At 45.1% G+C, this 144179-nt stretch overlaps 5 protein-coding genes across 6 annotated transcripts; 1 reads left to right on the forward strand and 4 right to left on the reverse strand.

Annotated features, from left to right (window-relative positions):
• Positions 1-9680: 9680 nt before the first annotated feature.
• On the reverse strand, positions 9681-11027 carry LOC115465011 (galactoside 2-alpha-L-fucosyltransferase 2-like). Its single transcript, XM_030195408.1, has 2 exons — positions 10276-11027; positions 9681-9936 (listed from the first exon to the last, which is right to left on the reverse strand). Exons 1-2 carry the CDS (start codon positions 10980-10982, stop codon positions 9681-9683), a joined length of 963 nt encoding a protein of 320 aa, XP_030051268.1. The 5' UTR covers positions 10983-11027.
• Positions 11028-32583: 21556 nt separating this feature from the next.
• LOC115465012 (galactoside 2-alpha-L-fucosyltransferase 2-like) lies at positions 32584-33166 on the forward strand. Its single transcript, XM_030195409.1, has one exon. The coding sequence runs from the start codon at positions 32629-32631 to the stop codon at positions 33100-33102; it is 474 nt and encodes a 157-aa protein (XP_030051269.1). The 5' UTR covers positions 32584-32628; the 3' UTR covers positions 33103-33166.
• A 4240-nt stretch (positions 33167-37406) lies between these two features.
• Positions 37407-73292, reverse strand: LOC115466544 (galactoside 2-alpha-L-fucosyltransferase 2-like). 2 transcript variants are annotated; one of them, XM_030197846.1, is made up of 2 exons: positions 73249-73292; positions 37407-38924 (listed from the first exon to the last, which is right to left on the reverse strand). In XM_030197846.1, the coding sequence occupies exon 2, from the start codon at positions 38902-38904 to the stop codon at positions 37834-37836; it is 1071 nt and encodes a 356-aa protein (XP_030053706.1). In that variant the 5' UTR covers positions 38905-38924; positions 73249-73292; the 3' UTR covers positions 37407-37833. The 2 variants fall into 2 exon arrangements, with proteins under 2 accessions (XP_030053706.1, XP_030053705.1); XM_030197845.1 differs by lacking the exon at positions 73249-73292 and adding an exon at positions 56590-56696.
• LOC115464601 (putative nuclease HARBI1) lies at positions 48075-49495 on the reverse strand. The gene is made up of 3 exons (XM_030194962.1): positions 49310-49495; positions 48764-49115; positions 48075-48471 (listed from the first exon to the last, which is right to left on the reverse strand). The coding sequence occupies exons 1-3, from the start codon at positions 49493-49495 to the stop codon at positions 48089-48091; spliced, it is 921 nt and encodes a 306-aa protein (XP_030050822.1). The 3' UTR covers positions 48075-48088.
• Positions 73293-102276: 28984 nt separating the features above from the next.
• LOC115464602 (galactoside 2-alpha-L-fucosyltransferase 2-like) lies at positions 102277-103203 on the reverse strand. The gene has a single exon (XM_030194963.1). The coding sequence runs from the start codon at positions 103183-103185 to the stop codon at positions 102277-102279; it is 909 nt and encodes a 302-aa protein (XP_030050823.1). The 5' UTR covers positions 103186-103203.
• Between the last annotated feature and the right edge of the window lie 40976 nt (positions 103204-144179).

Genomic DNA, 144179 nt, shown 5'->3' on the forward strand with positions numbered 1-144179 from the left:
CCTGTGGAGCAGCAGCGGCTGGTACAAAAAGAAAAAAGCCAAAAAAAGATTTTTAACCTGAAACGCAGCTCCGTAGACAGCCATCTGGCATTGGCTGTCGTCACTGCAGCCACTCCTCCTCTCCCCTCCACGTCACTGCCCCTGCAGGAAGACCCCGGAGGAGTGCAGCGACGTCAGAGGGGAGAGGAGGAGCGGCTGCAGAGATGACAGCCAATGCCAGATGGCTGTCTACGGAGCCGTGTTTCAGGTTTAAAATTTGGGGGGGGCTTTTTTCTTTTTGTGCCGGCCGCTGCTGCTCAACAGGAGATGCAGCAGCGGCCGGACAGCGTTAGTATTGGCGGCTGCGGGTGGCGAGGGGGTTGATGTGCCTGAGGGGGGGGGGGGGGTAGGGGCTTGAGTGATGCGTTGGGGGGGGGTAGGGGTTTGGGTGATGCGCCGAGGGGGGAGGGGAGGGTCGCTGGACATGGGTGGCTGGAGGGGGGCAGGGGGAGGGGAGGGTCGCTGGATATGGGTGGCTGCAGGGGGAGAGGAGGGTCGCTGGACATGGATGGCTGCAGTGGGGGGCAGGGAAGAGGGAGGTGGGGAGGGGGTCCTGAGACCAGATGGGTGGCTGCAGGGGGGGCAGGGGAGACAGGAAGGACGCTGCAGGGGGGGGATTACCTTGCTAGCGCCCGTTTCATTGCCTACCAAAACGGGCCTTTTATACTAGTTGCATATATTACATTCCTATCTCACAATTTGTTTCAGAGGGACTTCTCAAAACCTTCCCTCTCCCCGGTACAGTCCAGGTCTCTCCTACAATAGCCAGTGGGCACCATCGACAGTGTCCGCAACTCTTTTGACCCCTCTGAGTAATATTAGTAGTATCACTATCTATAAACTTTTTCTTACTCAAACGTTCCCCCAAGGTTTTACCCTTGGTAAATGATATAAGAGGTGGATCTAAAAAACACGGATATAATTGAAGAACATGCCAATGTGTCTTAAGGGCCTGCACTATTTTCTGACTTACATCAGTGAACGGTAGTACACATGTCAGACATTCTCCTTCTACTTTCTCAGATTCTTGTAACAGGAGGGATCTTTGGGCAAACCTGGCTCTAGTGTAGGCTTTCTTTATGGCAGATCTAGGGTACCCTCTTGCTAAAAATCTTGCTTTCAAATCAGCTGCTTGCTTCTTAAAATCCGCTAGCGTTGAGCACACCCTCCTAGCCCTCAAAAACTGACTAATGGGAAGATTATATTTCAATTGAAAAGGATGAAAGCTACCAAACTGTAGTAATGTATTCCTGCTTACGGGTTTCCTATACAGAGATGTAAATAATCTATCTCCTTCTTTATAAATCAGGAGATCCAAAAACTCAATAGCAGTAGTTTGAGCCATCATAGTGAAAGAAATATTGACATCTTTTATTATTTAGCCATTGAACAAACTCATCCAAGGCTGTTTTAGAGACTGTCCATAGAAAAAAGACATCATCAAGAAAACGCCTCCAAAATTTGACATGTTGGAAATATGGGGAGGAGTAGATCGATCCTGATTCCATTTGAGCACTATAGAGAGTCGCTACAGAGGGGGCCCATCGCCACCCCCTGTGTCTGTAGATAAAATTGTTTTGAATGAGTATGATAAGAAGCTGTATTTATTCACTGTCACTGGATTTCAAAAATTTGTGATTTATGGTTAGTGAAGATCCAGTTTAAAAATCATTAATTTGCCTCAATATTTAGTCACTTATATATACTGTCATCTACCAACATTTGCCTATTTCCGATCTGACGAAGGGCAACCTTCGAAAGCTAATCAAGAAATGTATTAAGTTATGTCCAATAAAAAAGGTATCATCTTATTTTCTTTTCTCTGTTTTGATTTATTTCTGTTTAGCACCTTTATAAGTGCACTAACATGGCTACCACATCACTTTAAGATTATATTGAAACTAGTAAAACAAAGGCCCGTTTCGGTGAGCAATGAAACGGGCGCTAGCAAGGTATTTGATTTCTGCAATTATTGTGTTGAAAGTGTTTATTTTATAATTGTGTTGTGTTGGTAATGACATTTTTGTGTTATGTGCCATTTCATTTGTTATTTTTTGTGTAAGATATATTTTTTTTTTTGTTGGGAAGTGAAAGAGGTTGGGTCAAAGTTGGAGTGCGAGGGCGAGTGCTGTAGTAATGTTATGGGTGGGGTGCCGTCTGCATGTGTGGGTTTTTTTTTTTTGGTTTTTTTTACAGTTGCAGTTCTGTTGTGTTTTCTGTGGGCCTGGGGGTTGGGGGCATAAGTTGTGGATGGGGCTTGTGTTGTGGTATTTGATTCTGCTTCTGTGTGTTTGTGACACAGAGAGTGTGTCTGTGTATGTTTTACAGATAGTGTTTGTGTGTGTGTGAAAGTGAGTGTTGTGTTTCTTAATGGGGACTCGTGAGGTAGTCGTTCGGGGAGGAGGTGGAGTGCGGTGTTCCGACGTCGTAGAAGAGAGGGAGGGAGGATTTGGAGGGTGGTGTTTGTATTACAGAGGGAGTTATGCGGTTGCGTTTTGGGGAGGAGGGTGTGTGAGGGGGGCTGTGGCCGGTTGATGTGGTCTTCTCTTGAGCTTTGCTGTGCGTTGGGTTTTATTCCATGGTTGCGGGGAAGTGGTTTGGGGGGGGGGGGGGGGGTTGTTGCGTGTGTTTGGGTGTGGGGATTTACCTGTTGTCTCCGAAAGTGCTGATGCCCTTTTTCTTTCTTCTTCTGAAGTTGTTTTTTTGCGCCATTGGCAGTTTCTTTTGTTTTTAATACGTTGATGCTGTGCTGTGATTGGAGACAGTTGTTGGTGATGCAACCGTAGGTGCGATACATCATCATGTCAGGAGATGGATACCAGAGCACGAATGCTTTTTGTCCAGGCTGCCAGCTTCAGAACGTTGGAAGTTCTTTTTATTACATAGGATAGTAATTTCTCTGCACTTTATGTAATCACAGTTTCAGTAGAATCTCTACTGTAATGATGCTAACGTTACGTCAGATAATCTTTTTTACATCCATCATCAGCTGGCGTAGAATGAGTAGAAGTAAATCGATTTTTTACTCTTTCAAAATGTACAGAGACCAGGGGATGCTCAAGGAAGTTACATGGAAATACTTTTAAAACAAACAATAGGAAATATTTTTTTCACTCATCCAATAGTTAAGCTCTGGAACTGTTTACCGGAGGATGTAGTAACAGGGATTAGCATATCTGGGTTTAAAAAAAAAGGTTTGGACAAGTTTCTTGAGGAAAAGTCCATAGTCTGCTGTGGAGACAGACATGGGGAAGCCACTGCTTTCCCTGGGATTTGTAGCATGGAACGTTGCCACAATTTGGGTTTTCTGCCAGGTACTTGTCACCTGGATTGGTCACTGTTGGAAACAGGATACTGGGCTAGATGGATTGCTGGGTGTACACCAAGGACTGAGTTGAAAACCTCTGCAATATTTTATTTATTTATTTATTTATTTAAAATATTTATAGCCCGCTTATTAACTAGGCAAGTTACAAGACAACAAACAGAATAATATGACAAGAATCGTATACAAAACCCATATTCAACATATAAATCCTTCATTTATCATACTGGCCCATTTATCTCATTCATATCCACCGTGGAGATCTTTAATTTTATATATATATATATATATATATATATATATATATATATATATATATATATATATATATATATATATGGATTTATTGACCCATGAGCCAATAAATTGCAAGCAGACGGGCTAGATGTACACCAGACTGAAGCAACTTAGGAAATAGGGGGCAGAGAATATGATCTGGAGACTGAGTGTGGGAAATGAAATGGGGAAAACTTTACAAAGGACCAAGAGAACTGGGGAGGGGTGAAAGGCATTTCTTTAGTCTTAATACTACTACTTATCATTTCTAAAGTGCTACCAGATGTAAGCAGCGTTGTACACTGGACATGAAGAGACAGTCCCTGCTTGAAAGAGCTTACAATCAAATTAGGACAGACAAACAGGACAAATAAGGGATAAGGAAATTACTAAGGTGAGAATGATAAAACATGAGTAAGGGTTAGGAGTTAAAAGCAGCATCAAAAAGGTGGGCTTTTACTCTAGATTTGAAGACAGCCAGAGGTGGAGCTTGACGTACCAGTTCAGGAAGTCTATTCCAGGCATATGGTGCAGGAAGATAAAAGGAACGGATTCTGGAGTAGGCAGTGAAGGAGAAGGGTACAAATAAGAGAGATTTACCTAGTGAACGGAGTTCCCTGGGAGGAATTTAGGGAGAGATAAGAGTGCAGAGGTACTGAGGAGCTGCAGAGTGAAAGCACTTGTAAGTCAATAAGAGGAGTTTGAACTGTATGTGGAAACGGATAGGGAACCAGTGAAGTGACTTGAGGAGAGGGCTAGTATGAGCATAACGACACTGGCAGAATATAAGTTGTGCAGCAGAATTTTGAACAGATTGAAGAGGAGAGAGATGGCTAAGTGGGAGACCTGTGAGAAGCAAGTTGCAATAGTCTAAGCGAGAGGTGATAAGACTGTGGATGAGGGTTCTGATAGTGTGCTGAGAAAGGAAAGGATGAATTTTGGTGATCTAGAGAAAGAATGACAGATTTTAGCAGTCTGCTGAATATGTGCAGAGAAGGAGAGGGAGGAGTCGAAGATGACCCCCAAGGTTACAAGCTGATGAGACAGGAAGGATGAGAGTGTTATCCACAGAAATAGAGAATGGGGGAAGAGGAGAGGTTGGTTTAGGGGGAAAAATAAGAAGTTCAGTCTTGGTCATGTTTAGTTTCAGATAGCGGTGAGACATCCAGGCAACAATGTCAGACAGGCAGGCTGATACTTTGGCCTGGATTCCTGCTGAGATTTCTGGGGTGGAGAGGTAGATCTGGGAGTCATCAGCGTAAAGGTGATACTGAAAACCATGGGATGAGATCAGATCACCAAGGGAAGGAGTATAGATGGAGAAAAGAAGAGGTCCCAGGACAGATCCCTGAGGTACACCAACTGACAGTGGATAGAAGTAGAGGAGAATCCACCAGAGTATATACTAAAAGTGTGATGGGAGAGATAAGAAGAAAACTGGGAAAGAACAGAGCCCTGAAATCCAAGTGAGGACAGCGTATCAAGGAGTAGACGGTGATCAGCTGTGTCAAAAGCAGATAACAGATCGAGAAGGATGAGGATAGACCTTTGGATCTGGCCAGGAACAGGTCATTGGAGACTTTAGCAAGCGCTGTTTCAGTTGAATGAAGAAGGCGAAAACCAGATTGAAGTGGATCAAGAATAGTTATAGATGAAAGTCAAGACAACGGCGGTGAACAGCACATTCAAGTATCTTGGATAGGAAAAGGAGGGAAATGGGGCGATAGTTGGAAGGACAGGAAGGACAGGTAGGATCCAATGAAGGTTTTTAAGGAGCGGTGTGACTTCAGCATGTTTGAAGGCATCAGGAACAGTCGCAGTGGAAAGTGAAAGATTAAGGATATGAGAGAGAAAAGGGATGACAGTAGGAGAGATAGTGCTAAGTAGATGGGTGAGAAGAGGATCAGAGGAAAAGGTAGTTTTGAGGAGGAAAGAAAATGTGCAGTTTCCTCTTCAGTGATTTCAGAAACGGAAGAAAATTAGGCAGGAGTTGAAGGAAGGTTGAGAGGACTAAGGGAAGGAGAGGTGGAGGGGAGAAAATGGTGTGGAAATAAATATACATTATGGGTGGGTGGGGGTCAAATAACTAGCTTAGAGTTTACAACTATATAAACTTCACCCCAACTCTATAACCAGCCGAACCCCCTCCTGTAGTTCTGAACTCCTTGCACGGAGCTCAAAACTACAACTCCCAGTATGCACTAGAGCAGAAACTGAACTGGATCAGCCTGATTGGTTGAGCGGGGAGAGGATTATTATTATTATTATTTATTGCATTTGTACCCCACATTATCCCACCTTTTTGCAGGCTCAATGTAGCTTACAGAGTGTTATTATGATGCAGTCATTACGTGATTTTAAATACATAAGCTGAAAGTAGATGAGTTGATGCCTTGCCATTCTATTTGAAAGATGTCCTTTGGCATAGCATCGCACCGACCAATCCGTTTCAAGAGTTTATTCCTTGGACAGGGTGCACACAGGATGAGAGAAAACACTATGCGAGTGTCCCGTCTTCCACCGGGACCAACACTCACCTGCTCGCCGCCGGAACCAGTGGGCCATGGGGCCCGGGGCCGCCACGGATGGCCGGCCATCGCCGCAGGTCCTCCGGTGGCCGGCTATCGCTGGCCAGTGGGGGGGGATGGCTATTGCCTTCAGTCCGGCCACAGAGGATCACCGGTTGTTCCCGCCGATAGCCGGCTTTCCCGGTATGGAACCCCTGCAACATGGCGCCGGCGGAGGATAGCCGGCGTCTCTTCTGGTTGCGGGACCAAGCAGGGGAAGTGGTGACTAGCGTCACCTCGGATTGGATACGTAAAGGCTCAACCACAGGAAGCACCAGCTGGGGTTCCGCGCTAATGAGAAGGCCTACTTAAGGAGCACCACTCCTCCTAGCCAGTGCTTCGGCTTCTCGTTCCTGAGAGCTCCGCATCGTTGGATGGAACTCTGTACCTTGCTATCTGCTATTGCCTGCCTTGACCATTGCCTGCTACTGACTCGTCTTGACCGCTGCCTGCCTTGACCATTGCCTGCCACTGACTCGTCTTGACCGCTGCCTGCCTTGACCACTGCCTGCTACTGACTTGTCTTGACCGCTGCCTGCCTTGACCATTGCCTGCCACTGACTTGTCTTGACTGCTGCCTGCCTTGATCACTGCCTGCTACTGACTCATCTTGACCACTGCCTGCCTTGACCATTGCCTGCTACTGACTCGCCCTGACCGCTGCCTGCCTCTACCTCTGCTGCTGCTGTCCACCACGCCGGCTGCCAGTCCACCCGGGACCTCGGACCAGTTGGCTCCCGGGGATCCGGAGCCTGCGCTGTCCGCTTGGCCTGTCCGCCCCCTGTTCCAGAAGCCCTGTAGGCTGCCCGCACCTGGAGGCTCAACTTCCAGGGAACGGCGGCCTTCCCAGGCGAAGAGTGGGGGTGGGTCAGCTGTCCTCTGGAGAAGGAGGGGTTCACTCCACCGTCTCCGGCCGGATCCAAGGGCTCACACCAGCGAAGCTGCTCATCCTTTGGCGGAGCAAGACAGCGAGAAGACATAACTGATCCAGTGTAATATTAAGATTAAAACATTCTAAACACTGGTACTGATCCTGCAGTTTTGGAAATGGCCACAAGGTGCCGCCACTGTTCTCCACAACTCATTTTGCAATCGATCTGTGCTGCCATCTGGTGGCATGCTCTGGTTATTACACATGCAAATGTTTGCTTGGCTCAATCAAGCTCACGCCTTCATAGCTACCATTATATAAAACACCTTTTATTACGAGATAGCCGTGGAAGTACTATGCACCTCTTTTGTGACTGTTAGCACAGAAGGAAAAGGAAGCACATTTACCACTTTCTGCTCCTCTTGTACCTGAGAATCGGTCCTTTAAAAACCCATTAACCGAACCTATTTTCTTACCTTTGCTTCCCCTGCAGAAGCTGCGGCTGTAATTCATGCTAGGTCACCAGCTTTTCAAAATAATTGGGGGTGGTAAACACCCAACACAGAACCCCCCTCCCTGGACACAGTAAAGGAGCTTGCTCAAATTGGGGGATGCCCAGCACCAAGGCCCCGCACTGTGTCTTCACTCTGTGGCTCCTCTTCCAGGAGTGTCAGCAGAGAGCCCAGGTTGAAATCCATTCTGTTACAAAAAAACATTATTCCCCCGTCTGCCTCCTTCCACTAAGGCTTTACAGCCCTTCCAACAACTTCTCACTTCAGCTGAAACTAAATGCACTGCAAACGCTATTCCAGACATTGACCACAGGATGGCGCAATTTCTAAAGGAACCATTGTACTTTTTAATAGCAGAGGCGCCCCCTTGCTGCCCTCTTGTGGTTCCTCTGCAGAATACAGGTTCACCACATAACCCTTTCTGTGCTAAATTCCAGCTTTATTCCCGCTTTCCTAGGGCAACTTCCCTGTCTATCTGTCCTGTCACTTTATGGTTCATGATAATCCCAACCCCCTTAACTTGAGCCTGGAAAGAACTAACCCTCGGGAAGCTATTGGGCCAACGTGGGTATATGTATATTGTAAAGAGTATGTAGGACAGGCCCCAAAGGAACCCTGGGATAGGCCAGAATACCCCCGTTATAGGCAGGCACTCCCCAGGAAAAAACTAGAAATAAAGAACTACAACTCCCAGCATGCCCCAAGGGAGACCGGGGATAAGAGAAACTATGTGCATTCCCAGGAGTCTCCAGAGGAGGGCCGCAGGGGAAGGAATAAGGCTGATTCTCCAACCTGGTGGAAGAGGTGGTGGAACAGGTGGGTGGAGAAAGAAGAGCCACCAAAGAGCTTTAATGAAAGAAAGGGTGAGCAGCTGGGAGAAGGGCGGGGCGAGGAGAATATGGATTGGGCTCCTGAGGAGAGAGAGGCAGAGAGTGAGCCTTGCCCTATGGAGTTGACTGAACCGGAGAACACCCTGGAAGAGCCGATGGACTTTTCAGCTCTGGCTCAGCGAAAGCCGAGGAAGTAGCGGGGCCAAGCCGGGTCAAGCGGGAGGAGGTCAGGTAGGAGTATGACTGACCAAGAGGGTGGGACCCTAGGCTTTGAGCCCGCGCAAAGCCATTACTGTGTGTTTTTGAAAGCCTGGCTAAATTGAGCTGTGTTTTGGAAAGCTTGGCTGGAACTGAACTGTGTTTTTGAAAGCCTGGCTAAATTGAGCTGTGTTTTGAAAGCTTGGCTAGAACTGAACTGTGTTTTTGAAAGCCTGGCTAAATTGAGCTGTGTTTTGGAAAGCTTGGCTGGAACTGAACTGTATTTTTGAAAGCCTGGCTAAATTGAGCTGTGTTTTGAAAGCTTGGCTAGAACTGAACTGTGTTTTTGAAAGCCTGGCTAAATTGAGCTGTGTTTTGGAAAGCTTGGCTAGAACTGAACTGTGTTTTTGAAAGCCTGGCTAAATTGAGCTGTGTTTTGGAAAGCTTGGCTAGAACTGAACTGTGTTTTTGAAAGCCTGGCTAAATTGAGCTGTGTTTTGGAAAGCTTGGCTAGAACTGAACTGTGTTTTTGAAAGCCTAGCTGGACTGAGCTATGTTTTTGAAGCTTGGCTAGAACTGAACTGTGTTTTTGTAAAGCTTGACGAAAAGTGAACTGGGTTTTGGAAAACCCCGCTACACTGAACAGGGTATTTGTTTTCTTTCTTTTTTTTATTATTTGCTGCTACTCTTCCCCAGGAGGGAGGGAGAGGAAGCAGCGGTGAAAGCCTGGACTGGGGAACTAACCGGATTGAGAAAGGTGAATGATAACTGTGCTTTGTTTTGTGTTTTGGTGCCACAACTGAGGGAAGGAGGGAAACCCCTTTCAGGCAATAAAAAGCTTCATTGTTCTGAGGAAAGAAGGGAGCAGTACTGGAAGGTGTTCTTCAGGTTGTGGAGAGCTGCAACCACTGAGAAAAGAGGATCCACTTTACAATATATAGGGTATGCATATATAGATGTATATATAGACCCTGTTTACCTATCATGTTTGATAGATATTTGCTCTAGTTTGTTGATAGTTTTTTGATATTGCACAGTATAATTAATTCCAATAAATATACATCAGAAGTTAGAGTCTGGTAGAGTGAAGTTGGTGAAGTAAATGGTCTCCCATCCTACCAGATAATTTGCCCAGAGACCAAAGGTGCCAATGGTCATGATAGAATGGTCACTGTGGGCAAGGAGGGCAAAGTCCTTCCAGGGCGAAGACTCTACCTCATCCCCGGAGAAATAGATGTCTCCTGTAGAGGCATTAATGCTCTCCATGCACCACGCCATTCCATTGCTGGCCACCACAAAGACGGGCTCCTGGTACTTTTTTTTTTTTAATTTGTGCCTCGCACTTTCCCACTCATGGCAGGCTCAATGCGGCTTGCATAGGGCAATGGAGGGTTAAGTGACTTGTCCAGAGTCACAAGGAGCTGCCTGTGCCTGAAGTGGGAATCAAACTCAGTTCCTCAGTTCCACAGGACCAAAGTCCACCACCCTAACCACTAGGCCACTCCTCCACTCCAAGTATTCCCAAGTAACAAAACTTCCCTTCTGCCCACCTCAGGGGAAACCCCCCTCCCCAGGATCGTCTCACATCTTCCAAACTTGCCATTGCCTCTGACTTCGAGAGATTCAATTGAAACCCAGAGAAGTCCCCAAATTCTTAGTACGGAAATAGTCCATCGCCTTCTCCAGGTAGGTCTTGTCTCCCAGCACACCTTTCCAAACTTTGGGCATGATTTGGACGTAGTCTCCCCTATGCACATGGACTCCAATGAAAGTAACATTCTTTCTAGTCCCTTTTATCAGTTCTAAATGTTTGTTAGTCTCAGCCTTGATGAAATCATGGAAAGTGATCTCCCAGATGATTTCCTCTCGGATGTGGTGGTAGAAGGTCCATGAACTGGGGTAGCCAGTTAATCTCAAATATTTCTCGTCAATGTGATAATACTCCTCTGACATCCAGTCATGTATCCTGAAATTCCTCCAGGGAATCTTACCAGCTGTATCCCGATGTAGCACTGGTAGGCTGATCTTGAAGATTGGAGCCAGCCAGTTGTGAGTGCCCTGCTCTATGTAAGCCTCATGGTCATTCAGCTTAGCTAAGGCATACAAAGCGGCATACTGTCCAAGTTGATTGCCCAGTTGACCGCTGGACCAAACCGTCCAAATGCCATCTCTTTTCTTTTTAGTCTCACAAATCATATTGCGAGCATCTGAAGCCTCAGGCTCGAGGCCATTGCTTAGCATGGGAGAGGCATCCAGGAGCTCTTCCCATTGTATGCCAATCTGCTTCTTACTGAATTTAAGGATTACAGACAGGGAGAAGGGGCCCAGAAGGAAGACCCCAAGGATATAACCCTTCTGGGACATCTTGAAAGCTGCCTCTGTCCTCTTTACTGAGATCGGTGGCAGACCTAGAAAAGAAAAATGTAAGAGGTAAGAGCCAGCCCAAGATCGAAGATTTACAACCAAAGTTTCAAGGAGAATGTGGGGAAGGTTCAACAAGTTACCTAAGGCTGTATCCTTCAAGGCTGAATATTGACCTGATCTAGTAAAACCTTCCAACATGCACCCATTCTATTCTGTATAGTTTGTTGATCTCATTGTTTGAGATTTCATTCAGTGTCTCTGACTCGTCAGCTTCGAATACCATTTCTGGCACTGGTATCACTCCCAAATCTTCCTCGGTGAAGACCGAAGCAAAGAATGAATTCAATTAATCTCTCCGCTCCGGCTTTGTCTTCCATGATCGCCCCTAAAATCAGGCCTCCTATCCTTTTAGCAATAACTGAGCTGGCATACAACCTGGATGTCGATAAGGGTATCAGGTGATGGCACTATAGGATACCAGACGAACAGCTGAATGCAGAACCCCAATAGTTCCCAGTAGAGTAATAGGACGGCTGATAGAAACCTAAAATGGTGGTAATTCAGGTTGAATGGAAAAAAAAACAGCCAGCTCCTTGGTTTCCAGCTCTTCTTTATACCATTCTGGTGGAGGCATTTTCCTTGAGGATAAGCAAGCTCCTCCCTATGTTCTGAACATTTGATTCTCAGAAACCAACACTTATGACACTGAAGAGACCATTCTTGGCATTCAGTTTTGCAAAACGTGAGCATGCACTGGGGGTGGAGGCAGCAGCAGCAGCTACCCTAGCAGCCCATAGGACTTGGGCTTGGGAATGAGCAGTAGACGTCTGGAGCCACAATATGAGGGGGCCGGAACCCAAAGTGAGGGGGCCCAGGTTCTACCAGTGGGTCACTTCTCCATTTATCTTCTCATGCACTCTTCTTTTTCATCTTCCACATTTCTCTTATCTATGTCCTTCTCCAACTGATTCCACCCTGCCATCTTACTTCAGATAAGAGATTTTATGGCTCACCCTTCTCTTTTATCCAAGGTGGAGAAGACACAGAGGCAGGAGAACTGACCATGAGGATAAGTTACAGAGGAATCTGCACTCAATGGACACTGGACAAAGCAGCTCTTACTACTACTACTTATCATTTCTATAGCGCTACTAGATGTACGCAGCGCTGTACACTTGAACATGAAGAGACAGTCCCTGCTCAACAGAGCTTACCATCTAATTAGGACAGACAAACAGGACAAACAAGAGATAAGGGAATATTAAGGTGAGGATGATAAAATAAGGGTTCTGAACAAGTGAATAAGGACTAAGAATTAAAAGCAGCATCAAAAAGGTGGGCTTTTAGCTTAGATTTGAAGACGGCCAGAGATGGAGCTTGACGTACCGGCTCAGGAAGTCTATTCCAGGCATATGGTGCAGCAAGATAAAAGGAACAGAGTCTGGAGTTAGCGGTGGAGGAGAAGAGTGCAGATAAGAGAGATTTACCCAGTGAACGGAGTTCCCGGGGAGGAATGTCGGGAGAGATGAGAGTGGAGAGGTACTGAGGAGCTGCAGAGTGAATGTAGTTATAGGTCAATAAGAGGAGTTTGAACTGTATGCGGAAATGGATAGGAAGCCAGTGAAGTGACTTGAGGAGAGGGCTAATATGAGCATAACGACCCTGTTGGAATATTAGTCTTGCAGCAGAATTTTGAACAGATTGAAGAGGAGAGAGATGGCTAAGTGGGAGACCTGTGAGAAGCAAGTTGCAATAGTCTAAGCGAGAGGTGATAAGAGCATGGATGAGGGTTCTGGTAGTGTGCTCACAAAGGAAAGGGCGAATTTTGCTGATATTATAGAGAAAGAAACGACAGGTTTTAGCAGTCTGCTGAATATGTGCAGAGATGGAGAGGGAGGAGTCGAAGATGACCCCAATGTTACGAGCTGATGAGACAGGAAGGATGAGAGTGTTATCCACAGAAATAGAATATGGGGGAGGAGGAAAGGTTGGTTTAGGGGGAAAGATAAGAAGCTCAGTCTTGGTCACGTTTAGTTTCAGATGGCGCTGAGACATCCAGGCAGCAATGTCAGACAGGCAGGCTGATACTTTGGCCTAGATTTCTGGTGTGGAGAGGTAGATCTGGGAGTCATCAGCGTAAAGATGATACTGAAAACCATGAGATGAGATCAGAATACCAAGGGAAGAAGTATAGATGGAGAAAAGAAGAGGTCCCAGGACAGATCCCTGAGGTACACCAACTGACAGTGGGATAGAAGTAGAAGAGGATCCACGAGAGTATACACTAAAGGTACGCTGGGAGAGATAAGAAGAAAACCAGGAAAGAACAGAGCCCTGAAATCCAAGTGAGGACAGCGTATCAAGGGGCAGGCTGTGATCAACAGTGTCAAAAGCAGCAGATAGATCGAGAAGGATGAGGATACAATAGAGACCTTTGGATCTGGCTAGGAACAGATCATTGGAGACTTTAGCAAGCGTTGTTTCAATTGAATGAAGGGGGCGAAAGCCAGATTGAAGTGGATCAAGAATAGTTATAGATGAAAGAAAGTCAAGGCAACGGTGGTGAACAGCACGTTCAAGTATCTTGGATAGGAAAGGGAGGAGGGAGATGGGGTGATAGTTGGAAGGACAGGTAGGATCCAATGAAGGTTTTTTAAGGAGTGGTGTGTCTACAGCATATTTGAAGGCATCAGGAACAGTCGCAGTGGACAGTGAAAGATTGAGGATATGACAGATAAATAGGATGACAGTAGGACAGATAGAGGCATATTTTCAAAGCACTTAGCCTTCCAAAGTTCCATAGGTTTCTATGGAACTTTGGAAGGCTAAGAGGCATATTTTCAAAGCACTTAGCCTCCCAAAGTTCCATAGAAACCTATGGAACTTAGCCTCCCAAAGTGCTTTGAAAATATGCCTCATAGTGTTAAGCAGATGGGTGGGAATAGGATCAGAGGAACAGGTAGTTAGTTTTGAGGAGGAAAGAAGATGTGTAGTTTCCTCTTCAGTGATTTCAGAAAAGGAGGCAGGGGTTGGAGGGTTGAGAGAATGGACTAAGGGAAGGAGATGTGGAGGTGACCACTGTGGTCCAAGTTCAGGGGTGGCCCTGGTCACTGAGTCTGTATCAGGTTCCGGTGTGACCACAGCTGGACTCTGGGAGCACAGCTGTATCAGGTCTCAGCTAGAGTCTGAGTGCACAGCACTGACCCGAGAAGCCCCAAACGTGCCCCACAGACACTTCACGCCCTGTTAATCTTGCAGTGGGCAGTGAGAATTGAAGTTACCGGTGTTCAAAAAGTAAGTGACCAGTTCTGAGCCTCCTTTGTTCTGCAGGAGATTGTCCTTCAAGACGGGGGTTTGCAGCTCAGTGTGGGATGCTTGGAAGCTATAGGGGCTCCAGTGAGAACATAGCTGAGATAGGATGTAGAGTGGAGCTATTTGCACATAATTTATTTTTTGCATTTTTGAAAACTTTGACGTTAGGATGAGAGCTGGAACAAAGGTAGATTGCCTGTAAAAATTTGGTAAAACCATTGTTCCATGAGCCAGCGCACCTGCTCCAACCAAGGAAGCCCAGGCTTGCCGTCAGCTGTCTTCTAAATTTCCATCCATCAGAGCAAAGGAAGGGGAAGGCAGAGTGAAACTGCAGGGTCCTCAGACAGTTTGGACTAGTAAGTAATTTTGTCTGGGAGTGTTCCTATTTATAAAGAATAAAATTATGAGACACGTAGACAAACATGGTTTAATGGGACAGAGTCAGCATGGGTTCAGCCGAGGGAAGTCTTGCCTCACCAATTTGCTTCATTTCTTTGAAGATGTGAATAAACATGTGGATAAAGGTGAGCTAGTTGGTATAGATTTTCAGAAAGCTTTTTGATAAAGTTCCTCATGAGACATTCCTGAGAAACTTAAAGAGTCATGGGATAGGAGGCAGCGTTCCGTTGAGGATCAGGAATTGGCTATTGGACAGAAAACAGAGGGTAGAGTTAAATGGTCATTTCTCTCAAAGGAGGAGGGTGAACAGTGGAGTGCTTCAGATCTGTATTGGGACCAGCGCTATTTAACATATTTATAAATGATATTAAAATCGGAACGATGAGTTAGGTGATTAAATTTGCAGATGATACAAAACTATTCAGAGGAACTGAGTTCGATTCCCACTTCGGGCACAGGCAGCTCCTTCTGACTCTGGGCAAATCACTTAACCCTCCATTGCCCCATGTAAGCCGCATTGAGCCTGCCATGAGTGGGAAAGCACGGGGTACAAATGTAACAAAAAAAAAAAAGGTTGTTAAAACACATGCAGACTGTGAAATATTGGGGGAAGACCTTAGGAAATTGGAAGACTGGGCATCCAAATGGCAGATGAAATTTCATGTGGACAAATGCAGAGTGATGCACATTGGAAAGAATAAATCAAATCATAGTTACCTGATGGTAGGGTCCACCTTTGGGATCAGCACTCAAGAAAAAGATCTGGGTGTCATTGTAGATAATACGCTGAAAGTTTCTGCTCAATGTGCAGGGACGGGGGCCAAAAAAGCAAACAGGATGCTAGGAATTATAAGGAAAGGGATGGTAAATACGACCAAGAATGTTATAATGCCTCTGTATCACTCCATGGTGCAACCTCAGTTCAGTTCTGGTCACCGTATCTCTAAAAAGATATAGCAGAATTAGAAAGGGTTAAAAAAAGAGTGACCAAAATGATTATTATTTATTATTAATAGGATTGATTTACTGCCTTTTTGAAGGAATTCACTCAACACAATACATAATAGAACATTTTAATTGACAGTGAAGGGTAAAGGAAAGATGGAACATACAGATAGGTAAGAGACTAAGAGGAGTTAGAAAATAAGGGGACTAATTTAAGGAAAGTTGCACATGAGGTCAGAGAGATGGTTAAATGTTATCTGAGCTAGGGTAGGAGTGGATAAACATGTCCTGCTACAGTATATGCAGCCCATCTCACTCCTTGTGTGTGTGAGTGAGACTAACAAGATAAAGGGGGTGGAATTCCTCCCGAATGAGGAAAGGCTAAAGAGGTTAGGGCTCTTCAGCTTGGAAAAGAGTCAGATGAGGGGGGTTATGATTGAGGTCTACAAAATCCTGAGTGGTGCAGAACGAGCAGAAGTGAATTGATTTTTTACTCATTCCAAAAGTACAAAGACTAGGGGCACTCGAGGAAGTTACATGGAAATACTCTTAAAACCCCCTCCTAAGGCACACCACCTTGTAGTAGTGGAGGGGCTTCTGTGTTTCTGTGACTCAGAGGGCTATGCTGAAGGGTTACCCATATCAGACAGGCCTCTGAGGAGAAACCAGACAAAGAGTGTCCCAAACTGGGAGAGTGGTAAGATGGCGACCTGAAGTTCGTATGCCCAAAGGCCCAGCTGCCCTCTGAAGTTTCATCTTCTTTACGTAAATTTCCTCTCTGCAATTGCAGTTACCTTAACTAAGAGGAAGGGGACAACTGGCAGTCAGCAGCCGATGGCCAGCGTTTTATCCCCTGAGCAGCAAGTGCGAGACCACTGCGCGACGAACTGCCCACAGATGAAAGGGTTGGCGAGTCCTTTGATTAGCGTCGGTGAAGAAGCGTCGACGCTCTTGGACCTGGAAAAAACAACTCCATCACTCCCGAATTATTCAACCACCATGTCCAAAGGAGTGGAGGAGTGAGTTAGAGGCATAAGCTGAAACGGAGGACGTTTACAGCAGAACCTGAATCGGCGGAACCACTCCTAGACACCTAAGAGAAATTAACTTGGAGTTTTTCGCTCCCGTGGAGGTTACATTGAATACCATCTAACATAGTGTCACGGTTGTGCCCCTGTTTCATGCTCTCATTCGTCTCATCACCTGCTGGTCAGACCTGGTGGCTGCGATGGACTGTCTGGTTGCTGTTTCCCATGTTCTAGAAGTCATGCCGGTCCGGATCTTCCAGCTTTCCAGACTGCGTGTTTCCCGGTTTGTTCTACTGCTTGCTGCCTGCCCAAGTCCCTGCTTGATCCCTGGTTTACTTTTGATTGCCGCCGGCCTACAGACTCTGTGTGGTTCCTAGTTTCCCTGCTGCTTTGCTGCCTGCCGGTAAGACTCTGCTTGATTCATGGACTATTCTCATGCTGCTGCTTAGTGTTTCTTTTCCAGTCCTGCTGCTCCAGTCCGACCTGCGCCTGTCTGTCTGTGGTCTGCCTTGCCTCCTGTTTGGGTGATTTGCCTGCCGCTCCTCAGCAGTGGTCCAAGGGCTCACTAACCCAGAGGTTCTACGTGAAACCTGACACATAGTAACATAGTAGATGACGGCAGAAAAAGACCTGCATGGTCCATCCAGTCTGCCCAACAAGATAAACTCATATGTGCTACTTTTTGTGTATACCTTACCTTGATTTGTATCTGTCATTTTCAGGGCACAGACCGTATAAGTCTGCCCAGCACTATCCCCTGCCTCCCAACCACCAGCCCCACCTCCCACCACCGGCTATGCCACCCAATCTCAGCTAAGCTTCTGAGGATCCATTCCCTCGGAAAAAGATTCCTTTATGTTTATCCCACGCATGTTTGAATTCCGTTACCGTTCTCCTCTCCACCACCTCCTGTGGGAGGGCATTCCAAGCATCCACCACTCTCTCCGTGAAAAAATACTTCCTGACATTTTTCTTGAGTCTGTCCCCCTGCAATCTCATTTCATGCCCTCTAGTTCTACCTCCTTCCCATCTCCGGAAAAGGTTCATTTGTGGATTAATACCTTTCAAATATTTGAACGTCTGTATCATATCACCCCTGTTTCTCCTTTTCTCCAGGGTATACATGTTTAGGTCAGCAAGTCTCTCCTCATACAATGGTAACGCAAATCCCATACCATTCTCGTAGCTTTTCTTTGCACCGCTTCAATTCTTTTTACATCCTTCACAAGATACGGCCTCCAAAACTGAACACAATACTCCAGGTGGGGCCTCACCAATGACTTATACAGGGGCATTAAAACCTCTTTTCTTCTGCTGGTCACTCCCCTCTCTATACAGCCTAGCAACCTTCTACTTATGGCCACTGCCTTGTCACACTGTTTTGTCACCTTCAGATCCTCAGATACTATCACCCCAAGATCCCTCTCCCCTTCGGTACCTATCAGACTTTCATCACCTAACACATACGTCTCCCGTGGATTTCTACTCCATAAGTGCATCATTTTGTATTTCTTCGCATTGAATTTTAATTGCCAAACCTTAGACCATTCTTCTAGCTTCCGCAGATCCTTTTTCATGTTTTCCACTCCCTCCCGGGTGTCCACTCTGTTACAGATCTTAATATCATCCATAAAAAGGCAAACTTTACCTTCTAACCCTTCAGCAATGTCACTTACAAATATATTGAACAGAATCAGTCCCAGCACCGATCCCTGAGGCACTCCACTACTCACCTTTCCCTCCTCCGAGCGAATTCCATTCACCACCACCCGCTGGCGTCTGTCCGTCAACCAGTTCCTAATCCAGTTCACCACTTCGGGTCCTATCTTCAGTCCGTCCAGTTTATTCAAGAGCCTCCTGTGGGGAACCGTGTCAAAAGCTTTGCTGAAATCTAGGTAGATTATGTCTATAGCACATCCCTGATTTAATTCTCCTGTCACCCAGTCAAAGAATTCAATGAGATTCGTTTGGCACGATTTCCCTTTGGTAAAACCAAGTTGTCTCGGATCTTGCAACTTATTGGCTTCCAGGAAATTCACTATCCTTTCCTTCAGCATCGCTTCCATTACTTTTCCAATAATTGAAGTGAGGCTTACTGACCTGTAGTTTCCAGCGTCTTCCCTATCACCACTTTTGTGAAGAGGGACCACATCCGCCGTTCTCTAATCCCACGGAACCTCTCCCGTTTCCAATGATTTATTAAACAAATCTTTAAGAGGACCCGCCAGAACCTCTCTGAGCTCCTTTAATATCCTGGGGTGGATCCTGTCCGGTCCCACGGCTTTGTCCACCTTTAGCTTTTCAAGTTGTTTATACACATTCTCTTCCGTGAACGGTGCTATATGTACTCCATTTTCATTTGCACTTTTGCCAGTCCATCGCGGTCCTTCTCCAGGATTTTCTTCTGTGAAAACAGAACAAAAGTATCTATTTAGCAAATTTGCTTTTTCTTCATCATTTTCTATATAGCGGTTCGCAGCATCTTTCAGTCTCACAATTCCCTTTTTAGTCTTCCTCCTTTCACTAATATACCTGAAGAAATTTTTGTCACCCTCCTTACATTTCTAGCCATTTTTTCTTCCGCTTGCGCTTTCGCCAGACGTATCTCTCTCTTGGCTTCTTTCAGTTTCCTCTGGTATTCCTCTCTGTGTTCGGCTTCTTGAGTTTTTGTGTATTTCAGGAATGCCAACTCTTTAGCCTTTATTTTCTTGGCCACTTGCTTGGAGAACCATATTGTTTTCCTTTTTCTCTTGCTTTTATTTACTCTCCTTACATAAAAGCTTGTGGCTCTATTTATAGCTTCTTTCAGCCTGGACCACTGTCCTTCCACTTCTTGTTCGTTCTCCAAGCCCATCAGCTCCTTCCTCAGGTATTCCCCCATTGTACTAAAATCAGCACGCTTGAAATCTAAGACTTTGAGTTTTGAGTGGCCGCCCTCCACTTCAGCTGTCATATCGAACCAAACCGTTTGATGGTCACTGCCGCCCAGGTGGGCACCCACTTGTACATTTGACACACTATCCCCATTTGTGAGCACCAGATCCAGCATTGCTCCCTCCCTCATGGGTTCCGTCACCATTTGTCTGAGCAGAGCACTTTGAAAAGCATCCACTATCTCTCTACTTCTTTCCGATTCCGCAGACGGAGCCTTCCAATCTACATCCGGCAGATTGAAATCTCCCATCAACAGAACCTTTCTCTTCTTTCCCAATTTTTGAATATCTGCAATCAGATCTTTATCTAGTTCCTCTAATTGTGTGGGGGGTCTGTAGACAACACCCACATGGACAGAGGTTCTATCCTCTCTTTTTAAGGTGATCCATATCGCTTCTTCCTTTCCCCAGGTCCCTGTCATTTCAGTCGCCGTGATATCATTCCTCACTTACAGAGCTACTCCTCCACCTTTACGACCCTCTCTGTCCTTCCTAAATAGATTATAGCCTGGTATGTTTGCATCCCATTCATGGGAACCATTGAGCCATGTCTCCATGATTGCAACAACATCTAAGTGTGCCTCCAACATCAGGGCTTGAAGGTCATGAACTTTATTGCTTAGACTGCGAGCATTTGTGGTCATCGCTTTCCATCTACATTTCCTGGTATGTGTTTCAACATTAGTGGTTTGGGGGTTGTTTTTCTCTTTGGGTACCTTCATATCTTTTTGTTCCACTTTCATTGCTTTTTCTTCGGCTTCCGTTCTGTTTTCAAGAACATCCCACTGCTGTAATGGAGCAAAAGAATTTTGTAGGGGCAACACTTGTGAGGGCGGATGCTTTCTTGTCACATAACGAAGTCTGCCTGAACCTACCGTGATCCAGACTGGATGGACCGTGCAGGTCTTTTTCTTGCGTCATCTACTATGTTACTATGTTTTGGGTGGTTTTATCCTTTGTGGTAGTGGTGATAATTTGGTATGATTCTGTGCAGTATGATATTGTGCGGTCCTAGATGTTGCTTTAAGTGCATCTAGTTCCTGTTTTACTTTACTGAGCTCGTGTTTTAAACTAGTGAGCTAAAGACAGATAGGACAAGCCTTAAGTCTCCAGATGATTGGTCTTGAAACTAAAGCACCACAATTATTACAGAGAATAAAAGTCATCCTGTTTGGCTGAAATGGGTATGAACAGGTGTAATATGATGGAGCTACCAGTCTGGAAGTCTGCCTGTGTGTGACCGAGGAGCAATGCCAATGAGCTTTCGCTTTATATATGACTGGACAACCCTGGGTTGGGTGGGATTATTACTCTCAGTGAGTCAGCCAAGTGCTGTGTTAAAAAGTTCTCTAGGTATGACCAGAACTGATACCATCTGATCAAGAATTTTCAATTGATTTACCTTTCAAATTGCACTATAATATAACATATAATATCTGAAAGGCGCTTCGGGACCTAACGGTGACAGTAAATAATTTTGTTTCAGATATAATTTTATTAGAGTTACATGGACAATTCAACTGAACCCTTTGAGAGTAAAAAATTGATATAAAAAATGATTCTACACGAGCAAGAAGTGGTTATGATTTTGAAAATGATAATATACCAGAAACTTTGAATAATAAAATGAATATTATTATAGACTAGTAAAAAAGGCCTGTTTCTGACACAAATGAAACGGGCGCTAGCAAGGTTTTCCGTGGAGTGTGTATGTTTGAGAGAGTGTATGTGAGAGTGACTGTGTGAGAGAGAGAGAGTGAATGTGCAAGTGTGTGTGTGTGACAGAAAATGAGACTGGGTGCGAGTGTGTCTGTGAGAGTGTGTGTGTGTGTGAGAATGAGAGTGTGTGCGAGTGCGTATGTGAGACAGTGAGTGTCCTCCCCTCTCCCCCTCCTCCCCTTCCCCCCCTCAGGTCTCAGGACCCCCTCCCATGTCTCAGGACCCCTTCTCTCCTCCCAGGTCTCAGGATCCCCTCCCTCCTCCCAGGTCTCAGGGGTAGAGCCTCCCAGTAAAAAGAAAATAAGAGGTCTGAACAACTGAAACACCTCTTTTGACTGGTCTGTTTTGTGTTGTTGCTTGCTTGCTTTATGGGTTCTTGGTCAGTCACAGCACCTCACTTTGGAGGGCTTTTGGATTCTTCGGTCACATGCCTCTTCTGTCTGTCTGCAGTTGCTGGATGCTCTCTTCACTTTAACGCCATTTGCAGTAGCAATTTGTTTGGTTAGCAGCCTAGTCCTTTCCGTTTTGGCTTTCCACGGCATCCCGGGTGTTCCCTCATGGGCTTTTGCGCTTTTTTCTTCAGGCTCACCTAACGGAGCGTGGCTGCTTGGTGGCAGGGTTTGTTCTCTGCGGCAGTACACTCTGCATAGGAGTTTTTGTGGTTCCTGGGAGTCTCCAAGTCCGGATCGGGTTCCTGCTTGTGTGCTGGTTCTGATTTCCTTTTTGTCTTCAGGTTGTGAGTGTTGGGCCTGTCCGTGTGGGGTTCTCCCGCCTTTTGGTAGTCCTGGGGGGGGGGGGGGGGGGGACTGCTGACCGGAAATTCTATAAAGGTATGACTTACCAGCTATTAGTAGAAGTATTGTTTTCATGTATGTTTTGTTCACAGTTGGACATGGACACGTACTTTACGGAAGGAGGGAGGGAAGGGGGGACGGGCGGCCCGGTCCTGCAACTGGGTCGCGGTTTGGTGCGGTGCGGGCGGGCTGCAGGTTGACTCGCGCTGCAAGTCTGTACGCTCTGCTGTTGCTGCGGCACTTGCGTTGACGTCATCCGAGGCTTCAGACCGAGGCACAGCCAATCAGAAGTGAGACACGGGCGCAGGCAGCCTCATGGAACGTTCATGGTGCAAATTATTATATAGGATGATTAATATCGAGATTATTGTTTTTCCCAGAGTTCCAGATATGACTCCTAAAGTTTTCCTCAGAAATATTTCCTCAATTATTACTTTAAAAGGAGTGAAGCCTGTGAAAACTGGGATTACTTTAATCAGTGGGATTTGAATTAGAGACTTAAGTATATGTATTGTTAAATAACTTCTGGTTTTTAAAAGAGAAAGAATGTAATCAGATGTATTATTTCTAACTAATATTGGGCAATAAGTATGTTTTCAATGAAATGATTTGACTATACACCATATTGGCCTTGAAGAAGCCGCCCAGATGATCAATATGGAATAATGAATTAGAAGTGTAATATCTGGGGATAATCAGGTTAATACCACATTTTTTTTCTGTTTACTGTTTAATTGATCTCCTTATCTTGTTTCACTCTCCCCATTTAGTGGTCTAAGGAAGAGAATAGAATTACCTGACTGAAATAATTCCTATATAAATAAAAAAATTAGAAAAAAAAAGAAATACTCTTAAAACAAATTGGAGGAAATATTTTTTCACTCAATGAATAGTTTAGCTCTGGAACTCTTTGCCAGAGGATGTGGTAATAGTGGTTAGTGTAACTGGGTTTAAAAAAAGGTTTGAACAAATTCCTGGAGGAAAAGTCCATAGTCTCCTATTGAGTCAGATATGGGAAGCATATGCTTGCCCTGGGATTTGTAGTATGGAACGTTGCTATTCTGACATTCTGCATGGAATCTTGTCACTCTTTAGGATTCCAGAATCTTGCTATTCTTTGGGGTTCTACATGGAATGTTACTACCAGGGGCATAGCCACGGGCGGGGGGGTCAGGCCTGCCCAGCAGCAGTGTTCCTTCCTGCACAACGATTCCGGTCGCAGGCTCGGCTCACAGCAATTCCCACACGCTGCCTGCCGGCTGCCGCTCAACAATCTCCAGAGGAGAGGCTTCTGGGTTAGTGCTTAGTAGCTGCAAGGAGATTGTTGAGCGGCAGCCGACAGGCAGCGTGTGGGAATCGCTGCGAGCCGAGCCTGCGACCGGAATTGCTGCTGGGCGGGCCTGCAAGGAGGGTGAGGGAAGATGGGGTGAAAGTTGCTGCACGGGGGAAGGGATGATGGGGAAAAGATGTTGCACGGGGGAGGGAAGATGGGGACAGCAGCTGCATAAGGGGGAGGGAAGATGGAAGGAAAGATGCTGCACAGGGAGTAGGGAAGATGGAAAGATGAGGCATGGTGGGTGGGGGAGATGCTGCATGGGGAAGAAGGGAGAGATGCAGCAAAGGGGTGGAGGGGTGAGGAAGGGAGAAGTCTTGGCTGCATATGAGGTGGAGGAGAGGGAGACATGCTGTAGAGAGAGGGAATAGGTGGTGAGAGGGGGAGAAAGTTTGAACATAGGGGTGGAGAGGAGGGAGAAATGGTGGGCATAGGGGTGGAGGGAAGGGAGAAATGTTAGAAATGATGGTAGAGGGGAGGAAGGGAGAGATGCTGCATGGGAAGGGGAGAGAGATGTTGGACCAGAACACAAGGGAGAGGGAGAGAGAGATGGTGGACAGTGGGAATGAAAGGGGGAGATAGACATGGGGGTGGATGAGAGGGAGGGAGAGGTACACAGTAGGTGGTGAAGGGGGGAAATGCTGGGCCATGGAGGAGAGGACAGGAATGAAGAGAGAAGGGGCAGGAAAATATAAAGCTACCAGGGTGGGGTGGGGAGGGGATCAGATGCTGGTTAGAAGGGTGGAGGGAGGAAGATGATGGGAATGGTGTAACCCTGTGGGAGAGGCCAAGAGGGGGAGGAGGGGGTGGCAAGGAAATGAATGAATGAGAGATAGTGATTACAGAGGGTAGAAATATGGTAATGGGAATCAGATTAACGATAAAAGAGAAAGTAGAGGTGGGTAGGAGTAAGATGGGGAATGGGAGAGCTAGTGGGTGAAAGAAGAAAATGGAAATTTGATAGGTAGTTGAAAAGTAAAAAGGAGACGAAGAAGGGTGAGAGCAAGGCAGAAAAGAGCTACAAAGGAATGTTCAATATGTCAGAGGCAGGAATAGTGAGGGAACAGACAGGAGAGAGGAGAAAAGACAAATGGACTGCAGCTGCTTGAAGAAGAATTAGCAGACGACAGAGAGGTTGATACTCTTTGAGATTCTGAGTGGAATCGTGTTACTCTTTAGGATTCCAGAATCTTGCTATTCTTTGGGGTTCTACATGGAATGTTGCTACAATTTGGGTTTCTGCCAGGTACTTGTGACCTGGCTTGGCCATTGTAGGAAACAGGATATTGGGATAGATGGACCGTTGGTCTGAACCAGTATGGCTAGTCTTATGTTCTTATGATTACTGCTGGTATTGTGTAAAGATCTTATAGAGGGAAGTTTTCCTCTAGGAGGGGGAGGGATAACTTCTGGGGACTATGTAAAGATCTTATAGAGAGTATTCCTATAGGGGGATTACTGCTGGGACAGTGTAATGATCTTATGGAGTGAGTGTTCCTATAGGGGGTTTCATTGGTGGGACTGTGGAACAATCTTATAGAAGGGAATGTGCCCTATAGGAAGGATAAAGATATAGATGGGGTTTTCTTATAGGAGGAATTACTTCTGGGACTGTGCAAATATCTTATAGAGGGGACTGTCCTATAGAAGGGATAAAGATCTTATAGAGAGGAGTATTCCTATAGGGGAATTGCAGCTGGGACTGTGCAAGGATCTTACAGTAGTCCTATAGCATGGTTTCCAAGTTGAGACTATAAATAGAAGCTGTTATAAGGAAATTGTTGTTATAACTGGTACTGGAGCCACTTGAAACCCCAAATCTCTTGATTGGGTTTAGGATTTTCTCTGGATAGAATTTTCTCCAATGTTGAAATTGATCTGTTAGGAATAAACATTGGCTGCTCGATGTGTCTTCCTACCCATCACCTGTCAGCGTGTTACTGGTGATTTTTGTATGTAGATTTGCCAGCTGACTCAAGATCATAAGGAACAAATGATTCCAGTTCTGGTTTTACCCCCCATTATCTGCTGGCACTCATAGTTCTGATTGCACCCTTGAGTTTTCTCAGAATAACAAAACTACAAATCCCAGCATGCATTTTGGTAAAACCAGGACTTGATAAGTCTCTTCTTATTTATTTATTTGTAGCATTTGTATCCCACATTTTCCCACCTATTTGCAGGCTCAATGTGGCTTACATTTGCCATAATGGTGAATGCCATTTCGGGTAGTAGAATTGCAAAGGTTATTGCGTATGGTGCATACATACATGATAACATACATGGAACATAACATATATGGAGTAGATCATGGTATATATATATCATGTGCATACATACATGGTATAGAAGAATAATTATGGTATAGCCTGAAGGTTTCAGAGTGATAAATTGCATTATAATCTACTTTAGGTCATCAACTGTAGAGAGATCTTGTTTTACATAAGGTTTAGTGTGGTGATGTCAGTCATGTGATATGAGTTCGGTTTTGTATAGCTCATGTATAGTATTATTAATTAGTATTTAAGATGGATGTTTATGGTATGCCTTCTTGAAGAGATCTGTTTTCATTAGCCTTCGGAAGATGGTTAGGTCTTGCGTTGTTTTTATGGCCTTCGGTAGTGCGTTCCATAGCTGCGTGCTGATGTATGAGAAGCTGGTCGCTTATGTGGATTTATATTTTAGCCCTTTACAGCTAGGATAGTGGAGATTGAGGTATGTGCGTGATGATCTCTTTGCGTTTCTCCTAGGCAAATCTATGAGGTCTGACATATAGTTCGGGGCTTCTCCGTAAATGATTTTGTGGACCATGGTGCAAACCTTGAAAGCAATTCGTTCTTTTAATGGAAGCCAGTGTAGTTTTTCTCTTAGGGGTTTGGCGCTTTCGTATTTTGTTTTCCCAAATATGAGTCTGGCTGCTGTGTTTTGAGTGGTTTGAAGTCTTAAGAGTCAGGTGGTTAAGAGAGAAAGAAGCTGAAAGCATTGACCTGGCTGAGGACCTAATTGTAAGATTTAAAAGCTCTCTAAAATTGTCGCAGCCTAGAGGGGGTTGTGGGTATGGGGGTATTTTCCTAGGTTCTTGGGATCTTGTTTTCAGAGAATAAGTTTTATAGATACTTTCCCTAAAGATCTTTATCCTGAGTGTGCAAATCCTTTTAAAATTTGTCTTCCTCAGGGAAGCAGGAGGGAGCCTAAATTTCTGGAAACCTTTTCCAAAAATTCAGCTCTGAACTAAATCCCCAGCGAGGATGGGGGCTTGAGGTGGGGGTGGATTAATTTCATACATGTCTAAATTGAGCTGGAAGGAGAGTACATGAGAGTAGCCATACTTGGTCAGACCAATGGTCCATCTAGTCCAGTATCCTGTTTTTCCAAACAATAGCCAAGCCAGGTCACAAGTACCTGGCAGAAACCCAATTAGCAGCAACATTTCATACTACAAATGCCAGAGCAAGCATGATTAAGACTGGAAGTTAAATTGTGAGCCAGGCTTGCTGGTGGAGAATTAATCCAAAGATCCGGTCCTGGACGTGGGTCCGGACATTTCCTTTCACTGATTCTCGCTGCTTTTTGTTTTCTGCCTCAGGGTTTGCTGTCTCTCTTCCCTTAGGAGAAGATTTTTCAGATCTACCTGACCTGCACAGCCCCTGAGCTCCAGGAAGGGGGCCCCACATCTCGCGCTTGGACACCGAATTTCTGTCCTGTCTCATTCAGGTCTGTCTATGCCCTCTGCATGGTGCATCTCTCTTGATACAATGAGTATGCATAAGATAGATTTGCAAATATTGCCAAACCCATTGGAAATAGTGAGTTCTGTCTCCTGCTTAGATTTGATGCTTAAGCCAAAACAGCCACTGAACTGGGGCGAGAAAAGCTTGTATTAAAAATCTGCACCGGTGACAGGAAGGAAAGAATAAACAAACGATTCACATCTATCCATTCCACTCCACTCATTATTTTATAGACCTCTATCATATCTCCCCTCAGCCGTCTTTTCTCCAAGCTGAAGACCCCTAGCCGCTTTAGCCTTTCCTCCTAGGGAAGTCGTCCCATCCTCTATCATTTTCATCGCCCTTCTCTGCACCTTTTCTAACTCCACTATATCTTTTTTTGAGATGCGGTGACCACAATTGAATATTCGAAGTGCGTTATAACATCCTCATTTTTGTTTTCCATTCCTTTCGTAATAATACCTAACATTCAATTTGCTTTCTTAGCCGCCGCCGCCGTACACTGAGCAGAGGGTTTCAACATATCATCAACGATGACACCTAGATCCTTTTCCTAGGTGGTGACTCCTAATGTGGAACCTTGCATCACAAAACTATAGTTCGGATTCTTCTTTCCCACATGCTGTCAGCATAAAATAGTTACAAATATGTCGTGCCCTTCCATCATTCACTAGTGAGAGTAATGAAGTTAATTTGGATGGGCAGAAGCCCTGTAAAATCTGTAAAACAAAGCAACATTTTAAAAATTATTCTTGCAAAGGAGATATATGGTCATGCCTAGGAACTCTAAGAAAAGCAGAAACCATATGCTAAACATATTAAAAGATCAAAGCAATTTACGATACAATAATCATAAACTACAAAAGATCAATTCGAATAAGCATACAAAAAGGAGTCATAATGAGGTCAGTAAAACCTGAACCTGGCTCTGAGTGATCGAAGTGTGAATTTAGGGAAGGAATAATGATAACATTTTAGGAGGTGTTGAAAGGAAGAAGCGGGGCAGCAGAGGAAAGGGAAAAGGTCTATGCTCTATTAGCTGTCCCAGTATGTTTGACCTCCACCTTCGCTAACGTTAGACCATTCTTCTAGCTTCTGAAGATCTTTTTTCATGCTTTCCACTCCCTCCAGGGTGTCCACTTTGTTGCAAATCTTGGTGTCATCCACAAAAAGGCAGACTTTACCTTGAAAGCCTTCGGCAATGTCACTCACAAATATATTGAATAGAATCGGCCCCAGCACCGATCCCTGAGGCACTCCACTACTCACCTTTCCCTCCTCCGAGCGAACTCCATTTACCACCACCCTCTGGCGTCTGCCCGTCAACCAGTTCCTAATCCAGTTCACCACTTCGGGTCCTATCTTCAGCCCATCCAGTTTATTTAAGAGCCTCCTGATAGTCTACAGGGGGGCACCAGAGACCCTAGGCACTGCCCTGGGAGATGGTGAGAGTGATTAGAAAGGAAAAAAGGGGAGGGAGGGAGGGAGGAAGAGGAAAGGGAAGGCAGTAAAGGTAAGTGAGATCAGAAGACAAAGTAGGGGAATGAATGAGAAGGGGGAGGAGACGTGAGGGGGATTGGGGAGTGCATTGTGCACATTCACATGCACCCTTTTCCTCAGGGGGCAGATTGCAGGTGAAGGGGAAAACGTGGGGCTAATGACACTTTTGCTGCCACACCTAGGGAACTCTGCCTCCTACCTCTCTCCATTCCAAGTATTTCTAGACACTGCCTGCAAAACCAAACCAGCCCCTTGACCTAGAACCTTTTTATACTTGCGCAGCCTGAGAGCTGAAAAATGCTTGCTGTCCTGGAGAGTGTAGGGATCGGCAGAGGGAGGAGGGAGGGTTGATGGAGCTCTTCTCTCCAGCTGCAGAGAGAGAGGTGGGGGACAGTTAGTTGATGGCTCTTAGCAGAAGCATCTGTGTACCCCCCCCCCCCCAACTCTGACTGTGGGAAGGAGGATCTTTTTTTTAATATTCTGTGTGTCCTTTCCTTTGAAAGATTTGTGGACCCCTGTGTTACAACCGTCCCATTTTGCTATGCTGACTCTTAATGTATTTGCTCAGGTTTACAGGTGTTCTAGACCAAAGAGGTCCATCAGTTCTGCCCAGAAAGCTGTTCACTTACTCTCATACCCAGGCTATTCTCAGCAGTAACATCATCAGGTCCATGTCTGGTACATTCCTATATGGGCAGTCACATGAGGTGGGGAAGGATAATATATGTTCTGCCTGAGTTCCACCACTTTTGTTTTCAGAGTGACTGAACAAAAGATCCTGAAAGTTTTCTGCTTGCTAATCCTTTTCTCTCAGGATATAAACTATTGAGATTAGTCAGGTTAAGACACCTTTTAACCTTTTTTTTTCACATACACAAAAGGGATAATTCTGCAGTTCCTCAATACCTCTCCACCCTCATCTCTCCCTACACTCCTCCCCGGGAACTCAGTTCACTGGGTAAATCTCTCTTATTATTATTATTATTACATTTGTATCCCACATTATCCCACCTCTTTGCAGGCTCAATGTGGCTTACAATTCATCATGGATACTGGAAATAGAAAAGAATATACATTTGGTTTTACAGCAAGATTTGGGTATATGATGGTGAAATACATAGCAATGGAAATAGAAAAGATTATGCATTTGATTTGCGGAAGTTTTGGTTACATGTTGGTGGAATACATGATGGTATTAAAGCCATAGATATAGGTACATGATAGTATAGAGGCAAAAGATATAAGGAACATTCTTAGATATCTTAAAGAAAGTGGAGTTACACGTGTTGTTCCTTATGATATATTTTGTCGAAGAGATAAGTTTTCAGGAGTTTGCGGAATTTGGTCATTTCATAGACCAATTTCAGGTTACGTGGCAGTGTGTTCCAGAGTTGTGTGCTTGTATAGGAAAAGGTTGATGCATGCATTGATTTGTATTTCAAGCCTTTACATTTGGGAGGATGAAGATTGAGGAATGTGCGGGAGGATTTTTTTGCATTTCTGGGTGGAAGTTCTATTAGGTCCAACATGTAGGCTGGGGTGTCTCCATAGATGATTTTATGGACCAAGGTGCAGAGTTTGAACGTGATGCGCTCTTTGAGTGGGAGCCAGTGTAGTTTTTTGCGGAGGGGTGTAGCGCTTTCGTATTTTGGTTTGCCGAATATAAGTCTGGCTGCCGTGTTCTGGGCTGTTTAGAGTTTTTTGAGTATTTGCTCTTTGCAGCCGGCGTAGATTGAGTTACAATAGTCCAGGTGACTAAGTACCAGTGATTGTACCAGGTATCGAAAGTCACTCCTTGGGAAAAATGGTCTGACTCGTTTTAGTTTCCACATGGAATGGAACATCTTTTTAGTTGTATTTCTTGCATGGTCCTCAAGTGTCAGGTGTCGGTCAATGGTGACTCCTAGGATTTTTAGGGTGTCTGAGACTGGTAAACTTAGATTGGGTGTGTTGAGGGTGGTAAATTCCTTCTTGTTGTATTGCGAGGTGAGTACTAGGCATTGGGTTTTATCAGCATTTAGTTTCAGTCAAAATGCATCCGCCCAGGAGTTCATAATGTGTAGGCTTTGGTTGATTTCGTTGGAGATTTCTCTTAGATCATGTTTGAATGGGATAAAGATTGTTACATCATCAGCATATATGTATGGATTTAGATTCTGATTCGATAATAGCTTAGCCAAGGGTGTCATCATTAGGTTGAATATGGTCGGTGAGAGGGGGGATCCCTGTGGAACTCCACATTCAGGTGTCCATTTGGCTGATGTCGTCGAGTTTGATGTCACTTGATATGAGCGGGTGGTTAGGAAGCCCTTGAACCATCTGAGAACGTTACCTCCAATTCCAAAGTATTCGAGGATGTGTAGTAAAATTCCATGGTTGACCATGTCAAAAGCACTTGACATGTCAAACTGTAGTAGTAGTATGTTGTTGCCGTTTGCTATCAATTGCTTGAGTTTGGTCATAAGCGTGACTAGTATGGTTTCCGTGCTGTGATTGGAGTGAAATCCTGACTGGGAATTGTTCAGTACTGAAAATTTGTTTAGATAATCTGTGATTTGTTTGGTCACCATGCCTTCTGTTATTTTGGTGAATAGGGGATGCTACTGGTCTGTAGTTCGTTATTTCATTAGTATTTTTCTTTGCATCCTTAGGTATGGGGGTTAGTAGAATATTACCTTTCTCCTTTGGGAAGAGTCCATTTTGTAGCATGAAATTCACATGGTTAGTTAGGTCCGTCATAAAGTGTTGGGGGGCTGACTTCATGAGGTTGTTTGGGCATATGTCTAATTTACATCGGGATTTGGCAAATCTTTTGAGTGTCTGTGAAATTATTATTGGTATTATTGTGAATTCAGTCCAGATCCTGTCTGTTGGGTGGATTCCGGGTTCTGGGTCTAGGCATTCTAGAAGTGTAGTATATTCGATTGTGCTGGCTGGTATTTTGAGTCGTAGTTTTATTATTTTCTCGTTGAAGTATTTCGCCAAGTCGTCGGCTCCTGGAGTGTCTTTGTTGTTGTTAGTGACTGGGGTTGTGTCTATTAATTTATTCACGAGTTGGAAGAGTTTGTGTGTGTCTTTGTAATTTGGCCCGACTTCAGTTTTGTAGTATTGTCGTTTAGCTTGTCTTATGGCATATTTGTATTTCCTTTGGAGTAGTTTCCAGGCGTTAAGAGTTGGATCATCTTTTTTTTGTTCCAAGCACCCTTCTCCTCCACCGCTAACTCCAGACTCCGTTCCTTTTATCTTGCTGCACCTTATGCCTGGAATAGACTTCCTGAGCCGGTACTTCAAGCTCCATCTCTGGCCGTCTTCAAATCTAAGCTAAAAGCCCACCTTTTTGATGCAGCTTTTAACTCCTAACCCTTATTCACTTGTTCAGAACCCTTATTTTATCATCCTCACTTTAATATTCCCTTATCTCTTGTTTGTCCTGTTTGTCTGTCCTAATTAGATTGTAAGCTCTGTCGAGCAGGGACTGTCTCTTCATGTTCAAGTGTACAGCGCTGCATACGTCTAGTAGCGCTATAGAAATGATAAGTAGTAGTAGTATAAAGAGGACGACAAGATTTAGGTTCTAGGGACATATTTAAATGACTAGAGTACCAGCATATAACACATTGGTCAAGCAGTAGAGTAACGGGGGGGGGGGGGGGGGTGAATGAATATGATTTTGGGGTTTTTTTCTCTGTGAGCAGATGAAACACATACCTTGTTTTTCAGTCAGATCAACAAACTATTCAGAACAGAATGGGTGCATGTTGGAAGGTTTTAGTAGATCAGGCAATATTCAGCCTTGAAGGATACAGCCTTAGGTAACTTGTTGAACCTTCCCCACATTCTCCTTGAAACTTTGGTTGTAAATCTTCGGTCTTGGGCTGGCTCTTACCTCTTACATTTTTCTTTTCTAGGTCTGCCACCGATCTCAGAAAAGAGGACAGAGGCAGCTTTCAAGATGTCCCAGAAGGGTTATATCCTTGGGGTCTTCCTTCTGGGCCTCTTCTCCCTGTCTGTAATCTTTAAATTCAGTAAGAAGCAGATTGGCATACAATGGGAAGAGCTCCTGGATGCCTCTCCCATGCTAAGTAATGGCCTCGAGCCTGAGGCTTCAAAGGCTCGCAATATGATTTGTGAGACTAAAAAGAAAAGAGATGGCATTTGGACGGTTTGGTCCCGCGGTCGCCTGGGCAATCAAATGGGACAGTATGCTGCTTTGTATGCCTTGGCTAAGCTGAATGACCATGAGGCCTACATACAGCAGGACACTCACAACTGGCTGGCTCCAATCTTCAAGATCAGCCTTAGCCTACCAGTGCTACATCGGTATACAGCTGATAAGATTCCCTGGAGAAATCTCTGGCTCCATGACTGGATGTCAGAGGAGTATTATCACATTGAAGATAAATATTTGAGATTAACTGGCCACTGAGTCACCAATCAGCCAGCTGCTGGGTGGTCTCGGTTTCTTCCCCATATCCCTTTCATTCCTTGATTTGGCTTTAAAATTCAAATATCTAGTTAGGCAGGGGATTTGAACGGTGACCTCTACTATTGGATCACCTTATGCCTTGATTTCCCTAATTTGATTTTACAGATAAAGACATTTATTCACTGAAAGGCTTTGAACTCACAACCCTTTGTTCCAAAAACAAGTGCATGTCCCACTAGGCCACCACCAACTTGAGAATGTGTAGGTTGAATTTACAACACCTTATAACTCTCATTTATTTCAATTTTTCCCAATAAATAAAGATGTTGATTTATTGAAAGAATTTGAACTCACAACCCTGTGCTCTAGAATCAGATGCATATCCCACTTGACAGTGGGGTGGCTGATTTTCCAACAACTTATACCTTTCATTTCTTTTGATTTTTCCAAATAAAGACATTTATTCACTGAAGGGATTTGAACTCACAACCCCTTGTTCCAAAAGCAGGTGTAGGTCTCACTTGACCACCAATAACTTCCTAACAGGGTGCTGAATTTCCAACACCTTATACCTCTCACTTACTGTGATTTTTTTTCCAAATAAAAACATTTATTTACTGAAAGGATTTGAACTCAGAACCCTTATGCTTCCCGCTACTCCACCACTAACCTAAGAGCTGTAATTGAATTTTCTATACCTTATACCTTTCCTTCCCTGATTTGATTTTCTTGACAATGTGTTGGTTGAATTTCCAACATCTTATACCTGTCATTTATTTTGATTTTCCAAATAAATAAAGATATGTATTCACTAAAAAAATTAGCACTCACAACTCTTTGTTCTAAAAGCAGGTGCACTTTCCACTAGTAGGATACCACTAACTTGATAAGGTTTATTTGAATTTCTAACACCTTATACTTCTCTTTCCCTAATTTGAGTTCAAATAAATAAAGACATCTGTTTACTGAAAGGATTTGAACCTAGAGCCCCTTGTTTCAAAAGCAGGAACACCTCCCCCCTAGGCTACCACTAACCCAACACCTGGCTGTTGAATTTCCTTCTCTTTACACATCTTCCATGATTTGATTTTTCCAGATAAATAAACACATCTAATCACTGAAAGGATTTGAACCCATAACACCTCTCACAGTATCCCAGCCCCACTCTAAGGTTAGTGTGTGTTTGAAAATGATTAATCCACATCCACCGCTACATTATAATGGGAAACACCAAATGAGTGAAGGTGAGGTAGAGAAGTATCCCAAACTTCCCTGTTCATAATATATTTCATTGAGCCCCCAATTAATCCATCATATCTCCTGGTAGAGGTGGAGTTTAAGGGAAAGATCATTTTAAAAGTTCCCACTGTACTGCTAGTCTGACTGAGGAAAGGGGGATTTGACCTCCTCAATGAGGCTCTGCATCCATTCTAATTTCTAAATATTAAACTATCTTTCAATTTGTAATATGGTAATTTGGTCATTATTAAAAGGTTACATAACAGCAATAGATTTTTTTTCTTTGATGAACTTTTACTATGGAAAAATCTTGGCATTATTTGAAACAGAATGAACCCATGAACCTCTCATTTAAGGCAGATTTTTGTTATATGCGTTCTTAAATCAAAATGTATATGCAAGATTGTGCCTGTAATTACAGTGGCATAGCCACAGATGGGCCTGGGCCCACCCTCTTAGGGCTCAGACCCACCCAACAATAGCACATGTTTGGTGGTACCACTGATGGTAATGAAAATGCTGCTCTCCATGATACTGGCACCTGTGAATGCTCAGTTTTCATGCCTGCTGCGGACTACCAAGGTGGAGAGAAGCATTTTCCCACCAGCTGAGATATTTTTTGGTGGGGGGGGGGGGGGGAGAACATTTGGTGCCCACCCACCTCTTACTACTACTACTACTACTATTTAGCACTTATATAGTGCTACAAAGCGTACGCAGCGCTGCACATAGAAGAAAGACAGTCCCTGCTCAAAGAGCTTACAATCTAATAGACAAAAATAAAGCAAACAAATCAATTAATGTGTAGAGGAAAGAGGAGAGGAGGGTAGGTAGAAGTGAGAGGTTACAGGTGGTTATGAGTCAAAAGCAATGTTAAAGAGGTGGGCTTTCACTCTAGATTTAAAGGTGGTCAAGGATGGGGCAAGACGTAGGAGCTCAGGATGTTTATACCAGTCGTAGGGTGCAGTGAGACAGAAGGAGTGAAGTCTTGAGTTGGCAGTAGTGGAGAAGGGAACAGATAAGAAGGATTTATCCATGGATCGGAGTGCACGGGAAGGGGAGTAGGGAAGGACGAGTGTGGAGAGATACTGGGGAGCAGCAGAGTGAGTACATTTATAGGTTAGTAGAAGAAGTTTAAACATGATGTGAAAACAGAAACCTTCTGTGTACGGGATTATCTGTCAAACAAGTACTCTTTTTAAGTTTTAACCAATCAATTCTTTGGACACTGAAGCAAGTATGGTAACTAGCCTTCAATTGCTTTCAAATACAGAACATTTTATTTAGAAGCAAGCCAGAAGGAACAAGAGGGGAAAGTTGGTGCAAAGGACTATGACATAAAGGAACATCAGATTCCACAGATCAAGTAATTTTTTTAAGTTCCCGACTATATACTTTATTCAAATAATAAACCTCATATTAGGATGTTATTGCCCAAATGCAGCAACAGAAGATGCCTTGGAATCACTTTTTGTTGATTGCTTCCAGTATGCGGAGCAGGTGCAGAAACAGATTAATAATATCCAGATACAGGTTGATTGCAGCCAGAATGTACTCTTCAGGGGCCCACCCAAAATCTGCTGTAATTATATGTAACCGGAAGTTCCGATTTAAAGAATGTTTTGTTATACTAGACTGAAAATGTTGTTGCAATAAATTTTTATTGAATGTTTATAGAGCTGTGCTGGAGACCCAGACGCCTTTTCTAGAGGTCCAGGCACTGGACACATGAGAGACTTCTAGAGCTGCCAAATTGGCCTAAAATCTTTCTCCTGGAACTAGGCAGTCTTGGATTTCTGACCCCTCCATCCTGATGCATTATGGGACTGATCTCAATGGACTACAAATCCCACACTGCTTTGGGATGTCAATTCAAAAACTGGACTGAACTTCAGGTGATAGCAAGGTGCAGGAAATGGATTATATCAGGACAGAAAACAGTATAAGCACAGTCACCATTCTCTGCCTTTCTTGCTAATTTAGTTAGTTACAGAGAAACATTTGAGGTTGACAACTGGATCCAAATTTGCCTGATAGGGTTAATTTACCCCATTGCATGCAGGGACTTGTAGTTCTGATTTCTCCACTGACTCCCTAAGAAAAGCAAGTCATGGCATACAATTGGGTAAACTCAGGACTGGAGTCTGGATCCAGTTGGAAACCCAAGAATCAATAAAGCAATTAAAGCAGAGTTGACAAGTTCCCTAGATCCAGAAGGAAGACTTTAGGGTTAGTCCTGGTTTGAACTCCTATCCCAAGCATTTGGATCCTTGTAGCCCCCCCCCCCCCCCCCCCCACTTAAATCCTAACCTCCCTCCTGGCACTGGGTTACTCAGCAGTGGAACCTGCAGAACTGCCAAGTTACCCATTCCAGGAGGGAGACTTTTTGTCCAGTCCTGGTTTTAAACTTATATCCCAAAGCAGTGTAGAACTTGTAGTCCATGATTCTATCCATTGAAATCAGTGCTGCAGGTCCCATAATGCACCAGGATGAGGTTGGCAGAAATGAAAGACTGGCCAAAACGTCTCCCTCCTGGAATGGGTAACTTGACAGCTCTGAACCTGTCATCTCATCTTTGCTTCCCTTCTCCTTGCTGCCCTGCTGAGGCTGCAGCTATAGAAAAATGCTGAAAGATTAAAATAAATCTCAGCTCCAGGAGTTAATCCAGTAAAAATGTATCACCTTTTGTTTGTTTTTGGCTCATCCCTGCAGAACAAATATCTCTTGGTGGTGCTATTCTAGAACCTGGCCACACAAGGGCCCCATTATATTTGGAATCACTGTTATAAATACCAATTGTGCTCAGTGCGGACACCTGGTGGTCATTCTTAAGAATACAAGTTGGATCACTGAATTAACAGCTATGTAGGGGTAGAGCGTTAGTCCATTTTTCTTGTTCTTTTACTTCAGTTTATCACCTGAGTTACCTGCTCTGTGTATCCTGAGACTTATCACATAGCTGAAGCTGTTTTCTCTTGTAAACATGACAGATTTTGGGCAGTGAATACTTTCTGTGCCTGAATGTAGCTTACCTTAGAAAAAAGGTTTGTGCTAAGTGCTTAAATAATAATAATAATAATTTATTTTTACACATCATTTTTATAGTTCCCTCCTGCACATACATAGTGCTGAACAATGGTAAATAAATATTCAGTACATTAAGTCTCTACCTATAAAAGCTTAGTGAGCATTTAAGGCAAGATGTGTTGGGAGATGTAGCATTCGAATACAGCTCCCGGTCTGTTACTTAAAATAATTCACCACACTTTCTTCTCAGATTGCTGCTGTCCTTCTCCAATGGGTAGTTCTTCAACTGTTCGTATTCTTTCTGCTCATACTTCAAAGGTCCTCAGACTGGAAGGACCCAACGTTTACTCTAAAACATGCATAATTGTAATTTCTCAAGTTTTGCTTCCAGGAACTTACCAAATATGTCCTAGAAAGATCCCTGATTTGTTCAGATATTTGGCTAGTGAGAGGAGAAGAGTGGGCTAACTCTGTGGCTTGGGCTGTTGAAGAAGAGGTGAAAGGTCAGCAGGGATCCCCTTCCACTCTGGCAAGAAGGCAGCGTCGTAATGGAAAAGTTTCAAGAATTCAGACTCCGGTAGAGTAAAGTTGGTGAGGTAAATGGTCTCCCCTCCTGCCAGGTAGCCTGCCCAGTAGCCAAAGGTCCCAACGGTCATGATGATGTGGTTACAGTGGGCAAGGAGGGCAAAATCCTTCCCGGGTGAAGACTCCACCCCATCCCCTGAGAAGTAGACGTCTCCTCTAGATGCATCAATGTTTTCCTTGCACCACTGTATTCCATTACTGGTCACCACAAAGATAGGTTCCTGATACTTATTACGGAAATAGTCCATTGCCTTCTCCAGGTAGGCCTTGTCTGCCACAACCCCTTTCCATGTGTTGGGCATTACATGGACATAGTCCCCCCTTCGCACGTGAACCCCAACAAAAGTGGCATTCTTCCTTGTCCCTCTCACCTGCCCTAAATACTTATTGACCTCATCCTTGATGAAGTCATGGAAGGTAAATTCCTGGAGAATCTCCTCCCGGATGTGATGGTAGAAGGTCCATGAACAGGGGTAGCCTGAGATCATCACGTGTTTCCCTTCAATTTGCTCATAGTCCTTCGACATCCAGTCATGGACCCAATGGTATTTCCAGGGTATCTTACGAACCACATCTTTGTGTAGTACCGGTAGGCTGATTTTGAAGATTGGGGCCAACCAGTTAAAGGTTTCCTGCTGTAAGTAGGCCTCATAACCATTGAGTTTTGCCAAGGCATACAGAGTAGCGAATTGTCCCATTTGGTTGCCCAAGCGACCACTGCTGTTCACCGTCCAGATGCCCTTCCCCTTCTTTTTGGTCTTGCATGTCTCTGTGGCTTCACGTTTGAGGCCCTTGCTTGGCATTACAGAGGCATCCAGGAGCCCTTTTCTTCCTACGCCGACCCACTTACTACTAAATTGAAAGATTACAGACAGAGAGAAGATACCCAGCAGGAAGAACCCAACGATGTAAGCCTTCCAGGACATCCTGAAAGCCGCCTCTTTCCTCATCACTGAGATCTGTGGACGGCCTAGGAAAGAAAAATGGAAGAGATGAGAGCCGGCACCAAGACCAAAGAATTTAATAGTAACAGGAATACATCACTTTTTTCTACTGCTATATACCAAAAGCATTCATATTCAAAAACCAAAACAATATGATGACCGTATAACCCAGTACTGAAATATAAACTCTTGACACATAGTTTCTAAAAACCCAGGCTTTAAATAGTTTACGACAGCGCATGTAATGTTGTTCATCTCAGTTGCGGGGTTACAGCTAATCACATAGAGGGTCTTTTACTAATGCACACTCACTCTTCTGGCACACGCTAAAATTCTGGGCATGCTAAATGTTAGAGACACCAATGCAGTCCTATGGGTGTCTCTAACATTTAGCCTGTCCACAATTTCAGCACATGCTAAAAACGTGACTGCACCTTAGGAAAAGATGCCCTTAGCGTATCCACATTACCATGCGCTATTGGTTATCATAGGATTACTGCCTGACCTCATACCGCTGACAGAATAGGTGTCGTTAAGTACTATCGCAGTAATTCTTTTTAACAGCAATATTCTAACATTGCCATTAGTACATAGTCATTAATTTTAAAAAAATAGGAAATCGGTCATTTTGCTGCTGCAATAAAAATGGCCTTAGCACACGGGAAAAACCCACATAAGGGTCCCAAGCTCGTCAATATATCTTTGGCCAGCATCCATCTGGCATCGTTTTGCCTCTGCTGGGAGCCTGACGACTTCTGATTTGCTAATTTTATACAGTATGTCCTGTTATGTGGTTAGCTTAGCGGAGTTTTAAAAAGGTCTGGACAGCTTCCTAAAGGAAAAGCCCATAAACCATTATTAAATTGACTTGGGGAAAATCCACTGCTTATTTCTGGGAAAGCAGCATAAAATATATTGAATTTTTTCGGGATCTTGCCAGGTAATTGGAACCTGGATTGGCCACTGTTGGAAACAGGATGCTGGGCTTGATGGACCTTTGATCTGTCCAGTATGGCAATACTTATGTTCTTATATGTACTTATGTTATCTGTCTTTGAATCTTCGGCATTTTTACAAGTTGTTTTTCCAGCCTTATCCATTCTTCATGGAAATACATAAGGAGAAAAAAAGTGTATTCTCCCCTCTAGGGCAGTCTCTCTGAGCCCCGTTCATGGACTGTTCTGGGCTGAGAGAAAACCTGCGAATCCATCGAGCTGCCACAGGATTAAAAACCCTACAATGTGAAGAACTGACCCTGCTCCTAGTGACCAAATAAGACCAGGGTTAAGTTGAACTTTTATGCTGGCTTAGGTACATAATATGATACATCTGTGGCATGATGGAATCACTTTGGGCCCTGTTTACTAAGCAGTGCTAAGGGCACGCTAGCGTTTTCAGTACGTGCTAGAACATAGGAGCGACTCTAGTGCTCACTAATTTTAGCAACGTGTAATTAAACTCTGGAATTCGTTACCAGAGAATGAGGTAAAGGCGGTTAGCTTAGCTGAGTTTAAAAAAGGTTTGGATGGCTTCCTAAAGGAAAAATCCACAGACCATTATTAAATTGGACTTGGAGCAAATCCACTATTTCTGGGATAGGCAGTATAAAATGTTTTGTACTTTTTTGGGATCTTCCCAGGTATTTGTGACCTGGATTGGCCACTGTTGGAAACAGGATGCTGGACTTGATGGCCCTTTATTTATCTATTCTACTGCCCGTAATTAATGCAGTATTTATGTCCTTTATTACTGTTTTTACATTTAGTATTGCTGTTCCTTTAATTGTATGGTTTTATTATATGTTTGTGGTTTTATGTATTTACTCTTATTGTACTTGTTTTTTATGATTTGATGTATTATGGATTAAGAACTGGTTGAAAGATAGGAAGCAGAGAGTAGGATTGCGTGGCCAGTATTCTCAGTGGAGGAGGGTAGTTAGTGGGGTCCCGCAGGGGTCTGTGCTGGGTCCGTTGCTTTTTAATGTATTTATAAATGACCTAGAGATGGGAATAACTAGTGAGGTAATTAAATTCGCCGATGACACAAAATTATTCAGGGTCGTCAAGTCGCAGGAGGAATGTGAACGATTACAGGAGGACCTTGCGAGACTGGGAGAATGGGCGTGCAAGTGGCAGATGAAGTTCAATGTTGACAAGTGCAAAGTGATGCATGTGGGTAAGAGGAACCCGAATTATAGCTACGTCTTGCAAGGTTCCGCGTTAGGAGTTACGGATCAAGAAAGGGATCTGGGTGTCGTCGTCGATGATACGCTGAAACCTTCTGCTCAGTGTGCTGCTGCGGCTAGGAAAGCGAATAGAATGTTGGGTGTTATTAGGAAGGGTATGGAGTCCAGGTGTGCGGATGTTATAATGCCGTTGTATCGCTCCATGGTGCGACCGCACCTGGAGTATTGTGTTCAGTACTGGTCTCCGTATCTCAAAAAAGATATAGTAGAATTGGAAAAGGTACAGCGAAGGGCGACGAAAATGATAGTGGGGATGGGACGACTTTCCTATGAAGAGAGGCTGAGAAGGCTAGGGCTTTTCAGCTTGGAGAAGAGACGGCTGAGGGGAGATATGATAGAAGTGTATAAAATAATGAGTGGAATGGATCGGGTGGATGTGAAGCGACTGTTCACGCTATCCAAAAATACTAGGACTAGAGGGCATGAGTTGAAGCTACAGTGTGGTAAATTTAAAACGAATCGGAGAAAATTTTTCTTCACCCAACGTGTAATTAGACTCTGGAATTCGTTGCCGGAGAACGTGGTACGGGCGGTTAGCTTGACGGAGTTTAAAAAGGGGTTAGATAGATTCCTAAAGGACAAGTCCATAGACCGCTATTAAATGGACTTGGAAAAATTCCGCATTTTTAGGTATAACTTGTCTGGAATGTTTTTACGTTTGGGGAGCGTGCCAGGTGCCCTTGACCTGGATTGGCCACTGTCGGTGACAGGATGCTGGGCTAGATGGACCTTTGGTCTTTCCCAGTATGGCACTACTTATGTACTTATGTACTTATGTGTATTGACAGTCTTTTTGCCCCTGACGCAGCCCTGCAAAGGGCAAACCACAGCCTGTGTAGGGGATCTGTTCTTTAAAAATATATTTAAAAGGATTTTATTAATTACAATAGAAGATTTTCTTCAGATCCCTTTCTTTCCTTTTACCACATTAGATCTTGCAAATTGTCTGCCCTATTGTGTTGTTGTTTTTGTGCTCCTGCCACTTTGTTCCTGGAAAACCAAAATTCGCTCCCATTCGCATCCTTTCCTCCGACTACCTTCTCTGATCTTATTCCCTTTGAATCAACAGCAAAAGGGCTTGAAATAATAACAGTGTGTACCTTATAGTAAAAAAAAAAAAAAGTTACCGCAGTCTGTTCTTTGTTTGGAAAGGATTCATTTAAACCAACCTGAAATCTAGGCAGCAAACATGCCTAGGAAGTTATTAGCATTACAGATTTCACCTTTGATGAAGTGTTTCTGAGGCAGACGCTGTCCCTTCATCTCCTGATATAATATTATCATCATTATGCATTTCCTAATCTGAGGCTTTTGGTTACCAGAACAGACTGTGCCATGGCTTGGTTTAACTCTCTCTAATTTCTGTTTTTCTTAGAACAAAGCCAGGCAAAGGATTTGCAGAAATACAGGCTGAAGAGTTAGTTATCTGTTGGCGAGACTTTAACATCGGTCGAAGTTGGAACCTGATTCACTAAACTCAGTCCCTTCATTCCACATACTAGGTGTCTTGATTCAAATTCAGTTCTCCCTGCTTCAGCTCTGCTGGTGATGCCATTCTTAGTTAATTGCTTACACAAAAACATTTACAGCCCATTTTCTTACATAACAAGTTTCTTTTGCCCTTCCAAAAACAACTTATGCCTGGCTCCGTTTGCCAAGCCCAGAAACAGCAATTAATTTAGATTAGATTAGATTAGATTTATTATTTCCTTCTAGTCTGCCCTTATCCGGAGCAGATTAGAATAAAACAGCCATTTAAAAAAATCTACAAGAAAAACAGAAAAATCAAACCCATTACAATAGTCCATCAAAACAGAAGAAAACCTTAAACAAGAGGAAGACTCTGAGGGGCAGATGTATTAACAAAACGTAAAACAATCGAAAATGTAAAAGTCACGTAGAAAACTTACCGAATTTGAAAAAACGAAGGATGCTCTTAAAAAACAACTCTGAAATGTTCGGTGCGGTATTCAAAAGTCAGATGCATGAAAGTTTCGTTAATCTGGTGCAATCCCCGCCAGTGGAGTACGAAACGCATGCGCACAGATTCATTCGGAAAGCACACGGTATTGTGGCTAATGCACGCATGTGCTAGGCGTGCGTCCACGGCATGTAAAATACACGTCATCATTGTTTGTTTTTTCGATCACTTTGGTTACTGGCGAGTACTGCCTGCAGCTTGATTTTCCGTTGTTTTTCCAGCTACCAGTTTTTCATCGGTAAGAAAGACGTTTCCTTGTTGTAAAATGTGATTTAATTGGCATTTTCCTGTTGTTAACTTCTTTATTTTGTGTTTTTTTTAAGGTATGTGCTGTGTGCCACATTGTTTCTTCCTTTCTGTTTTCCAAAAACTGTTCATTGGTAAGCAAGACGTTCCCATGAGCTTATGAATGGTGTAAAATGTGATTTTGCTTGCATTGTCCTGTTGTTAACTTGCCACATTGTTTTTTCCTTTCTGTTTTCCAAAAACTGTTCATTGGTAAGTAAGACGTTCCCATGAGCTTATGAATGGCGTAAAATGTGATTTTGCTGGCATTTTGCTGGCATGTTGTTGACTTCTCCATTTTATTTGTTTTAAAGGTGTGTGGTGTGTGCCACGTTGTTTTTCCTTTCTCCTGTCCAGTTTTCATTGTTATAAGTGCCGTTTACAGCGTAGAGATCAGCTTATGGTGGGGTGATGGCAGTGTGCATTTTCAATATGATAACATCTCCTCTATTTTTTTTCTATGGAAGCAATGGAGAATAATGTGCCATGGCGTGAGGAGGATGAGGAAACAGTGGTTGGCAGTGAGGGCCCTGATCACAATGGTAAGCAGAAGCATGCGCCCAAATTTACGGAGGACGAACTACAAGTGTTGGTGCATGGTGTATGCGATGAATTTGGATGGCTTTTAAAAAAGTCCAGGCTTTCGCTTGGACAAAAGAACAAGATATGGAGGAAGATTGCGGATGAGGTCAATGCTGTTGGTGTGCGGATGCGCACTATGGAGCAGTGCAAGTATCGTTGGCACGACTTCAGGGGTATGGTCAAAGACAAGGCATGGAAGAAGTGGAAACATGGAAAGGGTACAGGGGGTGGCCCTCAATGTACCGTGGAGCTGACTCCCCTGGAGGAGGCTGTGTTGACCACCCTTGGTCGTGAGCAGGTGGTCGGACTTAGTGGTGGTGCCGACACGTCGGAGGATGCCATTGGTGGTATGGAAGGTGAGTTTCTTTAGCGTTTTGCAGACAAAGGGGTGGGTGTTGGTAAGAAGTTTGGTTGTGGACGGTTTTGGGTCAATGTTGTTTCTGTTTACGTTTCTAGGTGAACATCTGGAAGATTCCAGATTGTCAGCTCCCACAACTACTACTTAACATTTCTAGAGCGCTACTAGGGTTATGCAGCGCTGTACAGTTTAACAAAGATGGACAGTCCCTGCTCAAAGGAGCTTACAATCTAAAGGACGAAATGTCAAGTTGGGCAGTCTAGGACAGAGAAGGTGGTGAGTACTGTGATGTGCTGTGGGGGTGCTGGAAGGGACATAAGTACAGAAGTATTGCCATACTGGGAAAGACCAAGGTCCATCGAGCCCAGCATCCATGCGTGTGTTCTTTTTTACCCTTACATTATTACAGCCTGGACGACAAGCCAGCCCTCCTCTGCCCCTTCCTGTACTACCAGCGACGCTCTTCCAAGTACAAGCCAGTTCACCTCTGCCCCTTCCTGTACTACCAGCGATGCTCTTCCAAGTACAAGCCAGCCCTCCTCTGCCCCTTCCTGTACTACCAGCGATGCTCTTCAAAGTACAAGCCAGCCCTCCTCTGCCCCTTCCTGTACTACCAGCGATGCTCTTCCAAGTACAAGCCAGCCCTCCTCTGCCCCTTCCTGTACTACCAGCGATGCTCTTCAAAGTACAGGCCAGTTCACCTCTACCCCTTCCTGTACTACCAGCGATGCTCTTCCAAGTACAAGCCAGTTCACCTCTGCCCCTTCCTGTACTACCAGCGATGCTCTTCAAAGTACAAGCCAGCCCTCCTCTGCCCCTTCCTGTACTACCAGCGATGCTCTTCCAAGTACAAGCCAGTTCACCTCTGCCCCTTCCTGTACTACCAGCGATGCTCTTCAAAGTACAAGCCAGCCCTCCTCTGCCCCTTCCTGTACTACCAGCGATGCTCTTCAAAGTACAAGCCAGCTCACCTCTGCCCCTTCCTAGATTACCAGTGATGCTGTTCCACATAAGTATAGTATCTCAGGTGCTAGTTGTGTCCAAACCTTTTTTGGACTGCTTCTTCGCATTGGTTTTTTTTAAGCGTCAACAGACGCTTTTAATCTACACAGTCACCTCCACATTATTTATAGACCTCTATCATATCTCCCCTCAGCAACACCATGTGCCACACAACATCCGGTTCCGGGCTGTTCTACATGGTCAGCAGGGCCTGCAACACCATGTGCCACACAACATGAGGAAGAAGAAGCACGTGAGTACAAACGTGTTATTGTGTGTTGCAGAAGGATAGGACATCGGCGTTGTTTGTGTGTATCTTTGTGTTTCTGTGTTTAAGTACTTGCCTTTCTATTTGGTAGGTGTATGGTTGATGATGCCTACACAGGGAGGAGAGGATGGGGAGGATGAGGAAACTTTGACACTTGACCTCGTACATGTCACAACCCCCCCTTAATGGCCATGTCACCCCCCTATCTTCTGCTACGCCGTTGCCCGTGGACCGTGCTCGTACACCCCCAGTGGAGGATTGGGAGTATCGTCGTCAGTTGTGGGAGATGCAGGGCAAGTGGAATGAGGGGATAAATACTCAGCTTGAAAAAGTGGCAGAGCGTGTTCAGCATGTCCGGCATTCCACAGATGCCATATGTGCACAGGTGCAGAATGTGGAGAGCCACGCCCAATTGGAGCGGACCAACGCCCATTTGAGCGACCTGTGCAATATAATGCAAACATATTCCCAGCAGCAACAGCAGATGTTTCTGGATCTCCATCAGGAGATCAGGGGGATGCGGTGTGAGCTATTGCGGGATGACTCCGCCATCAGTTCCCGCACTGCAAATGGTATATTCTCCTTATGTATTCCCTACATATTTCTTTTACACAGTCACATATTCTATATCCCCTCTGTTAGCATGTGTTCGTCTAATGTGTGTGTTCTTTTTTCCCCTACATCATTACAGCCTGGACGACAAGTGTACCTGCCACTGTCCCTTCCTTGTCTCCCATGAGTCATGGTGTTTATTCCTGGACTCCTCCTCTTCAAATTACGTAGTAATCTCTGTTGCTTCTTCTGTTAATACCTGTTTTTTCTTTAGTCAGCGGCATACTGTGCATTCTCCTCACTATCCTCGAATGTTTTTTTTCTTGCAGCCTCTACAAGGCAAACCCATCAGTTTCCCATGGTCTCCTGGGCCTTCTTTTCCGCATAAGTATCTCGCGTGATTGTGTCCCGTGCACCTGTCTTGATAGTTCATATTCTTTAATGCATGGTTATGTCAATCTCAAACTTTCCTTTTTTTTTAATCACAGGCAGGACCACAGGACACCAGAACACCCTCCTGTACTCCCCCCCCCCACCCCCCGTGTGGCAGCCTCTGTCTCAATAGTAAGTTTCATTGACAGATATACAATAAAAAAATGTTAAGGGATGCATTTGTTTTGTACCCTCAGTGGCGTACCAAGGGGGGGCGGTGGGGGCGGTCCACCCTGGGTGCACGCCGCTGGGGGGTGCCGCGGCGCGCGCCTGTCGGCTGTGAGTTCGAATCGCTACGCTAAATTCTCTCGTTTGCTGCAGCTCCCTCCCTCTGCCCTGGAACAGGAAGTAACCTGTTCCGGGGCAGAGGGAGGGAGCTGCAGTGAATGAGAGAATTTAGCGTAGCTATTCGAACTCGCAGCCGACAGCCACGCGCCGCGGCACCCCCCCTGGCACCAGGGGGGGGTGTCATTTCGCCGGGGGGGGGAGGGGCACATCGGCGATCCGCCCGGGTGTCGTCGAGGCTAGGAACGCCACTGTGTACCCTTCTTTTCCTACTATTTTATGGGTTTGCTCTCATCTTTGTAAACAAGTACATGTTCAATATCACAAGTATTGTTTCTGTTGTTTCCTCGGAGCCCCACTTACCACCTGTCGCTGTTCCCACCCCCCACCCCCCTGCAACATTCAGCTATACATGCGCATTCACAACAGGTATTTTTTACCCGTTTTAAAGGTGCAGTGAAACAGAAAGATCATGCGTGATGCTGCAAGTGGGACACCTCGGAACGCACTGTTTGTCTGCTTATTTATGCATTTAAGTTATTGTTAGATCTTTATTTAATGCGTAAATAATTTATTCACCTTATTCGAAGCATTATTTCAAGTTATTGTTAACGTTATTTATTTAATAAAGTTATATGTTTTGTTTTATATAAACACGTGAACATTTCGTCATTCCACAACATGAACTATATGATAGCAGACTCCAAGGTGATACCAATGAATTCGTTCAAATTGCAGATATACAAAAATGGAAGTTGTGTAAAAATAGGTAATAACTTGGATGTGAAAACGAAGGACAGAGGGTAAAATAAACAAAGGAAAGAAAGAGTGATCATAATATTACGCTCAGATGGCTAACTATTGGAGTGTGATTCCAAATATTCCTGCTGTGATTAGACATTTTGAAAATGACCAATCTTGGCTGTACACATACAGATGGTATTAGCTTGTGTTGTATGATGAATTACATACCAGCTTTACATAAAGCTATCAGTTTACTTAAAGCTATGCATATACAGGTACCCATTGCAGGAGGGAGAATTTCAGTCTGTTTTGAAATCATTGCTGCAGGTCCTATAATGCACAAGGATGAGATTAGCAGAAATCCTGGATTGGCCAAAATGTCTCCCTCCTGGAATGGGTAACTTGACAGCTGTTCATATATGCCTTCTACTGGTAACTCATATAAGTGGCAGGTGGCTACACAGGCTCAGGGCCTCTGGAAAAGTACTCCTGGATCAGCTGGCAGCTCACTGCATTTCCCCTGGTTACATCCGATCCTCTGTCCAAGGGGGTTATGTTGACTTCTGGAGGGACTACAATCTCGATCGCAAGGTGATGCTTCAGTGCGTTGTTATGAAGCATGCAGCATACAGTCACTATATCCGCCACCTTGTCAGGGGAATATTGCAGGGATCCACCAGAAATGTGCAAGCAGCGAAACCTGCTCTTTAGCACCCCAAAAGTACGTTCAATAGTACATCTAGTCGAGATGTGTGACTCATTGTAGCGCTTCTCTGCCTCCGACCGGGGCGTTGCGAGCGGGGTCAGTAGCCATGTTTTAGATCCATATCCGGCATCCCCTGCAGGAACACAACAATACATTGTTATCAGTCACCATATGTCTGGATTTACACGGACATGTCCTGTTTTTGAGGGCATCTCCAGGCAACCAGGCGGCCTATGCCATATTACGAGCCACCCCTCCCCTTACTTACTAGTGCCCTGGTGGTCTTGTGACCTCTTCCGCCTTCCCACCATGGCACTAGTAAGTAAGGGGAGGGGATGCTAGCTATTGCCACTTTTGAAACGGGTGTCATATGCATATCCTCCCAAACCACTGCCACACCTGTTTGAAAACTGGAAAATACTCACCAAGAAGCCACCCTTTCCGAAATTGCCCTTCTGCAAACTTCTTTCCCAGCGCACTGTTAAACAAGATGTAAGAGTTATGGTAGCTCCCTGGATAACGTGACACAACATCCAGGATCCTAAGGTTTGCATCGCACACCGCTTGCACATTCAGCGAGTACCCCATTTTGCGGTTACGGAACTGCATTTCTTGATCTACAGGCGGGGTGAAGGCAACATGTGTGCAGTCAATAGCCCCCAGGACATTGGGCATGCGAGCAATCTTGTGGAAGTCCCGCTTTATCCTCCTCTGCTCCTCTTCCCCTGTAGGAAATGAAATGTGCTTGTGATCACATGTTTTTAGTGCGTGCAGAACCTGAAACATAGAGCAAAGGGGTGTATTTGGTCATGCACTTTTTATACAGTACAGATATGAGAAGGGGGTGTAACAAAGGTGGAGGAGGGCGGAGACGTGGAGGAGCGCAGAGATGGGGAGAGGGGCTTGCAAAATTCAGAGTAGTACCTGGGTTAAATGTCTTGAAACAGTTGACTGGTCCACGCCGCTGTTACCCCCCCCAAAACCTGCTGGAATGTCCCTGTGGCAAAGAACTGCAGAACAATCAGCAGCTGTACCAGGCCAGGTACTGCATGAGATCTTGCAGTGGTTGGGTCAATATCATCTCGTATTTCATGGTACAGCTCATATATAGCAGTTCTGGATAAGCGGTAGTCATCTACAATTTTCCTGTCAGACATGTCATCCAAACCACCCGTGGACGAAACACATGTGGGCGGGGGAGGCGGCGAGGGTGAACGTGGGCAGGCTCTTCATGAATGGGTCGCCTAGCCTCCTGTTCCTGCCTGGCAGCATGTTGGCTGCCAGCAAAAAAGACCAACTGTGCCATGAGAAATCCACCAGCCCTTTCCTTGTTGTAGCAATACACGTGCAAGACAAACGTGATGAGCGGTGCTTGTTAAGGACGCACAATATGCACATCATATATACATTGTGATAAGTATGAGGCTGTCCTATCCGGGCTAGGCCACTAGAGGGCGCTAGTAGGAGAATAGGTGGAGGTCGCTAGGACCGGTGAGAGCTCGGGGATGTCCACAGGTGTAGGAGGTTATGGGCTGGGTCCTGTGTAGCTAATTAACTACTTTATACCCCACCTGAGTTGTGAAAGGAAGAGAAGTGAGCTGGCAGCAGAAGAAGAGAGATCCCCTGAAAGAGACTGGCTAACCCTATGGACTTGTGGTGGACGGTGTGTCCAAAGGAGATCAGCAGGCTGAAAATCCTGGGGTAAGAAGTCCCTAAAGCATTAGTGTTTGACTGTGTGTCCTCAGTACTTACAGGAACTGTGTGTTCAGTGAAAGGACTGTGTGTCCAAAGAAGAAAGGACTGTGTGTCCAGAACTGTGTGTTCAAAGAGGGGGCTGTGTGTCCAAAGAAGAAAGGACTATGTGTCCAGAACTGTGTGTTCAAAGAGGGGACTGTGTGTCCAGGACTGTGTGTCCAAAGAAGAAAGAACTGTGTGTCCAAAGTACTGAGAGAAGCAGGCTGCAAAGCCTGGGGTTGAGAGTCCCCAAAGTATTGGTGTAGTACTGAGCCCATGTATCTGTGTGGGGAGGCTCAGTGTGAAGATCTATGAAAGCCTAAAGTATTAAGCTAGAAGAAGTATGCCCAAGGGCTGGAATAAAGAGTTGCCTGAGAAATATGCAGTTGGTAAGACCTGTTTAATTTGCTTAGTGGGAACCAGGTCACCCTGAGCGAGAAGGGGTAGCACACTAATTTGCATATGATCTGCATATTGAGAACCAGGTCACCCTGAGTGAGAAGGGGGATATGACAACATGCACAACCGCGATGAGCGGGGCTTCTTGAGGACCCACAAAATTTACGTCATATATATGCGCACATCCACAGCCAATGCGCGAATACCTGGATCGTGAAATTAGAAGCTGATTCGTTTGTCTGTGTTCTTCCTCCCGCACGCCACACGTCATATATATATACACTTTTCGAACACAGAGCCGCTGGTTTCACACTTGTCATAAAGGAGAGTGGCTTTCAAACAGTATAAAATAGCCATTCAAGAGGTTTATTTATTTATTTATTTATTTTGCCGTATTTGTATCCCACATTTTCCCACCCATTTGCAGCCTCAATGTGGCTTACAATTTGTCGTAATATCAATTATCATTAACAGATTAAGAAGCTCAGTATATTGTTACATGTAAGATGCGAAGAATAATAGGTAAATTAAGGTAAGTCAATAAATAACACATAACATAAAGTGAGATGAGGGTAAGTAAATACCTAATACATAACATATGAGTGAGATCAGGATGAGATACAATGATCAATAATGATATTGTGATTGAGGTAATCAAATTAAAAAAGGAAATCAGTATTGGTTGATTTAGGTGTAGTTTATGAGTCAAGTCATTGTGAAGGTTATATGATTTTATTCTTTACAAATCAAGGCTAACCATCTAGATGAAAAGAACAGGATTTTTTCTTCATTGACAATTGAACCTTTAACGAAATAATGCACCAGCTCAGTATTTTTCAATTAGTTCAGCTATTCTTCCCAAATTAGCCTCCCTGATTACTAAGCTGTGCTAGCAGCCGCTGGACGCTAATGACGATGGTAGTTTGGCCTACTGTTCTGTAGGATGCATTGCTGAGACTTGCTCAGCGGATGGACATAAGTACATAAGTATTGCCATCAAGCCCAGCATCCTGTTTCCAACAGTGGCCAATGCAGGTCACAAATACCTGGCAAGATCCCAAAAAAGCTCAATACATTTTATGCTACTTATCCCAGAAATAGCGGATTTTCCCCAAGTCAATTTAATAATGATCTATGGACTTTTCCTTTAGGAAGCCGTCCAGACCCTTTTTAAACCCCGCTAAGCTAACCACCTCGGGCCTCATTCCCACTTTTCACTGTTAGTAAGATTACAATCTTACTGAAAAGATTGTGGACGTTGTCTTGTATTTTGGATAGTTGTCCGGCATAATGACAGATCCATCCTTCTCAAATAGTTGAACGGCTTGCCGAAATTCAGAATTATTTTGTCAATGAAGGCCCCTTTCCATCTCCTATGGGTGGTATTCGTTTCACTCCTGTTATAAAGAAGGCCACTGATTGTCTACATACGTTGCAGTTTGGTTTTAGACCTTTCCACTCAACAGAATCCATCCTATTGGCTATTGTGTTTGAGATATAATGGTAAATGAGCTATTTTGTTACAATTTAACTTGGCTGCTGCCTTTGATACACTCAGTTATGACATCTTGTAGTATATCTTCTCTTATCAACATTCAAACTATAAGAAATGTACCTGTTAACACGAAATGATTATGTCATAATCACACTCTGTAAGCCACTTTGAGCCTACAAATAGGTAGGAAAAGGTGGGATACAAATGCAATAAATAAATAAATAAATTGAGTTCATTGGGAATCTCTGGTAAAGTGTCGTCTTGGATTGGAGAACTTCTTTTATGTTGATATTATCAAGTTAAAATGGCTGATCCCATTTCCACCTTGTGGAGTACCCCAGGGATCGAAGAGATAAAAGCAGATCAGTAAAGTATATATGAACTTTTATTCATGCAAATAGCAATCTCCTCATATCGCCCTACACTGGCCATGTTTCGCCCAAAAAGGGCTGCCTCAGGGGCTATCCTGTGGATTTAACTGGCAAACAAGTATGTAGAACGTCAGCCAACTGTTGATAGTGTCCACGTTGAAAAAAACCAGCACAGATGTTATGGCAGATTTGAGCTCCTTGTAGTTAACAGAGTAGCGTGTACGAACTCCTCTCACTATCGCTGGAAAAAAATTTAACTTGACTGCTGCCTGATACACTCAATTATGACATCTTGTTGTATAAATTGAGTTCATTGGGAATCTCTGGTAAAGCGTCGTCTTGGATTGGAGAACTTCTTTTATGTTGATATTATCGAGTTAAAATGGCTGATCCCATTTCTACCTTGTGGAGTACCCCAGGGATCGTGTTCATCTATATGAAATCTTTTTGTGGTCATTTTCCTGTTTGGGGGGCTAAATTCTTTTCATTTGTTGACAATACGCTCCTGTTGATACCTGTTCATGACTTAGCATGGTTGACCTTATCGCCAATTTTCTCTTGCATTAGGAAGTTAGAAATGTTATGTTCTTCACATGGTTTTAAACTTAATAAGGATAAAACCAAGTTGCCCTGGTTAGATCGAGTGGGCAAGAAAATACCTTCAGATTTAACACTCCCCGATGGCTCCAGACTAAAGGTTGATAGAGCGTCAAAGATATTAGCTTTACATGTAGATACTTCATTATCATTAAAGCCTCATGCTGATGCAGTTTTAAAATCTACTTTTTATAAGTTGTATGGTTTAACAAGAATTTGTCCTTGCTTTGAGATGAAACGTTTTTCGATTCTGGTTCAAGCAGTGATCCTCTCTAAGGGGCCCTTTTTGTTCACCCAATGCTTGTCAGTTTTCAGTTACCGCCCAGCTACCGCGTGGCCCTTGCGGCAGTGGCATAGCCAGACCTGAGATTTTGGGTGGGTCCAAAGCTAATAAGGGTGGGCATTGTGTATATAGATATGAGTAGTGTGATACTACAAAATAATGCCTTAGAATGCACTTAAAGTTGGATTTCTAAGCAGTCTGCCAAACAGCTGCCCTGCATCAACACAACCACATACATACTTAATGGAAAAATTGATATTTTTAAATATAATTACATTATCCCATATCTTAAAATTGACCAGACATAAGTCTACTACAAAGGCAAATCTCTCAACACACATGGCAGGATCCTGCAATATAATTACATAGGAAAAATGTATTCAAATTCTGATAGCACCTCAATAATATCAATACAAAATCCCTTCACTGCCAGGTACTTTATGAAACCTGCAAAGAAGTTAGGGGAAGAAAAGGCAAGGATGTCAATTAATGGTGGTTCTCAGACATCACCAGGTATTGATAGATGGAGACAGAAGGAGATATTGCCTGGTTAAGTGCGTGAAGTCCTCCGTGCAATCTGATCCACTGTACATTGAAGTTCTACAAAAATACATAAGTGTCCTGTCAGCACTCCTATGTTAACCCTACACTGGAATGAATGAAACCCTTCCCGCCCCACGTCTTGCTTTCCTATGCTTCACATATAGAAACCATACGCTGACCAGGATGAATTGACCAACCATCTGTCACCCATAGACGCTAGAAGGAAGAGATATGACCTATTACAATAAAAGATCATAAGTCAGAAGACTTGATTATAAGTACAAGGCTCACCTTTGCTAGCAAATCCGCGTGTGTGACTTTAGGCCGGGAACTCGATTGAAGCCTTGCTGAACAACACCACTGCTGGCACGGCCGACTGACCGATGTGATGCAGCAGCACAGTATTGCAGTGCCACCACCGGGCCCCTCTTGTAGGCCGCACCCGGGGAATCTTGCCCCTCTCAGCGGCCTTGCTCGCAGGTTCCATGCTAATAAACAATCAAGGCAGAGGCGCGGGACTGCGGCTCTCTGCCTGCCGCTACTGTTTCCTGTACCGATCCTGCCTCTTCTGAGGTAAACTTCCGGGCTGGCACAGGAAGCAGTAGCGGCAGGCAGAGAGCCGCGGTCCCACACCTCTGCCTTGGTTATTAGCGAGGACACGGTGAGGTGCAACTGCAGGGATTGTTCTGCATGGCGATTGTTGTTTGATGTAAATCTGTTGCTGGACTAGAGGCACGGCTGCGAATGAAAGGCCGTGCAGCTGCAATTGGAGGGTTACAAAAGACTGGGTGGGCCTGAACAGAGATTGGCCCTGTTTCACACTCTCTCTCCTCCCTCCACTCTCAGTTTCTACCCCCTTTTACTTCCCTTCCCTCTCCTTCTCACCCACCCACCCACTGACCTCACATGCCTTCCTGATCTTCTATTAGTAGAAGCCTAGAATCCTGCATGAGTATAGCTGGTGTCTCTTTCATTTGTGGATCCTGGAAAACCCCATCAGCTTTTCTGATGACCCCACACATGAATTAAAAAAAAAATCTTTCTAGGGTCAAATCATCTGTGGGGGAGGGGGAGTATAGTGTGTTAGAAAAAAAATAGCTCTGTGTGCTGTAATTTGAGTGGGGCTGGATTCAAGCCTAAACAACACAGGTATGTGGCTAGGGGTGCCTCATTCTGAAGGTGTGCAAAAAGTGGGGCTTAGGACCCCCCCTCTCTTCATTCCATGAGGGACTCCCCTCCACATCAATCCTCTGCCTATGGAGACAATAACACAGTAAAACCCCAAAGGTGACTAGGACCTATCTTATGTTTGGATAGGATTACTGTGAACCGACCTGAAATCTAATCGGCAAACATACTGGGACAGCTAATAGAGCTTAGCTCTTTTCCCTTTCCTCTGATGCACCGCTTCTTCCCTTCAACTCCTCCTAAAATGTTATCTGTTTATTTGTTACATTTGTATCCCACATTTTCCCACCTATTTGTAGGCTCAGTGTGGCTTACATGGTACCAGAGAGGCATTTGCAGACTCCAGTGTAAACAAATACAAAGTGATGATTGTGGTAAGATAAAGTTCATGTGGCACAGCCACACTAGGGAATCGTACAACGAAAGTGTTGTGTTATGTCCTTTACGTATTTTAGTATTAGTGTGTTGTAGAAATTGGCATTTATGTTTGGTTGGTAGGGTATGCCTTTTTGAACAGGTTAGTTTTTAATGATTTCCGGAAGTTTAGGTTATCATTATTCCTTCCCTAAATTCACACTTCGGTCACTCAGAGCCAGGTTCAGATTTTACTGACCTCATTATGACTCCTTTTTGTATGCTTATTCGAATTTTGGTTTTGTAGTTTATGATTATTGTATCGTAAATTGCTTTGATCTTTTAATATGTTTAGCATATGGTTTCTGCTTTTCTTAGAGTTCCTAGGCATGACCATATATCTCCTTTGCAAGAATAATTTTTAAAATGTTACTTTGTTTTTAAGATTTTAGAGGGCTTCTGCCCATCCAAATTAACTTCATTACTCTCACTAGTGAATGATGGAAGGGCACGACACATTTGTAACTATCTTATGCTGACAGCATGTGGGAAAGAGGAATCCGAACTATAGTTTTGTGATGGAAGGTTCCACGTTAGGAGCAGTGGTGTTCCTAGGGTGGCTGACACCCGGGGCGGATCGGCGATGCACCCCTCCCCCCCGGCGAAAGGCCACCCCCACCGGTGCAGCGCGACCTCCCCCCCTACCCCAGGCATAAGGCCACCTCCCCTCCCCCCGGCAAAAGGACCCCCCCCGGGGGCATTTTTACCTGCTGGGAGTAACCTGTTCTGGGGCAGAGGGAGCACGGAACGAGCAGAGCAGACAGGTGCGCGGCACCCCCCCCCCCCCAGTGGCGTGCACCTGGGGCGGACCGCACCCACCGCCCCTTCTAGGAACGCCACTGGTTAGGAGTCACCACCTAGGAAAAGGATTTAGGTGTCATTGTTGATGATACGTTGAAACCCTCTGCTCTGCTCAAGATGTTATAATGCACCTCAAATGTTGTGTTCAATTGTGGTCACAGCATCTCAAAAAAAGATATAGCAGAATTAGAAAAGGTACAGAGAAGGGCGACAAAAACGATAAAGGGGATGGGACGACTTCCCTATGAGGAAAGGCTGAAGGGGCTAGGGCTCTTCAGCTTGGAGAAAAGGCGGCTGAGGGGAGATATGAAAGAGGTCCTGCTGCAGTATGTGCAGCCCTTGTCACTCCTTGTGTGTGATCCTGCCTCAGTTAATCTTGGAAGAAAGCTTAGCTCCTGTTACTCTCTGCCTGCTCCATTTGCTTACCTGCAAGTTCTTTTTGTTTTTGCAGGAGGGTTTTCTATTCCCTTTAGACACTGTCTCTCTCCTGGGAGGAAAGCTGGACTGAGGTGCTGGCTAGAGGACTCTGCTGTTCTACAACATTTTGAAGCCCTGCCTATGGGCAGATGGAACAAACAGCAGCTGCACCCGCTCAGCTCTAGGAAAGGAGTTCAAGAGGGGACGAGCAGTATCAGTTTAAGTTTATTGAAAAATCTACAGGTCTTTACCATCGGCCACTAGCTGTGCAGGAACAACTAATTCTGGAAAAAGAGATGGAGCTTTACAAGGAAGTTTACAAAAGCACTGTGCGACCTGTCTTGTGCCCGACCCTGGCAATCTGGCTGAGTTTTCCTGTTGGTTTAGGGTGGCACTGCTTTTAGCAGGGCACAGACTTATTCCACCAGACAAAAAATTGCTTACTAGTCCAAACTGTCTGAGGACCCTGCAGTTTCACTCTGCCTTCCCCTTCCTTTGCTCTGATGGATGCAAATTTAGAAGACAGCTGATGGAAAGCCTGGGCTTCCTTGGTTGGAGCAGGTGCACTGGCTCATGGATAATTCAGTGACACAACTGGTGACAGGAAAATCATAAGTACCCACCTTGGGACAGATCGAAGGTCCATCAAGCCCAGCATCCTGTTTCCTACAGTAGCCAATTCAGGTCACAAATACCTGGCAAGATCCCGAAAAAGTTCAATACATTTTATGCTGCTTATCCCAGAAATAAGCAGTGGATTTTCCCCAAGTCAATTTTAATAATGGTCTATGGACTTTTCCTTTAGGAAGCCTTCCAAACCTCTTTTAAACCCCGCTAAGCTAACCACCTTTACCACATCCTCTGGCAACCAAGTACAGAGTTTAATTACACATTAAATGAAGAAAACTTTTCTCCAATTTGTTTTAAATTTACTTTGTAGCTTCATCGCATGTCCCCTAGTCCTAATATTTTTGGAAAGAGTCAACAAACAATTCACGTCTACCCATTCCACTCCACTCATTATTTTATTGAGTAAGGCAAATATTATACCTACATTAGCACCATTGCACTGGCTGCCAATTGTCTTATAGAATTGAATTTAATGTTCTTACATTGATTGTTAATGCATTGAATAATGCAGGTCCATCTCTGCTTGCTTCTGCTCTTAAAATTTATAAAGCTACATGTTCTCTCAGGTCCGAGAACAAGTACTCAGTGGATGTTCCAAGTTTTCGACAAGGAGCAGCTGCATTGAAAGCAAGACAAACTCTAAGAATCATCAGTATCAACATTTTCCTCCAGGAGGAATGGGCCATCTTCAAATATAGGCCATTTACCCTTGGATGATCAAGGAAGGATTCTAGAGTCTAGAATATGACCACCTCACTAACCCTGACATGCTTGGATTTTTTTTTTTTGGGGGGGGGGGGGTGATTTAGGTACAGGGAAGTGCCCAGATCAAAGAGATACTTTCTCTTACTTTGCTTAGGAATACGTTTAATTATAAATAATTTCAACACTGCATTATGAATTGAAACGCTATGATTATTTATTTAGAAGGCCGGCCGGTCAGCCAGTAAAGATTAGCACCCACATCCTGCATGGTAGCACAATACCATCTTCAAACGTTACATCAAAGGAAAACCTGTGAATGTTTCAATTAAAAGTGAAAGGCTGTTTCTTATACATTTATCATCATAGTGTATATCATTCTGTTCCCACGTACAGCATTTCTTTTTCAAGCGTCCCACAGTCTTGAGTACGGGAAAATCACTTTGGACTGGAGACTATTTTTCTCTAGTCCAATTAACCCTTGCTATACCTGTGGACACTGGCCCTATAATTTACATTGACACTTCTAGCTCTCTGGTCGTGCGTATAGATGCTACCATCTGGCAAGTAAAATGGAGTCAAAGGTACATCACCCAATTTTCAAGGTTTCAGGTGATAGAGTTTGCACAGTCTTGCATTACTCTCCTCCCCGGAAGCTCCGTTCACTGGGTAAATCTCTCTTATCTGCACCCTTCTTCTCCACCGCTAACTCCAGACTCGGTTCCTTTTATCTTGCTGCACCATATGCCTGGAATAGACTTCCTGAGCCAGTACGTCAAGCTCCATCTCTGGCCGTCTTCAAATCTAGGCTAAATGCCCACCTCTTTGATGCTGCTTTTAAATCCTAACCCTTACTCACTTGTTCAGTACTCATACTTTATCATCCCCACCTTAGTAATTCCCTTATCTCTTATTTGTCCTGTTTGTCTGTCCTAATTAGATTGTAAGCTCTGTTGAGCAGGGACTGTCTCTTCATGTTCAAGTGTACAGCGCTGGGTAATTCTAGTAGCACTATAGAAATGATAAGTAGTAGTAGGGAAGGGGGTGCTGCTCTGCTCTCTAACCCCTCTTAGGTTCATCTTTGAGAACGTGGGCCTGAAGCATATCTTAACCATTAATAAATGTAACCTGGCGGAATACGCTGTATATGAATGTGTGCAGATGAAAAATGTTACACTGAGCTGTTCGTGAGAAGTAGGCATGGAGGTGGGGAAGGGGTAAATCTCTCTTATCTGCACCCTTCTCCTCCACCACTAACTCCAGACTCCGTTCCTTTTATCTTGCTGCACCATATGCTTGGAATAGACTTCTTGAGCCGGTATGTCAAGCTCCATCTCTGGTCATCTTCAAATCTAAGCTAAAAACCCACCTTTTTGATGCTACTTTTAACTCCTAACCCTTTCACTTGTTCAGTACTCATACTTTATCATCCCCACCTTAGTAATTCCCTTATCTCTTATTTGTCCTGTTTGTCTGTCCTAATTAGATTGTAAGCTCTGTCGAGCAGGGACTGTCTCTTCATGTTCAAGTGTACAGTGCTGCGAACATCTCTAGTAGTGCTTTAGAAATGATAAGTAGTAGCACTCTTTGGGATTCCACACAGAATCTTGCTACTCTTTGTCCTTATCCCTTATTTATCCTGTTTGTCTGTCCTAATTAGATTGTAAGCTCTGTTGAGAAGGAACTGTCTCTTCATGTCCAGTGTACAGCGTTGCGTACATCTAGTAGCGCTATAGAAATAAGTAGTAGTACACCCCCACTCCCTCCCCCCTTCTGTTCTGCACACTTTGAAAACAGTGTCAGCTTAGGATCAGGGGATGGAAACACTGGATCAGGGACTACCCAATTGTGCAAAAGCCCTCTCCCTCTTCCTGCTTTGCTCTTTCAGATGCTCCTAACCCTGATTTTTAGGTTTTCCCCGTGTTGTTTTCCACATATCTTGGTGCTTGCAGAAAAATGGGAAATGCCAGCTGGGGAGACAGTCCATGGTGAAGTAACCTTGGGGAACCTACCCCGGCTTTATTCTCCTCTGCTAGGTGCTCTTTCCACTTTCTCACCTCTCAGAGAGGGTGCATAGGTCTGTCATCCTCTTCTGGCATGCTCACCCTTCAGACGATGGAAAGCAACAGTCGAAAAGGACAGCAATTCTGCTGAAATTTGCCATCTCAAGAAAAGAGGGCAGCTCCTAAAGAATTTTTGTGTATCAAAAGTATTTGACCCTACGGATTGACCGTCTCAAATTTACACCCGCACCCCCCCCCCCTTTTCAGTGAAGAGTACAGACTAGGTACTTTTACTCCCATGCAGGGCAGGGCTAGCGGAGGGAACCACAGTTGTACAGATAATTTTGGATTCTTGTTTGCATTACAAGACGGAGAGACTTGCTGACCTGAACATGTATACCCTGGAGGAAAGGTGAAACAGGGGTGATATAGTAACATAGTAGATGACGGCAGAAAACGACCTGCATGGTCCATCTAGTCTGCCCACGATAAACTCATATGTGTATACCTTACCTTGATTTGTACCTGTCTTTTTCAGGGCACAGACCGTATAAGTCTGTCCAGCAGTATTTCCCGCCTCCCAACCACCAGTCCCGCCTCCCATCACCGGCTCTGGCACAGACCCCGTATAAGTCTGCCCTCCCCTATCCTAGCCTCTCAACCACCAACCCCTCTTCCCCCCGCCACCCAATTTCAGCTAAGCTTCTGTGGATCCATTCCTTCTGCACAGGATTCCTTTATGCCCATCCCACGCATGTTTGAATTCCGTTACCGTTTTCATCTCCACCACCTCCCGCGGGAGGGCATTCCAAGCGTTCACCACCCTCTCTGTGAAGAAATACTTCCTGACATCTTTCCTGAGTCTGCCCCCTTTCAATCTCATTTCATGTCCTCTCGTTCTACCGCCTTCCCATCTCCGGAAAAGATTCGTTTGCGGATTAATACCCTTCAAATATTTGAACGTCTGTATCATATCACCCCTGTTCCTCCTTTCCTCCAGAGTATACATGTTCAGGTCAGCAAGTCTCTCTTCATACGTCTTGGAATGCAACTCCCATACCATCCTCATAGCTTTTCTTTGTACCGCTTCCATTTTTTTAACATCCTTCGCAAGGTACGGCCTCCAAAACTGAACACAATACTCCAGGTGGGGCCTCACCAACGTCTTATACAGGGGCATTAAAACCTCCTTTGTTCTGCTGGTCACACCTCTCTCTATACAGCCTAGCAACCTTCTCGCTACGGCCACCGCCTTGTCGCACTGTTTCGTCGCCTTCAGGTCCTCAGATACTATCACCCCAAGATCCCTCTCCCCGTCCGTGTCTATCAGGCTCTCCCCACCTAACACATATGCCTCCCTTGGATTTCTACTCCCTAAGTGCATCACTTTGCATTTCTTTGCATTGAATTTTAATTGCCAAACGTTAGACCATTTTTCTAGCTTCTTCAGATCTTTTTTCATGTTTTCCACTCCCTCCGGGGTGTCCACTCTGTTGCAAATCTTGGTGTCATCCGCAAAAAGGCAAACTTTACCTTGTAACCCTTCGGCAATGTCACTCACAAATATATTGAACAGAATGGGCCCCAGCACTGATCCCTGAGGCACTCCACTACTCACCTTTCCCTCCTCCGAGCGAACTCCATTTACCACCACCCTCTGGCGTCTGCCCGTCAACCAGTTCCTAATCCAGTTCACCACTTCGGGTCCTATCTTCAGCCCTTCTAGTTTATTCAAGAGCCTCCTGTGGGGAACCGTGTCAAAAGCCTTGCTGAAATCTAAGTAGATGACGTCCATAGCACGTCCTTGATTTAATTCTCCTGTCACCCAGTCAAAGAATTTAATGAGATTTGTTTGGCACGATTTCCCTCTGGTGAAACCATGTTGTCTCGGATCTTGCAACTTATTGGTTTCCAGGAAATTCACTATCCTTTCCTTCAGCATGGCTTCCATTACTTTTCCAATAACCGAAGTGAGGCTTACCGGCCTGTAGTTTCCAGCTTCTTCCCTATCCCCACTTTTGTGAAGAGGGACCACCTCCGCCGTTCTCCAATCCCTCGGAACCTCTCCCGTCTCCAAGGATTTATTAAACAATTCTTTAAGAGGACCCGCCAGAACCTCTCTGAGCTCCCTCAGTATTCTGGGGTGGATCCCATCCGGCCCCATGGCTTTGTCCAACTTTAGCTTTCCAAGTTGTTCATACACACTCTCTTCCGTGAACGGTGCTCTATCCACTTCATTCTCAGGTGTACTTTTGCCAGTCCCTCTCGGTCCTTCCCCAGGATTTTCTTCAGTAAAAACAGAACAAAAATATCTATTTAGCAAATTGGCTTTTTCTTCATCATTTTCTACATAGCGTTTTGCTGTATCTTTTAGTCTCACAATCCCCTTTTTAGTCTTTCTCCTTTCACTAATATACCTGAAGAAGTTTTTGTCTCCCCTCCGTACATTTCTAGCCATTTGTTCTTCCGCTTGCGCCTTTGCCAGACGTACCTCTCTCTTGGTTTCTTTCAGTTTCATCCGGTATTCCTCCCCGTGTTCCTCTCAGGGGCGTATCTGAACTGCGGCGGTAGGGGGGGCCAGGGCCAGAGTGAGGGGGCACATTATAGCCCCCCCCCCCGCCGCTGCCATTGCCAACCTCCCCCCGCCGTTGCTGTCGCCTACCTTCGCTGGTGGGGGACCCCAACCCCCGCCAGCCGAGGTCCGCGTCCTCCTGCCGCTGCCGGCTGCCTTTAAAAGAATTCCGTCAGCTGGCGGGGGACCCCCAACCCCCGCCAGCCAAGCCGAGGTCCTTTCATTTCTTCCACTAAAGCTGGCGCCGAAAGTTTCTTTTGAGTCTGACGTCGCTGCACGTTGTACGTGCAGGACGTCAGACTCAGAAACAGAATGAGCTTCATTCTGTTTCCGAGTCTGACGTCCTGCACGTACAACGTGCAGCGATGTCAGACTCAAAAGAAACTTTCGGCGCCAGCTTTAGTGGAAGAAATGAAAGGACCTCGGCTTGGCTGGCGGGGGTTGGGGGTCCCCCGCCAGCTGACGGAGTTCTTTTAAAGGCAGCCGGCAGCAGCAGGAGGACGCGGACCTCGGCTGGCGGGGGTTGGGGTCCCCCCCCAGCGAAGGTAGGCGAGCAACGGAGGGGGAGGGTTGGTAGCGGTAGGGGGGTCCAGGGCGAAATCTGCGGGGGCCCAGGCCCCTGAGGCCCCACGCAGATACGCCCCTGGTTCCTCTACTTGAGATTTTTTGTATTTCTGGAATGCTAACTCTTTAGCCTTTAGTTTCTCAGCCACTTGCTTTGAAAACCATATCGGTTTCCTTTTTCTCTTGCTTTTATTTACTCTCCTTACATAAAGGTCTGTGGCCCTGTTTATTACTTCTTTCAGCTTGGACCACTGTCCTTCCACGTGTTGTGCGTTCTCGCAGCCCATCAGCTCCTTCCTCAGGTATTCCCCCATTTTGTTAAAGTCAGTTCGCTTGAAGTCCAGGACTTTGAGTTTAGAGTGGCCGCTAACCACATGAGCCGTTATATCAAAACAAACCGTTTGATGGTCACTGCTTCCCAGGTGCGCAGCCACTCGAACATTTGACACACTATCCCCATTTGTGAGTACCAGATCCAGCGTCGCTCCTTCCCTTGTGGGTTCCGTCACCATTTGTCTGAGCAGAGCACTTTGGAAAGCATCCACAATCTCTCTACTTCTTTCAGATTTCGCAGAAGGAACCTTCCAATCTACATCCGGCAGATTAAAATCTCCCAACAGCACCTCTCTTTTCTTCCCCAACTTCTGAATATCAGCGATCAGATCTTTATCCAGTTCCTCCAATTGTGTCGGGGGTCTGTAGACAACACCCACGTGGACCAAGGTTTTATCCTCTCTTTTTAAGGTGATCCAAATCGCTTCTTCCTTTCCCCACTTCCCTGTCATTTCAGTTGCTGCGATATCATTTCTCACATACAGAGCTACTCCTCCACCTTTACGTCCCTCTCTATCCTTCCTAAAAAGATTATAGCCTGGTATGTTTACATCCCATTCATGGGAACCATTGAGCCATGTCGTTCAAATATTTGAAAGGTATTAATCCGCAAACGAACCTTTTCCGGATATGGGAAGGCGGTAGAACTAGAGGACATGAAATGAGGCTTATTTTTGTTTCTGGAAACAACTGAGGTCTCATTTATTTTCTAAATTTCTGTTATGAATTTGTAGGAACTCCTGTGGTAATGTAGCTATTTGGTAATTATTGTATTTACCTATTATAGTTTTAACCTGTTTTGAACAAACAACAGCATCAAATTTAGAAAAGCCAGCACCGAGGACCACGTGATGCGGTGGACGCAGCGGCAGTAAATCTGTGCTGCTCCGAGGGACCCACCCGAACTTAACCTCCTAACACCTGTAAAACCCTCCAAAACTCACCACCAGACTTACAGGAGCATCGGCGAAGGTGCATGGAACAATATTTCGCACCCATGCCGATCGCTAGCACTAGGAAGAGTGCAAAAAACGAGAAAGAAAAACTGCTCGGGCCCAATGCGGAAAACAAGATGGCGGCCGTGTCTCCTCGCGGTGAGGCAGAATTCTCCGCCAGACAATTAGAACAGCTTGTAGCGGCCATCGGCAAAGCACTAGAGCCCCGATTTTTGTCTTTGGAGGAAAGACTGGGGAAGTTTGATGGGCTACTAGAGGAGACCACGACCAGAACCGCAGAGGCGGAGAAACGCATTTCAACTCTAGAAGACGGATGGCACCGTTGGGAGCCTGAACTCCTCAGCCTTAAAAAAAAACTGGCAAATCAGGCAGAGAAGCTTGATGACTATGAGAATAGAGCAAGGCGTAATAACCTCCGCCTGATTGGCCTTCCTGAAAGCATACCCGAAAGAAACCTTGGCCCTATGCTGGAAGCTTGGTTATCGAAGGAATTTGCGCTATCGGATAGCAGAGGGCCTCTCTGCATTGAGCGCGCCCATAGATTGGGAAGAACCCGACAGAATGACCAGCGGCCCAGAGTTGTGATAATAAAAATACATAACTACCTCCATAAAGAGGAGATCCTCAGAGGGTACCGACAGAAAAGAGAATCCTTGAGATATGATGGATCTCAAGTGCGTATTTTTCAAGATTACACTACCAGCGTGCAGGATAGAAGGAAGAAATTTCACCCGATTTGCTCAGCGTTAGTGGAGCGGAATTCAAGATTTATGCTGACATACCCAGCCACGCTAAAGATCCTGCACGCGGGGAAGTGGGTTCCCTTCACATCTGACCAGATGGCTTTACAATTTATCAATCGTGAAATGAAACAGGAGGGAGAACCCACTTGATTTTGCTCTACACATGATAATAGTTATGGAAGAACGATGATATACAAAGATGACTGGTAAAAATGGTGATAAGAAGTTGGCATGTATGGAGGGACTTAATATAAACATGTGCATATTATGTATGTAAGGAAGGGGGTTGGGGGAGGGTGGGGACCTTTGCATGTTGTGGTCTCACCTAGATGGGATTTGTTCTGTTAGAGGGCAGGGGGGGTTATAGGGGAGGGCAAGAAGGGGGGGGGGTTAAAGGGGGGTTGGATCGAAGGGTAAGGGGGAGGAACTCAAATGGTATCCGTTCTCGCGCAGGGTGTGTCAGGGACGTAACAAGGTCTCCCATTTGTAGCGTTGCACATCCCTGGGGGGAGCTGGGACTCCTGGGGATTGTTAAGATAATATCCTTGATGGTATTAATGGAACAGAGGAAATATTAAGCGTCCTGGAGTAAAGATTTTATCATGGAATGTTTCTGGTATTACATCACCTGTGAAGCGTTATAAGATCCTGACTCAAATAAAACGGCAAGGAATAGATATAGCATGTTTACAGGAAACAAAATTGTCTGATATAGAACATGGGAAACTCCGTCAACAGTGGGTGGGTGAAAGCCACTTCTCCTCCTCAGGTAGCAGAAGGAGCGGGGTTGCCATTTTGATATGCAAAGGCCTGCCCTGCACAACGGAGCTAGTGCACAAAGACACTGAAGGTCGTATTGTACTAGTACGGGTTAACTACCAAGGGCAAAAGTTTTATATATGTGCAGTATATGCCCCAAACTCATATAGCCCAAAATTTTTTCAGTCCCTTATAGCGTTAGGGTTGCAACATACCGATGCCCCTTGGGTATGGGCAGGCGATTTTAATCAAGTATAAGACCCGGCTTTGGATAGGTCTTCTTCTACAGCCATCCCTGGGGTGGGCAAAGGGAAAGGAATACCAACACTCTGTAAACACCTGCAGTTAATTGATCCATGGCGCTCCCTTCATCCCACCATAAAAGATTACACACACCAATCTAAAGTTCATCAATCTTGGTCCAGAATTGATTATATATTAATATCACAATCCTGGTTCTTTAAGGTCCAGAAGGCCACTATTGGCCCGATGGAGGTTTCGGACCATAATATGATATGGATGGAGCTTGACCTGGGAGGGGGAGGTAGGGTAGGCGGCCAATGGAGATTTCCTGCTTACTTATATCACGATAAGCAACTATTAGAACACTTGCAAGAGAAATGGCAGTTGTATGAAGACACGAATCTAGCTTCATGTGACTCGCCCATAATATTCTGGGAAGCCTCTAAAGTGGTTATGAGGGGGGAAGTGATAGCATTCCAAAGTGCCAGGAAAAAACGCTTAGCAGCTGGTATAATGCGGTTAGACAAGGAATATGTGAAAGCAAAGAAGAAATACTTGGGCAATCCTACCCCAATTAACAGGGACTTGATGTCAGCGGCACTGGTAGCATTAAACTCTCTCTTACACGAGCAAGCTATGAAACAGATGGTAGCCAGGCGCCTGAATTTTCAACGATTTGGGAACAAATCGGGTAAAATGTTGGCAAAGATAGCTAAGACACACAACTCCCAAAGATTTATCCCAGTGATTAAGAACTCTAAGGGGGAAAGGTTTACACAATTACAAGATATAGTAGACACCTTCCATGGATACTTTATGGAGATGTATGTTGCTCAAGATAGATTCCAAGGCCCCCTTATCAAAGATTACCTAGAAGATGCAAAAATGCCCCAGATAACAGAGGCGGCCCGTCAAACATTGTCTGCCCCGCTTCAGGCACAGGAAGTGCTTAAAGTAATAAAAGCCATGCAGTTGGGATCTGCACCGGGTGTGGATGGTTTCCCTAATGAATATTACAAAATGTTAACACCACAGCTGATCGGAGCCTTAGTAGAATATTTTGATGCTGTGGTGGACAGGGGATTTTTTTCACCAAAAGAAAATGAGGCATTGATTACGTTAATCCCCAAACCAGGCAAAGCTAAAGACCAAGTGGAATCCTACAGACCGATCTCATTAATAAATGTAGATATCAAGATTTTGTCCCGAATATTGGCAAATAGACTAACAACTTATATTCCAGAGTTGATTGGTGAACATCAGGTGGGGTTTATGAAAGGCAGACAAGCGGTTAAACAGGTACGAAAGGCCCTATTAGCGGTGGCGCATGGACAGGCTACGGGTGACCCATTGATACTGGTCAGCTTAGATGCGGCTAAGGCATTTGACAAGGTCAACTGGGACTATTTGTTTCAAGTACTGCAATATATTGGATTGGGTGGTTGGATTATAGAAGCAATAAGGGTGCTTTATAAAAACAACACAGCAAGACTACTGGTCAATGGGATCACCTCCAGACACTTTCGAGTGGAACGTGGTACCAGACAAGGCTGCCCGTTGTCCCCTATATTGTTTCTTTTATATTTAGAACCTCTTTTGCGTACAATTATACTAGACCCAGATATACAAGGGGTTACACTGCATGGGAATTTAATAAAAATATTGGCCTTTGCTGATGATATGTTTCTCACCCTTACCCAACCACAGATTTCAGTGTCCCGACTGTTAGAAACAATAGATGAGTTTGGGTTTTTTTCGGGCTTGCAATTAAATTTGCAGAAGTCGACAGCTCTCCCGGTACAGGAGGCGGTGTGACTGGAGTGGGAGGGTCAGTTTCCTTTTCAATGGGCGGAAGGGACACTTAAATATTTAGGGGTATACATACCAAGAGATCTAGCAAACTTATATAAAGAAAACATAGACCCTTTGAAGAAACGCACGGGAGAGTTGCTACAGGGTTGGCAGGGCTTGCCTGTGTCCTTGAAGGGAAGAGTCGCCATGTATAATATGTTTATTTTTCCTAGATGGACATATGTTTTTCAAATGATCCCTGCTACATTGGGATACAAAGAGGAGAGGTGGCTATATAAAATACTTAATGGTTTCCTGTGGCGGGGCAAAAGGGCACGCATAGGATTAAAGAAACTCATGAGACCACATTTGAAAGGGGGGCTGGGATTACTTGACCTAAAACTTATAACAATGGCTTGTAACTTGCGCCATTTATCCGATTGGTTCCGCTCGAGGGAATTTTTTTCTTGCACCAATGTAGAAACTTCCCTGATGGCTCCAATGGGGTTTGCATACTGGCTCCATGCTCCATCGGAACAGATACCAGCATTGGGACCCTATGGGTTTATTGTAAATCCCTTGCGTAAAACATGGAAATGGTTGGGCAGGACATACAATTGGAATAGTGGAATCACACCACTATTACCTTTTAGGGGTAATCTAGCATTTCCAGAGGGAGGAAGCTCAATGTTATTTAAGAAATGGGACCTCTGTGGTATTTACTATTTATTTCAAGTAGTGTCTGAGACTGGAACTATCAAAACATTCCAAGCCCTGTGTGCAGAGTTTGGTCTAGGACAGAAGGATTATTTCCCATACCTGCAACTCAGTCATTATATTAGATCATTGTCTGCAATGGACCTCGCACAACAAAAGTGGGAATCCCTAAGTGAACTACTAGACTTGGAAGCCCAATTAAAAGTACCGCTTCGGTATTTACATCACCATCTTAGAGACCTTCAGGGGACTTTGGACTACACATTAGTATCATAGCAGTGGCACCAAGAGTTGAGGTGGAAACCGGACCCAAAACAGATTAAGCTGTGCTTGACCAGTGTATACCGGGTGACAGAGAATGTGGCATGGCAGGAAATACAATTTAAATTTATTATGCGCTTATATATATCACCACATAGAGCTTATAGAGCAACATTGAGATCTACAGATGATTGCCCCAAATGCGGGCAAACAGGAGCCTCTCTGGGACATATGTTTTGGTTCTGTGCAATGCTGACTCCCTTTTGGACAAGTATAGGACAGCAAACCTCACAGATGTGGAAGGTACACTGGCAACCAGCACCCGGTCAACTATTTGACGTATACAACATTCGTGGCACGTCACCGGAGGGCCTCAAAGCTTTTTTGAAAAAAGCGGTATTGATGGGCAAGAGAGTTATTCTACAATTGTGGATACAACCGGAACCACCTGGAATACCACAATGGCGAGGAGCAATGATGTATTGCTGCATGCTAGAGAAGAAGAGAGTGGGAGACTTGGCTTCGAGGAGGGGAGACCAGTTTTGCAAAACGTGGCTACCATTTTGGGACACACTGACACCCATGGCGAGAAGTAGGATTTTGAACTGTTAATAAGATCGGTAGGGAGGGTGGGAGTGGGATGGGGGGAGGTTGGGGGGAGAGGGAGAAAATGTAAAATTGATGACTATATCTGTAATGATTATCCATAGTTTGTACAGTGCGGGGTGTAATGTCACTGATGCACCTTGTTTATAGCTCATCAATAAAAATTGTATATATAAAAAAAAAAAAAAGAAAACCCAGCACCATATACCTAAAACTGAACGTGACCAGTACAAAAATGGAGAAACTAGGTAGCTGATCCTTAATCACAGCCCAAATAAACACATAATCACACTGAAGTTATAGGTGCAATGTTTTCCCTCCAGACAGTTTATGGGATCCTGCCCCTATCCTTCAGGCCCTGGAGTCTTGGTTAGAGGAAACATCCTTATTGTTTCTTTGAAGTGTGCCCTAGTTAGTGGGAGTTTGTTTTCCATTTGTTCATTTGGCAAACTTGGAAATCATATATCAGTAGCCCTCACCCCCCCCCCCCCCCCCCAAATAAAACCCTTTTCAACATTTTTATCATGAAAAATTCTCTGTTTTCCTAAACGAAATAATTCTTCAAAACTTGGATTGTGAACAGAGGCTAATCCTTTCCTCCTCGACTTTACTTTTGTGCTGAACACACAGATAGTTGTAGAGTCTGACTCAACACGTTGGCTTCATCAATGAAGAAAAAACAGTCAACTTCACAACTGTATCTCCATTCAGTCTCGGTTTATTCATGATGGATTTTTTTTTTAATTTATGAGAAAAACATAAAAGTGAAGTCTTTTCCCTCTAGATTTAAACACAGCGCCCAAAGTTTCTGGAGGAAAGGAGGGCATTGTTCATCTTTCTTGGAAGATTGCTAGTGGACACCCAATACTGAAGAGAAAATCTTTAGAAGTGTATAACGTTCAGAATTATAGGCCAATTTCAAATCTGTGCCTTCTGGTGAAATCTTCAGAACAGGTAGTCTTGAAACATAAGAACATAAGAATAGCCATATTGGGTCAAGCCAATGGTCCATCTCGCCCAGTATACTCAGTGCTTTTTTTGTAGAAAAAAAGGTGCCGGTACTCATTGTGGGCGGAGTCACCACATATGACTCCACCCCTATTGTAGCCATACCCACATTTGCCACACCCCTTATACCAGCCATAGTGCATATGAGCAGACATCATTGAAAATATTATACTAGTATAGGAGAAAAAAAAAATAACGTGATGTTTTTCATTATAAATAATTTCTGTAAGCTGTTACAGTTCCAGTATACCCAGTGCAAAATAAGAGAGCAGATGTAAATTCTCAAATTGGACACATTCCAGACACTAAAATGAAAATAAAATGATTTTTTTCTACCTTTGTTGTCTGGTGACTTTGTTTTTCTGATCATGCTGGCTCAGTATCTGATTCTGCTGCTATCTGTCCTCTTAACTCTGTTTCCAGGGCTTCCCTTTCCACTTATTTCTTTACTTTCCTCCTTTCTTCTTCATTTCTTGACTTGCCCTACATCCGTAAGTAAAAGCTGGATCCTCCGCAGACTTGACTGTCCAGTGGATCCAGCTTCTGCCTATTTTCTACATCCATGTAGTTTTTCTCCTCTTTTCCTTTTCCCTCATCTCCTTCCTCACTCTTCCCTCGCCTCCATCCATGTTCACCTCTCTCCTTTCCCTCTCCTCCATCCACCCATGTCAAGCAGCCCTCCTCTCCCCTGCCCTCCATCCACCCATGTCCAGCAACCCTCCTATCCGCCATGCCCTCCCCTGCCATCCACCCATATCCAGCAACCCCCCTGTCCCCCCGCCCTCCACCCATGTCCAGCGGCCCTCCTGTCCTCCATGCCCTCCCCTGCCATCCACCCATGTCCAGCAACCCCCCTGTCCCCCCTGCCCTCCACCCATGTCCAGCAACCCCCCCTGTACCCCCTGCCATCCACCCATGTCCAGCAATTCTCTGTTCCCCCTGCCATCCTCCCATGTCCAGCGACCCTCCTTTCCCCCTTGCCCTCCTCTGCCATCCACCCATGTCCAGCGACCCCCCCGTCCCCCCTGCCATCCACCCATGTCCAGTGATTCTGTCTTCCCCCTGCCATGCACCCATGTCCAGCGACCCTCCTGTCCCCCCTGCCCTCCCCTGCCATCCACCCATGTCCAACGTCTCTCCTCGTTTCCCTGCTCCCCCTCCTTCCAGCTACCCATACCCATCTGAGCCCCCCTCCCTGACCCAGTCCCCACCTGCCTACCAGCTCCGTGCCGATGACCCTCTTCTCCTGTCACCCGGCACCGTGACCCAGCCTTTAAAAAAATCTACAAAGCAGCTGTCTGCCTGTAAAAGAAGAAAAATCACCTAGGCACGGAGCTGGTAGACAGGTGGGGACTGGGTCAGGGAGGGGACCTACAAAAAAAGGTGCTGGTACGCTGTACCGGCACAAAAAAAGCACTGAGTATACTGTTTCCAACAGTAGCCAGGCCAGGTCACAGTACCTGGCAGAAACCCAATTAGTAGCACCATTCCATGCTACCAATCCCAAGGCAAGCAGTAGCTTCCCCATGTCTGTCTCAATAGCAGACTATGGACTTTTCCTCCATGAACTTATCCAGATATGCTAACCAATGTTACTACATCCTCCATCAAAGAGTTCCAGAGTTTAACTATTCATCGAGTGAAAAATTATTTCCTCCTATTTGTTTTAAAACTATTTCCATGTAATTTCATTGTGTCCCCTGGTCTTTGTACTTTTTGCAAGAGTAATTAAATCAATTCACTTCTGCTTGTTCTACACCACTCAGGATTTTGCAGACCGTAATCATAATCCCCCCCCCCCACCAGCCGTCTCTTTTCCAAGTTCTAATTTCTTTAGTCTTTCCTCATACGAGAGGAGCTCCATCCCCTTTTCCATTTTGGTAAACAAACAACTGAAGACTTGGAAAGCACGACATCCAAGACAAACAACATTTAGAAAACTTCATAGCACAGAAACTGTATTAACAGTAGTCATTAGTGAGATCTGAGCACTTCTTAACAGTGGCCATTTAATACTGGCAGTGTCTCTTGACATAACTGTGTCACTTTAGTAGACCCAGACCTTCTTATTAAGAGTTTGGAAACTGTAGGTATCTCTGTTCCCACTTTGGCATGGTTTCAGTCTTTTCTTACGAGTAGATGGTATAAAGTGAGACTAGGAAATAAGATGTCCTTCTGCAACAAAACACCTTTAGATTGTGGAGTTCCATAGGGGTTGGCATTGTTGCCCCTCGTTTTAATGTGTATCCGAGTCCTTTGATTACCCTGATTTATTTATTTATTTGTTACATTTGTATCCTACATTTTCCCACCTATTTGCTGGCTCAATGTGGCTTACATAGTACAGGAGGGTCATTCGCAAACTCCGATGAGAACAAATACAAAGTGAATGTTGTGGTGAGGTAAAGTTTGAGTGGAACAGTCAGCGGAAGAGTTGAGTTATGTCTATTATGTACTTTACTTTTGATGTGTTGCGGAGGATAGGCATTTAAGTTGGATCGGTAGGGTATGCAGGATTCAGGAGCTGGAGCCTAGTGTGTTCTGCTATGATAGAGGCCTATAAAATAATAAATGGAGTGGAATGGGTAGATCTTTACACTATCCCAGCAGTAATCCCCCTATAGAAACACTCCACTCTAAGTTCTTCACATGCCCCCCCCCCCCCTTGCTCTCTCTTTCACACTCTAATATTTGCAGGGTTGATGTCACTTCATCCTGCCTCAGTTAATCTTGGAAGAAAGCTTAGCTCCTGTTACTCTTTGCCTGCTCCATTTGCTTACCTGCAAGTTCTTTTTGTTTTTGCGGGAGGGTTTTCTATTCCCTTTAGACACTGTCTCTCTCCTGGGAGGAAAGCTGGACTGAGGTGCTGGCTAGAGGACTCTGCTGTTCTACAACATTTTGAAGCCCTGCCTATGGGCAGAAGGAACAAACAGCAGCTGCACCTGCTCAGCTCTAGGAAAGGAGTTCAAGAGGGGAGGAGCAGTATCAGTTTAAGTTTATTGAAAAATCTACAGGTCTTTACCATCGGCCACTAGCTGTGCAGGAACAACTAATTCTGGAAAAAGAGATGGAGCTTTACAAGGAAGTTTACAAAAGCACTGTGCGACCTGTCTTGTGCCCGACCCCAAGCAATCTGGCTGAGTTTTCCTGTTGGCTTAGGGTGGCACTGCTTTTAGCAGGGCACAGACTTATTCCACCAGACAAAATTGCTTACTAGTCTAAACTGTCTCAGGACCCTGCAGTTTCACTCTGCCTTCCCCTTCCTTTGCTCTGATGGATGCAAATTTAGAAGACAGCTGATGGAAAGCCTGGGCTTCCTTGGTTGGAGCAGGTGCAATGGCTCATGGATAATTCAGAGACCCAACTGGTGACAGGAAAATCATAAGTACCCACACTGGGACAGATCAAAGGTCCATCAAGCCCAGCATCCTGTTTCCTACAGTAGAGAATTCACGTCACAAATACCTGGCAAGATCCCGAAAAAGTTCAATACATTTTATGCTACTTATCCCAGAAATAAGCAGTGGATTTTCCCCAAGTCCATTTTAATAATGGTCTATGGACTTTTCCTTTAGGAAGCCGTCCAAACCTCTTTTAAACCCCACTAAGCTAACCACCTTTACCACATCCTCTGGCAACAAGTACAGAGTTTAATTACACATTAAGTGAAGAAAACTTTGTAGCTTCATCGCATGTCCCCTAGTCCTAATAGTTTTGGAAAGAGTCAACAAACAATTCACGTCTACCCATTCCACTCATTATTTTAGAGTAAGGCAAATATTATACCTACATTAGCACCATTGCACTGGCTGCCAATTGTCTTATAGAATTGAATTTAATGTTCTTGCATTGATTGTTAATGCATTGAATAATGCAGGTCCATCTCTGCTTGCTTCTGCTCTTAAAATTTATAAAGCTACATGTTCTCTCAGGTCCGAGAACAAGTACTCAGTGGATGTTCCAAGTTTTCGACAAGCAGTAAGGAGCAGCTGTATTGAAAGCAAGACAAACTCTAAGAATCATCAGTATAAACTTTTTCCTCCAGGAGGAATGGGCCATCTTCAAATATAGGCCATTTACCCTTGGATGATCAAGGAAGGATTCTAGAGTCTAGAATATGACCAACTCAGTAACCCTGACATGCTTGGATTTTTTTTTTTTTTGGTGGGGGGGGGGGGGGGGGGTGATTTAGGTACAGGGAAGTGCCCAGATCCAAGAGATACTTTCTCTTACTTGGCTTAGGAATACGTTTAATTATAAATAATTTCAACACTGCATTATGAATTGAAACGCTATGATTATTTATTTAGAAGGCCGGCCGGTCAGCCAGTAAAGATTAGCACCCACATCCTGCATGGTAGAACAATACCATCTTCAAACGTTACATCAAAGGAAAACCTGTGAATGTTTCAATTAAAAGTGAAAGGCTGTTTCTTATACATTTATCATCATAGTGTATATCATTCTGTTCCCACGTACAGCATTTCTTTTTCAAGCGTCCCACAGTCTTGAGTACGGGAAAATCACTTTGGACTGGAGACTATTTTTCTCTAGTCCAATTAACCCTTGCTATACCTGTGGACACTGGCCCTATAATTTACATTGACACTTCTAGCTCTCTGGTCGTGCGTATAGATGCTACCATCTGGCAAGTAAAATGGAGTCAAAGGTACATCACCCAATTTTCAAGGTTTCAGGTGATAGAGTTTGCACAGTCTTGCATTACACTCCTCCCCGGAAGCTCCATTCACTGGGTAAATCTCTCTTATCTGCACCCTTCTTCTCCACTGCTAACTCCATACTCGGTTCCTTTTATCTTGCTGCACCATATGCCTGGAATAGACTTCCTGAGCCAGTACGTCAAGCTCCATCTCTGGCCGTCTTCAAATCTAGGCTAAAAGCCCACCTCTTTGATGCTGCTTTTAACTCCTAACCCTTACTCTTTGTCCTTTTCCCTTATTTGCTACTCTTTGGGATTCCGGAATCTTGCTACCCTTTGGGATTCTGCATGGAATCTTGCTACCCCTTTGTCCTTATCCCTTGTTTGAACTATTTGTCCGTCCTAATTAGATTGTAAGCTCTGTCGAGAAAAAACTGTCTCTTCATGTCCAGTGTACAGCGCTGCCTACGTCTAGCAGACTTGACAGTCCAGTGGATCCAGCTTCTGCCTATTTTCTACATCCATGTACAGTTTTTCTCCTCTCTTCCTTATCCCTCATCTCATCTCCTTCCTCACTCTTCCCTCGCCTCCATCCATGCCCACCATTTCTTCTCTCTCCTTTCCCTCTCCTCCATCCACCCATGTCTAGCAGCCCTCCTCTCCCCTGCCCTCCATCCACCCATGTCCAGCGACCCCTCCTGTCCGCCATGCCCTCCCCTGCCATCCACCCATGTCCAGCAACCCCCGTCCCCCCTGCCCTCCACCCATGTCCAGTGATTCTGTCTTCCCCCTGCCATGCACCCATGTCCAGCGACCCTCCTGTCCCCCCCTGCCATCCACCCATGTCCAACGTCTCTCCTCGTTTCCCTGCTCCCCCTCCTTCCAGCTACCCATACCCATCTGAGCCCCCCTCCCTGACCCAGTCCCCACCTGCCTACCAGCTCCGTGCCAATGACCCTCTTCTCCTGCCACCCGGCACCGTGACCCAGCCTTTAAAAAAATCTACAAAGCGGCTGAGCGGTGCCTCATGTCTGCCTGTAAAAGAAGAAAAATCACCTCGGCACAGAGCTGGTAGACAGGTGGGGACTAGGTCAGGGAGGGGACCTACAAAAAAAGGTGCTGGTACGCTGTACCGGCACAAAAAAAGCACTGAGTATACTGTTTCCAACAGTAGCCAGGCCAGGTTACAGTACCTGGCAGAAACCCAATTAGTAGCACCATTCCATGCTACCAATCCCAAGGCAAGCAGTAGCTTCCCCATGTCTGTCTCAATAGCAGACTATGGACTTTTCCTCCATGAACTTACCCAGATACGCTAACCAATGTTACTACATCCTCCATCAAAGAGTTCCAGAGTTTAACTATTCGAGTGAAAAATATTTCCTCCTATTTGTTTTAAAACTATTTCCATGTAATTTCATTGTGTCCCCTGGTCTTTGTACTTTTTGCAAGAGTAATTAAATCAATTCACTTCTGCTTGTTCTACACCACTCAGGATTTTGCAGACCGTAATCATAATCCCCCCCCCCCCCCCACACCAGCCGTCTCTTTTCCAAGTTCTAATTTCTTTAGTCTTTCCTCATATGAGAGGAGCTCCATCCCCTTTTCCATTTTGGTAAACAAACAACTGAAGACTTGGAAAGCACGACATCCAAGACAAACAACATTTAGAAAACTTCATAGCACAGAAACTGTATTAACAGTAGTCATTAGTGAGATCTGAGCACTTCTTAACAGTGGCCATTTAATACTGGCAGTGTCTCTTGACATAACTGTGTCACTTTAGTAGACCCAGACCTTCTTATTAAGAGTTTGGAAACTGTAGGTATCACTGTTCCCACTTTGGCATGGTTTCAGTCTTTTCTTACGAGTAGATGGTATAAAGTGAGACTAGGAAATAAGATGACCTTCTGCAACAAAACACCTTTAGATTGTGGAGTTCCATAGGGGTTGGCATTGTTGCCCCTCGTTTAATGTCTCCATCCCCTTTTCCATTTTGGTAAACAAACAACTGAAGACTTGGAAAGCACGACATCCAAGACAAACAACATTTAGAAAACTTCATAGCACAGAAACTGTATTAACAGTAGTCATTAGTGAGATCTGAGCACTTCTTAACAGTGGCCATTTAATACTGGCAGTGTCTCTTGACATAACTGTGTCACTTTAGTAGACCCAGACCTTCTTATTAAGAGTTTGGAAACTGTAGGTATCACTGTTCCCACTTTGGCATGGTTTCAGTCTTTTCTTACGAGTAGATGGTATAAAGTGAGACTAGGAAATAAGATGTCCTTCTGCAACAAAACACCTTTAGATTGTGGAGTTCCATAGGGGTTGGCATTGTTGCCCCTCGTTTAATGTCTATCCGAGTCCTTTAATTACCCCGATTTATTTATTACATTTGTATCCTACATTTTCCCACCTATTTGCAGGCTCAATGTGGCTTACAGAGTACAGGAGGATCATTTGCAAACTCCGGTGAGAACAAATACAAAGTGAATGTTGTGGTGAGGTAAAGTTTGAGTGGAACAGTCAGCGGAAGAGTTGAGTTATGTCTATTATGTACTTTACTTTTGATGTGTTGCGGAGGATAGGCATTTAAGTTGGATCGGTAGGGTATGCAGGATTCAGGAGCTGGAGCCTAGTGTGTTCTGCTATGATAGAGGCCTATAAAATAATAAATGGAGTGGAATGGGTAGATGCGAATTGCTTGTTTACTCTTTCCTTCCTGTCACCAGTGCAGATTTTTAATACAAGCTTTTCTCCCCCCAGTTCAGTGGCTGTTTTGGCTTAAGCATCAAATCTTAGCAGGAGACGGAGCTTCACTATTTCCAATGGGTTTGGCAATATTTGCAAATCTATTTTATGCATACTCATTGTATCAGGAGAGATGCACCATGCAGAGGGCAGAGACAGAGCTGAATGGGACAGGACAGAGATTTGGTGTCCGAGCGCAAGATGTGGGACCCTTTCCTGGAGCTCAGGGCAGTGCAGGTCAGGTAGATCTGAAAAATCGTCTCCTAAGGGAAGAGAGACAGCAAACCCTGAGGCAGGAAACAAAAAGCAGCGAGAATCTGTGAAAGGAAATGTCCGGACCCACGTCCAGGACCGGATCTTTGGATTAATTCTCCACCAGCAGGCCTGGCTCACGATTTGACTTCCAGTCTTAATCATGCTTGCTCTGGGATTTGTAGCTGAAATGTTGCTACTCTTTAGGGTTCCAGAATCTTGCTACTCTTTGAAATTCTTCATGGAATCTTGCTATTTGTTATGATTCCGGAATCCTGTTACTCTTTTTTGATCTGGAATGTTGCCACGATTTGGGTTTCAGCCAGGTACTTGTGGCCTGGCTTGGCCACTGTTTGGAAAACAGGATACTGGACTAGATGGACCATTGGTCTGACCCAGTATGGCTACTATTATGTTCTCTCCTTCCAGCTCAATTTAGACATGTATGAAATTAATCCACCCCCACCCCAAGCCCCCATCCTCGCTGGGGATTTAGTTCAACTTCAGAGCTGAATTTTTGGAAAAGGTTTCCAGAACTTTAGGCCCCCTCCTGCTTCCCTGAGGAAAACAAATTTTAAAAGGATTTGCACACTCAGGATACAGATCTTCAGAGGAAGAATTAGGAAAGCATCCATAAAACTTATCCTCTGAAAACAAGATCCCAAGAACCTAGGAAAATACCCCCATACCTTTCCTCCCCCCCCCCCCCCCCCCTTCTAGGCTGCGACTTGCCGTCACCAGAAAAATTATAGAGAGTTTTTAAATCTTACAATTAGGTCCTCAGACAGGTCAAAGCTTTCAGCTTCTTTCTCTCGTTCTGAAATTAATTGGCTAACCAGTCCTGGTTTACCAAAATGCATGCTGGGAGTTATAGTTTTGTTATTCTGAGAAACCTCAAGGGCGCAATCAGAACTACGAGTCCCACAACCAGAACTAGAATAATGTATTCCTTATGACCTGGAGTCAGCTGGCAAATCTACATACAAAAATCACCAGCAACACACAGACTTGATGGGTAGGAAGACAAATTGAGCAGCCAATGTTTATTCCTAACAGATCAATTTCAACATTGGAGAAAATTCTACCCAGAGAAAATCCTAAACCTAATCAAGAGATTTGGGGTTTCAAATGGCTCCAGTACCAGTTATAACAACAATTTCCTTATAACAGCTTCTATTTATAGTCTCAACTTGGAAACCATGCTATAGGACTACTGTAAGATCTTTGCACAGTCCCAGGTGCAGTTCCCCTATAGAAATAATCCCTCTATAAGATCTTTACATTGTCCCAGCAGTAATCCCCCTATAAGATCTTTATAGTGTCCATGCAGTAATCCCCCTATAGAAATAGTCCCTCTATAAGATCTTTACACTATCCCAGCAGTAATACCCCTATAGAAATAATCCCTCTATAAGAGCTTTACACTATCCCAGCAGTAATACCCCTATAGGAATACTCCCTCTATAAGATCTTTACATTGTCCCAGCAGTAATCCCCCCTATAGAAACACTCCACTGTATAAATTCTTCACATGCCCCCCCCCCCCCCCCCCTTGCTCTCTCTTTCACACTCTAATATTTGCAGGGTTGATGTCACTTCATCCTGCTTAATCTTGGAAGAAAGCTTAGCTCCTGTTACTCTCTGCCTGCTCCACTTGCTTACCTGCAAGTTCTTTTTGTTTTTGCGGGAGGGTTTTCTATTCCCTTTAGACACCGTCTCTCTCCTGGGAGGAAAGCTGGACTGAGGTGCTGGCTAGAGGACTCTGCTGTTCTACAACATTTTGAAGCCCTGCCTATGGGCAGAAGGAACAAACAGCAGCTGCACCTGCTCAGCTCTAAGAAAGGAGTTCAAGAGGGGAGGAGCAGTATCAGTTTAAGTTTATTGAAAAATCTACAGGTCTTTACCATCGGCCACTAGCTGTGCAGGAACAACTAATTCTGGAAAAAGAGATGGAGCTTTACAAGGAAGTTTACAAAAGCACTGTGCGACCTGTCTTGTGCCCGACCCCAAGCAATCTGGCTGAGTTTTCCTGTTGGCTTAGGGTGGCACTGCTTTTAGCAGGGCACAGACTTATTCCACCAGACAAAATTGCTTACTAGTCTAAACTGTCTCAGGACCCTGCAGTTTCACTCTGCCTTCCCCTTCCTTTGCTCTGATGGATGCAAATTTAGAAGACAGCTGATGGAAAGCCTGGGCTTCCTTGGTTGGAGCAGGTGCAATGGCTCATGGATAATTCAGAGACCCAACTGGTGACAGGAAAATCATAAGTACCCACACTGGGACAGATCAAAGGTCCATCAAGCCCAGCATCCTGTTTCCTACAGTAGAGAATTCACGTCACAAATACCTGGCAAGATCCCGAAAAAGTTCAATACATTTTATGCTACTTATCCCAGAAATAAGCAGTGGATTTTCCCCAAGTCCATTTTAATAATGGTCTATGGACTTTTCCTTTAGGAAGCCGTCCAAACCTCTTTTAAACCCCACTAAGCTAACCACCTTTACCACATCCTCTGGCAACAAGTACAGAGTTTAATTACACATTAAGTGAAGAAAACTTTGTAGCTTCATCGCATGTCCCCTAGTCCTAATAGTTTTGGAAAGAGTCAACAAACAATTCACGTCTACCCATTCCACTCATTATTTTAGAGTAAGGCAAATATTATACCTACATTAGCACCATTGCACTGGCTGCCAATTGTCTTATAGAATTGAATTTAATGTTCTTACATTGATTGTTAATGCATTGAATAATGCAGGTCCATCTCTGCTTGCTTCTGCTCTTAAAATTTATAAAGCTACATGTTCTCTCAGGTCCGAGAACAAGTACTCAGTGGATGTTCCAAGTTTTCGACAAGCAGTAAGGAGCAGCTGTATTGAAAGCAAGACAAACTCTAAGAATCATCAGTATAAACTTTTTCCTCCAGGAGGAATGGGCCATCTTCAAATATAGGCCATTTACCCTTGGATGATCAAGGAAGGATTCTAGAGTCTAGAATATGACCAACTCAGTAACCCTGACATGCTTGGATTTTTTTTTTTTTTGGTGAGGGGGGGGGGGGGGTGATTTAGGTACAGGGAAGTGCCCAGATCCAAGAGATACTTTCTCTTACTTGGCTTAGGAATACGTTTAATTATAAATAATTTCAACACTGCATTATGAATTGAAACGCTATGATTATTTATTTAGAAGGCCGGCCGGTCAGCCAGTAAAGATTAGCACCCACATCCTGCATGGTAGAACAATACCATCTTCAAACGTTACATCAAAGGAAAACCTGTGAATGTTTCAATTAAAAGTGAAAGGCTGTTTCTTATACATTTATCATCATAGTGTATATCATTCTGTTCCCACGTACAGCATTTCTTTTTCAAGCGTCCCACAGTCTTGAGTACGGGAAAATCACTTTGGACTGGAGACTATTTTTCTCTAGTCCAATTAACCCTTGCTATACCTGTGGACACTGGCCCTATAATTTACATTGACACTTCTAGCTCTCTGGTCGTGCGTATAGATGCTACCATCTGGCAAGTAAAATGGAGTCAAAGGTACATCACCCAATTTTCAAGGTTTCAGGTGATAGAGTTTGCACAGTCTTGCATTACACTCCTCCCCGGAAGCTCCATTCACTGGGTAAATCTCTCTTATCTGCACCCTTCTTCTCCACTGCTAACTCCATACTCGGTTCCTTTTATCTTGCTGCACCATATGCCTGGAATAGACTTCCTGAGCCAGTACGTCAAGCTCCATCTCTGGCCGTCTTCAAATCTAGGCTAAAAGCCCACCTCTTTGATGCTGCTTTTAACTCCTAACCCTTACTCTTTGTCCTTTTCCCTTATTTGCTACTCTTTGGGATTCCGGAATCTTGCTACCCTTTGGGATTCTGCATTCTGCATGGAATCTTGCTACCCCTTTGTCCTTATCCCTTGTTTGAACTATTTGTCCGTCCTAATTAGATTGTAAGCTCTGTCGAGAAAAAACTGTCTCTTCATGTCCAGTGTACAGCGCTGCCTACGTCTAGCAGACTTGACAGTCCAGTGGATCCAGCTTCTGCCTATTTTCTACATCCATGTACAGTTTTTCTCCTCTCTTCCTTATCCCTCATCTCATCTCCTTCCTCACTCTTCCCTCGCCTCCATCCATGCCCACCATTTCTTCTCTCTCCTTTCCCTCTCCTCCATCCACCCATGTCTAGCAGCCCTCCTCTCCCCTGCCCTCCATCCACCCATGTCCAGCGACCCCTCCTGTCCGCCATGCCCTCCCCTGCCATCCACCCATGTCCAGCAACCCCCGTCCCCCCTGCCCTCCACCCATGTCCAGTGATTCTGTCTTCCCCCTGCCATGCACCCATGTCCAGCGACCCTCCTGTCCTCCCCTGCCATCCACCCATGTCCAACGTCTCTCCTCGTTTCCCTGCTCCCCCTCCTTCCAGCTACCCATACCCATCTGAGCCCCCCTCCCTGACCCAGTCCCCACCTGCCTACCAGCTCCGTGCCAATGACCCTCTTCTCCTGCCACCCGGCACCGTGACCCAGCCTTTAAAAAAATCTACAAAGCGGCTGAGCGGTGCCTCATGTCGCCTGTAAAAGAAGAAAAATCACCTCGGCACAGAGCTGGTAGACAGGTGGGGACTAGGTCAGGGAGGGGACCTACAAAAAAAGGTGCTGGTACGCTGTACCGGCACAAAAAAAGCACTGAGTATACTGTTTCCAACAGTAGCCAGGCCAGGTTACAGTACCTGGCAGAAACCCAATTAGTAGCACCATTCCATGCTACCAATCCCAAGGCAAGCAGTAGCTTCCCCATGTCTGTCTCAATAGCAGACTATGGACTTTTCCTCCATGAACTTACCCAGATACGCTAACCAATGTTACTACATCCTCCATCAAAGAGTTCCAGAGTTTAACTATTCATCGAGTGAAAAATTATTTCCTCCTATTTGTTTTAAAACTATTTCCATGTAATTTCATTGTGTCCCCTGGTCTTTGTACTTTTTGCAAGAGTAATTAAATCAATTCACTTCTGCTTGTTCTACACCACTCAGGATTTTGCAGACCGTAATCATAATCCCCCCCCCCCCCCCCCCACACACCAGCCGTCTCTTTTCCAAGTTCTAATTTCTTTAGTCTTTCCTCATATGAGAGGAGCTCCATCCCCTTTTCCATTTTGGTAAACAAACAACTGAAGACTTGGAAAGCACGACATCCAAGACAAACAACATTTAGAAAACTTCATAGCACAGAAACTGTATTAACAGTAGTCATTAGTGAGATCTGAGCACTTCTTAACAGTGGCCATTTAATACTGGCAGTGTCTCTTGACATAACTGTGTCACTTTAGTAGACCCAGACCTTCTTATTAAGAGTTTGGAAACTGTAGGTATCACTGTTCCCACTTTGGCATGGTTTCAGTCTTTTCTTACGAGTAGATGGTATAAAGTGAGACTAGGAAATAAGATGTCCTTCTGCAACAAAACACCTTTAGATTGTGGAGTTCCATAGGGGTTGGCATTGTTGCCCCTCGTTTAATGTCTCCATCCCCTTTTCCATTTTGGTAAACAAACAACTGAAGACTTGGAAAGCACGACATCCAAGACAAACAACATTTAGAAAACTTCATAGCACAGAAACTGTATTAACAGTAGTCATTAGTGAGATCTGAGCACTTCTTAACAGTGGCCATTTAATACTGGCAGTGTCTCTTGACATAACTGTGTCACTTTAGTAGACCCAGACCTTCTTATTAAGAGTTTGGAAACTGTAGGTATCACTGTTCCCACTTTGGCATGGTTTCAGTCTTTTCTTACGAGTAGATGGTATAAAGTGAGACTAGGAAATAAGATGTCCTTCTGCAACAAAACACCTTTAGATTGTGGAGTTCCATAGGGGTTGGCATTGTTGCCCCTCGTTTAATGTCTATCCGAGTCCTTTAATTACCCCGATTTATTTATTACATTTGTATCCTACATTTTCCCACCTATTTGCAGGCTCAATGTGGCTTACAGAGTACAGGAGGATCATTCGCAAACTCCGGTGAGAACAAATACAAAGTGAATGTTGTGGTGAGGTAAAGTTTGAGTGGAACAGTCAGCGGAAGAGTTGAGTTATGTCTATTATGTACTTTACTTTTGATGTGTTGCGGAGGATAGGCATTTAAGTTGGATCGGTAGGGTATGCAGGATTCAGGAGCTGGAGCCTAGTGTGTTCTGCTATGATAGAGGCCTATAAAATAATAAATGGAGTGGAATGGGTAGATGCGAATTGCTTGTTTACTCTTTCCTTCCTGTCACCGGTGCAGATTTTTAATACAAGCTTTTCTCCCCCCAGTTCAGTGGCTGTTTTGGCTTAAGCATCAAATCTTAGCAGGAGACGGAGCTTCACTATTTCCAATGGGTTTGGCAATATTTGCAAATCTATTTTATGCATACTCATTGTATCAGGAGAGATGCACCATGCAGAGGGCAGAGACAGACCTGAATGGGACAGGACAGAGATTTGGTGTCCGAGCGCAAGATGTGGGACCCTTTCCTGGAGCTCAGGGCAGTGCAGGTCAGGTAGATCTGAAAAATCGTCTCCTAAGGGAAGAGAGACAGCAAACCCTGAGGCAGGAAACAAAAAGCAGCGAGAATCTGTGAAAGGAAATGTCCGGACCCACGTCCAGGACCGGATCTTTGGATTAATTCTCCACCAGCAGGCCTGGCTCACGATTTGACTTCCAGTCTTAATCATGCTTGCTCTGGGATTTGTAGCTGAAATGTTGCTACTCTTTAGGGTTCCAGAATCTTGCTACTCTTTGAAATTCTTCATGGAATCTTGCTATTTGTTATGATTCCGGAATCCTGTTACTCTTTTTTGATCTGGAATGTTGCCACGATTTGGGTTTCAGCCAGGTACTTGTGGCCTGGCTTGGCCACTGTTTGGAAAACAGGATACTGGACTAGATGGACCATTGGTCTGACCCAGTATGGCTACTATTATGTTCTCTCCTTCCAGCTCAATTTAGACATGTATGAAATTAATCCACCCCCACCCCAAGCCCCCATCCTCGCTGGGGATTTAGTTCAACTTCAGAGCTGAATTTTTGGAAAAGGTTTCCAGAACTTTAGGCCCCCTCCTGCTTCCCTGAGGAAAACAAATTTTAAAAGGATTTGCACACTCAGGATACAGATCTTCAGAGGAAGAATTAGGAAAGCATCCATAAAACTTATCCTCTGAAAACAAGATCCCAAGAACCTAGGAAAATACCCCCATACCTTTCCTCCCCCCCCCCCCCCCCCCCCTTCTAGGCTGCGACTTGCCGTCACCAGAAAAATTATAGAGAGTTTTTAAATCTTACAATTAGGTCCTCAGACAGGTCAAAGCTTTCAGCTTCTTTCTCTCGTTCTGAAATTAATTGGCTAACCAGTCCTGGTTTACCAAAATGCATGCTGGGAGTTATAGTTTTGTTATTCTGAGAAACCTCAAGGGCGCAATCAGAACTACGAGTCCCACAACCAGAACTAGAATAATGTATTCCTTATGACCTGGAGTCAGCTGGCAAATCTACATACAAAAATCACCAGCAACACACTGACTTGATGGGTAGGAAGACAAATTGAGCAGCCAATGTTTATTCCTAACAGATCAATTTCAACATTGGAGAAAATTCTACCCAGAGAAAATCCTAAACCTAATCAAGAGATTTGGGGTTTCAAATGGCTCCAGTACCAGTTATAACAACAATTTCCTTATAACAGCTTCTATTTATAGTCTCAACTTGGAAACCATGCTATAGGACTACTGTAAGATCTTTGCACAGTCCCAGGTGCAGTTCCCCTATAGAAATAATCCCTCTATAAGATCTTTACATTGTCCCAGCAGTAATCCCCCTATAAGATCTTTATAGTGTCCATGCAGTAATCCCCCTATAGAAATAGTCCCTCTAGAAATGCTAAATAGTAGTAGTAGTAGTATAAGATCTTTACACTATCCCAGCAGTAATACCCCTATAGAAATAATCCCTCTATAAGAGCTTTACACTATCCCAGCAGTAATACCCCTATAGGAATACTCCCTCTATAAGATCTTTACATTGTCCCAGCAGTAATCCCCCCTATAGAAACACTCCACTGTATAAATTCTTCACATGCCCCCCCCCCCTTGCTCTCTCTTTCACACTCTAATATTTGCAGGGTTGATGTCACTTCATCCTGCCTCAGTTAATCTTGGAAGAAAGCTTAGCTCCTGTTACTCTCTGCCTGCTCCACTTGCTTACCTGCAAGTTCTTTTTGTTTTTGCGGGAGGGTTTTCTATTCCCTTTAGACACCGTCTCTCTCCTGGGAGGAAAGCTGGACTGAGGTGCTGGCTAGAGGACTCTGCTGTTCTACAACATTTTGAAGCCCTGCCTATGGGCAGAAGGAACAAACAGCAGCTGCACCTGCTCAGCTCTAGGAAAGGAGTTCAAGAGGGGAGGAGCAGTATCAGTTTAAGTTTATTGAAAAATCTACAGGTCTTTACCATCGGCCACTAGCTGTGCAGGAACAACTAATTCTGGAAAAAGAGATGGAGCTTTACAAGGAAGTTTACAAAAGCACTGTGCGACCTGTCTTGTGCCCGACCCTGGCAATCTGGCTGAGTTTTCCTGTTGGTTTAGGGTGGCACTGCTTTTAGCGGGGCACAGACTTATTCCACCAGACAAAAAATTGCTTACTAGTCCAAACTGTCTGAGGACCCTGCAGTTTCACTCTGCCTTCCCCTTCCTTTGCTCTGATGGATGCAAATTTAGAAGACAGCTGATGGAAAGCCTGGGCTTCCTTGGTTGGAGCAGGTGCACTGGCTCATGGATAATTCAGTGACACAACTGGTGACAGGAAAATCATAAGTACCCACACTGGGACAGATCAAAGGTCCATCAAGCCCAGCATCCTGTTTCCTACAGTAGAGAATTCACGTCATAAATACCTGGCAAGATCCCGAAAAAGTTCAATACATTTTATGCTGCTTATCCCAGAAATAAGCAGTGGATTTTCCCCAAGTCCATTTTAATAATGGTCTTTGAATTTTTCCTTTAGGAAGCCGTCCAAACCTCTTTTAAACCCCACTAAGCTAACCACCTTTACCACATCCTCTGGCAACCAAGTACAGAGTTTAATTACACATTAAGTGAAGAAAACCTCTCTCTGATTTGTCTTAAATTTACTTTGTAGCTTCATCGCATGTCCCCTAGTCCTAATAGTTTTGGAAAGAGTCAACAAACAATTCACGTCTACCCATTCCACTCCACTCATTATTTTAGAGTAAGGCAAATATTATACCTACATTAGCACCATTGCACTGGCTGCCAATTGTCTTATAGAACTGAATTTAATGTTCTTACATTGATTGTTAATGCATTGAATAATGCAGGTCCATCTCTGCTTGCCTCTGCTCTTAAAATTTATAAAGCTACATGTTCTCTCAGGTCTGAGAACAAGTACTCATTGGATGTTCCAAGTTTTCGACAAGCAGTAAGGAGCAGCTGTATTGAAAGCAAGACAAACTCTAAGAATCATCAGTATAAACTTTTTCCTCCAGGAGAAATGGGCCATCTTCAATTGAAGAAAGCGATAAGCCGATTGAAATACAGTTGATTGACCCGCGGACCCTGAGGAAGAAGGCGAAACTTGGGCTGAGTCGGGCCGTGGATTGGGTTCAGATGACTGTGTTCCGGTTAACTGCGTAGGATTTTTTTCAGCAGTGAGCTAAGTAACCATTAATTTGAGACTTCTTTAAAAATTGGAAAATAGAAGTGGGTTACCTGAATAGAGGTTTTTCAGCCAGTGATGATCGGGCGGTGCTCCCTTACGTTGTTTCACAACACAAGGAGCTCACGCCGGGATTGAGGCTTTTCCCCTATAAATTAAACATATATTTGATGCTATTTCTGTGTAGGAGTTTATATATTTTTATATGATAGTTGATTGATTTGACTGCCTATAGCTCCAATATTGACCATCTTCAAATATAGGCCATTTACCCTTGGATGATCAAGGAAGGATTCTAGAGTCTAGAATATGACCACCTCACTAACCCTGCCATGCTTGGATTTATTTTTTTTTTTTTTGGTGGGGGGGGGGGGGGTGATTTAGGTACAGGGAAGTGCCCAGATCCAAGAGATACTTTCTCTTACTTGGCTTAGGAATACGTTTAATTATAAATAATTTCAACACTGCATTATGAATTGAAACGCTATGATTATTTATTTAGAAGGCCGGCCGGTCAGCCAGTAAAGATTAGCACCCACATCCTGCATGGTAGCACAATACCATCTTCAAACGTTACATCAAAGGAAAACCTGTGAATGTTTCAATTAAAAGTGAAAGGCTGTTTCTTATCCATTTATCATCATCGTGTATATCATTCTGTTCCCACGTACAGCATTTCTTTCTCAAGCGTCCCACAGTTTTGAGTACGGGAAAATCACTTCGGACTGGAGACTATTTTTCTGTAGTCCAATTAACCCTTGCTATACCTGTGGACACTGGCCCTATAATTTACATTGACACTTCTAGCTCTCTGGTCGTGCGTATAGATGCTACCATCTGGCAAGTAAAATGGAGTCAAAGGTACATCACCCAATTTTCAAGGTTTCAGGTGATAGAGATTGCACAGTCTTGCATTACACTCCTCCCTGGAAACTCCTTTCACTGGGTAAATCTCTCTTATCTGCACCCTTCTCCTCCACCGCTAACTCCAGACTCGGTTCCTTTTATCTTGCTGCACCATATGCCTGGAATAGACTTCCTGAGCCAGTACGTCAAGCTCCATCTCTGGCCGTCTTCAAATCTAGGCTAAAAACCCACCTCTTTGATGCTGCTTTTAACTCCTAACCCTTACTCACTTGTTCAGTACTCATACTTTATCATCCCCACCTTAGTAATTCCCTTATCTCTTATTTGTCCTGTTTGTCTGTCTTAATTTATTTATTTTATTTATTTATTGCATTTGTATCCCACATTATCCCACCTCTTTGCAGGCTCAATGTGGCTTACAATACATCATGGATAGTGGAAATGAGAAGAGGTTAGGCAATTGGAGTTACAGCAGGTTTGTGTTGGATGGTAATGGAAAGCATAAAAGTAAGAGACAGGAGGCCTTGATTTACATTCATGGTATAAGTGTGAGTTTCACATGACTTGGTCTTTGTGATAGGTCTTGTCGAAGAGATGGGTCTTTAGTAGCTTCCGAAAGTTGGTTAGTTCATGGACCGCTTTCAGGTTACATGGTAATGGGTTCCAGAGCTGTGCGCTCATGTAAGAGAAGGTTGATGCGTGCATTAGTTTGTACTTTAGACTTTTGCAGTTGGGGAAATGAAGATTGAGGAATGTGCGAGAAGATTTTTTAGCATTCCTGGATGGTAGGTCTATCAAGTCTGACACGAATGCTGCAGTGGCGTAGCCACAAGTGGGTTTGGGTGAGCCAGGGCCCACCCATTTATGTCTCAGGCCCACCCAACAGTAGCACACGTTTAGTGGTAACTGGTGGGAATCCCAAGATCCACCAGCTGAAAATGTTCCCCTGATGGTAATGAAAACGCTACTCTCCATGACACTGGCACCTGCGCATGCTCAATTTTCAGTGCATGCCTGCTGCCAAGGTGGAAAGAAGCGTTTTCCCACCGAGATGGTTTTTTTTTTTGGGGGGGGGGGGGGGTAGAACACTTGGTGCCCACCCAAAATCTGTTGTCTGGCTACGCCCCTGGTATGCTGGGGCATCGCCATGGATGATTTTGTGTACTAGGGTGCATACTTTGAACGTGATGCACTCTTTGAGTGGGAGCCAGTGTAATTTCTCTCATAGGGGTTTAGCACTCTCATATTTTGGTTTGCCAAATATGAGTCTGGCTGCCGTGTTCTGGGCTGTTTGGAGGTTTTTTTTTTGAGTATTTGCTCCTTGCAGCCAGCGTAGAGTGAGTTGCAGTAGTCTAGATGACTGAGGACTAAAGATTGAACCAGATTACAGAAGACGGTCCTCAGGAAGAATGGTCTTACTCTTTTTAATTTCCACATTGATTGGAACATCGTTTTGGTTGTGTTTTTCGCGTGATTCTCAAGTGTTAGGTGTCGATCAATGGTGACACCAAGGATTTTCAAGGTGTCCGAGATAGGTAGGTTTATCTTTGGTGTGTTGATGGTGGTGAATTTGCTCGTGTTGTATTGAGAGGTAAGTACTAGGCATTGGGTTTTTTCTGCATTGAGTTTTAGCTGAAAGGCATCTGCCCAGGACTGCATGATTTGCAGGCTTTGGTTGATGTCGTTGGAAATTTCTTTTAGGTCTTAATTGAATGGGATGTAAATTGTTACATCATCGGCGTAAATGTATGGGTTGAGGTTCTATTTGGATAGTTGTTTGGCCAGAGGTGTCATCATTAGGTTGAATATAGTCGGTGAAAGGGGAGATCCTTGTGGAACTCCACATTCAGGTGTCCATGCGGTTGATGTAGTCGATTTTGATGTGACTTGATATAAGCGTGTGGTTAAGAATCCTTTAAACCAGTTAAGAACATTGCCTCCGATGCCAAAATATTCCAGGATGTGTAGTAGGATTCCATGGTCAACCATGTCGAAGGCACTGGACATGTCGAATTGTAGAAGTAATATGTTCTTGCCGGTTGCAATCGTTTGTTTGAATTTCGTCATGAGCGTAACTAATACTGTTTCTGTACTGTGATTGAAACGAAATCCTGATTGGGAGTCGTGCAGTATAGAGAATTTGTTTAGATATTCTTTGAGTTGTTTGGTTACCATTCCTTCTGTTACTTTGTTTATTAAGGGAATGGCTGCGACTGGTCTATAGTTGGTTAGTTCGCTCGCATTTTTCTTTGCGACTTTGGGTATGTGGGTGAGTAGAATGTTTCCTTTCTCCTTTGGGAAGAGTCCATTTTGTAGCATAAAGTTCACGTGTTTCGTTAGCTCTGTGATGAAGTGTTGGGGGGCTGATTTCATAAAGTTATTTGGGCATATGTCTAGTTTGCAATGAGATTTGGCGTATCTTTTAAGCGTTTGGGAGATAAGATCTTCCGATATTGTTTCAAATTCATTCCAGATCCTATCTGCTGGGTATTCTCCAGGGTTCGGGTCAAGGCAGTTTAATAAGGTAGTGTATTCGATGGAGCTGGTAGGTATTTTGAGTGGGAGTTGTATTATTTTCTCTTTGAAGTATTTCGCGAGGTTTTCTGCCTCTGGGGTGTCTGTGCTGTTGTTTGTGACTGGAGTGGTATTTAGCAGTTTGTTCCCGAGTTGGAAAAGTTTGTGTGTGTCCTTGTAATTTGGTCCAATTTCATTTTTGTAATATAGTCTTTTGGTCTGTCTAATGGTGTATTTATATTTTCTCCGGAGTTGTTTCCATTCATTAAGTGAGGGATCGTCTTTCCCTTTAGTCCATGCGCGCTCTAATTTCCTAACTTGTGTTTTGAGTTTTTTCAGTTCTTCGTTGAACCACGGTAATGAGTTCTTTCTACGTGTGGTTCTGGTTTGGATTGGGGCGATTTGTATAATATTGTTTTGCATCTATCGTCCCATTCTAGGAGAAATTTTGTTGTGTCTGCCTTTGTTGTCCATTCGTTATGGTAGATCTGTTGCCAGAATATTACCGGGTCTATTTTTCCTCTCGTGGTGTAGGTTTTTCGTTCTTGTTTATTGATTGTGGTTTTCGTTCGCCATTGGAGGGAGATGTATGCTTTGTAGTGATCTGACCACAGTGTGGGTGTCCATTTTGAATCTGCTGGTATAATGTTTTGGTCTGGGTCAAATCTATATACAATAATGTCTAGTGTATGTCCTTTGGTGTGTGTTGGTTGTGCCTTTGGTATGTAAAGGTCCCATAGTTGGAGGAATTCTTTGAATTCTTGGGTGCTTGTTGAGGTGAGTTCTTCTAGGTGCAGGTTGATGTCACCTATTATGATGAGGTTTGAGGTAGAGATGCATGTGTTCGAGATGAAGTCCATGAGGTGTGTTTGGGCGTCTTGCCATTTACCTGGTGGTCTGTAGAGTACGATTGCGTTAAGATGTTCCTGCAGGTTTGGGTGATTGATTCTAACCGATGCAATTTCGAGCTGGGGTAGGATGGTTTCGGCTGTGGTTGTGCTAGTGAACTCGGATTTATATATTAAGGCTATGCTGCCTCCCCTTTTCCCATTCCTTGCCAAATGAGCAATTTTGTATCCTGGTGGGCACAAGTCTAGGATTATGGGATCTTTGAGGTCATGGATCCAGGTTTCAGTGATGAATAGGAGGTCGAGAGTGTCTGTGGTGATTAGATTGTAAGCTCTGTTGAGCAGGGACTGTCTCTTCATGTTCAAGTGTACAGTGCTGTGAACATCTCTAGTAGTGCTTTAGAAATGATAAGTAGTAGCATTCTTTGGGATTCCGGAATCTTGCTACTCTTTGGGATTCCACACAGAATCTTGCTACTCTTTGTCCTTTTCCCTTATTTGCTACTCTTTGGGATTCCGGAATCTTGCTACTCTTTGTCCTTTTCCCTTATTTGCTACTCTTTGGGATTCCGGAATCTTGCAACCCTTTGGGATTCTGCATGGAATCTTGCTACCCTTTGTCCTTATCCCTTATCTGTCCTATTTGTCTGTCCTAATTAGATTGTAAGCTCTGTCGAGAAGGAACTGTCTCTTCATGTCCAGTGTACAGCGCTGCGTACGTCTAGTAGCGCTATAGAAATGATAAGTAGTAGTACACCCCCACTCCCTCCCCCCTTCTGTTCTGCACACTTTAAAAACAGTGTCAGCTTAGGCTCAGGGGATGGAAACACTGGATCAGGGACTACCCAATTGTGCAAAAGCCCTCTCCCTCTTCCCGCTTTGCTCTTTCAGATGCTCCTAACCCTGATTTTTAGGTTTTCCCCGTGTTGTTTTCCGCATATCTTGGTGCTTGCAGGAAAATGGGAAAAGCCAGCTGGGGAGACAGTCCACGGTGAAGTAACCTTGAGGAACCTACCCCGGCTTTATTCTCCTCTGCTAGGTGCTCTTTCCACTTTCTCACCTCTCAGAGAGGTTGCACAGGTCTGTCATCCTCTTCTGGCATGCTCACCCTTCAGACGATGGAAAGCAACAGTCGAAAAGGACAGCAATTCTGCTGAAATTTGCCATCTCAAGAAAAGAGGGCAGCTCCTAAAGAATTTTTGTGTATCAAAAGTATTTGACCCTACGGATTGACTGTCTAAAATTTACACCCCCCCCCCCCCCCCCCTTTCCATGTGTCAGTGAAGAGTACAGCCTGGGTACTTTTACTCCCATGCAGGGCAGGGCTAGCGGAGGAAACCACAGTTGCACAGATAATTTTGGATTCTTGTTTGCATTACAAGACGTATGAGGAGAGACTTGCTGACCTGAACATGTATACCCTGGAGGAAAGGTGAAACAGGGGTGATATGATACAGACGTTCAAATATTTGAAAGGTATCAATCCGTAAACAAACGTTTTCCGGAGATGGGAAGGTGGTAGAACTAGAGGACATGAAATTAGGTTGAAGGGGGGCAGACTCAGGAAAAATGTCAGGAAGTATTTCTATAAGTACCTGATAGAAACCCAAATAGTAGCAGCATTCCATGCTACCAATCCCAGGGCAAGCAATGGCTTCCCTCATGTTTGTCTCAATAGCAGACTATGAACTTTCCTCCAAGAACTTTTTAAAACCCAGATACACTAACCACTGATAGCACATCCTCCGGCAAGGAGTTCCAGAGCCTAACTATTCATTGAGTGAAAAAAATATTTCCTCCTATTTGTTTTAAAAGTATTTCCATGTAATTTCATTGAGTATCCCCTGGTCTTTGTACTTTTTGCAAGAGTAAATAAATCGATTAACTTCTGCTTTTTCTACACGGCTCAGGATGTTGTAAGACCTCAATCAAGAAAACCTTTTTGGCATTCTGATTAGCTTTTGCAAGGAAGACATATGTCTCCCAGCGATTTTCGCTGAACCCTAACCAAAGGTCGTTTTTAAGACCATCAATGTACAACTGAACTCCCTCCTGGAGTTTTTATTCTGTTGCGCTGAAAATCGAGACTCCTGAGGCAGGCCTATGGCCATAACACAGATCTGTGTCTAGTCTACAATAAACTATCGTCAATAATAGTCTGTTGTCCCAGTCTCTGAAGTCACTGGACCATTTCCCAGTGCCCTTCTTTATCGACTTCACATGGGATCTTGGCGTTCTTCCACTTTGATGGATTTTTTTTTCACATGCTCCCTTTTTAGATATACTGAAATCTCACCTTTATGAAGTTGTGGCATTCCCTTCCCCCCCCCCCCAAAAAAAAAATGTTGGGGATGCTATACTAATAAATTGGTCCTCCTCCTCCACCCCCCCCCCCCCCATTGATTATATGACTTCTTTGCTTTCCGCTTCTTCCCCCTCCCCCTCAGTAAACAGACAAACTAAACCAATGCTGACAGGACTGGTCTTGGTCACTGGATTTAAGCACTGACTGACATCCTGAAGCTTCATTGTGCCTTTTGCTCCCCTCCCCTCCATGGCTTCTATGGAGAGCACTAAACCTGGAACAGTTCTATAATGAAACGCAGAAGAAGGAGCCTTTAGAAATTTGGCCAGGGGGTTTGGTTCTAAAGGTCCTCACTATTCTTGAAAGATGGGTCTGTGATGGAAAATATTAAGAATTGCTTTTCAGTCTTGCTTTGACCGATAATACACTTTAAAATCTTCTTTGACCAAAAGGAACTTTCCTTGTAAATACAAAAACAGGTTGAATGAATGTTTAAGATAAGGCACATCGCAAAACACAGATTGGAATGTCTCTGAAGCCAGCCTGTGTAGGAGGGAGGCAGGGTATGCTTGAAGTTCAGGAGATAAGCCACCTGGCCAGTGGTTTGTTTATGTTAACCGAGAGCGTGTGACTGCATCCTCATGTACATTCTTGAAATTTTCCTTGGCTCTGGGAATAAGCTTTAGCTTAATAAAAAGGGGGGCTTGAGAGGTCACGTGGTGCGATGTGGGAGTGAAGTCGCAATTGTACTAAGCTCCTGCTACCCCCCATCATCTTTTGTATTTATCTAACCCTAGCGGGGCACCAACAAACTTTGGCTTGCCTGGATTGAAGAGCTGGTTGTTGTGCAGCGATCTGTCTGGTGGCACTGATTGAAAACAGCGGAATGGCGGCGAAACTCCAAAAAAAGGAAAAAAGCAAGCTCGCGGAACCCAAGATGGCGCCTGCGCTGCAGTCGCCGAGTTCGAGCGTTTGCTCAACGTGGACAGCTGAGATTACGGCGGAGGTAACAGCAGCTGTAGAGGCGGCCTTGGATAAGAAACTACAAGCGATATTTGATCGGGCGGACTCGGCCCACGAACGTTTGGATGGATTCCACCTGTATTTGGACCACGTCCAGCAGAGGGTCAGCGATATTGAGGGCCGCATGGGGAACACTGTTCAGCCGGTGGAGACTTTGCAGAAAAAGATAGCAGCCCTGGAGGATAAGCTCGATGACTTGGAGAACCGGTCTAGGCGCAATAACCTGCGCCTGGTTGGATTGTCTGAGCAGATTAAGGACTCTGAATTGGGCAGTTTTCTAGAGACATGGATCCCAACTGCGCTGAAATTGAATAACATGCTGGGCCCCCTGCAGATCGAACGAGCACACCGACTGGGGCCGAGGAAACAAGGAGCGGCAAGACCTCGAGCAGTGATTTTGAAAATCCTTAATTATGGCCACAAGCAGGCCATCCTCCAAGCAGTGCGCGCCGGAGAACTCAAACATGATGGTCAACAAATTCTCTGTTTCCAGGACTATTCCGCACGTGTGGCGGCAGCAAGGAAAGAATTCGCGCCAGTATGTGCGGTACTACATGAGAAAAAGATCAGATTCGCGCTGGTATACCCCACAAAATTGAGAGTGCACCATGGGGATACAGCAAAGTTCTTTGAGGACGTGACAGCAGCTAAAGACTTTATTCAAGGCCTAGCGCAGGAGGAGGCGGCCTGAAGGGAACAACAGTGATGAAGAATCCAAGCGCGTGCAGTTTGCTGAGCCACGTCTGAACAGAACTGTTAGCTTTTGGGACATCTGCAGACTAGGCCAAGATAATGAGAAATTAACTAGACAGAAAGTTTGCCACTGTTAAAATGTCCTGTACAGTGAGTATTTACCATACATAACATGGAGGGATGGTGGATAATGTCATGGTACGAATGGGGGTATAATCCTTGATAGGAATCTGGGAGGGCCCCTGAATAAGAAAAAGGAATACTTCTAGTTGGGGGCCTGAGCACCTTTGCGTGACGAGTTCTTATGGGAACTCGAGGGAGAGGAGGGGGGAAGATGAGGGGGAGGGTTGTGAAGGGGAGGGAGGGAGGGTGGGCTATGGTAGGGGAGGGGGGGAATTTAGCCTGAGGATGCGAGGGATAGAACTGAAAGGATGGAACTGGAGAGTGGTTGCTGTAGTGGTATATAGAGGGGAGAGGTGGTGGCTGGGACACCTTTCCCTTGATACAGATTATACCTGCTTTATGAGACTGTTCCTGACGGAATATGGTTAAACTGGTTACCTGGAATGTGGGTGGAGTAACCTCCCCGATTAAACACAGTAAGATCTTGCAAACCTTAAACAGACAAAAAGCCCACATAGCAATGCTGCAGGAAACCCACCTATCCTCGCAGAAGCATAAAAAATTGTGCAGCTGGTGGGTGGGTGATTATGTAGGAAGTCCATCCTCTAATAGAAAAGCGGGAGTCATTATACTATTTCGCAGAGGGCTCCCCCTTGTCAAGAAGAAGATGATTACAGATCCGAAGGGAAGATATGTCATGGTGGAGGTTCATGTGAACAATCAACCTTTGTTACTGGTGAATGTATATGCGCCGAACCAATATGATAAGCGGTTCTACCAAACCATAGTGAGACAGGTGCACTCTTTTGACCAAATGCCTATAATCATGGGAGGGGACTTTAATTCAGTATTTGATCCGCTAATGGACAGCACGGGCACCTCTAGGATAGGACCAGTGAATATGGGGAAGGGAATCCCACGGCTCTGCTCTTTACTGGACTTAGTAGACGCATGGCTTCTGTTCCACCCGGGGGAGAGGGATTATACCCACCTTTCTAGAGCGCACGGCACATTGTCACGCATAGATTATATTTTGGTTTCAGCTAGTAAAGTTACATCTCTATTACAGGTGGAAATAGGACCGACTCAGGTGTCGGATCACGCCTTGGTGTGGGTTTCCCTCTTGTGCGGGGGGGATGGAGGTCAGAGAACCCGCTGGTGTTTTCCCAGGGATCTATACTATGATGGGCAATTCACCCCATATATGCAAGCTCAATGGCGGGAATATACAGAATTTAATGAAGATACCTACCAAAGGGACCCGGTATTATTCTGGGAGGCGGCCAAAGCGGTGTTGAGAGGCGCTATTATCTCATACCATGCCCACAAGAAAAGGGCTAGGGATGCGGGGATTCTCCGTTTGGGGAAGATAGTAGGAAAGGCATGACAACGGTTTGGGTCCCAGCCCTCCAATTTACACAAATCTCAATTATTAGAGGTCCAGACGGCTTTGAATCAGCTAATACACGCGAAAGCAAAGAAATCTAATCAATATTTTCGATACCAATTATATAAACATGCTAACAAGCAGGGGAAACTGTTGGCCCGCCTGGTGAAACAGGTGGGAGGATCACGTTTTGTATCGCAAATTAGAGACGCGAAGGGAGGGCTTCAGCACACCACAGAGGGAGTGAACGAGGTCTTTAAGCAGTTCTATGAGAACCTGTACTCGGCCCCTGAGGATCACGGGCTTCAGGCTGAGTGGTATTTAGCAGGCCAACAACTCCCCCAAATTACAGAGAAACAACAAGAAAGCCTTAATGGGGAAATCACAGAAGACGAGGTGAGCCGGGGTATAAGGGACAGTCAGTTGAACAAAGCCCTTGGAGGAGATGGGCTTTCCGCAGAATTTTATAAACTTCTTAGTCAGGATATAGTGCCTTGCCTAACGGGGGTGTTTAATAGGTTTGTCCAGCTGGGAATTTTGCCAGAGTCATTGCGGAAAGCGCAAATAGTGGTGCTATTAAAGCCAGGTCGGGATCCCCTGCAAGCTGGTTCTTATAGACCCATTTCCCTATTGCCCTTTGAAACCAAACTGTTTGCCAATATTTTGGCAAACAGATTAGCTAGAGTACTGCCAGAGATAGTGGAGGAGTCACAGGTAGGATTTGTTTGGGGTAGATCAGTAGTACGAAATATGAGGCAAATTTTGGGGGCCCTAGAGACCATACATCGTTACTCTACCCCAGCCCTGATAGTTAGTTTTGATGCCGAAAAGGCCTTTGACCATGTCAACTGGGATTTTATGTTTGCCATCTTACGGACATATGGTTTGGGGGGGTTCTTTCATGAAGCTATAAAGGCCCTGTATCATAGATCATCTGCGGAGGTTTTGGTTAATGGTCAGGCATCAAGAACTTTTGAGATAGCCCGAGGAACAAGGCAGGGATGCCCTCTCTCACCGCTCCTTTTTGTCCTGGTGATGGACCCCTTAATTAGGGAATCAGGCGGACGGAGGAGGTGAGAGGAGTGCAGATTGGAGTAGAATCTTTCAAGATCTCTGCCTTTGCAGATGATCTACTAGTAGTGTTAGAAGATCCCCAGACATCCTTGCCATCCTTGATGGAGCTTTTTGCAGAATTCGGGGATTTCTCCGGATTCCGCCTTAATTTAGATAAATCAGAGGCTATAACCCTCCATATGAGGGAGGACCAATGGGAGAGATTACAATGTCCATTTAAAAGAGCTGGTGCCGCATTCAAATACCTGGGAATCCTACTCACTAAAGACCCTAGTCAACTTGAAGAGATCAACATAGCAAATTTGTTAGCACGCACAAAAGAAATTCTGGGAAGATGGGAAGGGTTGCCGCTGTCTTTGATGGGACGTATTGCACTGTACAACATGGTACTGTTCCCTAAGTGGCTATATTTCATGCAAACAATCCCACTATATCTTAAACAACGGGAAATAAAAGCACTTCAAGGCATGCTTTCCAAATTTTTTTGGGCTAGGAAGAGACCTCAGATAAAGTTTGGGTACCTTATGGGGAAAGGGACAGAAGGGGGATTTGGGGTCCCAGATATTAAACTTTACAATATGGCCTGCATACTACGTCATCTAGGGGATTGGTATCAACAAACAGAGGCCTACACCCCATTGTCCATGGAAAAAGAATTGTGTAGTCCTCTGAACATATTTTATATACTACACGCGGTTTTGAAAGAGCTGCCAACACACTTACGATCTAATGTTCTGATAGGACCTATGCGGGCGTTGTGGAGAGATTTGGCGAGGATGTGGTCCTTTGATTGCAGGTGTAGTAGCTTACTTCCCCTGCAGGGAAACGACGCATTCCGTCCTGGCATGGATAACCCCAGAGTGCGGTCATGGGAGGGGATGGGGATTCGATTCTTACATCATTTGCTGAGGCCCAATAGAATTGTTAGATCTATGGAGGAACTTAATATAAATTCTTCAGACTGGGGAGCTTGCTATGCATATGAACAAATGAGACACTATGTGACATCTTTGCCGAGCAGGGCGCTGGGTGTTGATTTGACCACCAAGCTGGAAGATCTTTTTGAAATGCCGTCGGGTGATCCAATTTCAATTTCCCTGTTATACAAACGATTGATAAGGGCTTGGCCACAGAGAGATTTGGGGAAATTGGCAGCTAAGTGGACTGTGGACATACAGATGGGGGTTTTGTCTCAGGAGCTCTTGAGGGGGATGAGAGGGATGGGGAAATGGACCCAGAGCGTAGAGCTTCGGGAATGCCAGGCCAGAGTGATCTACCGAGCATACACATCTCAATCACGCCTCTGTAGGATGGGGTACTTAGATTCGGCTCACTGTAAGCGCTGTGGGGCGAACCAAAATGATTTCTATCATGCCTTCTGGATGTGCTCGGCTATTAAGGCATTCTGGTGTAGGATAACTAGGTTCTTGGGAAGGCTTGGGGGATATAGAGTCAGACAACTGGCAAAATGTATTCTATTAGGTTGTCAATCCCCGGTAGAGGGAGGAACAGTTCATCAGAGTGCACTTGCTCATAAGGCATATCTGGTTGGTATGAAATGCATCCTGGTAAATTGGACTTTGGAGAGGGGCCCCTCTTTTTGGCAATGGCGTAACCGCTTTCATGCCTTACTTTTGATGGAACTCCAGGATTCTTTGCTCAATTCCAAAAGACAAAACAACTTTTACTTAACATGGATAGGATATCTTAATGTAATGTCTCCTAAAACTAGAAGCTATATTCTTAATAAACTTACAGTACTGGCTAGTCCCACTCCAGCAACTCAAGCTAACTAATGAGATCGAGGTTCCTTGAATTTGAGAGTTGGAGGTTACTCAGGCTAAAGGGGGGAGGGAGGGGGATGGGAGGTAGATTCTTTGTATCATCTTATGTTAGTCATTATTGGGAGAGACACCTTACGGGTGTTGGGGAGAGGGCCAACAGATTTTGGGCCTTCTGTTCTAACTCAGGGGTGTGCAAAGGATACCCCAAAAATTTAAGTTTTCGGTCACAGTTTGTGGTGGATTGTTGAAATTTAACATTTACATGCTGCCAGCTCCTGGCCGAGGGGCATGGAAATTGGTTTCAGATGACAGTGAAGGAATGTTATTGGTAGTATGTATTGGCTATAGGTTATTAATATAATACTGAGTTTGATATGTTAAGCGGTCTAGGTTGAAGGTGGGGGGGAGGGGAATTAAAAGACGGAAAAAATACAAAATTATTGAACACAGTTTGTGTATTGTTTTTTGGCGTACATCTCTATGTATGTGATATGTTCAATAAAAATTGTTTTAACATAAAAAGGGGGGCTTGTTGCAGCAGAGTTCTGAGGCTCATCTGTGGGTGGATGAACCGTGCAGAGGACTTGTTCCTGGTCATAAGGAGACTTTGGGCTTTCGCTGCAACAGGCCTCCCGGCTGATGAAATAAGGGCCTGAAATTCCTAACCAGTGATGTTGTATGTATAATATGTATATATCTGTCTTACAGCTCTTTAGTTAGATGATTTGATCAGCATGCTTATTTCTTAATCTGACTTAATCAGTGTGTATATTTCTTAATCACTGTGTAATTGGAACAATAATGACTTATACACTCTCCATTTAAAGTACTAATAAAGAGTTTCATTTACCCAATTCGAATCCAGAAGAATCTGTATTCTTTGAGCAGTCTGTAGTGATTAAGTGAGCAGGTTGCACTACCTAAGCAATACAGGGTCCATGGCTAATTCCTCAGATGAATACTAACCTATCCAGGACATTATCATTCTGTACAAAAAACAAGAGAATTTGGTAATTATCTTGCAAGCCCTGGAGTTCATGCTACGGGGCTAGATGAGGCACCCCTAACCAATAAAGCAGACATCAAAGTGAAACAGGAACTGGTGAGTTAAGTACCATGCGTGGTATTGGGTGGCCACTAGAGATGGAAACCCCCTATGTTTTCTGCTGTCATCAGCCTGCTACCTGGAAATGGAGAGCCAGGTTTAACTCGAAGAGCTAAAACATCCATACCCATTATCGAAAATACCAGCTGATATCAAATTAAAAAAGAGAATGCAGTAAAATTAACCAAATCCAGAAAAAGAAAATCTATATTCAATTACCCCAACCCTCTTTTCTTCTTTTTAGATGAAGTGAGAAGGACAAGGCCACTTCTGAACACAGGCTCCTTTCCACAGCAGAACAACCTCAGAGGACTGAGCGGATCATGTCGTCCTCAACCCAAGTCCTTTTCTTCACTTGGGAGTCACTTGCCAAACTGAGCTCAGGAGCCATTGAGGCAGAAGATTCCAGAAACACCGCTACAGAGCATGTCCTTATCAGGACAACCAGTATTCCTCTACACCGCATCTACTGTCTTTATGCCCAGTTGCTTCTTCCATGCTGGTGAAAGTGACCTAAGCTAAGGTATTCTGTATGAGGGTAAAATTACTAGCTCCTTCCACTGATTTATAAGAGTTCATACACCCCGAGGTCTCAAAGGTTGTCAAAGAGGGAACTGCAGAATCTAAGGATGATGTCAATATGCCTGTGTGGATATCCCAGGTAGGTCCATACCAGACCCTACTGCCAGTCCTCTTATAGATCAAAGAAACTACCCAGAGTCTCTTTTACATAAGCTTTCAGCAATGAGTATTCATTGTTCCCATGTTTAGAAAGAATAGATGAAAGGTCAGCGGGGATCCACATCCACTCTGGAAGGTAAGCAGCATTGTAACGAAAGACATTCAAGAAATCAGAGTCTGGTAGAGTGAAGGTGAGGTAAATAGTCTCCCCTCCTGCCAGGTAACTCGCCCAGTAACCAAAAGTGCAGATGGTCATGATAGTGTGGTTGCAGTGGGCAAGAAGGGCTAAATCTTTCCTGGGTGTGGACTCCACCCCATCCCCAGAGAAGTAAACATCACCTCTAGAAGCATTAATGTTCTTCTTACACCAGTGCATTCCATTGCTGGTCACCACAAAGACGGGTTCCTGATACTTAATACAGAAATAGTCTATCGCCTTCTCCAGGTAGGCCTTGTCTGCCACCACCCCTTTCCATCTGTTGAGCATTACATAGACATAGTCCCCCCTTCGCATGTGAACCCCAATGAAAGTGGCATTCTTCCTTGTCCCTTTCACCTGCTCTAAAAGCTTGTTGGCCTCCTCCCTGATGAAGTCATGGAAGGTGAACTTCCGGAGAATCTCCTCTCGGATGTGGTGGTAGAAGGTCCATAAGTTGAGATAGCCAGTGAGCCTCACGTATTTTCCCTCAATGTGTTTGTACTCTTCCGACATCCAGTCATGGAGTTCACAGTTCCTCCAGGCCACTTGATGGTTTACATCCTTGTGCATGACAGGCAGTGTAATGTTGAAGATAGGAGCCAACCAGGCATGCATTTCTGGCACAATATATGCCTTATGGCTGTTGAGCTTGGCCAATGCATACAAAGAGGCATAGGCACCCATTTGATTGCCCAAGCGGCCAATGGAGTTCACAGTCCACATACCAACGGTCTGGATGGTCCTTATCTGGAGGGAAGTGGGGTGCAAGGTTCTGTCTTGCAAAAAAGTCCATATGTTGCTCAGATGCAAGACTGGAAACTAGATGGAGGTTGCAATAAGAAGAAAGATAAAGTAGCTCTTTCTTTGAGCTGTGAAGGCTTTGAGGTTCATCTTCTTACTCTGAAACCTGTAGAAGGCATAAAAGAACAAAAGAGAAGGATGTCAATCTATGCAGTATCCATCTCAGCATGACACAAACAATAATGGAATCACTCCTAAAATCAAAAAGCTAGACTGTGAATATATAAAAATAAAAATCCTAGGAATTCTAATGACTATCAAGCTTATTTTCGAAAGTGATCGCCGGCCATAAATCGGGAGATAGCCGGCGATCTCACAAAAGCGGCCAAATTGGTATAATCCAAAGCGGCTTTTTTGACAGCATCGCCACTTTCCCGTCGCCTCGCCGGCGAAAGTTCAAGGGGGCGTGTCGGCGGCATAGCGAAGGCGGGACATGGGCGGGCATGGGCGTGGCTAACAGATGGCCAGTTTTCACGGATAATGGAAAAAAAAAGCGGCATTCAGCAGTATTTCGCCGGGTTTACTTGGTCCTTTAATTTTCACGACCAAGCCTCAAAAAGGTGCCCCAACTGACCAGATGACCTCCCCGTACTCCCCCAGTGGTCACAACCCCCTCCCACACTAAAACAATAAAACTAAAAACCTTTTATGCCAGCCTGTATGCCAGCCTCAAATGCCGTACCCACCTCCATGACAGCAGAAAGTGTTCTATCCTCTGACAGCCTTTCCCTGGTTGTGATGTGGCTCTTGTGGCTCTTGGGTGAGTGTGACACCTTTTCTGTTAGGTGCACTGCAGAGTCACATCAGCAATACATTGTGGTGGGTGTAGGGTAGTGGGCTCTACTCCCATGGTGCTTTTCCCCCCGTTAACTGGGTCAGAGTGTGTCCAGTTTTGTTTCCGGTAGTCCATGAGGTAGTGGCCATTTTTGTAAGCCACTTTTAGATCCCTTTCATGTGCTACCCACATTAGAGAACTTAGTTCTCCAATTGGTTCAAAACTCTGCTGCCCGTCTCATCTTCCGCCAGGGTCGCTTTACTCATACTACCCCTCTCCTCAAGTCACTTCACTGGCTCCCTATCCGTTTTCGCATCCTGTTCAAACTTCTTCTACTAACCTATAAATGTACTCACTCTGCTGCTCTCCAGTATCTCTCCACACTTGTCCTTCCCTACACCCCTTCCCGTGCACTCCGTTCCATGGATAAATCCTTCTTATCTGTTCCCTTCTCCACTACTGCCAACTCCAGACTTCGCGCCTTCTGTCTCACTGCACCCTACGCCTGGAATAAACTTCCTGAGCCCCTACGTCTTGCCCCATCCTTGGCCACCTTTAAATCTAGACTGAAAGCCCACCTCATTAACATTGCTTTTGACTTGTAACCACTTGTAACCACTCGCCTCCACCTACCCTCCTCTCCTCCTTCCTGTACACATTAATTGATTTGATTTGCTCACTTTATTTTTTGTCAATTAGATTGTAAGCTCTTTGAGCAGAGACTGTCTTTCTTCTATGTTTGTGCAGCGCTGCGTACGCCTTGTAGCGCTATAGAAATGCTAAACCGTAGTAGTAGTAGTAGTTATTACCTTGAATGTTGCTGAAAGAGGACATTGTGCACTATTCTGCCAGCTCTGACCTAGTGCTAATCTCAGTACCAGACAGACTATTTGCCAGTGGGGCACAACCTCTGATCTGATCTGACTAAACGTGCTTTTTCAAATAAAGGACTTTTTCAAAGAGATTAGTCTTCAGGTGTGAACTGCTGTGCCAAGGTTATACAGCAGCAACAAGTCCTAGAGGCCTGCGTGTATGCAGGTCCCTGGAGCACTTTTAGTGGGTACCGCAGTGCACTTAAGGCAGGCGGACCCAGGCCCATCCCTCCCCCTACCTGTAACACTTGTGCTGGTAAATGGGAGCCCTCCAAAACCCACTGTACCCACATGTAGTTGCCCCCTTCACCCCTAAGAGCTACGGTAGTGTTGTACATTTGTGGGTAGTAGGTTTTTTGGGGGGGGGGGTGGGGGGGTTAGGGGGCTCAGCACCCAAAGTAAGGGAGCTATGCATGTGGGAGTTTTTTCTGAAGTCCACCGCACTGACCCCTAGGGTGCCCAGTTGGTGTCCTGGCATGTCAGGGGGGCCAGTGCACTAAGAATGCTGGCTCCTCCCATGACCAAATGCCTTGGATTTCGCCGGGTTTGAGATGGCCGGCAGTTTTTTCCATTATCGCTGAAAAACAAAACCGGCGATCTCAACCCCGGCCAACTCTGGCATTTGGCCAGGCTAAACCGTATTATCGAAAAAAAAGATGGCCGGACATATTTTTTGAAAATACGGTTCCGGCCAGCTGTTGCACTGCCGCCAAAATAGATTGCCGGCAACGTTCGATTATGCCCCTCCACATCAGTCAACTTCCAAGACAAGGGAATTTGAACCATATCTCCCCAAGCACCCATCTGAATCTTCCTCACACCCAGATTTGTCCACCATGTGCCCCACCACCACCACCTCTGATCAATGCTGCAAACCTGAGTCCTGCTGATGGTCAATACAATGCTTTCTCTCAGCAGAGCAGCCAGCCCAGGAGAAAGGACCTGGAGCAGTTACAGTAAATCCAGGGAATGCCTTGTGACCCAGGTGAAGGATGAGAGGCGAGGGGCAAAGGTGCTGGAGCAGAACAGCCCTTGGCACTGTTTCCTAGTCTTCTGGGAAGACTTAGTTTTTCTGCACAATCTCTGCTGTTTCAAGGCAGGATGTGTTACATTAACTGTGCTATGGAGAAAAGCTAGCTATTGCTTCTAAATGTAAGAGAAAATAACGTTAAGGTTTTATACTGCTGGTATTTAACTCCAGGCTAGTTCGGACTGTTGGCGACACTGTGGTCAGTGTGGTACTCTGGGTCATATTTGGTGGTCCTGTGGAGTTGGCTCCTTTTGGAAATCTATTCAGTTTCAGGGGCCCTTCTACTAAGACGTATAAGTGTCTACGCGCGCCCAACTTGTGCCAAAATGGAGTTACCGCCCGGCTACCGCGTGGCTCTTGCGCTAAATTCATTTTTGGCATGCGTCCGATACATGCGTCTGAAAAATAATTTTTATTTTCGGACACGAGTATTGGGCGCGCCTAGGTCATTACCACCCGTTTACCACGTGAGACTTTACCACTAGATCAATGGCTGGCGGTAAGGTCTCAGACCCAAAATGGACGCGCGGCAATTTTTGTTTCGCCACACGTACATCTTCGGCAAAAATTTTAAAAAGGCCTTTTTTTACAGCTGTGCTGAAAAATGATTCTGCGCGCGCCCAAAACCCGCACCTACACTACCGCAGGCCATTTTTCAGCGCACCTTAGTAAAAGCAATATCCTGTATGTGTGTGCTTTTCTTTTTAGAACACTCTTCACTCTGGCAACATCCTTTTGAGTCCCAATTGTAATTTTTTTTTTTTTTTTGCAAAGATCTGGGTGATGAAATTGAAACTCAGCTTGTTGATCTACAATCAAAGGTTTTAGGCAAAGGGTGGGGTGACTGATGTAACTGAGAACAATGACCTAGTATCTGGCAATTTTAGGATACTCTACAATGCCAGAATTTTAAAATAAATATTTTTTTGCATCTTGAACCTCTTCTATTTAAGTGTTGCTTTGATATTTTGGTCCCGTGGATATTCAAGTTGGTTTGGGCTTCTCCAATTGACGGACACTTCTACTGCAGTTCCACATAAGAGAACTGGGACACCTGGTGAGCAAGTCAGATCTGGATTCTTGCATTTCTAATTTGTCAGTGTTAGGTTGACTAACAGAGAACTCTATTTTTATCTAGTTGAGAATTTGTTTGGACAAAGTTCAAGTTCTCCATCTTAGATAGTCTGGAATAAGGGAGGGTCACAGCACAAGACAGTTTAAGTGGTTTTGACAGAACAAGTTTGAAGGTTGTGAAATAAGGGATCAAGACATATTGAAGGTGTTTATGGACATGTCCGCCACTTTTGACACAGTTGACCCTATCCTTCTGTTAGAGACGCCCATAGGAATGCATTGGTGTCTCTAACGTTTAGCGCGCCCATAATTTTAGCATGCGCCAAAAACGTGAGCGCGCCTTAGTAAAAGACGCCCAAGGTGTTGGCATGGTAGACTTCTTTTTTGGAGTGAAGAACTTACTTTGCTTACTGAGGTTCTTCTGTCTCATCATTTTAATAAGGAGGATGGGATGACTTCCCTATGAGGAAAGGCTGAAGCATCTAGGGCTCTTCAGCTTGGAGAAAAGACGGCTGAGGGGAGATATGATAGAGGTCTATAAAATAATGAGTGGAGTTGAACGGGTAGACGTGAAGCATCTGTTTACGCTTTCCAAAAATACTAGGACTAGGGGACATGTGATGAAGCTACAATTTACTCAACGTGTAATTAAACTCTGGAATTCACTGCCAGAGAATGTGGTAAGAGCAGTTAGCAGGTGGGGTTTATAAAAGGTTTGGATGGCTTCCTAAAGGAAAGTCCCTAGACCATTATTTAAATGGACTTGGGGGAAAATCCACTGTGTATTTCTAGAATAAGCAGCATAAAATGTATTGTAGTGTTTTGGGATCTTGCCAGGTACTTGTGAGCTGGATTGGCCACTGTTGGAAACAGGATGCTGGGCTTGATGGACCTTCGGTCTGTCCCAGTATGGCAATACTTATGTACTTTTATTAAACATTTAGGTGCAAGGGATGGGATGACTTCCCTATGAGGAAAGGCTAAAGCAGCTAGGGCTCTTCAATTTGGAGAAAAGACGGCTGAAGGGAGATATGATAGAGGTCTATAAAATAATGAGTGGAGTGGAAAGGGAAGACGTGAATCAATTGTTTACTCTTCAAAAATACTAGGACTAGGGGGCATGTGATGAAGCTACAAAGTACTAAATTTAAAACGAATCAGAGATAATATTTCTTCACTCAAAGTGTAATTAAACTCTGGAATTCGTTGCCAGAGAATGTGGTAAAGGCGGTTAGGTTAGCAGCGGTTTAAAAATTTTGGACAAGTTCTTGAAAGAAAAGTTGACAAACTGGTTTTGATTCCCTCTGCTGCCTAACAGTTGGCAGTGGGTTGAGATCCTGGAGAACCAGGTCCAATATCTTGGGCAAGTCACGTAGCCTTCCTTGGCTCCAGGAACAATATACTACTTGGGTTATGAGCCCATTAGGGACAGTGCAAAGTACCTGTACAATCGTATATAAAGTGCCTCAACTAGAAAGAGCAAACTTAATAACATATGATGAAAAAAATGATTATTATGATGGACTTGGGAAACTCCACTGCTTATACCTGGGATAAGAAGCGTGAAATCTATTTTACTCTTTAGGGATCCTGCCAGGTGCCTGTGAGCTCGATTTGCCACTGGGCTTGGTGGACTTTCAATCTGTCCTAGTATGATGATGCTTCTGTTCTTATTTATTTATTTATACAATTATAACCCACTTCATCCTAAGCAGCGTACAGATAAAGGGATCATTCCAGCTGATATTCTGCCGGTGGCAGTCTGCATTTCTTTAAATGCTCACTCTACCAGCCAGTGGCATACCGAGGGCGGGGTGGTGGGGGTGGTGGTTCACCCCGAGTGCACGCTGCAAGGGGATGCAGGGAGCAGCTGCACGGCTGTTGGCTCTACCAGTTCCCTGCTTCCTCTGAGGTTACTTCCTGTTCCAGGGAAGGGAGCCAGTGAAGCCGACAGCACACCCAGGAGGTAAGAAGGAGTGGGGGGTGGAGGTGATGGGGGGGGGGGGGGAGGTGATGCACCGGGGGGGAGGGGTGCAGTACCAATCCACCCCAGGTGCCAGACGACCTAGGAAAGCCACTGCTACCAGCTAATTTACATAATATGCCTATCCAGGGAATCAAAAAAGGCAATGAAAAACCTGCTATCCATGGACACCATCAACAGAAAGGGAAGAAAGAACTTAACAAACTCACATATCAAGAAGACAGACAACTGATAGAAATCACCACTACCCTGAACCCAACTGAACATCACCAAATAATACAAATAGGTTACATTAATGCCAGATCTGCAGTTAATAAAAACACAATAATAACTGACTGGATTACTGCTGACCATCTTGATTTCCTACTTATTAGCGAAACTTGGATCCATGATTCCAAAGACCCAATAATCTTAGAACTCTGTCCTCCAGGATACAAAATTACCCACTGGACAAGAGAAGGAAAAAGAGGAGGAGGCATAGCAATAATTTATAAATCTCAATTCACAGTCACAATAAAAGCAGAATCTATGCTTCCTCAACTTGATATAGCCTCAGTCAGAATCAACCACCCTAACCTACGTGATCACCTAAACCTAATCCTATTCTACAGACCCCCGGGCAACTGGCAAGACTCACAAACGCACTTTATGGACTTCATATCAAGTACTTGTGTTTCCAGCCAGAACCTCCTCATAATAGGAGACATCAATCTTCACCTTGAAGATATTAAGGCAAGCAATGTAAGTGAATGCAAGGACTTCCTCCAACTATGGGAGCGCCATTGGCCAAACATGCAACCCACCCATAACAAAGGACACACACTAGATATTATCACCCACAAATTCTCACCAGAACCTAACCTCACACTTACAGATACAAAATGGACAGCCATGCCATGGTCCGATCACTACAAAGCAAACCTTTCACTCCGTTGGAGAACAAAAAAGGCACAACAAAAACAAGAGCAAAAAACATATACTATGAGAGGCAAAATAGACCCACTAACATTCTGGCAACAATTCTATACCGACGAATGGACAACACCTACAGACTCACCCCAATTTCTCCAAGACTGGGACAACAGATGCAGAACAGTACTAGACAATATAGCACCACTTCAAACCAGAACCTCACATAGAAAAAAATTCAATACCATGGTTTAATGAAGAACTAAAAGAACTAAAAACACAGGTCAGAAGATTAGAAAGAGCATGGAGTAAGAAAAAAGATGAACACACACTCAAAAACTGGAAACAGCTACAAAGAAAAAGCGAAGTTTCTTACCTGAAGCAGGTATTCTCCGAGGACAGCAGGCTGCATATTCTCACATGTGGGTAACGTCACGTTGGCCCCGGAGGATTTTCAGTAAAAAATCTACAGAAGTCTCTTCTGGAGCGTTCCACCCCACGTGGCGCTCGAACTGCGCATGCGCGCACGTAGTTTCCCGCCCGTCATGCGGTCACGCTCCTCAGTTGAATCCAATAGTTAAACAGAAAGACAACTCCAAAGGGGAGGTGGGAGGGTTTGTGAGAATATGCAGCCTGCTATCCTCGGAGAATACCTGCTTCAGGTAAGAAACTTCGCTTTCTCCAAGGACAAGCAGGCTGATATTCTCAAATGTGGGGTATCCCTAGCCCCCACGCTCACTCAACACAACAAACAGTGGTCAATTGGGCCTCGCAATGGCGAGGACATAACAAAAATTGACCTGAAACAAGAAACATCTAACTGAGAGTGCAGCCTGGAACAGAATAAAAATGGGCCTAGGAGGGTTGGAGTTGGATTCTAAACCCCAAACAGATTCTGCAGCACCGACTACCCAAACAGACTGTCACGTCGGCTATCCTGCTGAAGGCAGTAGTGAGATGTGAATGTGTGGACTGATGACCACGTCGGAGCCTTGCAGATCTCTTCAATAGTGGCTGACCTGAGATGAGCCATTGATGCAGCCATGGCTCTAACATTATGAGCCGTGACATGGCCCTCCTAAAGTCAGCCCAGCTTGGGCGTAAGTGAAGGAAATGCAATCTGCTAGCCAATTAGATATGGTGCGTTTCCTGACAGCAACTCCCCTCTTGTTCGGATTAAAAGAAATAAACAACTGGGCGGACTGTCTGTGGGGGCTTGTCCGCTCCACGTAAAAGGCCAATGCTCTTTTGCAGTCCAAAGTGTGCAGCTTGCTTTCGCCAGGACTTGTATGAGGATGGGGAAAAAATGTTGGCAAGACACTTGACTGGTTCAGATGGAACTCTGACACCACCTTTGGCAAGAACTTAGGGTGCGTGCGGACTACTACTCTGTTATGATGAAATTTAAGGTAAGGAGCATGAACTACTAGGGCCTGAAGCTCACTGACCCTACGAGCTGAAGTAACAGCCACCAAGAAAATGACCTTCCAAGTCAAATACTTCAGATGGCAGGAATTTAGTGGCTCAAAAGGGGGTTTCATCAGCTGGGTGAGAATGACATTGAGATCCCATGACACTGGAGGAGGTTTGACAGGGGGCTTTGACAAAAGCAAACCTCTCATGAAGCGAACAACTAAAGGCTGTCCAGAGATAGGCTGACCTTCTACACGTTGATGGTAAGCACTAATCGCACTAAGGTGAATTCTTACGGAGTTGGTCTTGAGACCAGACTCTGATAAATGTAGAAGGTACTCAAGCAAAGTCTGTGTAGGACATGAAAAGGGATCTAGGGCCCTGCTGTCACACCAGACGGCAAACCTCTTCCATTTAAAAGAGTAACATCTTTTAGTGGAATCTTTCCTGGAAGCAAGCAAGACTCGGGAGACACCCTCAGAAAGACCCAAGGAGGCAAATTCTAAGCTCTCAACATCCAGGCCGTGAGAGCCAGAGACTGGAGGTTGGGATGTAGAAGCGCCCCCTCGTTCTGAGTGATGAGGGTTGGAAAACACTCCAATCTCCACGGTTCTTTGGAGGACAACTCCAGAAGAAGAGGGAACCAGATCTGATGCAGCCAGAAGGGCGCAATCAGAATCATGGTTCCGCGGTCTTGCTTGAGTTTCAGCAAAGTCTTCCCCACCAGAGGTATGGGAGGATACGCGTACAGAAGGCCTGTCCCCCAATGAAGGAGAAAGGCATCCGACGCTAGCCTGCCGTGGGCCTGAAGTCTGAAACAGAACTGAGGGACCTTGTGATTCAATTGAGTGGCAAAAAGATCCACCGAGGGGGTGCCCCACGCTCGGAAGATCTTCCTGGCGACAGCCATGTTGAGTGACCACTCATGAGGTTGCATTATCCTGCTCAATCTGTCGGCCAGACTGTTGTTTACGCCGGCCAGATAAACGGCTTGGAGAAACATGCCATGGTGACGAGCCCAAAGCCACATCTGCACGGCCTCCTGACACAAAGGACGAGATCCGGTGCCCCCTTGCTTGTTTGTGTAGTACATTGCAACTTGATTGTCTGTTTGAATCAGAATAATTTGGTTGGATAACCGATCTCTGAAAGCCTTTAGAGCGTTCCAGATCGCTCGCAACTCCAGGAGGTTGATCTGAAGAAGCTTTTCCCGAAGGGACCAAGCTCCTTGAGTGTGAAGCCCATCTACATGCGCTCCCCACCCGAGGAGGGATGCATCCGTCGTCAGCACTTTTTGTGGCTGAGGAATTTGGAATGGGCGCCCCAAAACCAGATTGGATCGAATTGTCCACCACTGAAGTGAATTCCGAAAGTTGATGGACAGCTGGATCACATCTTCTAGATTCCCTGCAGCTTGAAACCACTGGGAAGCTAGGGTCCACTGAGCCGATCTCATGTGAAGACGTGCCATGGGAGTTACATGAACTGTGGAAGCCATGTGCCCCAGAAGTCTCAACATCTGCCGAGCCATGATCTGCTGAGACACTTGAACCCTGGAGACTAGAGACAGAAGATTGTCCGCTCTTGGCTCGGGAAGGAAGGCACAAGCTGTCTTCGTACACAACAGAGCCCCAGTGAATTCCAATTTTTGAACTGGGTTGAGATGGGACTTTGGGTAATTGATGACAAACCCTAGAAGCTCCAGCACTTGAATAGTCATCCGCATGGACTGTAAAGCACCTGCCTGGGAGCTGCTCTTCACCAGCCAATCGTCCAGATAAGGGAACACATGCACTCCCAGTCTGCGTAGAGATGCTGCAACGACTGCCAGGCACTTGGTAAATACCCTGGGCGCAGACACCAAGCCAAAGGGCAGCACACAGTACTGAAAGTGCTGCGTTCCCAGCCGAAACTGCAAATACTTCCTGTGAGCTGGAAGTATCGAAATGTGAGTGTAAGCGTCCTTTAAGTCCAGAGAGCATAGCCAATCATTTTCCTGAATCATGGAGAGAAGGGTGCCCAGGGAAAGCATCCTGAACTTTTCTCGAACCAGATATTTGTTCAGGCCCCTTAGGTCTAGGATGGGACACATCCCCCCTGTTTTTTTTTTCCACAAGGAAGTACCTGGAATAGAATCCCAGCCCTTCTTACCCTGGTGGAACGGACTCAACCACTTTGGCGCTGAGAAGGGCGGAGAGTTCCTCTGCAAGTACCTGCTTGTGTTGGGAGCTGAAGGACTGAACTCCTGGTGGGCAATTTGGAGGTTTGGTTTCCAGATTGAGGGTGTATCCTAACCGGACTATTTGAAGAACCCACCAATCGGAGGTTATCAGAGGCCACCTTTGGTGAAAAAATTTTAACCTCCCCCTGACAAGCAGATTGTCCGGCACGGACACATTTATGGTGGCTATGCTCAACTGGAGCCAGTCAAAAACCCTGGTTTTTGCTGGGGAGCTGCAGGGGCCTGTTTAGGCGCACGCTGTTGACGAGAACGAGCATGCTGTGGCAGAGCCTGAACCGGCTGTCGAGAAAGAGGAGTGTACTTACGGCCCCTAGAAGCGTAAGGTGCATTTCTCTTCCCTTTAAAAAACTTCCTAGAAGAGGAAGCGGATGCAGAAGGCGCCCGGCGGGAGAGAGAGTCCATAGCGTTATCACGCTGATAGAGATGATCAATCAACTCTTCGACCTTCTCACTGAAAAGATGATCCCCCCGGCAAGGGATATCCGCAATTTTCTGCTGAGTTCTCTCCTCGAGATTAGAGGCACGCAGCCATGAGAGTCTGCGCATCACTATACCCATAGCAGAAAATCTGGATGTCAAATCGCAAGTGTCGTAAATGCCCCTGGACAGGAACTTGCGACACGCCTTCTGCTGCCTGACCACTTGGCGAAAAGGCTCGGCCTGCTCCGATGGGAGTGCATCAACCAAACTCTCAAGCTGCCGCACTGAGTTCCGCAAATGAATGCTCGTAAAGAGCTGGTAGGACTGAATTTTGGAAGTGAGCATACCAGCCTGATACGCCTTCCTCCCAAAAGAATCTAAGGTTCTATGTTCTCACCCCGGGGGCGCCGAGGCAAAGTTCCTAGAACTCTTAGCTCTTCTGAGAGCGGAATCCACCACTGCAGAGTCAAGAGGCAACTGAGGCCGGATGAAATTGGGTTCCCTGTGGATCCGATACTGGGATTCAGCCTTTTTGGGGATAGTTGGACAAGACAGAGGCTTCTCCCAGTTCCTCATCAGCACTTCCCTGAGTGTATCGTGAAAAGGAGCTGTGGTAGAAGACTTAGGTGGAGATGGATAATCCAGGACCTTGAGCATCTTGGCCCTGGGCTCATCCACAGTCTCCACAGGGAAGGGAATGGCCTCAGACATTTCCCGCACAAAAGATGAAAAAGACAAGCTCTCCGGAGGGGAGAGCTGTCTCTGAGGTGAGGGGGTCGAATCAGACGGAAGACTTAGAGAATCCTCGGCAGAGAAAACTCCATGACCTCCATCTTCATCAGATGAGCCATCATCGGATGGGGCTAGTAACTCAGAAAGAGCAGCCCGGATCCGAGCCCGTCTCGACATAGAGGTGTGGTGACTTCAATGACAGTGTCGAGAAGTCGACTCCCCAGGAGACTCCGGTGAAGCTTCCTCCACCGAAGGCAATGGAGAGTCGACCCGGGAGGCAGCCGGCTCCGATACTGGAAGTGGTACCAGAGAAGGCGACCACACCACCGGCAAGAGGCACGGTACCGCAGGAGCTTCCAGCACCATCGGTACCGGTACCTCCGGCGCCGGGCGCAAATGTTGCAGCACCGCTTCCATGAAATCTGGAAAAAATAGCCTTGATGCGCTCATCTACAGAAGCTGTCGGGGAAGGCTGCTGTGCCGGTGTGGGCGTCAGAGGCAGAATCTGCAGAGGCTGGGGAGCCGGTACCGGGCTGCCAGACGACCTGCGCGTCGATACCTCAATAACAGAGGGAGAGCGATCCTCTCAGCACCGATGCTTCTCGGGTACCGAATGCCTCGATGACCCGGAGCTCGCGGTACCGTGTCGAGAAGGAGAACGATGACGGTGCTTCTTGGCCTTCACCTGACACCCCGTCATCGAGACTCCTCAGTACCGGTGAGGAAGACGTGGAATCCACACGCTTCCTCAGGGCTGGGTCCAAAAGAGGTTGGTCCCGGGGGGCCTGCAAAGCAGGAGGCGCCGAGGCGGGTGGTTTTTTTTTTTTAAACAACACCCGAAAGGGTAAAATGAACTCGTTTGAAGAGAACTTCCACTCTGAAGGCCTGGGAAAAACATGAAGCGCTTGACAGAACTCCGTGTCTCCTCAGATGCGGAAAAAAAAGAACTGAGGAGCATGACCGCGCGATGGGCGGGAAACTACGTGCGCACATGCGCAGTTTGAGCGCCACGCGCGGTGGAACACTCCAGAAGAGACTTCTGTAGATTTTTCACTGAAAATCCTCCGGGGCTGACGTGACGTCACCCACATGTGAGAATATCAGCCTGCTTGTCCTCGGAAAATACAAATACACCATCAGACAAACTAAAAGAACGTATTACAAAAAAATAATAGGACCAAACTACAAGGACAGACACAAACTCTTCTCACTCGTAAACAAACTCCTAAATACTACACCGGTTACCTCTAATAACATAGACACCCCATCAGCAACTAACCTTGCAAAATACTTCAATGAAAAAATTATAAAACTCCAACTCATGATACCTACCAACATCACTGACTACACAAGCATCCTTGAATGTCTAGACCCAAAACCTGGGGAATGCCCAGCAGATCGATCACGGACCAACTTCGACATAATATCATCAGATGAACTCTCACAATGGCTCAGAAAATACGCCAAGTCACAATGCAAATTAGACATTTGCCCTACGAGCCTAATAAGAGCCGCCCCCAAACAATTAAAAAAAAGACCTCACGAATCATGTAAACCACAGGCTTCAAAATGGTCTCTTTCCCACGGATAAAGGAAACAACTTACTTACTCCGCTGCCAAAAGATGCCAAGAAAAGTACAATGGACTTAACCATCTATCGCCCAGTAGCACCTATTCCGCTAATAACCAAACTCATGGAGGGTATAGTAACGAAACAACTCACTGAATACCTAAATAAACACTCAATTCTACATGAGTCTCAATCAGGATTCCGATCAAATCACAGCAGCGAAACGGTACTAGTGTCCGCAATGAACACATTCAAACAAGCAATTGCAACTGGGAACAACATACTTCTCCTACAATTCGACATGTCCAGCGCCTTGACATGGTTAATCATGAAATATTATTACATATACTAGAATACTTCGGAGTAGGAGGCACAGTTCTCAAATGGCTTAAAGGATTCCTGACCACAAGATCTTACCAAGTAACAACGAAAGCGGACATATCACTCGCATGATTACCTGTATGTGGAGTTCCCCAAGGATCCCCCCTCTCACCAACTCTCTTCAACCTAATGATGATCCCTTTAGCCAAACTTCTAGCCAATCAAAACCTCAACCCTTACATATATGCAGACGATGTCACGATTTATATCCCGTTCAAACATGATCTAAACGAAATCACCAATGAGATCAACCAAAGCCTCCAAATCATGCACTCCTGGGCGGATGCATTCTAGCTAAAACTCAATGCAGAAAAAACACAATGTCTTGTACTCACTTCTCAACACAATACAAACAAATACTCCACCATAACCACACCATACTGTTCTCTTCCCATCTCGCAAAATCTGAAAATTCTTGGAGTTACCATCGATCGAAACCTCACACAAGATACACACGTGAAGAATACGACAAAAAAGATGTTCCACTCCATGTGGAAACTCAAAAGAGTTAAACCTTTCTTCCCGAGATACATCTTCCGGACCTTGGTACAGTCAATGGTAATAAGCCATCTGGACTACTGCAACGCACTGTATGCTGGCTGCAAAGAACAGACTATCAAAAAACTCCAAACAGCCCAGAATACCGCAGCCAGACTCATATTTGGAAAAACTAAATACGAAAGTGCAAAACCCCTAAGAGAGAAACTGCACTGGCTCCCACTCAAGGAAGGCATTGCATTCAAGATCTGCACGATTGTATACAAAATCATCCACGCAGACGCCCCAATCTACATGCTAAACCTTGTGGACCTGCCTCCCAGAAACGCCATAAGATCAGCCCGCAAATTTCTCAATCTACACTTCCCCAGCTGTAAAGGACTAAAATACAAGCTGACACATGCCACCACCTTCTCCTACATGAGCACGCAGCTGTGGAATGCATTACCTACAGCCCTGAAATCCATTGATGAAATAACTAACTTTCGCAAATCTCTGAAGACACACCTCTTCAACAAGGCCTACAAAGAAAACCCATAACTTCACAAAACTACTTCACCAACCCACCCAGTTATTAAAGGACACCTTCTACACTATACTACTTAACACCTTTCCTTCTCTTTTCCCTTACTTTATCTTTGCACGTTACTAATTGTAAATTGTAGGATTGTGAAAAATTACAGAAGGACCTTACGAGACTGGGAGACTGGGCGGCTAAATGGCAGATGACGTTTAATGTGAGCAAGTGCAAGGTGATGCATGTGGGAAAAAAGAACCCGAATTATAGCTACGTCATGCAAGGTTCCACATTAGGAGTTACGGACCAAGAAAGGGATCTGGGTGTCGTCGTCGATAATACACTGAAACCTTCTGCTCAGTGTGCTGCTGCAGCTAGGAAAGCGAATAGAATGTTGGGTATTATTAGGAAAGGTAAGGAAAACAGGTGTGAGGATGTTATAATGTCGTTATATCACTCCATGGTGCGACCGCACCTTGAGTATTGTGTTTAATTCTGGTCGCCGCATCTCAAGAAAGATATAGTAGAATTGGAAAAGGTGCAGCGAAGGGCGACAAAAATGATAGCGGGGATGGGACGACTTCCCTATGAAGAAAGACTAAGGAGGCTAGGGCTTTTCAGCTTGGAGAAGAGACAGCTGAGGGGAGACATGATAGAGGTATATAAAATAATGAGTGGAGTGGAACAGGTGGATGTGAAGCGTCTGTTCCGCTTTCCAAAAATACTAGGACTAGGGGGCATGCAATGAAACTACAGTTTAGTAAATTTAAAACAAATCGGAGAAAAATGTTTCTTCACCCAACGCATAATTAAACTCTGGAATTCGTTGCCGGAGAACGTGGAGAAAGGCGGATAGCTTGGCAGAGTTTAAAAGGGGGTTAGACGGTTTCCTAAAGGACAAGGTCATAAACCGCTACTAAATGGACTTGGGAAAAATCCACAATTTCAGGAATAACAAGTATAGAATGTTTGTACGTTTGGGAAGCTTGCCAGGTGCCCTTGGCCTGGATTGGCAGCTCTCGTGGACAGGATGCTGGGCTCGATGGACCCTTGGTCTTTTCCCAGTGTGGCATTACTTATGTACTTATGTAAATGTACAGATACTATTTGTTTCTGACATCCTGGAATGAACATGTCATAACAAAACTCTGTAAGCCACATTGAGCCTGCAAATAGGTGGGAAAATGTGGGATACAAATGCAATAAATAAATAAATTTAGACTGCACCCTATATCCACGTTTTCCTTGGTGCTTGGAAATTATGCAGGTAAAGGCCAATATTAATCGCTGTATCCCGCAAACTTAAATGGGAAAAGTTAGGGGTAGCCTGTTCTGTAGTTCTACAAAGCCGGTTAGCTACATGAGAACCAGCCCTGAATATTACTGGTGGCTGCATGGCCCCGGCTCCTTCCTGACTGTGCCGGCACAAAAATGTTTTGGCTGTCCTTGATGTCCCAAGTTTTAAGTTTATTAAGTACTTTACCCACCATAAAGGCGGTAGAACTAGAGGACATAAAATGAGGTTGAAGGGGGGGCAGACTCAAGAAAAATGTCAGGAAGCATTTTTTCATGGAGAGAGTGGTGGATACTTGGAATGCCCTCCTGCGGGAGGTGGTGGAGATGAAAATGGTAATGGAATTCAAAAATGCGCGGGATAAACATAAAGGAATCCTGTTCAGAAGGAATGGATCCTCAGAAGCTCAGCGGAGATTGGGCGGCAGCACCCTGCCCCGCCCACACCACGTCCCTTTCAGATCCTCGCCCCGCCTTTCCCACCTTTTGAAGGCTCAATGTGGCTTACATATAACCGTTAATGGCTATATAGTATGAATGAATACAAAGTGATATTGTGGTATAATGAGGTATATGTATGGTAGGAAACAGTTTAATTGTTCGACAAAAGCAAATGGAAAATGTCAGAACTGGCCATGCCACAAATACCAAGGCTTGTACAGAAAAAAAAATACAGCTTTACACAATGTGTTCATATACTGTAACTAGATTCACACTTTTTTCACTTCATGTCAAAACGTGTCGGTGAAATGCACACAAATGATGTACCACTTTTGTGAGATTTCACAAGTAAAAGAAACACATGTGCCATTATTGTAAATGTGAGTGCGATAAGAAAATTTTACAAGTGGGCAAAATACAGAGGAGTTAAAAAGCGCACTGCCAGTCCAACAAGATTGCTGACCTCATTCCCTGGCCTTTGGTCTGGCAGGGGCTGGAGAACAAAAGAAGCAGAAACAACTACCTCTCTTTCCCTGAAGAATGGTTTATTTTTATTTATTTATGTTAATTTATATACCGTATCTTATTGCAACTGCAAAACAGAACGGTTTACATATGTATAAAAACAATTAGTGTATACAAATAAACAAACATAGGAATTCCATTCATGACAGGAAAGCACAGCAAACCAGAATAAAGTACATAAGTACATAAGTACATAAGTAGTGCCATACTGGGAAAGACCAAAGGTCCATCTAGCCCAGCATCCTGTCACCGACAGTGGCCAATCCAGGTCAAGGGCACCTGGCACGCTCCCCAAACGTAAAAACATTCCAGACAAGTTATACCTAAAAATGAGGAATTTTTCCAGTCCATTTAATAGCGGTCTATGGACTTGTCCTTTAGGAATCTATCTAACCCCTTTTTAAACTCCGTCAAGCTAACCGCCCGTACCACGTTCTCCGGCAATGAATTCCAGAGTCTAATTACACGTTGGGTGAAGAAAAATTTTCTCCGATTCGTTTTAAATTTACCACACTGTAGCTTCAACTCATGCCCTCTAGTCCTAGTATTTTTGGATAGCGTGAACAGTACAAATTAAAAATCTAATATACAGTTAAGCTACCCCTTTTTTTTCTTTTTCTTTTTGACCTTATCTCATTATGCTAAGTTCTGTTCTACGTAGCTTATAAAGAAAAAGGTTTTCAAAAGTTTTCGGTAATGGAGATAAGATTTCTCTAATCTGATCTCCTTTGGAAGGCCATTCCAAAGGGAGGGTGACAAATAGAAAAAAGCCGATCTCCGTGTAGATTCCCATCTAGCCTTAGCAAGAGGGGGAATAACTAACCTGTTATCTGTTAGGGATCTAAGAGTTCGCATAGCGGTGTAGGGAATTGTTAAATTCAACAAGTAGCTAGGATTTAATGTGTAAAAGGCTTTGTGGGTCAGAACAAGAGCCTTAAACTTTACTCTTGCTTCGACTGGGAGCCAGTGCAGACGATGCAGTAAAGGTGTTACTCTGTCATCCCTCCGGGCCCTGCAGATCATACGTGCTGGTGTATTTTGAATTCTTTGTAATCGCTTTAAGTTTGCTTGAGTAATCCCAGCATCTATATAAATAAATCCCACCTTGAACGTTCTGAAGCTCCCTCCAACTGTGGCAGTGAGTCCTGAACTGCTGTAGTCCTCCTGGCTATTCGGACTACTCACCACCGCCCTAAGCCACGCCCCATCTGCGACCTACGCCACGCCCCAACTGGACATAAAAAGCACCATGAACGTTCTGAACCACACTTTGAAGCTTCAAAAGTTTGAATGTTCGAAGCTCTGTAACCACTTTTAACCACAGTACATCTGGGCGCCGCCATGATCTGAAACGAGCGTCACAGCTGCAACACACCAATAGGAATACAACAAGGGAGGAGCGTCTGAGGCGAAGGCGTCAGTTGCCGTTGCCACGCAACGGAATGCAATCACGGGTCATGCACCTATCAAACAAAAGAAGGGGCGGACCTACGGCTCATCTAATCTTCTACTATAATAAAAGGCAACCTCAACGTTCTGAGGACACTGACGTCACTGAAGTCAGTCAGAGTCCCAGAACGGTTCGTAAGTTCGTGGTGGTGAAGCCACTGAACAACTTGCTGCCCCGCCCTCGCGTCAAACGTCATGACGTCGAGGGCGGAAAAGCAACATAAAATGAAAGAAGGGACCGCATCAAGGAAGGGGGAGGAGTAGGGAAACACGCGGAGCGTGTTTCCCTACTCCTCCCCCTGCCAAGGAAACGCTGGCTACAAAACCACCCAAAAGCTACATACATAAAATGGAGCCCCGCCAGAGAATGACCGAGATCCAACACCCCCCCCCCCCCCCCCGCAACCCCCCCCCCCCCCCCCCCAAAACAACCAACAAACCTCAACAGAAGAAAAGAAATCCCACAAAAGACAGGAGGTGCAACACCCCCCCCCCCCCCCAAGCCACCCACCGTCGCGTACCTTTGCTGGCGGGGGGCACGAAACCCCGCCAGCATAAGTCCTGTCTTCAGACTCCGGCTTGATCTTCAGCATTACTAGCCTCTGCTGCAGGCAGGGCTTCTGTGCGTCTGACGTCTTGCACGTACAGGACGTCAGACGCACATAACCCCGCCCAGCAGAGGCTAGCAATGCTGAAGATCAAGCCGGAGTCTGAAGACAGGACTTATGCTGGCGGGGTTTCGTGTCCCCCGCCAGCAACACTACGCAACGGTGGGTGGGATGGCGGCGACAGCGGGACTATCGTGCTGGGTGGGATGGCGGCGGCGGCGGCGGCGGGGGGGGGGAGGGGGAACATCGCGCCGAGGAGGCAGTGAAGGCTAAAAAACAAACCCCTGCAATCTAGCAGCGCTTCCTTCACTCATCTTCAAAGCACCGCTTCCAGAAACCCCTGCCCCCACACACTCACTCATCTGGCAGCGCTACCAGACCCCCCCCCCCCCACACCCCTCTTCATCCAAGTTGAACACCACAACACACCCCCCACAACCCTCCAACACTCACACTCTCTCTCTAAAAATCTCATCTGCCAGCGCATCCTGAACCCCCCCCCCCACACACACACACATACACTCTGTCTCATATGGCAGCGCTTCCAGAAACCACGTACACACACACACATACATATATACACACACACACACACACACACACTCACTCTCATCTGGCAGCGCTTCCTAAAACCCCTGCCACACCCACACACAGTCACTCACTAATCTGGCAGCTGTTGCTGAACCCCCCCCACACACACACACTCACTCTCATTTAGCCACACTTCCTGAACCACCCCACCACCACCACACACACACACTCACTCTCATCTGGCAGTGCTTCCTAAAACCCCTGCCACAACCACACACAGTCACTCACTAATCTGGCACCTGTTCCTGAACCCCCCCCCCCCTTCACACACACACACTCACTCTCATTTAGCCACACTTCCTGAACCACCCCACCACCACCACCACCACACACACACACACACACTCTCTCATCTTGCAGCGCTACCTGAACCCCCCCCCCCCCCCACACACACACAAACTCACTGTCCTCTGCAAAAGCTTGATAAACCACCCCCCACACTCATCTGGCAGCGCTTCCAGACCCCCCACACACCCCTCTTCTTCCAAACTGAACCACCCAACACACCCCCCACACCCCTCCAACATACACACTCTCACAAAATCTCATCTGCCAACGCTTCCTGAACCCCCCCCCTCCACGCACCCCACCCCCACACAATCACTCTGTCTCATCTGCCAGTGCTTCCTGAAACCCCTGCCACCCCCCCCCCCACACAGTCACTAATCTGCCAGCCGTACCTGAACCCCCCCCAACACACACTTACTCACTCACTCTCATTTAGCCCTGCTTCCTGAACCCCCCCCCCCCCCCTACACACACACTCACTCACTCATCTGCCAGTGCTTCCACAACCACTCACTATCATCTGGCAAAACTTGAAAAACCGCCCCCCCCCCCCCCCCCCACACACACTCATCTGGCAGCGCTTCCTGAACCACCCACACCCCTCTTTTTCCAAGCTGAACCCCCCCAACACACCCCCCACACCCCCAAAACACACACACCCACACTCTCATCTGGCAGCGCTTCCAGAAACCCCATACACACACGCACTCACTCTATCTCTCATCTGGCAGCGCTACCTGAACCCCCCCTACCCCCCCCCCCCCCCCCACACACACACACTCACTCTCTCTCAACTGGCAGCGCTTCATGAAACCCCATACACACACACTCACTCTCTCTCTCATCTGGCAGCGCTTCATGTACCCCCTGCCCCCCCACACACACACACACACTCCCTCACTCTGTCATCTGCCATTGCTTCCTGAACCCCCCCCCCCCCCACACACACACACACACACTCACTCTCTAACTTTCATCTGGCAGCGCATCCTGAATCCCCCACACCCCTCTTCTTCCAAGCTGAACCCCTCCAACACATCCCCCCCACACACACACTCTCTCTCTCTCTTCCTCTCCTCCAGCACACCAATTGCTTAGGTGCAGTGGCAGCAAACTCAGACACCACAGAAAGAGGGGGGCCTGACACCATAGAGAGAGAGGGAGGGAGGTATCTCTGTCACACACACACACACACTCTCTCTCTCTCTCTCACACACACTCTCTCTCTCCCACAGACAATGTGTTTCTGTCTCTCACTCTCATACACTCTATGTCTCACAGTGTATCACATTCACTCTCTATGTGTCACACAGTCAGTTACATACTCGCTTGGTCTCATACACTCAGTCTCACAGACAATCTGTGCCTCACACACACTCTCATTCTCGCACACACTGTATCTGTGTGAAACACACTCTCTCTCTCTCTATCACACTGTGTCTCCCATACGCAATTGCACACACTCTCATTCTCACACACACACACTCTCACACAGACACACTCACACCCAGACTCACTCTCTCTCACACACACACACACACACACACTTGCACTTTCACTCTCTCTATCACACACAGTCACTCTCGCATACACTCTCCAAAACATACACATTATGAGGAAAACCTTGCTAGCGCCCGTTTCATATGTGTCAGAAACGGGCCTTTTTTACTAGTATACAATATTACAGTAGTCTAAACGTGAAGTAATATATGCAGATGTCAGTGTTTTGAGAGAGTCCTTACTTACTGAATTTCTAACTGACCGAAGCCGCCTCAGATGAAAAAAAGATTTTTTCACTACATCGGATACTTGTTCCTCAAAAGTCAATGTGGAATCAATAATGACCCCGAGATATCTAAAGGACTTAACTGTTGGAATATTCTGACCAAATAGCATAGGTACCACAGGGGGATATGTGCCTTGCCCTACTATCCAAGATGTTATAGTCTTATCCGGGTTCAGTACCAGCTGATATGTTGTCAACCAGTCTGCTACTTTATCCAAGCATATTTGAATGGGTGTAAGATCTATGTTCGATGGTCTAACATAATGAATAAGCAGAAAATCATCTGCATATGAATAAAAACTGATACCCATTGTTTGAATGAGGAACGCCAGGGGACTGATGTATAGGTTAAACAGTAGTGGAGATAAAACCGAGCCCTGAGGAACTCCACATGATAGGTTGTATGATGTAGAACAAGATTGCTGCTGAACTACTTTAAATGAACGATCCGTGAGAAAGGATATAAATCATTTCATAGTTGTCCCTGAAATACCAATCTCACTCAATCTATCAAGAAGTAAGTTATGATTAATTAGGTCAAAGGCCGCAGACAAATCTAATGAAACAACCAGGGCAATATAACCGAGCTCTAATTTAGCATGGATTTCACTTAACAGTGAAGTCAGAATAGTCTCTGTACTGTGACCCTTCCTAAAACCAGATTGTCTGGGATGTAACAAATTTTTTGAATCGACATAAGTTTGCAACTGTCTAAACACTATTGTCTCTATAACTTTGGATAGAAAAGGAAGATTAGAGACTGGTCTATAGTTAGTAGGTAATAAGGGATCCAATGAAGATTTCTTTAGACTAGGTTTTACTAGCACTTCTTTCAAAATAGTGGGGACTATCCCATCAGAAAGGCTCAACGTGACAATTGAGTACATAAACTGTTGGACTTCTAACGTATGTTTTTCAACCATGCAGAAGGTATAGGATCCAACGAACTATAAGTGGGCGATAGACCTGCAACCAAGGTATATAATGATTCGGCTGTCCCCTCCCCTGCTCCCCCCCCCCCCTTGTCACATATTCCCCTCCCCTCCCCTTACTTACTATCTGGTGGTCTAGTTACTTCTTTGTGGCAGGAAAAAGCCCCTTCTTTCCTGCCCGGAGCGCTGCCTGTCCTTCTCTGCATCCTTCTCGGTCTCGGCTCGGGATTCAAAATGGCCGCCGAGAGTTGAAGTCTTGCGAGGCCGCTTCAACTCTCGGTGGCCATTTTAAATCCCAAGCCGAGACTGAGAAGGATGCAGGGAAGGACAGGCAGCACTCTGGGCAGGAAAGAGGGGGCTCTTTCCTGCCCCAAACAGATCACTAGACCACCAGGGCAGATGGTAAGAAATCCGGACAAACGGGTGGGCGGCCAAAACCCCCCGGACATGCCCTCAAAAAGAGGACATGTCCGGGGAAATCCGGACATATGGTAACCCTAGTTATGATGATACCACTACTGAAGGAGGAAAAGCCTCAAATAATGATAAGGTACTCCTTAGTTGAACAATTAATCAACCTTAGGGAGCCCCATTCATTCATCACCGGCTGAAAAACCTCCTGTTCTTCTTTATTTTAAAGCAATTCTTATCCGGAATCCATGCACAGAAGTGGCGGAATGGGAGGTGATAAGAAACAAACACCTCTCACTTGATCATGAATATCAGTCTAAGGGGTGGAGGCCTCGGCCGGATATGGGCGGAGGCTGCTGGCACCGTGGTATAGACCACATCGGAAGGCATGGTTACCTTGGCGAGAAGACTGACCACACAATGTCAGCTTAAGTAATGATTGAGAGCTAAGGATTAAATGGTTGATCCAGAGTTAAAAATGTCTATTTATTAGATTAGTGTAACAGTTTGTTCTAAGTTGTCAAAGTTCAATACAACAGAGGTGGGGAGGGGGGAGGAGAGGAGGGAAGAGGAAAACAAAGGGGGGAGGAGAAGGGGGAGGGTAGGGGGGAAATACAAAAAGAAAAGTTATTTGTTGCGAGTAGAAGAGAAAATGTTGATGTAACTGCATTGTTCCTAAAGTGACCAAATTCTGTGTGTATTAATTGTTATTTCTGACAATAAAAAAGATTTAAACATAAAGCAATTCTTTCTAGTAACGCTTGGTTCAGCTTATGCTATAATCAAAAGGAAACTTCTCTCTCCAGCTGCTCAGTCTCTTTCCACTGTCCACGGCCAACTTTGGCCAAGGTTTCAACTCCTGCATCGGCATTTAAAAAGGAGATAGAGCAGCTTTTAAACTAGAAATGGGGGGAAGGCCAACAGTCGCTCAAAAGCGCATGGTTCAGGATAAGGTATCTTGCAAGGATACCTCACAAACCCGGAAGATAGGGTTTCTGGATAGTAAGGTTGCACAACAGACCGTGGTAGGCCAGGTGCCCTTAAATACAACTAAAAATAAGACAAAAGATGGCAAATCAATAGTGTCAAGTACTAAGTATCATGCAAATAGGAACAACAAACATACTCTGAAATGTCTATATGCAAATGCTAGGAGTCTAAGAAATAAGATGGAAGAGTTGGAATGTATTGCACTAAATGAAAAATTGGATATAATAGGCATTACTGAGACCTGGTGGAAGGAGGATAACCAGTGGGACACTGTCATACCGGGGTACAAAGTATATCCTAGTGATATGGTGGACCGGACTGGTGGAGGGGAAGCATTGTATATTAATGAGAGCCTTGACTCAGATAGATTACAAATTCAGCAGGACACAAATCACACCTTTGAATCATTGTGGGTTGAAATTCCATGTATAAAAGGGAAAAGGATGGCGATAGGAGTGTACTACCGTCCACCTCACCAGGATGAGCAGGTAGACGCAGAAATGATAAAAGAAATCAGAGACGCAAACAAAATGGGCAATGTGATAATAATGGGTGATTTCAATTATCCAAATATAGACTGGGTAAATGTAACATCAGGACACGCTAGAGAGGTACAATTCCTTGATGAAATCAAGAACAGCTTCATGGAGCAGCTGGTGCAGGAGCCGACAAGAGAAGGTAAAATTCTAGACTTGGTCCTTAGTGGAGCGCATGATCTGGTGAGGGACGTTATGATACTGGGGCCGCTTGATAACAGTGATCATAATATGATCAGTTTTGATATCAACCTTGAAGTAACTATACACAGGAAGTCAAATACGTTAGCGTTTAACTTTTAAAAAGGAGACTATGATAAAATGAGAAGAATGGTTAAAAAAAACTTAGGGGGCAACTGAGAGGGTAAAAACTGTACAACAGGCATGGACGCTGTTCAAAAATAACATCCTGGAGGCCCAGGCCAAACATACTCCGCGAATTAGAAAAGAAAGACGGAAGTCCAAAAGACAGCCGCCGGCATGGTTGAAAAGTTGAGGTAAAGGAAGCTATTAGGGCTAAAAGAAACGCCGTTAGAAAATGGAAGAAGGAACCGTCTGAAAATAACAAGAAGCAGCATAAGGAGTGTCAAAGCAAATGCAAGGCGCAGATAAAGAAGGCCAAGAGGGATTACGAAAAAAAGATAGCATTAGAGGAAAAAAACATAGCAAAATTTTTTTTCGGTATATTAAAAGCAGGAAGCCGGCAAAATAATAGGTTGGGCCGCTGGATGACCGAGGGGTAAAAGGGGCGATCGAAGAAGATAAAGACGTAGCGGAGAGATTGAATGAATTCTTTGCTTTGGTCTTCACCGAGGAAGATTTGGGTGGACACGGTGTCGGAAATGGTATTTCAAGTGGACGAGTCGGAGAAACTTACTGACTTCACGGTAAACCTGGAGGATGTAATGGGGCAGTTCAGCAAACTGAAGAGTAGCAAATCTCCTGGACCGGATGGTATTCATCCTAGCAGTGGTGTTCCTAGGGTGGCTGACACCCCCCCCAATGGTGCAGTGCGACCCCCCCCCCCCCCCCCCGGCGAAAGGACACCTCCCCCTGGCGAAAGGACACCCCCCCCCCGGGTGTATTTTTACCTGCTGGAGGGGGGGAGTGCCGCGCACCTGTCGGCTTCGCTCGTTCCATGCTCCCTCTGCCCCGGAACAGGAAGCAACCTGTTCCGGGGCAGAGGGAGCACGGAACGAGCGGAGCCGACAGGCGCGCAGCACCCCTCCAGCGGCGTGCACCTGGGGCGGACCGCCCCCCCCCCCTTGGTACGCCACTGCATCCTACAGTACTGATAGAACTGAAAAATGAGCTTGCGGAGCTACTGTTAGTGATATGCAATTTATCCTTAAAATCGCGCGTGGTACTGGAAGATTGGAGGGTGTCCAATGTAACGCCGATTTTTTTAAAAGGTTTCAGGAGTGATCTGGGAAATTATAGACCTGTGAGTCTGATGTCGGTGCCGTGGAAAATGGTAGAGGCTATTATCAAAAACAAAATTAGAGCACATCCAAGGACATGGATTACTGAGACCAAGTCAGCACGGCTTTTGCGTGGGGAAATCTTGCCTGACCAATTTACTTCAATTCTTTGAAGGAGTAAACAAACATGTGGACAGCCGGTTGATATTGTGTATCTGGATTTTCAAAAGGCGTTAGACAAGGTACCTCATGAAAGGCTACAGAGGAAATTGGAGGGTCATGAGATAGGAGGAAATGTCCTATTGTGGATTAAAAACTGGTTGAAGGATAGGAAACAGAGAGTGGGGTTAAATGGGCAGTATTCACAATGGAGAAGGGTTGTTAGTGGGGTTCCTCAGGGGTCTGTGCTAGGACCGCTGCTTTTTAATATATTGATAAATGATTTAGAGATGGGAGTAACTAGCGAGGTAATTAAATTTGCTGATGGGAGTAACTAGCGAGATAATTAAATTTGCTGACACAAAGTTTTTCAGTCGTTAACTCGCGACAGGATTGTGAAAAATTACAGAAGGACCTTACAAGACTGGGAGACTGGGCAGCTAAATGGCAGATGATGTTTAATGTGAGCAAGTGCAAGGTGATGCATGTGGGAAAAAAGAACCCGAATTATAGCTACTTCATGCAAAGTTACACATTAGGAGTTACGGACCAAGAAAGGGATCTAGGTGTCGTCGTAGATAATACACTGAAACCTTCTGCTCAGTGTGCTGCTGCAGCTAGGAAAGCGAATAGAATGTTGGGTATTATTAGGAAAGGTATGGAAAACAGGTGTGAGGATGTTATAATGCCGTTGTATCGCTCCATGGTGCGACCACACCTTGAGTATTGTGTTCAATTCTGGTCGCTGCATCTCAAGAAAGATATAGTAGAATTGGAAAAGGTGCAGCGAAGGGCGACAAAAATGATAGCGGGGATGGGACGACTTCCCTATTAAGAAAGACTAAGGAGGCTAGGGCTTTTCAGCTTGGAGAAGAAACGGCTGAGGGGAGACATTATAGAGGTATATAAAATAATGAGTGGAGTGGAACAGGTGGATGTGAAGCATCTGATCACACTTTCCAAAAATACTAGGACTAGGGGGCATACGATGAAACTACACTGTAGTAAATTTAAAACAAATCGGAGAAAATTTTTCTTCACCCAACGCATAACTAAACTCTGGAATTCATTGCTGGAGAACGTGGTGAAGGCGGATAGCTTGGTAGAGTTTAAAAATGGGTTGGACGGTTTCCTAAAGGACAAGTCCATAAACCACTACTAAATGGACTTGGGAAAAATCCACAATTCCAGGAATAACATGTATAGAATGTTTGTACATTTGGGAAGCTTGCCAGGTGCCCTTGGCCTGGATTGGCAGCTCTCGTGGACAGGATGCTGGGCTCGATGGACCCTTGGTCTTTTCCCAGTGTGGCATTACTTATGTACTTATGTAGGGTCTGTGGTGTGAGACTATGGGTGAGATACATTGATGACATCTTTTGTATATGGGCTGGCTTAGAGCATGAATTAGAGGGCTCGATGGGATATCTAAACAGGTGCCATTCCACTCTAAGATTTACTATGCAGCATGACTTAAAGACCATAGCCTTTTTGGATGTCCTTATCAACAAGAGAGGAGGGAAATTAAATACAACCATTTTCCGGAAAGAAACGGATAGGAATACGTTTTTAGAATACATGAGTTGTCACCCCAAAACGTTGAAGGATAGTCTGCCGTTCTCCCAGTTTCTACAATATAGACGCATCTGTTCAGATGAGCTTGAATTCAGAAATAAATCGAAAGACTTGGAAAGGAGACTAAGGGATAGAGGGTACCCGAGAACCATAGTGCATAGAGCTTATCTATTACTACCTAAACATTGAGGACAGCAGGGAAGAGGAAATCATGACATGTGCCATGCGCTATTCCACAAGAGCCTCACAGATCTGTGGTATGATAAGAAAGAATTGGCATGTCATACAAACATTTCCAGAATTCACAAATGCAAGAATAAGAATGGCATTTAGCAGAGGATGTAATTTGAAGGAGATCTTGGCACCCGCGGCTCTGAGAAGGTCTGTAGAAGCCAACAATCTTGAAGGGGGACACAAGGGCTATGGGAAGTGTGGAATGTGTGCTGAAATGCTGGACACAAAAGAATTTACTGATCCCCAAACAGGCAAGAAGTATAAGCTTCATCAAAAAACTTCAGGTATATCTGAGTGGGTTGTATATGGTATTCAATGCCCTTGTAAGAAAATATATGTAGGGCAGACTTCAAGAAAACTGATGACTAGACTAGTAGAACATAAAAGCAACATCCACACTAGGAAGTTAACAGCGCCACTTGAAACACATTGTGATGCGCTAACCACACTTTTGAATCTTTGAAATGTGTGGTACTACTAAGTGGAGCATCAGAGGTGGGGATAGAAAACTCCTCTTATTGCAGCAAGAACAAAGGTGGATTTATCGTCTGCAAACGATTCAGCCAAATGGGATTAATACTAAGATTGAATGGAATCAATTCTTTTGAGAACATCTTTTTTAGAATCCGTTTGTTGTTCTTCCGTTTTTTTTCTGATTTTTTTGAAGTCCCCACAAAAAGAGAGAGGAGGGGTGGTCTTTCAGCAGATTGAAATTGCTTATAACCAATGGGAGCGGCTGTGTTAAAGGCGTGTGACGTCAAGGGTTTATAAGGCACACACCATATTGACTGTCTAACGCTATGGTAAAGAAAAGATCCAGCAATGAAAGTGAGGCGTTTGTGAGAGCAGGGGGACAGGTTATGTGTAAAGAACTATGTGGTGTAATGAATATGCTCTCTTGCAGATATCAGTCGATAGACACCATGGACCCTGATGCAAGAGTCAAAACCTTGGCCAAAGTTGGCCGTGGACAGTGGAAAGAGACTAAGCAGCTGGAGAGATAAGTTTCCTTTTGATTATAGCATAAGCTGAACCAAGCGTTACTAGAAAGAATTGCTTTAAGATAAAGAAGAACAGGAGTTTTTTCAGCTAGTGATGAATGAATGGGGCTCCCTAAGGTTGATTAATTGTTCAACTAAGGAGTACCTTATCATTATTTGAGGCTTTTCCTCCTTCAGTAGTGGTATCATCATAACACACAAGGACAAGTAGAGATCAATTTAAAAGGATAAATCAAGGTCAGGTATACATATAAAGTAGCACATATGAGTTTATCTTGTTGGGCAGACTGGATGGACCATACAGGTCTTTCTCTGCCGTCATCTACTATGTTACTAGCACGCTTATTTTCAAAAGAGAAGGGCGCCCATCTTCCGACACAAATCGGGAGATGGGCGTCCTTCTTTCAGGGTTGCCAAAATCGGCATAATCGAAAGCCGATTTTGGGCATTCTCAACTGCGTTCCGTCGCAGGGACGACCAAAGTTCACGGGGGGGTGTCAGCAGTGTACCGAAGGCGGGACAGGGGCGTGGTTAACAGTTGGACGTCCTTGGCCGATAATGGACAAAAGAAGGGTGTCCCTGACGAGCATTTGGCTGACTTTATTTGGTCTCTTTTTTTTTTCAGGACCAAGTTTTGAAAAGGTGCCCGAACTGACCAGATGACCACCAGAAGGAATCGGGGATGACCTCCCCTTACTCCCCCCCAGTGGTCACCAACCCCCTCCCACCCCCCAAAAAACAAATTAAAAACATTTTTTTCCAGCCTCAAATGTCATACCCAGCTCCACCACAGCAGTATGCAGGTCCCTGGAGCAATTTTTAGTGGGTGCAGTGCACTTCAGGCAGGCGGACCCAGGCCCATTCCCCCCTACCTGTTACACTTGTGGTGGTAAATGGGAGTCCTCCAACACCCACTCGAAACCCACTGTACCCACATGTAGGTGCCCCCCCCTTCATCCCTAAGGGCTATGGTAGTGGTGCACAGTTGTGGGGAGTGGGTTTTGGGGGGGGCTCAGCACCCAAGGTAAGGGAGCTATGTACCTGGGAGCAATTTGTGAAGTCCACTGCAGTGCCCCCTAGGGTGCCTGGTTGGTGTCCTGGCATGTAAGGGGGACCAGTGCACTACGAATGCTGGCTCCTCCCATGACCAAATGCCTTGGATTTGGTTGTTTTTGAGATGGGTGTCCTCGGTTTCCATTATCGCTGAAAACCAGGGATGACCATCTCTAAGGACGACCATCTCTAAGGTCGACCTAAATGTTGAGATTTGAGCATCCCCGACCATATTATTGAAACAAAAGATGGATGTCCATCTTGTTTCGATAATGCGGGTTGCCCCGCCCCTTCGCACCGCTGCCCTTAGAGATGGACGTCTCCATTCGATTATGCCCCTCTATATGGACAGCCCACTTAGGCAAGTTACAAGAAAAGCAAAGCACACAGACAGTATGGGCCAGGGAGGGCAGAACTACAATAAATGAAAGAAAAGATGAGGACGGTAAAAACTAAAGATCTTGCGTCTTCCAACAGCACTAAAAGGGACCTACAGACATTACACCTATTTATTTATTTATTTATTGCATTTGTATCCCACATTTTCCCACCTTTTTGCGGGCTCAGTGTGGCTTACAATAGGATATGAATAATAGAAATACATTTGTTACTATTTGGTTATGGATTACATTGTGCAAAGGTATAAGAGACATTCAAATATCAGATTTGGAATATGACAATGGGATATCAACATAGAAGTAATTGGAAGGGGGCAATGGGAAGCTAAAGGGTAGTGTTAGACAAAGACATATGGTGTCCATAGTTCCGTGGATAGGTGCGTGATAGATTGGGGTGCGGGATGAGGGATCAAAGTGGATGTAAAATGCATTGATGAATAGTGAGTGTGGACTCTATGTGAGTTGGCTCTTTCCGTAAGTTTGTTCAAACAGGTGAGTCTTTAGTAGTTTACGGAAGGAAGCTTGATCGTCAATCCTTCTCAGGTTACGCGGTAGTGTATTCCATGCCTGCGTGCTCTTGTGGGAAAAGGTTGACGCGTGCAACGTCTTGTATTTCATGCCTTTGCAAGTGGGGAAGTGGAGGTTTAGGTGTGTTCGGGATGATCTTTTAGCGTTTCTGGGTGGTAGGTCTATTAGATCAGACATGTACGCTGGGGCTTCGCCGTAGATGATCTTATGGACTAGTGTACAAACTTTAAAAGTAACGCGTTCCTTGAGTGGAAGCCAATGTAATTTTTCTCGTAGTGGTTGTACCCTTTCATATCTTGGTTTTCCGAAGATGAGCCTGGCTGCTGTATTTTGGGCTGTTTGAAGTTTCCTCAGTATTTGCTCTTTGCAGCCCGCGTATAGTGAGTTGCAGTAGTCCAGGTGGCTGAGGACGAGGGATTGCACTAGGCTGCGGAAGACGTATCTTGGGAAGAATGGTCTTATTCTTTTCAATTTCCACATGCAGTAGAACATCTTCTTGGTTGTGTTGTTTGCGTGGGTTTCGAGTGTTAAGTGGCGGTCGATGGTGACTCCAAGGATTTTTAGCGTTTCTGAGACTGGAAGGTTTAGGGTTGGTGTGTTTATTGCGTTGAATTTATTTGTGTTATGTTGGGAGGTGAGTATCAGGCATTGGGTTTTTTCTGCATTTAGTTTCAGGCGGAATGCATCTGCCCATGTGTTCATGATGTGTAGACTTTGATTGATTTCGTTGGAGATTTCTTTGGTATCTTGTTTGAATGGGATATATATTGTCACATCGTCGGCGTATATGTATGGGTTGAGGTTGTGGTTTGATAGGAGTTTGGCTAAAGGGATCATCATTAGGTTGAATATAGTTGGTGATAGAGGCGATCCTTGTGGGACTCCACATTCAGGTGTCCATGCTTTGGACGTGGTTGAATTTGATGTGACTTGATACGAGCGCATGGTTAAGAACCCCTTGAACCAGTTCAGGACATTTTCTCCTATGCCAAAGTATTCAAGTATGTGTAGTAGGATTCCATGATCAACCATGTCGAAGGCGCTTGACATGTCGAATTGTAAGAGGAGTATATTGTTACCAGTTGCAATTATTTGTTTGAATTTGGTCATGAGAGTGACTAATACTGTTTCTGTGCTGTGATTCGAACGGAATCCTGATTGGGCATCATGGAGTATTGAATGTTTGTCTAGATAGTTTGTGAGCTGTTTAGTTACCATACCTTCAGTTATCTTGGTTATTAGTGGTATGGATGCTATTGGCCTGTAGTTGGTTATTTCGCTCGTGTTTTTCTTTGTATCTTTAGGAATTGGGGTGAGTAAGATTTTTCCTTTTTCCTTTGGGAAGAGTCCATTTTGTAGCATGTGATTTATATGGTTTGTTAGGTCTAGTATGAATTGTTGAGGAGCAGATTTCATGAGGCTATTTGGGCATATGTCTAGTTTGCAGTTGGATTTGGCATATCTTTTGAGAGTTATCGAGATGAGGTCTTCTGACAGTAGTTCAAATTCGGTCCAGGTTCTGTCTGCTGGGTGTGTTCCTTCTTCTGGATCTAGACAGTCTAGAAGAGTGGTGTATTCTGTAGGGCTGGCGGGTATTTTGTGTCGTAGTAGTATAATTTTCTCCTTGAAGTATGTCGCAAGGTTGTCAACACTTGGTGTATCTTTGCCGTTGGTTGTAACTGGTGTGGTGTCTAACAGTTTGTTCACGAGGTTGAAGAGTTTATGTGTGTCTTTGTAGTTTGGTCCTATTAGTGTTTTGTAGTGTAGTCTTTTTGTTTGTTTTATGGTATATTTGTATTTTCTTCGGAGTAGTTTCCAGTCGTTTCGTGTTTGTTCGTCTCTTTTTTTGTTCCAAGCTCGTTCTAGTCTCCTGACTTGTGTTTTTAGTTTTTTCAGCTCTTCGGTGAACCATGGATTTGCATTTTTTTCCTGTGTGATGTTCTTGTTTGGACTGGGGCAATTTTGTCTAATGTTCTTGTGCTTATATCGTCCCATTCTTGGAGGAATTGGGTGGTGTCTGCGTTTGTAGTCCATTCGTTCTGGTAGATCTGTTGCCAGAATGTTGTGGGGTCTATTTTTCCTCTCGTGGTGTAGGTTGTTCGTTTATGTTTGGTGTTTGTGTTTAGTTGTGTTTTTCGCCAGTAAAGAGTGACACATCACTCTTAAAAATGTACGTAGAAAAAAAAAGAAACAAAACATAATTCGGGAGGTACAATCGATAAAAATCTGACCCAAAAAATTAACTCATATATTTGTTAAATAAAAAAAACAAAGCTTTCGGCTGTTTTCAGAACTTTCAATACTTCCTAAGAGCAAGAACTGAACCAGGGAAAGAAATTCCAAACTGAGGCCCGCTTGATAGGACATTGACCAGTTTGAACCAGTTTAACCAAAGGAAACTTTAAAACAACAAGTCCGAAGAGAGATCACGTGATGCACTGAGAGCAACAGCAGTGCTTAGGCTGTGCTCCGGGGTCCCCTCTCCATAATTGCAGTGCAGACTGTTCGAAATCCCCTCTTGTGCTAACCTGAGACGGCGATCGGGTACTGGAAAAGTGTATGGAAGCTTATTTGGTGCCGATGCCTCCCGGATCCGCAAAAAGAAGTGTAAAAGGCGATAAAGGAAAATCGCCACTGGCCTCGGTTGAATCCAAGATGGCGGATCCGACGAACGAGGCGCAACCAGAGTTCTCGGCAAAGCAGCTTGCCCAAATAACAAAAGCGGTTGAGGCGGCCCTGGAACCACGATTTGAGTCTCTTGCGGGGCAGCTGGGACAGATGGAGGCGCGAATCTCGGAGACGGTGAGACGGACAACAGAACTCGAGAACCGCGTGTCGGAGGCGGAAGACACATGGAATAAAAGTACGCCAGCGCTCAAAGTTCTGGAAGAGAAAGTAAGAACGCAAGGCGAAAAGCTTGAAGATTTGGAGAGCAGGGCCCGCCGTTCAAATATAAGAATAGTTGGGATACCAGAATCGGCTCCAGAAAAGAACCTGGGGGCCCTCCTTGAAACATGGCTGCAACAGGAGTTCGCGCTCTCTGATAGCCGCGGGGCCTTTTGTATTGAACGGGCGCATCGTCTGGGCAGATTTCAAAAAGAGAACTTGAAACCAAGAGTTGTAATTGTGAAAATTCACAATTACATACACAAGGAAGAAATAATGCAAGGATACAGAGTTAAAAGAGACTCCTTAAGATACAACGGAGTACCGATATTGATCTTTCCGGATTATCCAGCAGGCGTCCAGGAAAAAATCATGAATGCAAAATCATCGCCAAGTTCAATGGGATGTTCGGGACAGGGAGGTGGGGAGGGAGGGGTAGAGGGGGTTGGGTTTAGAAAGGGTATAGAGGAACCTTGTGAGCCATATAATAACATTTTCAGAGGGCAGGGTACACAACGGGTTTTGTTTATTGTGAGCAGAGATAAAGATGGCATCTGGGTATGGGGGAGGGGCTGGGCTCCCATATCCATAGAACCGGTCCACAGGATGTCAGTGGAAAGATCACATATTCATAAGGGATTGTCTCCTATAAATTTATAACTTGGAATGTGGGGGGGATTTCCTCCCCAATAAAACGGAAGAAGGTCCTTACACACTTAAAGCGACTTAATGCAGATATAGCTTGTCTTCAAGAGACCAGATTGTCTGCTGAAGAACACGAAAAGCTCAAGAAAATGTGGGTGGGCCAAGTAGATTATGTATCCTCGGGTCAGAGAAGAGGGGGGGTTGCAATTTTATATCGCAAACACTTAGTGTACTCATCAGAAATTATGTTTAAAGATGAGGAGGGGCGCTATCTGATGGTCAGGTTGAATATTCAGGGTAAAGAACTGTACTTGTTGTCAGTATACGCTCCCACCCCCCAAACTCCTGAATTTTTTCCTGAGTTGATGCGGGCTCTCCTCCCGTTTAGAGACCAGGAGATAATTCTTGCAGGAGATATGAATGCAATCATGGACAATAGAGGTGGATTGTACGGGGAGGAGGAACATGAGGGCAGATAATAGAAGGGGGAAGGACATACTATCCTCTTTCACGACATCTCTTGGGTTAATAGACACATGGAGAGCTCTACACCCAGAGGGCAAAGATTTCACACACAGATCCCGCGCGCACGGGACATGGGCACGCTTAGATTACATTTTTGTGTCGGCATCTTTATTCCCAAGTACCACAGAAGCCTCCATAGAACAAATTATAATCTCAGACCACTCCCCGATGAAGACTACTATAGAAATTGGTGGGGGGAACCACACAACAAAGCACTGGAGGTTTCCGGGATATCTGGTGAAAGATGTAGATTTCACCAGTTTCTTACAAAAAAAATGGGAGGAGTTCTCTTTCCACAATAAGCAACACAGAGGGGACCCAGTTTTATATTGGTGCACGGCAAAGGCAGTGATGAGGGGAGAGGTGATCTCTTTCATGGCGGCCAGAAAGAAAAAAGTTGCCGCTAGTATCATTAATTTGTCTGTGCAACTGAGCAACGCCAAGCGCAAATTTATAACCTCCCCCACACAGACACATAGAGATAATTATGAAGCGCTGCAAGTTACCATAAATTCTTTGATACAAGAACAAACACAAAAGAACATCACATTTCATAAATTTAGATTGCATAAATATGGGAATAGACAGGGAGGTCTGCTGGCCAAGATGGTTAGTCCCCCGACCGGAAATCGTACTATCACTGCACTGAAGGACCTTCAAGGGAATATGCATAACAGAACTAATGAGATACTGAGGCTATTGCAGGAATATTTTAGAAACTTGTATACATCTGCTAGCCCACCCCCCATGGAGGAGGTGGATAGGTTTCTGTCCAGTTCAGGATTGCCCCGGTTAGATGAGGGGATCCGCGCTGCCTTGGAATTGCCCCTGCAGCTAAAAGAACTCCAAAACGCTATTCGCAGCCTTAAGCTGGGGTCGGCCCCGGGGATAGATGGATTCTCGGGGGAATTTTACAAAACATTACAGTTGTCTATTGTCTCACCTTTAATGGAGTACTACCAGGCGGTGATAGACGATGGGACGTTCCCACAGCATGAAAACACGGCTCTGATCACACTCTTACTTAAACAGGGCAAATCGGCGGAGGATCCCGACTCCTATCGCCCCATCTCTCTTATCAACGTAGACGTCAAACTATTAGCAAAGATCCTGGCTAACAGATTAGCAGTGAATATCTCAGATCTCATAAGTCCAGCACAGGTGGGGTTCATCCCCAAACGTCATTCTGTTCTACACGTGCGGAGAATTCTCCTAGCCATGGCCCAATGCATTGGTCAAAAAGAACCTGGTATGCTAGTAAGCCTAGATGCGGCGAAGGCTTTTGACCATGTGGACTGGAGTTATCTGTTCAGGGTTTTGGAGTGGATGGGGTTCCTTGAAGGATTTATTCGCCCTATAAGAGCTTTATACGAAGGGCTAGGGGCACAAGTTGTGGCAAATGGGGGGAGATCGGATTGGTTCCCGGTTCGCAGGGGAACAAGACAGGGGTGCCCTCTGTCACCCCTCTTGTTTGATCTTTCCCTGGAGCCCCTGATACGGGCTCTGAATGGTGCTGATGAAATTGGAGGGGTGAACATTGCTGGTGAAGAGGTGAAAACCTTGGCTTACGTGGATGACATTCTGCTGGTCTTGCGGGAGCCCCAGGTGTCTTTGCGACATGCCCTGGAAGTGGTGAGGCGATATGGGGCTCTTTCGGGGTTTTCGCTGAACCTCCAGAAGTCATGCGCACTTGCCTTAGATGCTGGGTTACAACACACATGGCAGGGGAGCTTCCCGCTACGTTGGGCAGATACAAAACTAAAATATCTGGGAATAATAATCCCCCGGGATCTGTCGACCCTATACAAACTCAATATTGGCCCAATGATGGAAAGTATGAAACTAAAATTGACACTGTGGCAGGCTCTCCCGCTCTCCTTGTGGGGGCGGATTGCACTCTTTAACATGCTTATGGCCCCGAGGTGGCTTTACCTTTTTCAACAGCTCCCACTGTTTTTGAAAGGGAAAGAAGAGCGGGTTTTAAACAGGCTGATGCAAAATTTTCTCTGGCGGGGTAAACGTCCCAGACTGCCTTTGTCAGTAATCTTCACCCCCAAAGAACAGGGCGGGATGGGGCTTTTGAGTTTAAAGTACCTTTCGATTGCATGCGCAATGCGGCATGTCAACGATTGGTTTCGGGGAACGGCCGAGTTTTCCAATACTGTGGCTGAGACGACAATCTTCCCCGGGACACATTTTAGTTATCTCCTGCACACAGGTTACCGCTTACCGCCCTTAGCATATCACCGACATCCCTTATTGTACTCACTTAGAGCTACTTGGAGGTGGGTGTGTAGGAGACACAATTTCAATGCCAAAGTTACACCGCTGCTCTCTATATGCAACAATCCAGAGTTTCCTCCGGGGCTGGGGGCTAGTGTCTTTGGCCGGTGGAGGAACAGAGGTGTTGTTTATTTGTCTCAGGTAGTTAATGAAGAGGGGCAACTTAAAACACTGGCTGCTCTTACAGCAGAGTTTGGCATTCCTGGCACACACTATTTTGCATACACACAATTAAAACACTACGTGTCCTCCCTCATGTGGTCTGACCTCACAGAAGATGTAGTAGATATTCTCACGGAGAATTACTCGCTTGGGGCGCAGGTATCTGTCCCCCTGCAGTTTCATCTTCAGCAGCTAAAGGACACCACCCAAGAAATAGATTATATGCGGCTGGCTGCAAGTTGGTCAGAGGACCTGGGGTGTACGCTTACACTGGAGAATTGTAAGAAATTCATTAGGAAAATTCATTTGCAACACCTGTCAGTCCCGCAGTGTGAAAAGTTATATAGATTCTTCATGATGACATACTTGGCACCAAAGAGAGTAGCTCGTATAACTGAAGCTTGTGATGGGACCTGTACCAGGTGTGGGAGTGGGTCAGCCACACTGGGACATATGTTCTGGCTCTGTCCATTGGTGCAGCAATTTTGGGGGGATGTTCTTCACTCCCTGCACTCACAATGGGGGTGCTCTTTAGTGTGTGACCCTCTGATTTTATTTTACATCTACAAATTTACAGAGAGGCCGCCACCGGGGTTTAAGAGATATGTGCAGTGGGCGATACTATTTGGGATTTCCACAATTCTGAAAACCTGGCGGTCGGAGTTGAGACCCCCTCTGCCATGCTGGCGTGCTCTGATGATTCAACAAATGAAGCTTGATAGATGCAGGGTGCGGACATTGGACAGTGATGAAGGGGAGGAGTTCCGCAAACTGTGGGAACCTTTGTGGCTGACCATGCCCTCACGAGCGAGAAGCTATATCTTGAACATCTGATTGACTCACAAGGGGGGTGGGGAATAAGGGGAGTGGGGGGGGAGTTACTTAGTTCAGGTTTTGGGGTTGTAAAGCTATCGGTTAATGGAAAACTCAACATAGCTGATCTACGTTGTAATGTTTTATTTCATGCTTGTGATGTATTATGCAGCATATGTTGACAATAAAAAAATGATTAAACATAAAAAAAACAACAAGTCCTCTGATTGACCGTCTATCTAGGAAGTAAAAATGATCAGACAAATAAGAAGCAGATCTCCAACGAGGGATCGAAAAAAAACTACCGAATACATCTTAAAATTAGGTAGGTCTGGACAAGGTGCTTCCCATCGAGCTACCAATTTGCCAGACACGCAAAATCTGACAGACTGGGCTGCTCATTCTGGACAGTGTCAATATCTTTGCTCACAGACACTGCCACAGTGGATGTCCAGTTGTGGGTCTCCAAGACCCCTCTACTCACTCTGCCCAGGATGGCAGCACAGGCTGTGGGGTGGTAGGCAGCATAAGAGCCAGCTCTTGTGGATGTCTGAGCATCCCCCAATTTGAACAAACTCCTTAGAGAGGTCATTTAGCACCCCCAATAATTTTGAAAAGTTGGCTCCTATGGTAGGCAGAACGAGTAGATGCCTGGTTTGGCCTTTGGTTAATGACTTTGCATAATGACTTTTATGATAAGAGAAGAAAAACATACCTCTTATCATAAAAGGACATAAGTGAACCTCCACAGATTTTGAGCATAAGTGAATCTCTCGAATATGCATTTAGGATCACTATATAGAAAACGGATGGAATCCAATAACTGGAGTGAGCTTTGACGACAGCTTCAGAGGTTGGGAAGTAAGATCAATGCCGGGCAGACTTCTATGGTCCATGCCCCAACGTTTAACAGTGACAAAGTGGGACCTGTGCAGAGTGCCAGATTCAATTTTGCCCACCTTGTTGTACAGAAGGAATTTCCTAAGCGACTTTTTAAATTTTCTAATATATATGAAATTTTAATTACGAAGACAATGGTTCCATTGTGCTGTTCACCATTTTCTTTTTGCAAAAACGGAGGGGGAGAGCGTAGAGACAGGATTTTGCTCCATTAAGGACATCAGAGACCTCTAATGGCTGTACTGAGATACTGGACTCTGACTTGTAAAGATCCACAAAGCTTCTAGAACAGGGGTGGGAGGATGGTGGGGGGGGGGGGGGGGGGCTGCTCACCTGTAAAGTTAAATTATATTTACATTTAATTTAAGGTTTAAGCTTTGACTTTCAAGTGTCTTCATCTATTGGTGCCTGAGGACCTATTTCACCTCTTAACCTGTTGGATTCTAGGATGAGCTCTGTGTTTCTCTCCGCTCCTCCTGGTGAATGATGCTAAGCTGGGAACCTCCCAGCTCCAGAAAAATCCCTCATATCAGTACAGAGATGACGCACATTCCCATAGGGCATCCCTACACTCCCCCCGCCCCCCCCCCCTGGAAAAGGTAGTGTCCCGTAAAGACGAGCTGTCATTTGCAAAGACATAAAATTTGACAACATATCCTATGTCGATTGATGCTGTTACCAACTGAAAATAAGCAGAAAAACACCCATAACGTTTTGTAGGGTTTTTCTCATTTGCTGATAATAAGGCACGAAAATAGAAGAAAAATGGAGTAAAACATCAGATATGCTCGTAAGCGTACGTAGGCGTTGTTCCAAAGCCAAATGCCTAAGTGTTCTTACGCATTAACGGCAAAGTGGGCATTCGCATTGAAGGGGAAAGGGTGGATCATGGAGTTTCCCACTATTCTTGCATACACTATATAGAATTCTCGCATTCACATGTACAACTGCCACATTTAGATGCGACCATTTAAACCAGCCATAACATGGTATAAGTGATTGCGCCTACAGTTCGACATGTAACTGGGTACTTAGGCTGGTATTCTTTAACAGATATAGCGTGCAAATGTGCCGCTAGAAAATACTAGGCGAGTGCCCAAATTGTAGGTGCCTAAACTTTAATACCCTTAATTGAACTGACCCCACTGTGATAATGCACTGATGGCCTCCCAATTAGGGGTGCTGAAGTGTCAGACTAACAGGTTGCAGCAAAATTCATACTATGGCAGGGAGGGTGGTGAACTGGGACTGTGGGACCCTGGTGTCGGAGGAACTGCACCAGCTTCCAATGTTGTACAGAGTCCTATTCCAGATCCCAACTGGTGTGAGGACTCCTTGGTCATGGCAGAACCTTGGTCTTGGGATAAACACAAAGGAATCCTGTTTAGAAGGAATGGTTCCGCGGAATCTTAGCAGAAATTGGGTGGCGACGCCGGTAATTGGGAAGCAAAATGGGAGCTGGGCAGACTTCTACGGTCTGTGCCCTGACCATGACTGAATAGATAGGGATGGGCTGGAGTGTAAATTTTAAGGGGCTTCGAAACCTGGATCTCCCCGGAAAACTCGGCCTCAGTCGCGGCTCTCTGCCATGGAGGTTATCTCTTCTCCCACACTCCCCGCCCAGTTGGCCGTGGTGGAGGCGTTGGGCTACTACTCCCGCCCTCCTGTAGTTTCCAACCCCTCCCCCTACCGCAGTCTCACTGCTTCTCATCCTTTGAAACCCACTCCATCCGGCTATTCTACCCACTGCCACTCAGAGTCGCAGTCATCTACCGCCCCCCCCCCCCCCCCCCGATAAATCCTTCTCTTCCTTCCTCACCGACTTTGATGCTTGGCTTTCCGTCTTTCTTGAACCCTCATCTCCGTCTCTCATTCTCGGAGACTTTAACATACACGCTGATGACCCATCCGACCCTAACGCTTCTAAGTTCATCACCCTAACATCCTCCTTCAACCTCCAGCTGTGCTCCACCACCCACCACCCCCACTCACCGTGATGGCCACTGTCTTGACCTCGTCCTCTCCTCCTCCGGCTCACCCTCCAATTTCCACACTTCTACTCTCCC

This window comes from Microcaecilia unicolor, chromosome 3 (assembly GCF_901765095.1).
Source record: "Microcaecilia unicolor chromosome 3, aMicUni1.1, whole genome shotgun sequence".
Classification (NCBI taxonomy): domain Eukaryota; kingdom Metazoa; phylum Chordata; class Amphibia; order Gymnophiona; family Siphonopidae; genus Microcaecilia; species Microcaecilia unicolor.

Coding starts and splice junctions, on each gene's coding strand:
- LOC115465011 (XM_030195408.1), bottom strand. CDS start 10,982: ATGTCCCAGAAGGGTTATATCCTTGGGGTCTTCCTTCTGGGCCCCTTC. Junction 9,937..10,275: donor GCGATGGACTATTTCCGTAC/TAAGAATTTGGG, acceptor ATTAAAAAAAAA/AAAGTACCAGGAGCCCGTCT.
- LOC115465012 (XM_030195409.1), top strand. CDS start 32,629: ATGTCCCAGAAGGGTTATATCCTTGGGGTCTTCCTTCTGGGCCTCTTC.
- LOC115466544 (XM_030197846.1), bottom strand. CDS start 38,904: ATGAGGAAAGAGGCGGCTTTCAGGATGTCCTGGAAGGCTTACATCGTT.
- LOC115464601 (XM_030194962.1), bottom strand. CDS start 49,495: ATGTCTGACAGGAAAATTGTAGATGACTACCGCTTATCCAGAACTGCT. Junction 49,116..49,309: donor TCCAGCAGGTTTTGGGGGGG/GTAACAGCGGCG, acceptor TCTATGTTTCAG/GTTCTGCACGCACTAAAAAC. Junction 48,472..48,763: donor TCGGAAAGGGTGGCTTCTTG/GTGAGTATTTTC, acceptor GTGTTCCTGCAG/GGGATGCCGGATATGGATCT.
- LOC115464602 (XM_030194963.1), bottom strand. CDS start 103,185: ATGTGGACTGTGAACTCCATTGGCCGCTTGGGCAATCAAATGGGTGCC.